At 38.4% G+C, this 144179-nt stretch overlaps 4 protein-coding genes across 9 annotated transcripts; 3 read left to right on the forward strand and 1 right to left on the reverse strand.

Moving 5' to 3' along the window:
- Nucleotides 1-13021: 13021 nt before the first annotated feature.
- Nucleotides 13022-29197, forward strand: LOC127444501 (glycine receptor subunit beta-like). Of its 3 annotated transcripts, none has more exons than XR_007897833.1 (4): nt 13022-13323; nt 13467-13549; nt 13695-13835; nt 22484-22512. XR_007897833.1 is itself a non-coding variant. In XM_051703878.1 (4 exons), exons 2-4 carry the CDS (start codon nt 13755-13757, stop codon nt 26908-26910), a joined length of 402 nt encoding a protein of 133 aa, XP_051559838.1. In that variant the 5' UTR covers nt 13022-13549; nt 13695-13754; the 3' UTR covers nt 26911-29197. The 3 variants fall into 3 exon arrangements, 2 of the variants coding, with proteins under 2 accessions (XP_051559838.1, XP_051559837.1); XM_051703878.1 differs by lacking the exon at nt 22484-22512 and adding exons at nt 22901-23038; nt 26728-29197 and having other exon boundaries at nt 13022-13549; XM_051703877.1 differs by lacking the exons at nt 13022-13323; nt 13467-13549; nt 13695-13835; nt 22484-22512 and adding exons at nt 21097-21145; nt 21730-21817; nt 22901-23038; nt 26728-29197.
- A 6062-nt stretch (nt 29198-35259) lies between these two features.
- Nucleotides 35260-79377, forward strand: LOC127444492 (glutamate receptor 2-like). 4 transcript variants are annotated; one of them, XM_051703866.1, is made up of 16 exons: nt 35260-35473; nt 35695-35835; nt 48677-48916; nt 55271-55467; nt 56336-56389; nt 57137-57295; nt 57458-57625; nt 57714-57818; nt 60449-60556; nt 60647-60853; nt 63392-63759; nt 64303-64501; nt 66269-66516; nt 68312-68426; nt 72595-72810; nt 76814-79377. In XM_051703866.1, exons 1-16 carry the CDS (start codon nt 35401-35403, stop codon nt 76976-76978), a joined length of 2763 nt encoding a protein of 920 aa, XP_051559826.1. In that variant the 5' UTR covers nt 35260-35400; the 3' UTR covers nt 76979-79377. The 4 variants fall into 4 exon arrangements, with proteins under 4 accessions (XP_051559826.1, XP_051559824.1, XP_051559827.1 ...); XM_051703864.1 differs by having other exon boundaries at nt 72595-72729; XM_051703867.1 differs by lacking the exon at nt 68312-68426 and adding an exon at nt 68868-68982 and having other exon boundaries at nt 72595-72729.
- Nucleotides 79378-88860: 9483 nt separating this feature from the next.
- On the reverse strand, nt 88861-94379 carry LOC127444500 (mediator of RNA polymerase II transcription subunit 28). The gene is made up of 4 exons (XM_051703876.1): nt 94179-94379; nt 92984-93050; nt 89637-89749; nt 88861-89422 (listed from the first exon to the last, which is right to left on the reverse strand). Exons 1-4 carry the CDS (start codon nt 94338-94340, stop codon nt 89225-89227), a joined length of 540 nt encoding a protein of 179 aa, XP_051559836.1. The 5' UTR covers nt 94341-94379; the 3' UTR covers nt 88861-89224.
- Nucleotides 94380-101635: 7256 nt separating this feature from the next.
- Nucleotides 101636-129370, forward strand: LOC127444498 (neuropeptide Y receptor type 1-like). The gene is made up of 3 exons (XM_051703874.1): nt 101636-101716; nt 108765-109599; nt 128107-129370. The coding sequence occupies exons 2-3, from the start codon at nt 108874-108876 to the stop codon at nt 128521-128523; spliced, it is 1143 nt and encodes a 380-aa protein (XP_051559834.1). The 5' UTR covers nt 101636-101716; nt 108765-108873; the 3' UTR covers nt 128524-129370.
- The last annotated feature ends 14809 nt before the right edge of the window (nt 129371-144179 follow it).

Consider the following 144179-nt stretch of genomic DNA (forward strand, 5'->3'; position numbering starts at 1 on the left):
ATACTCTCATGTATTCCAATTCTCTCATTCGCGAGCGGTTCTCAAAGTGATTTATCGGTGGCTTTATTCACCTTGTTTTATAAGTGTGCATTGGGGAGTCTGTAACCATGTTTAACGGTGGGATGATTGTCCTCTCGTGCTGCCACTGCGGATCCCGAGTGCTGGATCCAGTCCCGGGTGTTTTTTACTCACTGTGCCGCTGGAGCGTGAGCTGCTATTACTGATAATTAATCAGCACGTCATTCTAAAGGTCTGATCAAGGCGTGAGGATCAGTCGTACTCCTGGGATTTTGTTGGAGATTGGGGTAATTTGTTGCAGTTTAAGCAATGGCTCCCACAGAGAGATACGACTAAGATACTCATCTTTCTACTTTGATTGTGCTACAAAGAAATAACAGAGTAATTATTTTGTTACCTGTCAGTTATTTTAAACATCAGAATTCTTGCATAAACTCTGTCACACAGGGGTCAGACCCAGACTTTGATCTATGTTGTATGCAGTGGCGTAGCCAAGGGTGGGACGGGGTGGGCGTGGACCCACCCAAATTAGACCCAGGCCCACCCAGAATATATTTTTTTACTTCAAATATTTTTGTATAAAAAAAATAAATAAAAGCATAAATTCTGAAAGAGTGAAAGAGTTGTTTGAATGTGCCACCTTTCTGTTGCTAAGGAAATTTAGGGGGAAAAAAATGTTGGCCCATCCGTTTTTATTGAGGCCCACCCAAAGTATTTTCCTGGATATCACCTTGGTTGTATGTGTGGACAGGTTTGCCTACAATTGTGAGCAGTGTTGGGTAAGTTACTTAAAAATAATAATCCACTACAATTACTAATTATTTCTCTAAAATTGTAATAATTACTTCATTGAAAAGTAATCACATTACTAATGACTTTACTTTGAAGTTACCTTCTAAAACACTTTTCCGCTCAACAAACTCAAAATAATTTTTCTTTTTTGTTCATTGTTACACACAAGTCATAAACTCAGCACCTCACATTTCTCCTTCATAATAACTCATTATGTGGTCATAATTCATGTATTATACATAAATAATCTATTAGAAATAAGCATAACCCTATAACTTACTAAAAAGTAATTAAGTTAATTAAAAGTCAGTAACTGTAAACTGGTTATAAGAATTTAAAATGTAATGCATTACATGACTTTTTTTTTTTTTTTTTACTAAAAAGTAATTAGATTAACTAATTACTTTGTAATTTGATTACACCCAATGCTGCTTGTGAGGACCAAATGTCCTCATCAGTAAAAAACAAAAAAAGCTCTTAAATGGGTCGGAAGATTTTGATCTTCAAATCTAGTGATGTGCACATGTTTGAGTGATGGTTAGGTTTAGGGGTAGAGTTTGGAAATAGAAAATGTAATTAGCCTGATATGAAATCAATGGAAGTCTATGAGAGATCACTAATATAGTCAAACAAACCTGTGCGTGTGTGCGTGGGTGTGTTATCTGCATTGTGGGTGTTTGATAGTATCACCCCTTCATTTATGTATGTTTGTGTTGTGCATCATGTCTGAATTATTGATTTTTATTTGACAAATGAAAAAAAAACATGTATTTTAGTCTTTGGCATTCATTTCCTATGGTGGGTCAGTTTTGACCCGAACACCACAAGTGTCGTTTTTTTTTTTTTTTTACGACCACTTAGTTATCAAATCAAGTCCACATTTTTATTGTGTGTTCAGAGAGCAAGTGGAGGAAAAGTCACCAAGTGTTGTACCACTCAGATAAAGGATACCATTTTTATTATAGAAACAAAATGAAAACGGGTAAAAATGGACCGACAATTACTTGAGGGTTAAAGGCTTTGTGCATTTTCTGATCAAATGCAAAACTTTGTTCCTCACTTTATAATGCTATTATCTTTTTGACAATACATGGGAGTCTTTTCAGTATTTCATTGTGTTTACACTTATTGGCCTTAGTTCAACTCTGTTATGGGGTGGGGTGGGAGGGATTCAAAGTGATTTACCTTATATACAGTTGTGCTCAAAAGTTTGCATACCCTTGGAGAATTGGTAATATGTGTACCATTTTTAAAGAAAACATGAGTGAGCAGGCAAAACACATTTCTTTTATTTCTTATGGGATTCATATTCAACTGTAGGTTATAACAGAATGGCACAATCATAAAACAAAACATGGCAACAAAGAAAAAAATGAAATGTCCCCTGTTCAAAAGTCTGCATACCCTTAGTTCTTAATACTGTGTATTGTCCCCTTTAGCATCAATGACAGTGTGCAGTCTTTTGTAATAGTTGTCTATGAGGCCCCAAATTCTTGCAGGTGGTATAGCTGCCCATTCATCTTGGCAAAATGCCTCCAGGTCATGCAAAGTCTTTGGTCATCTTGCATGAACCGTACGTTTGAGATCTCCCCAGAGTGGCTCGATGATATTAAGGTCAGGAGACTGTGACGGCCACTCCAGAACCTTCACGTTTTTCTGCTGTAACCACTGGAGGGTCAACTTGTCCTTGTGCTTAGGGTCATTGTCGTGCTGGAAAGTCCAAGTGTGTCCCATGCGCAGCTTTCGAGAATGCAAATTGTCTGCCAGTATTTTCTGATAACATGCTGCATTCATCTTGTCATCAATTTTCACAAGATTCCCCGTGCCTTTAGAGCTCACACACCCAAAACATCAGTGAGCCACCACCATGCTTCACAGTGGGGATGGTATCTTTTCACTATAGGCCTTGTTGACCCCTCTCCAAACATAGCACTTATGGTTGTGACCATAAAGCTCTATTTTGGTCTCGTCACTCCAAATTTCATTGTGCCAGAAGCTGTGAGGCGTGTCAAGGTGTTGTCGGGCATATTGTAACCGGGCTTCTTTCTGGCAACTCGACCATGCAGCTCATTTTTGTTCAAGTATCGTCATATTGTGCTCCTTGAAACAACCCACCGTCTTTTTCCAGAGCAGTCTGTATTTCTCCTGAGGTTACCTGTGGGTTTTTCTTTGTATCCCGAACAATTCTTCTGGCAGTTGTGGCTGAAATCTTTCTTGGTCTACATGACCTTGGCTTGGTATCAAGAGATCCCAGAATTTTCCACTTCTTTGAACAGTTGATTGAACAGTACTGACTGGCATTTTCAAGGCTTTGGATATCTTTTTATATCCTTTTCCATCTTTATAAAGTTCCATTACCTTGTTACGCAGGTCTTTTGACAGTTCTTTTCTGCTCCGCATGACTCAGTATCTAGCCTGCTCAGTGCATCCACGTGAGAGCTAACAAACTCATTGACTATTTATACACAAACACTAATTGCAATTTAAAAAGCCACAGGTGTGGGAAATTAACCTTTAATTGCCATTTAAACCTGTGTGTGTCACCTTGTGTGTCTGTAACAAGGCCAGATATTCAAGGGTATGTAAACTTTTGATCAGGGCCATTTGGGTGATTTCTGTTATCATTATGTTAATATATAGTGCAATATTGGCAGAGAATATGGTATGGCTTTTGTGCCAACAAATGATAAATGTACCAAGATTGACTCAAAATATGTTTTAAAAAGAGAAATTTAATGGGTTATTTTTTCAATTAGGGCCTATTATGTGCACACATGAAACTCCGAGTCCAAAAGGGGCCGAGTCGGACTCAAGACCACGTCCATAACAGGCCGAGTCCAAGTCGAGTTCAAATGAATCTGTTGAAGAATCTGAATTAAAATTGTATCCGTAAACTCAACATCAATATTTTAAGCTTATTTTAACCTTCACAACTAAGAAAAACAATTTGTCACTATATATATATATATAAATATATAGAGATAATTTAATATCCTGCTGAACAAATTTCAAAGTTGTTTCAGAATGAAAGCATATGCTTTAGGTGTATGAAGACAAAACTGTCCTTCAACACAATTCTTATTGCGTTCTGTTGACATTTCAATTATTTGTTGCATTTCCCCTCCACTCAAACATAGACTAAAGAAAGTGAAAGCTGCGTTAGTCATTACAACCTGAGTTATTATTATTGTTTTTATTTTAATTCATTTTCAATTTATCCATTCAATTTAGTTTAGTTTTATCTAAAATTATGGGTGAAATAAATGTAATACATTTAATGTGTTTAATACATTTAATAAATGGTAATATTAAAACATTTAATAATGTCCATAAAATAAAATACAACAACAGAAAATAAAAACAGAAAATATCAGATACCATTAAAAAAATATTTATATATTTATATACAACAGTACTACACTTTACACTTTTCAGTCCTCCTGCTGTGTCCAGGTGTAGCCAAGTCAAGATCAAACTCACCTTGGGCTGACGTTTCGTTCTTTTCACATTATATTTAGTATGGATAATAGGTGGAGACTTCTTCCCTCACTTGTGTTCTTCATTGTATTTTCGGACTTTTTTGCCATTGAATCGCAAGTGCCAGCTTTACAGGTAACACACAGAGGTTGCGCTACATATGTGTGACAGACTGAGTTGTACAATTTCCATCATGGTCTATTTCATCTGTAATATTAGTTTAAATATCCTTGATATGTAGCATATTTGACTTTGTCCCGATATAGTCAACATTTTCAGTTAGAAATGACTTTGCATAGTAAGCGTGAGTCTGATAAAACATTTGTTCTATTTAATAATTTGCAGAGTTGGGGCACGTTAAAGTGTACTTACGTTATTGATATTTCTGGATGAGAGCGGCAGAGCACGTGTGGCGAATGGCGATCTCTTTCCCGCACACACATACAGCATGGGCTCGCAGGCGAGACAGAGAGTTAAAGTACTTTGAAAGAGTGCACGCTGCTGCTCTCAGCCAGAATAATCACACGTAAGGAAATATATGCATGAAAACTGATGTGCAGTATCAAATACGCAGAATGGATGATAGTACTAACTGTAGAGAGCACATCAATATGAAGACAAAGCCACATCCCAAACATTTAGAGGCAATTTTAAAATCCTGGCTGGATGCCGGGAAAAGTCTGGGGAAAAGAGGACGTATGGTCACCCTATGTTACGTTTTTTTTGTTTGTTTGTTTGTTTTTCATTGCATCACAAATGCAATGGACTCGGCCAGACTCGGAAAAAAATCCCAAGTCCGAAAGGCTCGAGTCCGAGTCAAGTCCAAGTTAAAATGCATCCGAGTCCGAGTCAAGTCCAAGTAAAAAATGCATCCGAGTCCGAGTCACAGTCCAAGTAAAAATGCATCCGAGTCCGAGTTAAGTCCGAGTAAAAATGCGTCTGAGTCCGAGTAAAAATGCATCCGAGTCCGTGTCAGAGTAAAAATGCATCCGAGTCCGAGTTAAGTTCAGAGTAAAAATGCATCCGAGTCCGAGTTAAGTTCGAGTAAAAATGCATCGGAGTCTGAGTAAAAATGCATCCGAGTCCAAGACAAATCAGAGTAAAAATGCATCTGAGTCCGAGTAAAAATGGATCTGAGTCCGGGTAAAAATGCATCCGAGTCCAAGTAACAATGCGTCCGAGTCAAGTAAAAATGCATCCGAGTCCGAGTTAAGTTCGAGTAAAAATGCATCCGAGTCAGAGTAAAAATGCATCCGAGTCCGAATAAAAATGCATCAGAGTCTGAGTAAAAATGCATCCAAGTCCGAGACAAGTCCGAGTAAAAATGCATCCGAGTCCAAGAGAAGTCAGAGTAAAAATGCATCCGAGTCCGAGTTAAGTTTGAGTAAAAATGCATCTGAGTCCGAGTAAAAATGCATCCGAGTCCAACTAAAAATGCATTAACATTATTTTAGTGTGATAAAATGGCACCGTTAAATTTTCTGTGTAGTTATATCCAATTTTACAACTTTGTTGCCATAACAACATAATGTTGTAAACCATAAAACCTTATGACTGTAAAAACAACGAACTTTACTGCTCAAATAATACACAAGTCACAAGTTTTAAAAGAAGACTTAATGTAAGTGCTTTTTTTTTTTTAATTGTAAGCTTCACATTTCTGCCTTTAAACCCTCCAAAAAATTGGCCCCATTCGCTTCCATTGTAAGGGACTCAATGCAACCTCAGTTTGTGCTTTTTTTATATGTAGAAAAGGAGGGACAAGCGAATTTATTTTTTGTGGTAATTAACATTATGCCACGAATGCTACTGACTGAGCTTTATTTGTACTAAACCCAGATTTTTCTGTATTTAATTCCTGTAATCAGATTAGAGTTACTGACTTTAAGTTACTTTCAAGTACATTACCTGGGTTACAGATATTCCAAAAATAATATCATTTATGTAGAATACATGCAGAACATTAATTAATGTGTTAAAATCACATCTGTTCATGTGTCTGTGACAGTACTGATGCTGTGTGTATGAGTGTGCGACAATGAACAAGGAGGAAATACAGACATTATTTTGAACTGGCTGAGCAAAAAAATGTAAACTTTAACCCACAAGTAATAATAATTGGATTACTTTTTCAATTAAGTAATCAGCAATGGAAACTGGTTACATTTTTTACATGAATTAATAATTTGTGGATTACTTTTTTTAGAGTAAATTACCCAACACTGGTAATGATAAATACTGTAACTATTGGTACTTTGCAAGGATGTAAGGTGTTTAGGATCGGCTGTAATTGTTTAAGAAAAAGCCATTTACAAAAAATATATTTGTTGACCAACAATTTGAATATTACCATGTATTTTTGCTGACGAATGTGTATGTGTGTGTATTGCAGGTGTGCAGTCATGGTTGTTAAGGGGCTGATCTTGTTGATTCTGTTGGTACAGTTCTCTGCAGAGGGCACTGCTAAAGAAAGGGAAAACCTAAGAAAGGGAAAAAGGGCAAACAAGTCATCTGTCCTTCATAAGTCTTCCAGACAGTAACACATACACGCATCCACACACACACCGATCCCATAATCTTTTAAGTTTGCCAAAGATGCAAGAATGTCAGTTACGGAGAATTACAGTGCTGTTAAGCAGAGTGAAAGTCTGCCGATAAATTCTGTAGTCTGCCAGTTTGCTTGTTTCTGTAAGCGCTGGTCCAGGACCAGCTGTGTCCATTTCTCACACTCCATTGCATACTAACAGAGCCAGCTAAACTGGCCTCAGGCCAGTAGACAGGGGCAGTGGTCATTAATAACAGCACGTGGCATAACACTGTATGACTAAGCATGAGTAAGTGTCTCTGCTTTTGGTCTTTTGCTTTGTAGTTCCTTCCTTCCGCTGAACTTAAGATGAACAATTGTAATTCCTTAGTGCAGGGTTTCCCAATCAGGCATCCATAAACCCCTAGGGGTTCATGAAGGAACTGCAAGGGAACATGAGATGGTGATATAAATCACAATACAGAAATTAATTGCATAAAAATGCATAATATAATGTGAACAAAAGAAATGTGTATCAAATTAAAACACTTACACCCTGACTACACCGGACGCGAGCAATGTCGCTTCGCAGCGCCTTGAGGCTGTCTACACTGGAATTTATGTATTTATTAATTTATAGAATTGGTCTTATTGGCAGGAGAAGTGCCAGCGCGTGCAGCGCAAAATAGAACGGAGCATCTGTTTACTGTTGCCGCAACAAGGCGCGACGCAACGGACGCATCCGGTGTAGACCGCATCATTGATTATAATGGGAGCGATTTGCTTTTGTCATATCGTGCACGCGCTACTCGTGTCTGGTGTAGACAGAATGTTAGATGAACTTATAAAAATGATTAAATTAAATAAGTGATTTGATAAATAAAATAATGTATTAATTTGCAAATAACAATGTGAAGATTGTCACGAGAGGGATGTTTCTCAGGCATGTGATTTTGCACTGTAAGACACCAGCATCAAATAAAGGGTTTAATTTAATATTAAAGGTGCTCTAAGTGATTTTTATGAAATGACATGCAGAAAATGCCTCTATTAGCCTACTTGTCAGAGATCACTGAATGAGAGCCATGAAATATCACACCTGTCTCTGTGAACAGCAGGTAAATAAAGATGTTTGCGGGCCGTGGTCAGATCCATTTTTTAGCCAATCAGAAGACTTTCTGCCTGTCAGTCATTGTGCACATACACAGGGCAGCCCCTATATGCTCGTGTCTGTACGGTGTCCTGCTAGTCTAGTGTAAGTTCCAGAAGGGCTACAATAGCTTACAGCACCTTTAATAATTAGCAGAATAAACCATTCTTCTGCTGAGTAATATAGTTCATTATAGTAGGCTGTTTGCCAGGCAACATTATAACATAGCGCATTAATATAGAATGTGTGCTCACAGATGTGCATTTGTAATCATTTTTAAAGGCTTTTTTAAAAATAGCTCATCCAATTAAAATGTAAGGTCATACATTTCACTTTGTTACATGCATTTGTTATAATACGTAACATGAACAAGGGAGGATTCAGTAAAACTGACGATAGTGAATGTACATTTTTTGGGGTGTGTGCCAGGTCAAGTTATATTCTAGCATGATTTTGCTAAGTGCTGCACTGTCAGAAAAGTGTGTCTCTGTTTTGACATTACCAGTCAGTTATCAGCAGAAGATCTGGACAGAGTCCCAGCCAACACAACCAGTAACATACTGAACCGCCTGCTGATGACATATGACTCACGAATACGGCCAAACTTCAAAGGTACTCACACTTCATTACCCTGCTACATTCTTTCTTTTACAAAGGTTTTGATTTATTTTTTTCTGCTGAATGCTGAATGAAAAAAATGGCTCCCCAAAAGAGTTACAGGAAGAGGTATTTACCTATGTTTAAGTGCCACATAGGATGAATTCAAACTGATTTTCAGCTCCATGTATTGACTAAACCACAATCAGACAGAAAAGTATATGGTGCTGACCCCTTAAATAACCATATATTGCACAGTATTATTAAAGTCACACGTACAAATTTAATTGAGTTTTTCTGGTGTTGCCAGCTAGTAATGGTGCCTGCAATTTCTATATATATATTATTTACCTGTTCCTTCTGTCAGGACATAGTAAAAATGTTTCCTTATAAGATGCATATTTATAGTCCTGTTTTCTCAAGCTTAAATTTATATTGGCAGATGCTATTTACACCCCAGTGCAAATAGTGGCAGATATTATTTTCACCCCAAACCCGGTGCAAATAATGGTAGATACTAATTTCACCCTGGTGCACATAGTGTCAGATACTATTTATCCAATATTTAATTACTAGCATACTGTATATGTTCATCACTGCAGTGTGTTTACTGTGTTTATTTGGAGTCCCACAGACACACTACATTAACCCCTACCCCTAAACCTAACCTTAACTTTAACATGCTAAAAAATAACCTTGGTTTGACTACAGTAACTATGGTTTCACCATGGTATTTTTTGTAAAGTTACAGTAACCACAAAATTAACCATGGTTACTATATTACCACCATATTACTGTACATGGTTAACTGCATTAAAACTATGGTTTCTGCCAAAAAACATGGTTACTACAATATTAGTAATACACTGATGCAATCTACACCCAAGCGACGCTGAGCCGCGGGAACGAGTGAGATCGTCAGGCCCCACCCCCGGATCAAACCCTTCTCTGCACTCCTCGACATTCACCGTGACCAAATCACTGTGATGAAATCAACATTTATATTAGTTTTTATCTATTATTTTAAGTAGTATTTAAGGAAATATTGGAAACAGGAAATCGGATGCAAAAAAGAGTGGGATAAAATGCGGATTTGAACAGTGGTTGCTAGGACAACAGTACACATTCACACACCGTCTTTATAGACCACGCCATGCAGCAACATCTATTGGTTAGTTTGTCGCATGTTTCTGTGGTTCCACCAGATTATTGGTACTGCACTGTGTGGCAGATGCTATTTACATTGTACCGGGGTACAAATAGACACTCCGATTTATATTTTAATACACAGTATAATATAAATAGTGTATGTAAAGTGTATTTTATATATTGGGCTATGGTTTGAGGACAGGTGGTTTTAGGGGTAACAAGTGATAATGCTATGTCTTATTTTTGATAAATTAAAGAAAAAATCAAGTGATATGGTGCATTTGTGTATAAAACATTCTATTCAAAATCTTTAATCATTTCAAATTGAAAATGTTGGTGTTTTAAAAAACGAATAGCAACTAAATTTGTGGGACATGTCTTTTGAGTTCGGGGCCCCTCTGCTGCCGTGGGCCCCAGGGCTTAATCCCCGGTAAGCCTGTGCGTGATAACACGTCCCTGGGGACTACTTAATTAATGTCTTGTGATTATGACTCAAGAATCAGTGTAATGCCAGATGACATTATTTTGCAGCTTTACCCAAACTGTGGCAAATGGTCCTGTCATTAGTCTTTCATTAGTCTTACATTTTAAGGACATACTGAGCTGAGATATTTTTCTATTTTTCTTCAAATGTGTTTTGCTGAAGAAAGAAATTCATACACACCTGGGATATCATGAGGGTGAGTAAATAATGAGAATTTACATTTTTGGGTGAAAGGGCAGTTTTCAATCAAATCTCTGCCTATCTCTCACAGAACAAGCTGCTGGATGACAATCAGTCAGGCTTTAAAAGTGGACACTTCACTGAGACTGCCCTGCTGTCTGTCACCGAGTCACTGAGATGGGCGAAAGCTGAATCAAGATCATCAGTCCTGATTCTGCTGGACCTTTCTGCAGCCTTTGGCACAGTCAACCATCAGATCTTACTCTCTACCCTCTCCTCGCTGGGCATCACAGGAACTGTGCTGGACTGGTTTAATTCCTATCTCTCAGGTAGGTCCTTCAAGGTAGCCTGGAGAGGTGAGGTATCCAAGCCACATCAGCTACTTACTGGGGTACCTCAGGGATCAGTGCTTGGGCCACTTCTCTTCTCTATATACACAACATCACTGGGACCCATCATTCAGTCACATGGTTTCTCTTACCACTGTTACGCTGATGACATGCAACTCTACTTGTCTTTCCAGCCTAACGACACCACAGTGACTGCTCAAATTTCTGCCTGCCTGACAGACATCTCGGCCTGGATGAAGGAACACCACCTGCAACTCAACCCAGCCAAGACTGAACTCCTTGTCTTTCCAGCCAACCCTGATGTTGAACACAACATCACCGTGCAGCTGGGTGCAACTACAGTAACACCTTCCAAAATCGGTCAGAAATCTAGGGGTAACCATCGACAACAGACTAAATTTCACAGACCACATCTCAAAGATCATGTAGATTTACACTATCAGGAAGATAAGACCCTTCCTCTCTGAACATGCCACACAACTGCTTGTCCAGTCACTTGTCATAACTAGACTGAACTACTGTAATGCTCTCATTGCAGGCCACCCTGCATGTGCAATTAGACCCCTGCAAATGATCCCGAATGCAGCAGCACGTCTGGTCTTTAATGAACCAAAGAGAGCACATGTTACACCACTCCTTGTCTCTCTCCACTGGCTACCGGTTGATGCACGTATCAAATTCAAGGCTCTGATGCTGGAATACAGAACAGTTACTGGGTCTGCTCCAGCATACCTAAAATCATTTATGCAGAGCTATGTTCCCACCAGAAGCCTGCGGTCGGCTAAGGAACGTCGCCTTGTTGTACCAACACAAAGAGGCACCAAAACACTTTCCCAAAAAAAAAAAATTTCTGTTGCACTTTATTCTGTTTTGAATACTATTATGATGCTAGTGATACTTTGTAATACAGCACTTTTCATACCACTGTCTCCTAAGATGATTCGCTTATGTTTTCCTCTCTTGTAAGTCGCTTTGGATAAAAGCATCTGCCAAATGAATAAATGTAAATGTAACTATCCCTTTAATAATTTTTGTACATTCTGAAAGAGTTTTATATAAAAGAACATTAAACTTGTACTTAAAGTATTTTTCACCTAATATTAGTAGCAGTTGGCCCAGATCAGATTTAGGCCTATTATTAAGAGGTACATTGGAAGAAACCGTGTTTATACTGCTTATATGATAACTAATCTCAAAAGTTATTATTTGTTCATTATATTCATCTTCCATTGGACCTTTGACAATGAGTTTTTGTTACCTTTGCTTTGCTGAAGTATCTGTTAAAGTGTCTCTTCTCAAGTACACTTTTTTCATTCAACACTTTAAAACATTTTGTCTGTTGTTGTTGTTTTGTTTTTGTTTTTTTCAATATTTATCACTGTATTTATTCTGCTCCTGTCTTTTAACTGCAGCATATGTATATAGCAGAACAGCGTTAGAAGTGATGGGTATTTGCTCAAGCTTAAAGTGTCTTTGTGGCGGATGGTAGAATATTCCAGATCTTTGCTTTGCCGTGTGTGTGTGTGTGTGTGTGTGTGTGTGAGCCTTAGAATGAGAACCCCCCCACCCCCCACCCCTTACTCTCTTTCTCTCTCTCTCTCTCTCTCTCTCTCTCTCTCTCTCTCTCTCTCTCTCTCTCTCATCTGCCACTGCTGCTCCACATGCAACCAGGACTAATGAACCTTGCAATGTGTGTGTGTGTGTGTGTGTGTGTGTGTGTGTGTGTGTGTGTTTATCTATCCTCTGTTCGCATACTCTTACAAAAAATACCATGTGTTCTGAACTCCATCTCAAATACTTGATGTGGCACTTTCCACAGTTAGGGTACAAAATAGGCCCTGAAACTCCTAAAAGAAAAGTTTATGTTGCATATATTATATATAGAGAGATTTTTGGAGTGACTATTTGCACTAGGTGTAAATAGCACCTGCCACACAGCGTGGCTATTTGCACTCCTATAGTCTGGTTGAAACAGAAATTTAAGACAAACTGCACCCCTGGGTCGCTGCAGCGGAGAAAGAGTTCTTCTTGGTAAAATTAACAATGGTTTTACTATAGTATTATTGTAGTAACCATGTTTTTGGGGGGCATAAGCCATAGTTCTATTGCAATTAATCATGGTGTTGCTACAGTAATATGATGGTTATATAGCAACCATGTTTAATTTTGTGGTTACTATGATTTTACTACAAAATACCATGGTGATAATACGGTTAAGGTAGTAAAACCATGTTTATGTTTATGTCATTTTCACAAGGGAGGGTTAGGGTTAGGGGTTTGTGTAGGGTGTCTGTGGGACTCTAAATAGACACAATAAACATGCTGCAGTGACACCCATATACTGTACGTTAGTTTAATTAGGGGTGCAAATAGTATCTGCCACTATGTGCATGGGGGTGCAAATAGGATCTAACAATATTTGCACTAAAGTGCAAAGAAGATGCTTTTTGTTGCAAATAGCATCAGTCATGTTTTTGTTTTTACTACAGTTAATTAAATATCCATTTAAATGTCAAAAGGTTGACCTTTTATGATTTTAATTGTTGGATACAGTCAAGAAGGTGAAGACCTCTGAGGTGGGACAGGCCAAACTCATCATTAGGTGACTACATTTAGACTAGATTAGCACTAGATTTGTGCCTTGTATGCTTTAAAAAGTCATGGGACACCAACTTTACCATATCTGTGGAAAGTGGCATGTGTATTGAAGTAAGTAACTGTCCTGTGTCTTGTTGTTTTTTTTAGGTTGTCTGTCACTCTGTCTTGCGTTCTGGATCTACAACTCTTTCCTATGGACACCCAACTCTGCAAGATGCAATTAGAGAGCTGTTCGTGAATACATACAAAAGCACAAACACATACACTGGTCCATAATGAAATTAAACATTCAAATGAATTTTATTTGTAGAGAAGCTAGTAAAGATGAGGATGAGGTAAAACAGCTATCTTCATGTTGTGTGTTTTTGTGTTTAGTTGGCTACACCACAAAGGACCTGGTGTTTATGTGGCAGTCTGGGGACCCCGTTCAGATGGATGAAATTACATCGCCACAGTTCGATGCAAAGCAAGAGGACACTGTGTACAGAAACTGCACAAAGTTCTACCCAGGAACAGGTATGGATCGACGTACACCTCTAAGTATACACTCATATTTCCCTATATATTTAAGGAGGGGGTCATTGGGAACACAAAGGAGAATGTAGTGTTCAGGAAGCACACACACATGCAAGTAAGAAAATGCTGACCTCATACCTCTTTTATGCTCCTAATTCAGACTCGATTTAATCAATACTTGAGATGGGTATCTTGGCAGAATGACCTCAGTATCTGAGGCAGAGTCCGAGCATTAAACTCTTGAAACAACCACACTTTTCTTTTTTAATGAATGTTGTGGTTATGAAGTGTCTTGTTAAATGTTGCATGCCTTAGTACCTTTTATTCACTCATCAAGCTCTGAACACGAACACCTGATCCAGTGCTCTTTTTATGTTGCCATGCACTGCACTTTATGTTCCCATAGACTGGCTTTATTTGGAATAGTTTGTTACTCATACTATTTCTGCAGTGTGTACACCATGCAAAGTAAGCACATTTTCTGTATGCATGAAATACCCAGGTGACCTACTACATTTGCCAAGAGTTACCGCACACAATCACGGAAAACATTATCCTTAAATGCTTTTTTTTTTTTTTCTAATTTGACCAAGGAACTGGAAGCAAAATAAACTGCTATTCTTATCTCTTTCTTGACTCGTTGTTTGATCAGACTGCCAGATATTAAAGGAATAGTTCTCCGAAAAATAAAAATTCCCTCATCATTTACTCACCCTCATGTCATCCCAGATGTGTATGACTTTCTTTCTTCAGCAGAACACTATGAAGATTTTTAGAAGAATATATCAGCTCTGTAGGTCCATACAATGCAAGTGAATGGTGACCAAAATGTTGAAGCTCCAAAAAGCACATAAAGGCCACATAAAGCTAATCCATAAGACTCCAGTGGTTTAATCCATGCCTTCTGAAGCAGTCTAATTGGTATTGGGTGAGAACAGATGAAAATATAACTTCTTTTTCACTATAAATCTTGACAGCAGTCTCCTCTGCGATCATGATTTTAAGCTTGATTACACTTCCTAGTGCCATCTAGCGCTCTGCGTGTGCGTCAACCACTAGGAAGTGTAACTGAGTTTGAAATTTTGATCGCCGAAGAGACTGCCGTTAAGATTTATAGTGAAAAAGAGGTTTAGTCTGTTCTCACCCAAAATCAATTGGATCGCTTCAGAAGACATGGATTAATCCACTGCACGTTATAAATGCTTAATATCACTTATTCTAAAGTTATTATAAAGTGGAGTTGAGTTGACAACATTAAAAACCTATGCACATAAAGTTCTGTAGTTTAATGGTCAGCAGGCCTTTTTATTTGATATTTGATGTAAATGAGCATGAAAGACCTGAAAAGGGCTTTTACAGAAGGCTTTAGATAATTAGGTCTAAGTTAGTTGCACCATTCTTTTGAAATCAAAGTGACAAGTGACTCATAATTCACTCAAGACATTACATTAATAACTGTAAACACAAAGCAGAATGTAGCAAAGTTACATAATCCCTCCTTTAAATTTCACTATAATAGTCTATTTTGCTTTATTGTGACATAAATCATGAATTAGGGCATTTTATTAATGATTTTTTTTATTTATGAATGAGTGTACTTATTAAGCATTTATAACATGTAAGTTCAAATGCTCACTATTTGGCAAATATTGCATAATAGTTGTCCTTGTTATTCATGTTGTTATAACTGCATATCAATGATTTATAATGCATTTGTAAATGAATTATTACTTATTAACCCATTTATAAACGTTTAGTAAAATGTCACTGATATTTTTACACAAAATTTGATTAAATTACACACAAAATAATAGCATGCAATGTGGTGAAATCATCTGACAACAAATGCAGTTTACCATTGCTTAAAATGTTTATCGTTGCATATTGCATACTATTTCACATACAGTACTATTTCTAAACATGGTAGCCAGTAAATACTGTGCAGCATAAACAAGCAGTGCACACCACTGTTCTATTACAAACATAGCTGCTTTCTTGGCTTATTCATATTATATGATTCTGCTGAACTCTTAAGCCCAAGGCAAGGTGGCAGAGATGTTAATGATAATGCTAATGTTGCTATAAATTGTGCACAGCATGTTTGCTACAGTATGAGATGTGTGTGTGTGTGTGTGTGTGTGTGTGTGTGTGTGTGTGTGTGTGTGTGTGTGTGTAATTTTTGGAGAGTCTGGTGTAAACAGTACTTGCTTTGGACTTTATACATGCTGGTGAAGTGCTGATAAACACTACCATTAATCTTCCATGCATAAGACAGAAATAGAAAAACAGGAAGTGTCAGCAGAAGGATCCTGTGCCTGCTGTGTCTTTGTGTATGTGTGTGTGATGGAGAGCCTGTGAATCGGTCTTGAGGTGAGGGTTAATTTTATTTAAAATAATGTTTTTTTCCAATTAACCATATTATCCCAAGATATTGCATTAGAACTTCTTTTTTAGTAATTACAAGTTTTGTACTCCTTTTTTAAACAAACTTAAAATATATATATATATATATATATATATATATATATATATATATATATATATATATATATATATATATATATATATATGTATATGTGTGTTAATAGAAGGATTAATTGAACTGAGCTTATACCGGGCCAGTGAGGGGCACTACCTGCGGGAAAAAAAGTAATAATAATTACTAAATTAATAACCACTTGCGTGATCTGAACAAAATAGGTGTCATTTTAAAGCCTAGAATTTGGTCTTAATAGTGCATTTAACTGATCCTACCAATTCTTAAATAATGCTTTATAATTTGCTGACAAATAGTAAACAGTTTTGTTCTCATTATTTGCAAATTTGTTATCACAACAATTATATTCAGAATTGGTAAAACCACAAAAAAGATGAGATAGCCATGTGTTGCATATCGTTGCAAAGGTCTCAATTAGTAGAATGCAATGAGCAAATTTCTTTCACTCAGAGGTCAAACTGCAGTGAGTATTAGTGTATGAAATATAATAAACAGGAGTGGCTTTTTGTCCCATGTTTCCTTATTACTTCCTGAAACATGCACATAACATAGATAATGACATATTGTAAATTACAGCAGACTGTCCTGATTCAAATGAGACCAAACACAACATAATATGATCAGTAGATCTTGAAATATACCTCAAACAATGTACATGGAAAGCTGATGCACAAAAGGGTGCTCAACACACTTTGTGACTGTGTGTGTGTGTGTGTCATGTGTGTGCACATGTCTGAGGACTTTGCTATGTGCTCATCTAAAGAATTGAGATGCTCCTAACCACTTAATTTTTCTGTATTTTGTGGTCTAAACCATTCATTTCCAATGGCCGGTCATTTCTGACCGGCAACACAACAGGTGTAACAAAGTGAAATAAAACCAAAAAAATTTAAAGAAAATGATCCAACTTTTTTGTGTGTTTTCAGATACCATATGTCAACAAAGTCAAGGAATATTATTCAAATTGAATTTGTCCGGGTCAAAATGACCAGAGCACAACATAGGGGTTAAACTCAAATCAGCATTTCATGTCCATTTGTTTATTTATTTAGGAAGTAGCCATGTAATAAGCAAAACAATGATACAGTTAGCAGGTCATTATCGTAAAATAAATCCCCTCAGGGTGATTCAAGACCTAATTTTGTTATTTTACCCTCTTCATAAACCCACATACAGTTGTACCTTTAACATAAAGTTTAGCTTTAAAAGTTTTGGCGTATTTCTCCTGTAGGAAGTGGCTCGAGTGTTTTGACCATATGTTTACCAAAATTCTTTCCTTTTCTTCCCAATTTGGAATGCCCAATTCCCACTACTTAGTAGATCCTCGTGGTGGCGCGGTTACTCACCTCAATTTGGGTGGTGGAGGACAAGTCTCAGTTGCCCCCGCTTCTGAGACCGTCAATCCGTGCATCTTATCACGTGACTCATTGTGCATGACACCGCAGAGACTCACAGCATGTGGAGGCTCATGCTACTCTCCGCGATCCACGCACAACTTAGCACGCGCCCCATTGAGAGCGAGAACCACCAATCACGACCACGAGGAGGTTACCCCATGTGACTCTACCCTCCCTAGCAACCGGGCCAATTTGGTTGCTTAGGAGACCTGGCTGGAGTCACTCAGCACACCCTGGATTCGAACTCGCGACTCCAGGGGTGGTAGTCAGCGTCAATACTCACTGAGCTACCCAGGCCCCCTAGTAGAGGTTTTAAGTATTATAAGAACAAAGCAAATCTATCATTTCCTTACAGTTTGTGAACTGCTGAGCATGACTTTTATCAATAGACAACAATAATAGTCTTATAATAATTATAATGAGTTTCAATGTCCGTATGTTTTCATGTATAAAAAAGCCTGTCTACTTATCTATTCACTTCAGTAAAACGCACAGCAGATCTATCTTTTTTCCTACATTTTGTCGACTGCACACCAACATAGAGGTAAAAAAACAGGAGCTGATATTAAAAATAGCTTTACATATTTAACACAGATCTAGTAATCTGCTTAAATTGGAAAAAACAACCAGTCAAACAATTACCTCACTAACAATGTAAAAAGCATAACTTAATGAAGACTCGTGCTCTGATATAAACTCCACTTACAATGTGTGCTTAAAAGAAGGATTGTCCTTTGTTTTTTTTCTGCAGTGCATTTCACATAATGCTGCCAATCAAGAACGATATGCCGATTAATAACTCTCATTTGTGTGTTCCTCATCTCTAAATGATTAATTTAGATCAACATCAATGCTGATAAAAAACGTGGATAAATAAGCATTGTTGAAAGCAACTTTATAGAAATGAATGGAGCCGCGTTGATTAGACTGTCTGACTGAAGGTCTATAACGTAAGGGTTGTTTCGGCTCATGAAACTCACCTGTGATTGGCTGGATGGTCGCTCAATCAGCCCAAAGTAACAAAATGCAAAGAATAATGTATACAAATCCACCATTTGGACTCGGTATGGGTTTAGCTTGAAAAAGTGCGGGGGACAAAAATCACCTTTTTAAAAGAGAAGTGTCTCACACATCCCACGCGGCTGCTACGCCCTTGTTTATGTCAAATGCATGCTGTACTTTTCGGGTGTTCACTCAGAAATTTGCACATAGATCTCAATCAATTTTTTTTTTTAAAGAATATTTCAGCTCTGTAGGTCCAAACAATGCAAGTGAATGGTGACCAGAACTTTGCTGGTCAACACTTTGCAGCTCCAAAAGCACATAAGGGCAGCATCAAAGAAATAGATACAACTCCAGTGGTTAAATCCATGTCTTCTGAAGTTATATGATAGGTGTGGGTGAGAAACTGATCAATATTTAAGTCCTTTTTCTCCAAATTCACTTCCACATTATTCTTCTTTTGTTTATTGGTGTCACATTCTTCATGCATATTGCCACCTACTGGTCGGGGCTGGTCAGAGATCAAGGTTATAGTGAGGCACTTACAATGGAAGTGAATGGGGGCCAATTTTTGAATGTTAAAAATCACTTTTTCAAAAGTATTGACCTGTTTCATGTGACGTCACTGTATGACCGCGCCGCCATGTTTGTAACCAAAATTCCATATACCTTCAATATGCTGCACTGTGGGATGCGACAAAAGCCTTGTTCAGGATTTAAAAGCAGCACTTACATTCATTATACAGACGGGATCATCACAGACATTTTGTAATATTGTGACCAAATCAGACCTGAACACAACACAAGAACATTCGTAATATCTGAATGAGAGATGTTTATTGTGATGTACCGGTGGGCATGTGTACTCGCAGGTCACACATCAGATTCGCCGGCGTACGGAAATGAATCGTGGATAAAATATACTTTAATGTCCGCGAAAGTTAAATTTGGCAATATTTGTGCTGTGTTCAGATCTGTATGAACTTTTCCTGGGACTTGGCATGGATCAAACGCAATTTTTAATGTTTATCTTGATACCATTTCACGGGTGTTTTTCCATTCATCGCCACTGTGTCCTCCCACTGAAGGTCACCAATATGGCTGCTGTGAGGAAAAAGTGCTTAAAGTTATAGCCAATTTTACAACTTCGTTGCCATGACGATGTAATGTCAACAAACCCTAAAACGCCTGTAAAATTGACCATTTAAACAACTTTACAGCTCAAATAATACATGAGTTTTAATAGAAGAATTAATTAATGTGCTTTTATAAAATTATAAACTTCACATTTCTGCATTTAAACCCTCAAAAAATTGGCCCCATTCACTTCCATTGTAAGTGCTCAATGTATCCTTGATTTTTGCTTTTAAAAAAATAAATAAAAATGAGTGATGAGTCTAAATTAATTTTTGTGGTAATCAACATCATGCCACAAATGCTGTCGATTGAGCTTCAGAAGACACCCTCTTACACTGTTTCTGGGATGGTTATCCACAGTTTTCCTGAGCAACCACTGGGCGGGGCCATGATGATTCTAATTGCCTGTTTTCTATATTTCTGGTCTCGAGACGCCAAGTAAAAACTGCCAAAATGAGCGATCCAGAGGGGAACAACAACAATTAATTTCATGCTCAACTTGTGCAGTTGTTGGCTGTCATAACTCAGAATAATTCATGATATCAACATAACTAACCTCTGACCATCACTTCATGTCATCTACACACTCAGGTGAGGCACTGTCTATAATAAAAAATGGTCAAACAGAACCTCAAAGGTCTTCCTTCATGCAAAATGAGGGCTTGTGGGTTTAACAGGAGAGCTTTAAAATAACGATGTGAAATTTAAGAATTTAGGACTATTGCATAATATAATAGGCTATAATATAATATAATATAATTTAACATAATTTGGCTAGGTTCCAAAAACAAAAGTGTGAATGTCAAGCTGACCAAGACATTCACCAAAAAGACAGACATTTTAAGTATTTTTCAAAATATTTTGATATTTACATACCATCCTACCCCTGTGTGTAAAAAGCACATAAAGGCATCATAAAAGTAATCCATAAAAGTATGCCTGAAGAATGTGAATCATCAAAAACACAAGAAGAAGAATGTAAAAGTGATCTGTTTCTCACCCACACCTATCATATCACTTCTGAAGATATTGATTTAACCACTGGAGTCTTGTGGATTACTTCTATGCTGACTTATGTGATTTTTGGAGCTTCAGAATTTTGGCACCCATTCACTTGCATTGTATGTACCAAAAGAGCTGAGATATTCTTCTATAAATCTTCATTCAACTCAATTCAAACTTTATTTACAAAGCACTTTCTATTCTACAAGTAGACCAAAGTGAAGTTCGAGTTCAGCAGAAGAAAGATAGTCATACACAACTGAGATGGCTAATGGGTGAGTAAATTATGAGAGAATTTTCATTTTTGGGGGAACTGTTACATTAAGAAGATGTATGTATACATCTAGTTCTGCTCAAGATGTCTTTATTTAAAATCAATAGCACTTAGTTTGATTTTTAAATCTAATGAAATGGCATTGGTACATTTGTGACACTTTGACACAGTGTGGCTAAATACTCCATACTTTTTGGGCCATTTGAGATGCATTTCTTTATTTTTTTACTATGTATTAATTTAGGAGCAACATGTTTAGAAGAAGAATATATTTGCAATTATTGTGGGTTTCTTCTTGGCTTTTTGTGGCCATCATGTACCCTCAACTGTAAGAGCACTTGATTGTAAGTCACTTTGGTAAAGTGATAAAAGCTAAAAGCGTAAATTTAAGGATCCACCTCATCAAGTCCTAGTAATGTCACGTCTCCTTAAAGTTAAGTTTAAGGAAACTTTCTTAAACCTGACACAGTGAATCTTGTTTCATAGTATTATGTAGTTTACATTAGATTAAACAAATCACATATAATTTTACTGTTTGCATTTTACTTGATATCCAGACTTATTACACTGTGAATTTGTCAACAGGAGGTCAAAACTGCTAAAATCAGTCTGTGTTTGCTTACTGAAATTTGAACCACTGCTCATAGTGGCCAAAGCTGGAAGTGTTTTTGAGGTAAAATGTCCACATGGTGGCACCAAAAGCGAGTTGTGTTTTTAGCTGTAAATGACGTAATACAGTCAACAGGAATGCCTATTTTATGAAAGGGATAGTTCCCCAAAAATAAAAATTCTCTCATCATTTACTCACCCTCATGCCATCCCAGATGTGTATGACTTTCTTTCTTCTGTAGGACACAAACAGATTTTTAGAAGAATATCTCAACTCTGTAGGTCCATACAATAAAAGTGAATGGTGATCATAGAAGTAATCCATAAGACTCCAGTGTTTTCATCCATATCTTCAGAAGCAATCTGGGTCAGAAACAGATCAGTATTTAAGTATGTTTTTTTTTTTTTTGTTTTTTTTTACTATAAATCTCCACTTTCACTTTCCTAAGCACTCTTGTCTACAAAAAGTTTTTTGTTTTTGGTGATTCACATTCTTCATGCATGTCGTCACCTACTGGGCAAGGAGGAGAATTTATAGTAAAAAAGGACTTAAATATTGATCTGTTTCTCACCCACACTTTTCATATCGCTTCTGAAGACATGGATTAAACCACTGGAGTCATATGGATTACTTTTATGCTTCCAAGTTCTGGCACCCATTCACTTGCATTATATGGACCTACAGAGCTGAAATATTCTTCTAAAATCTTCTAAAATGTTTGTTTTGCAGAACAAAGTCATACACATCTGGGATGGCACGAGGGTGAATAAATGGTGAGAGAATTTTCATTTCTGGGTGAATTATTCCTTTAACCCATATTGCTTTTATACAACAGTTCTATAAACAAAGTCATTATTGAGTAACTTTCATTTCAGACACAATATGGCCAATTATTTTGTCCATTTTTTGCTCTGCTAATGAAAGACAGTCATCTGGAATGCTGCAAACACAAAAGTAGAGTGATACAAACATTGAAGTGTCCCAGTGCTGTTACACAAAATATCAGCACTCTTGTAACACCGCTTGTCGAATCAAATTAGACTGAAACTAGCTGTTGTCTAATGTTCTGTATTTCATCATGATATTCTGCATAATGAAGGGATGTATACCATGGTGAATTTGCCCTATCTGTGTACTGTTTTATAGGTGATGTTGAACAGTCCCAGGCGAATTGAGGCAGAGAAGGTGAAGATGGCTCAGAAAGAAAAAGAGAACAAGACACTAGCCAAAACGAACAGTGCCAATGGCACTGGAGGAACACCTATACATGTCAGCACACTACAGGTCAGTGTGTGTGTATAAACGTACAGTACATGTGCTTAGGATTAATCTGTGTTTGTGTGTGTGCATTTATGTTTGAGCTCTCTCTATGATGGAACAGTGTGAGTGCACACACGTATAGTATACTGCATATGTAACAATGTGTTCTCCTTAGACTGAATGAGAGCGTGTGTTTCCTTCATGTTGGGGGTGTGTGCGTGTGTGTCTTGTCTTTATGTAAGATGAATGTGTGTGTGTTAATGGGTGCATGGAGAGATGAAATGGCTGTAATTGAGCCTACTGCTCTAAGTGCACTCATTGGGACATGGGTGCAGAGAGGAGCAGAGGATTCTGGGGGATTGAGCGTAATGTGACCCGACAGCATTGCGGCCTGAAGCAATAGAAGAGCAGAGCAGTGGTTCACAAGTATGTGTGTATGTGCACTAGCATATGTGTGTAAAGGGTATAGGTCATATTATAGACAATATTTAAGAGAAATTGTCTTGTCTTGCGAGGATGACTGAAATTGCTTGCCTGGAGATTATAGCTGTAACCTCTTGAAATGTCATCTCCAGATGGAGATATAGTGTGTTACAGTCACACATTCATCATATAGCACTTAAGGGTCCAAATCAACAACACGCTTCTTTTAACCTCCTGAGATCCCAGCGTGACTGCTGTATGCATTTTCCATTTCCCTTTTTGATTTGTAACTAATAGTACCTAATAAACAAGCAAAATATTTTTTTTTTGTAAAAATAAAAAAATTCTAGAGCAAATAGATTTACTAAAAATGGATGTCCACATATGTGGACAACAGGACTAAGTTGTGAAATTTTAAGTAATTTCAAGCTATTAAAATATTTTTTTTCATCAAATAGTTTATGCTGTGTCCAGGAGTGTTGGTTATTCATGTTTTTGAGACGTTATAGACATTACAGCTGATTTTATATAAAACTGAATAAATAATTCTGATTAAAAGTAATGATCAGCATCATCCAGTCACTGTCAACCATGTTGAAATAAAATTTTGCATTTTAAAATTATGAATCTATGTACTTATTATCATTGTCCCATGTCTACCAAACATGTTGAGTGGTCCAAACATCATCTGCAGGGATGCTTCCTTTCTCCCTAATTAGTGAATGACTTAACCTCCAGTGTGCTATCTGTCTTCACTGGTCTCAGAACAGTTTAAAATGCACCTAATTTTCATCCTAACTCCGTATATACAACCTCTGAAAGCAACGTTTTCCAGCTTTTGGATACGTCCATTGATACTTAATGTGATAATGCACAGTGAATATAGGATTTTTATGAAAAGTTAGTCCTATTGTCCACGTACGTGGACATTGAGTTTAACAGCGTGCTGTTTCACGATAAATCGATGCAATTTTTAAAATTGTAAATCGGATGAAACTAGAGACTCTACTTTTTTGACTCAAACATGTTTTAATGTGAAAACTTAAAATGGTTTCTTACCAGATGTAGTTTTGTTGCCATTTCTCCAAAAGACAAACTTGGCTGAGATTGGCACCATGTTGTTTTGTCACATGACTCGGTGCGCTGAAAGTTTAACTCTATAATGACAGCCTAGAGTCTCCTGAACTGAGATCAGTTGGTTTAAAAAAATGTTATTAAGTAAAGCCTATAGCAAAGCCAAAACTTAATGTCCACGCATGTGGACGCGGGGTCTCTCGAGGTTTAAGATATATTTCTCTATACTTTTCAGATTAAATAACACAGCATGCACATGCATATTGCTATTTTGACTAATTAAAAAAGTCTTTTCACAGTTTTATCATTACGAATTTCGCACCACTGCCTTCAGTGAAGCTTGAAGTTTGGTTAAAGTGAAATGTCCACAAGGTGGCATCAAAAGCAAGTTGTATTTTTAGTTGTAAATTATATAACACGTCTACTGGAATGCCCATTTTATTAACCCTGCTCCCTAACCCAAACCCCAACCCTGAACCTCACCTTCAGTAAGTAAACGTGGCATTTTATACCAAAAATCCAACCTTCGAATCACACTCATCATTGTTTATGTGAACGTGATAACTTTATGGTTGCCATGGGACCAAAACCACATCTCGGTGATTGCTAGCGAAACACGATATGAGAAGCGCCACAGGGAAAAGTGAACGCATTTAAATTGATGCAAAACTATCTAATAGGGGATGATGGTTGTCAGTAATTTTTCAGAATGGGTCGATTTTAGGGTAAATGAACATTCGGAAGCACCATGCCGATTTCCCGTGTGATCATGTTGGATTTTGATTCAGTTCTATAACAGTTTTACATATATACATATACACTATATTGCCAAAAGTATTCGCTTATCTGCCTTTAGACGCATATGAACTTAAGTGACATCCCATTCTTAATCCATAGGGTTTAATATGACGTCGGCCCACCCTTTGCAGCTATAACAGCTTCAACTCTTCTGGGAAGGCTTTCCACAAGGTTTAGGAGTGTGTTTATGGGAATTTTTGACCATTCTTCCAGAAGCGCATTTGTGAGGTCAGACACTGATGTTGGACGAGAAGGCCTGGCTCGCAGTCTTCGCTCTAATTCATCCCAAAGGTGCTCTATCGGGTTGAGGTCAGGACTCTGTGCAGGCCAGTCAAGTTCTTCCACACCAAACTCGCTCATCCATGTCTTTATGGACCTTGCTTTGTGCACTGGTGCGCAGTCATGTTGGAACAGGAAGGGGCCATCCCCAAACTGTTCCCACAAAGTTGGGAGCATGGAATTGTCCAAAATCTCTTGGTATGCTGAAGCATTCAGAGTTCCTTTCACTGGAACTAAGGGGCCAAGCCCAGCTCCTGAAAAACAACCCCACACCATAATCCCCCTCCACCAAACTTCACAGTTGGCACAATGCAGTCAGACAAGTACCGTTCTCCTGGCAACCGCCAAACCCAGACTCGTCCATCAGATTGCCAGATGGAGAAGCGTGATTCGTCACTCCAGAGAACGCGTCTCCACTGCTCTAGAGTCCAGTGGCGGCGTGCTTTACACCACTGCATCCGACGCTTTGCATTGCACTTGGTGATGTATGGCTTGGATGCAGCTGCTCGGCCATGGAAACCCATTCCACGAAGCTCTCTACGCACTGTTCTTGAGCTAATCTGAAGGCCACATGAACTTTGGAGATCTGTAGCGATTGACTCTGCAGAAAGTTGGCAACCTCTGCACACTATGCGCCTCAGCATCCGCTGACCCCGCTCTGTCATTTTATGTGGCCTACCACTTCGTGGCTGAGTTGCTGTCATTCCCAATCGCTTCCACTTTGTTATAATACCACTGACAGTTGACTGTGGAATATTTAGTAGCAAGGAAATTTCACGAATGTACTTGTTGCACAGGTGGCATCCTATGACAGTACCATGCTGGAATTCACTGAGCTCCTGAGAGCGGCCCATTCTTTCACAAATGTTTGTAGAAGCAGTCTGCATGCCTAGGTGCTTCATTTGATACACCTGTGGCCATGGAAGTGATTGGAACACCTGAATTCAATTATTTGGATGGGTGAGCGAATACTTTTGGCAATATAGTGTATATATATATATTAAATTACATTTTAAGAACAATATGACCTGAACAGTATGACAATAGATAGATATGTATTCAGATATGTATTCTCTTTCATTTTCATATGCTTACACGTATGTGTGTGTTATCCTACCTGTGTGTTTTCATTTATACAGGTTGTAGAAAACCGCTGCAAGAATGTGTGCACTTCTAAATCCGATCTGCACTCAACTTATTTCAGCATTGTTGGTTCTCTTCCACGTGATTTAGAACTCTCCAACTTTGACTGTTATGGCAAACCCAAAGAGGTCACAAATGCTGCTGGCAAATCACAAAACAAGAACAACAATAATTTATAATATTTTTTTTTTTTTTATAATTGTATTTATTTATCACATGTTATACATTTGCACATATACAGTGAAATTCTTTTTTTTTCCACATATCCCAGCTAAGCTGGGGTCAGAGTGCAGGGTCAGCCATGATACAGCACCCCTGGAGCAGATAGGGTCAAGGGCCTTGCTCAAGGGCCCAACAGTGGCATCGTGGCAGTGCTAAGGCTTGAACCCCCAACACTTCTGATCAGTAACCCAGAGCCTTGACCGCTGAGCCACCACTGCCCCTCTTTGGTGGGACAAGAAGCCTGTCCCACCAAAACCTGTCATTCCATCCACAGCAAAACATGTAGATCATTATGCTCGAGCTCTGTTTCCTTTCACTTTCCTCTTCTTCAATGTCATTTACTGGTCCGTCTACCTGTGAACATGAAAAAGGTTGTGAGTGTGTACAGTGTTTGCGCCAAGTGTGTGTGTGCACTTTTATGTTGATGAGGGAGGAGACATAATGCAATCAAGCATGAACAGTGTAAAATGCTCATCCTTTACATTCTCTGATGTCTGTTATTTTGACCAGATCAGTTCAATTTTCCCTGTCCTTCACTATGCTTGTTTGTGTTTCTCTTCCCTTTAAGTAGCTTTTTGAACTGTGTAGCTTTAGTACAAGCAAACTTGGACAGCATGACTTTACAGGCAGTGTGTGTTCAGCCATGTTAGGCCTAGATAGATATCCACTATTGTTTATAATCTCAGGCAAAAATGTGTGATGTGCTTAGGGAACTAAGGACTATATCTGAATGGACCTTCAGAATATTTTTTTGTATACACCGATCAGTCCCAACATTAAAACCACCTGCCTAATATCATGTAGGTCCCCCCTCGTGCCACCAAAACAGCTCTGACCCGTCAAGGCATGGACTCCACAAGACCTCTGAAGGTGTCCTGTGGTATCTGGCACCAAGACGTTAGCAGCAGATCCTTTAAGTCTTGTGAGTTGTGAGGTGGGGCCTCCATGGATCGGACTTGTTAGTCTAGCAATAGATGGGAATTTGGAGACCAAGTCAACTCGTTGAACTCTTTGTCATGTTCCTCAAACCATTCCTGAAATTTTTTTTGCAGTGTGGCAGGGCACATTATCCTGCTGAAAGAGGCCACTGCCATTAGGGAATACCGTTGCCATGAAGGGGTGTATGTGGTCTGCAACAATCTTTAGGTAGGTGGTACGTGTCAAAGTAACATCCACATGAATGCCAGGACCCAAGGTTTCCCAATAGAACATTTTCCCAGAGCATCACACTGCCTCCGCCGGCCTGCCTTCTTCCCATAGTGCATCCTGCTGTCATCTCTTCCCCAGGTAAACGACGCACACGCACCCGGCCGTCCACATGATCTAAAAGAAAGCGTGATTCATCAGACCAGGCTACCTTCTTCCATTGCTCCATGATCCAGTTCTGACGCTCATGTGCTTTTAGCCACTTTCGGCAGTGGACAGGTGATCAGCATGGGCACTCTGACCAGTCTGCACTCTGTGTTCTGACACCTTTCTATCATGGCCAGCATTACGTTTTTCAGCAATTTGTGCTACATTAGCTCTTCTGTGGGATCGGACCAGACGGGCTAGCCTTCGCTTCGCACATGTATCAGTGAGCCTTGGGCGCCCATGACCCTGTCGCCGGTTCACCGGTTGTCCTTCCTTGGACCACTTTTGGTAGGTACTAGCCACTGCATACCGGGAACACCCCACAAGTCCTGCTGTTTTGGAGATGCTCTGACCCAGTCGTCAAGCCCTCACAATTTGGCCCTTGTCAAAGTCACTCAGATCATTACGCTTACTCATTTTTCCTGCTTCCAAAACATGAACTCACTGTTCACTTGCTGCCTAATATATTCCACCCCTTGACAGGTGCCATTGTAATGAGATAATAAATGTTATTCACCTGTTAGTGGTTTTAATGTTGTGGCTTATCAGTGTAAGTATTTCACATGAACACGCCCACACAGAATCAGTGCCTGTAGAACTGTCCAGATTTCTGCTGTATTGAAAAAACTCTTCATTCACCAAGTACTACACATCCCAAGCCCCTTGTGTGTTTGTTTATTAAATAGATTTCATAATGCTTCCCCTTGCCAATAAGAGTGTATTACTCTTGTGTGCTCTGTTTAACACATTTGACCATGTTTAAATCCATTTCACAGTATTCTGCCTATTTCCTCCAGAATCAGCTCAAAAACTCTTAAAAAAGGGCCTGCATATGTGTTTGTAATGAGATGGGATTTAACTGCTGTAATTGACCCATACAATAAAGATCCTTCATCAGCTACATTCACTTGTCTCTATCAATTTGGATTTTCAGATAACAATACTTGCAATGTAGCCACTGTATTTATGGTCCTCAAACATTCTGCTTAGGAGCTTGTTCTAAACCCAAAGTATTAAACTTTTGCAATTAATTCAGCTGGACTACTTGCAGCCTGTTTTGTAGATAATTTCACAAAGATGTGAAGATGTTCTTGATCTATTTTTGTATCTGCTATAAGAAATTTAAGACTGAATTTTTAAAATATCCATTGACTTACATTGCTAGAATGTTTAACCTGCAAAATGTAACCAACAGCAATTACATTATTTTAATATTTACATGCTGAATTGTGATTGGCCTTCTTACATTTGATTACAAAATGAATTCTGATTGGTCTTTCCTTGCAGATATCTAATCATTATAGCTGCCTTTACACTGTTGATTTTTCTGTGCAGCCAACAGAAAACAAGACATGATCAATGTCATGATGACACCTAATATCGAAGCTTACCAAAAGCTTGAACACAATTTTTTGCTGCTTTACAAGCATTGGTATTTCCTATATTACATGCAAATCAGGTTCAATACTTTAAGCTTCGATGATTTGTGTTTAATGCTTTTAAAGTAAATTACGGGTCCCCAGAGTTTTAATCATGTTGTTGGGAACCTTAGTGGCAGATTGATATATTTAGGTCACAGAATCGCATTAGGTCAACATGCAGAAACGCAGGAATGACTTTGCATGAATGAATATACATCCAATCTGCAGAATAAAACCAACATGGACAACAGAGTAAGCCAGTCAACAAAATGAAGCTTTGAATTTGAGAATTTTTCAGCATTACTTTTCAAAACATTACTTTCAGCATAACTTGCCCCAGAGACTCTACTGTTTGAAGCTATTTGTTAAACTATTTAACCTAAACTATACAGGACTACATAAAAGTACAAATCTATTTTTTTCTGTGTATTCACACATCCAATTCAGCTGGATTTAGCATGTCATATGTGCAACACTTTTGATTGTGTCAAATTCGTTTGCATTCTTGTGCGAAGTGAAGGATTTGAACTCTATGTTTATACAATCTGCATTTCATAGAAAGAATACGTCCTGATCTACCACTACTTGGATCAATGAGAGGGCTGAGTTTTTCTGTTCCAAGATGTTTAAAGGCCATGAGGAATTCAATTTTCCTTGATCTTTTGACATGCAAGAGTTCACTGTAGTTTAAAAACATACTGTAAGTTTCAGAACTCAAAACTTCCTCCTCACTGCAAAAAGAGCAAAGTTGCCAAAATGGCTTGTTCTCTACTTCCTCCACATTGTGATGTCTCACTATGGTTGACATTTGCATCTGACCGCCTTTACAACAACACATCAACGCGTAATTGACCTTATCACTTCCGTAACCCCGCCCAGAAGCGGTGAGCAGTAGAGGTCTGCAACCTGACCCAGGCCCATCGGGACCCGAGAACCCGAAGGGTTTTGGCCGAGTTCAGGTCAGTTTTTCAAGTAGGACTTCGGGTTCAGTTCGGGTTTGTAATTAATTAAAAAATAACAGGCCTACTGATCTTGTTTTGCGCACGCGCTCTCACTAACAGACATGCATGAACCAAACGTGATTTTGTGCACATCTGTTCTGTTTTCCCCTTGTTTTCCTATGTAAACACATGCTGGACGAATGTCTTTGACTGTTATGTCGTGCTTCACTGTTTCTTCAGCGTCTCGAGCAGGACCGGCACTTTTTAAACACAGTGTCAAGTTAAAAAGAACTTCAAATTTTCAAAAACGCATGTCGAGACACCTGCACTTTTTCATTCTTTGCAATGCGTCTAGATTGTTTTTAGTGCAGGTGTCACAAAGATACAACATTATGAACAAGTTTAGGCTGTAAAGAGGGGACTGTTGCATTGTTTCATATTATTCCAGATTGTGCTGCACCAAGCAAAGTTTCAGCGCATAAACGGTAAGTCAATGCTTTTTTGCCGTTCTGCTCTAGTGTACTGAGGGGATGGCATGTCTTGTTAAAACTGTATGTTTACTGTGTCAATACTGTTACGAATGTTGCCTATGATGCTTATAAAAAATAAAGCCTATTGCAACAGTACTTGCTAGGAGAAGAATTTTTAAAGATAGTGAGCGATTTCAGGTTTGGGATTATAATCTGACGGTATCGTTCGGGCTGTGTAGGGTCGGGCCACACAGTCTCGGTACGGGTCGTTTTATTTTAAGGCCCGTGCAGACATCTAGTGAGCAGTGAGATGGCAAAGGAGAGAGCAGGTCAGTCAAAAGCAGAGAGCCAATCAGAACAGTGGGCGTTTACTGTCAAGTCTTAAAGGTGAAGCAGCACCAAAACAGAGCATTTCTGATAGAGGGTCAGAATGAGGGTGGAAATTAATCATGTTTTACAAATATATGACTGTTTTTTTTTTTTTTTTTATCTAATGAGAGAAATTACTGCCTCAACATAACTGCTGCTCTCTCCTCTTAACAGTGAGAGCAAGCCACTAGTCAAATCTGGCCATGCACCATATGCATTTTGGGGCTTGGCTTGACTGGGGGTGATACAGGGAAATTTACTTTCATAATATACATCAATCATGTACCTTAGCCTAAATGCGAGTTGTGAAATGAAAAGATTGGATTGAGTATTGCTGCAATGAATCAGAGGGTCAAGCATCCATAGCACTGCACTGCTCTCTACTGGTCATGATGGGAACTACATTGCTTACTGCAGATCTTGAATAGCCAGTGATTGGGCATAATACAGGTTGTAAACTGCACAATTAATGAAGGCAGCAATACTGATAAAATGTTAGCCTAAAAATGTGCTTCATATGTTAACATCCAAATGAACTGCTTTGATTCATGTCCACTATCTGCATCAACCTACTGGAATATAGGTTACCCCAACAAAACTATTTTTAAGGGTTAGCTCAGGTAGAAATCACTCCTTAAGGTAACAAGTGCTGATTACCACTTTTTACTTCTGCATGTAGAAGCTTATTCAGTCCTAGTCCAAACTGTAAACCAAATCCAAACCATTAGTCATAAATCACCTTAACAAAACCTAAAACTGTTCCACCAAACATTTCACTAAAATGATATCATGAGACGGAAGTCTGTTTTGCTTTATGTCTATGGTTATTGATTCTGTGCCATACTCTTGCCTTGAAATGCATGCACATCCTTGTGATATGATAAATGTGTAATCATTATGTTCTAAATTACCTTTAAGGTGTATGTTTATTTTATTTTATTTTATATTAATATTATAATGTATATATCCCCACTACAGCACTCTCCTGAACACCAGTTTGTCATTTTATACTGCACAATTTTCCTGATTCATGATTTAATTTTGTGCAATGACAAAAGGACATTGAGGTGACTCGATCGAACACGCAGGCCTAATCATTTTTCAGATGTTACAGATTTAGAGTATCCCTGAAATAATCACATCTAATTGGGTCAAAGTTATTGTTTAGTTTATTTTTAGATTAACCCTTGAATGCAAGTTTTTCAAGAAAAATATCACTGTAATGGCAACTTTATTGATCATTTACATATTTAAATTGGTTGATATTTATTTTATTACATCCTAAAGAGTTTCACAAACATTGAAAATTAAGTAGGACTTTTGGGTGACATAGTAAAAAGGGCTGTATAACAGAAATATGGGCAAATTTGGTGGTAACATATTGAATATCTCAACAATTGCACCCACACAAACACTTACATACAAGTACAATGGACTATGATACATATATATATATATATATATATATATATATATATATATATATATATATAAAGAACATTTAATTTTATGCATAATGTATATTGGTGTATGACTCCATATTTGCACTCTATGCTATATTTGTTGTTGGGAGTTGTGATGTGTACTGAAAAAAGTTGCAGGTTCAAACACATTAAGAAGTGTACCTGGAGCTATTTCCATTTGCCCTTGCTGTGAAGTAGGCATCTAACCTCAGATTGATCCATGGGGACTGTCCCTGTAATAACTATAATGTCATGCACTTTGTATAAAAGTATTGGCTGAATGACAACTTGCAACATTTGCATACACATAAATATGAATGTGAACATGGTATTTAACATTTATTTAATTGCATGACAATATAATTAAACATGATGAAAACAATCAATGTATTTCAAGAGTAATACCAGTGTATAAATGCATTGAACACCATAGTAAACATATATGGGGTCATGTAGGACTCATATGCATTCTAGGGGTAGTGATGCAAATTCTTTTATAATTTAAAAAATATTCAGATAAATGTTAAAGGGATCATGGCATGAGGAATTACATTTCCCTTGATCTTTCAACATATAAGAAGTTATTGTACAATAAAAACATACTGTAATTTCAGAACTCAAAACATCCTCCTTTCTGTAAAAATTTTTTTATTTTTTTTTCTCCCCAATTCGGAATGCCCAATTCCCAATGCTCTCCAGGTCCTCGTGGTGGCGGAGGACGAATCTCCGTTGTCTCCGCGGCTGAGACCGTCAATCCGTGCATCTTATCACGTGGCTTACTGAGTGCTTTACTGCAGCGACATAGCGCGTGTGGAGGCTTCACGCTATTCTCTGCGGCATCCATGCACAAATTATCACGTGCCCCACCAAGAGCGAGAACCGCATTATAGCGACCACGAGGAGGTTACCCCATGTGACTCTACCTTCCCTAGCAACCGGGCCAATTTGGTTGCTTAGGAAACCTGGCTGGAGTCACTCAGAATGCCCTGGATTCCAACTCGCGACTCCAGGGGTGGTAGTCAGCGTCTTTACTCGCTGAGCTACCCAGGCCCCCAAAAAGAGCATTTGTTAAAACAACAACACATCAATGCCTACTTTACCTTATCACTTCCGTAGCCCCGCCCAGAAGCAGTGAGCAGTGAGATGGCAAGGAGAGTGCAGGTCAGTCAAGAGCAGAGAGCCAATCAGAACAGTGGCAGTTTACAGTCAAATCTTAAAGGGGACGCAGCACCAGAACAAAGTGTTTCTGACAGAGGGTCGGAAAGAGCGTGTGAAATGGTCATGTTTTACAAATATATGACTGTTATAAATAAAATAAAAACTTTACTAATATTATAAGTGTACCTCAAGGAACATGTTAAAATAATAATAAAAAAAAGGCACGTCATGACATGACCCCTTTAAATAAGTCAGTTTGCATGGGCAAAGGCACCTTAATTGAAAAAAAGACCACTTCCTGTAAAAGTTATAGTCAAAAAAGTAGACAGCTATGCAATTGTTGACTTACACATATATTCTAGGGTTAAATCAATTGTTTGTGAACAGAAAGAAAAGTATTTGGGCTAAAAAGCCTCCTTGTTGCAGAAAAAGGAGGTCCTCTTGTATAAGACCCACTCTTGGTTTTAAAAGGCCACCAAAAAGACTGGTTTGCAGAGGAGAAAGGTGCAGAATGCTTTTTTTCTGCATCGCAAATTTGCAGAAGGGGCCTGTGCAAAGGAAGAAGCACAAGCACAAGCACAAACAAACACACAAATGCCAAATGAAGTGGCACTCTTTGCTGAAGTGATTATTTTAACTAAGTATAGGCCTAATGTTACTCAAAGAAATGTCGTGCGCATTGTGAAATATTGGCTCTTGTGGATTGCAGAGGCACATCTGTTCCACATCGGGTGGATTGGATATACGCACTTGTTAGAAGTGCCTATTTGTGATTCATAAAAACATCATGCAGTATATCAGATAGCAGAATAAGATTCCCTAATCAATTTGCAATCTTTTTCGCTATCTCATTACCCAAATCACCAGGCAGCTGGGCTGATCAATTTACCATGTCCCTGTGCGGGCGCGCGCCACCGCGCTCCGTGAGTTAAAAAGAAGGGCAGCTTCGGCTCCGCTCGGCTCTTTCCGTCTTCATCAATATTCTTACCGTGTCCGTTAAGTTGAAACGATTCTCAGGGACGGAGCCGCAAAGGAGGAGGGCAAGACTCCCGCATCATATCTCTCTCTCTCTCTCTCTCTCTCTCTCTCTCTCTCTCTCTCTCTCTCTCTCTCTCTCTCTCACCACTCAGCCAGAGCTGATCTAACGAGAGCCTCTGCGTTTTTAACTGTGATTATTTTTAACATGTGTCGACTCCATATGATGTCCGCTGTTTTGTGAACAGTGCCCGTTTGGTGGTTGTGGTCGCGTCACGCGTGGATAAGCAGAAGACCATGATTTTGTCGGGTTTCCTTTTCCCCGCGCTATGGGGACTGGCGCTCGGCGGATCTCCAAGCGTCCAAATCGGTGAGCGCAGTCCACCTGTCTGCGCCTTAGATCACAGCCATCAATACCGATCATCAAACAAAAATTGCGCACCAAGCGTCCTGTTTACTCTTGTGCCACCATGTGAGATTTTGGAAAGGAGATTAAAGAAAACGATGTCGTCGTTCCATCTTTGAGATGCGAGACGTGATTCGTAATTATTCTTAATTAGTAGTAATTGTTCTAATGGATTCTGTTCTCAGGTGGCCTGTTCCCGAGAGGAGCTGATCAAGAGTACAGCGCGTTTCGGATCGGAATGGTTCAGTTCGGCACGGCTGAATTTCGCCTCACTCCTCACATCGATAACCTAGAGGTGGCCAACAGCTTCGCCATAACAAATTGCTGTGAGTCAACATGGATTTTTATTTTATTTTATTTTTTTATTACATGTATTAGGCTAGCCATGCACAGGTGGGACCAGAAGGCACATTCCCTCCCTGTAGTATGTATTCAAACATCCTCCTCCAGTGATGCCCTGTTAAATTGTAGCCTACAGGAACCGAAGGAATGTTTGGTGTGTTATTCCCGTAAGAGTTAACAGGATAGCTGTGTCATCCATTCATATACACAATCATAACCACGTTGATTCTAGTGAAACGGAGCTGCAGTACATTTAGCTCTGATTGTCTAGGTGTAAATTGTGCGTTGGGAAGGTGGTCGTTATATAAACCATTTTTTGTTTTTGTTTTTTGGACCGTGATAATTGGCATTCAGGAGAGCAGCATGATGTTGGTTTCCACAGTAACGGAGGAGGAGAGGAGATGGCCCCGTTTAACCAGCAACTGCACCATTCTATGAAAAATGAATCAGTGGCATGAAGTATTTAAGTGTCGCTTGTCTAATGATTTGACTGCCAAATTTCGACATTTTATTTGCTATTATTCAAGGATTTTTGACAAATGATGGCAGGAGGGCCGTAAAAATGGACCTTGCATGCGTCCCTCCCCCATGCATCTTACATCTGAGGCATGAAAGAAGACTGACCGATGAAATGTTGGGTTTCAAACATGCGATTCATTATTAGTGCGTGTGCATTTGTGAAAATATAACGGGTTGTAACAAAGGATTGTTGTGCTTCAGTCGCATTCAGACCACAATGATGCTATGGAATCTAACAATAGCTAGGTTTTTATGAGTAGGCTAATAAAGACTGCATGGAAACGCTGAGGATAATCCAGTACGTACTTTCTTAGTTGAAATCTATACGAATAGAAAATGGCCATTTTTACACTGCTGCTTCACTTGAGTGTCAGGCACGTGCATCTGAATGGGCCATGGAGACACTTAGCTTGGCCTCTTCAGTGTAGTTTCCACCTAGTCCAATACAAACTGAATGAGCTGTTTCCAACCCGATCTCGTGAAAAGTCGTACATAATTTACGAGTTGGCTATTTCGTATGGTCTCGTACGATGTTGTTCGCATAAACTCGTACGACTTCATCACGTGCAAATTCCCGGATCTCTAGTGCGGAAGTAAGCGCAAGTTCCGCGCACGAGGCATTAAGGACATAGTTATTAATATTATGCCCTTACCCAAACCCCTTATCTAAACTAAACCAATCAGTAGAGTGTGTAAACATGATAGGAAGCTGTTGTGTGTGACAGAAGCAAGTAATTGTCGCATATTAGATGGAAACGATGTCCAGCGACGTCATTGGCTGTAGTGAAACTCGTAGGAATTCAAACGAGTGCAGTCGCAATTTAGTCATCTCATACGAATCCTGACGATTTCGCCGTGAGAGTGTGTTGGAGAGTGCATGGCCCTTTTTGATGTAAAACACTGGCGAGCATCACTGCGACAAGTCGGTGTAACATCTGCTTGATTCATGGGAATGGCCTGCCCACCCCCATGTCCCCTCCTCACACACCCATACTGCTGCACCATGCACAGATAATCTTAATGATTCACTAGGCTACACATACGTAACCTGCTTAGACTTGAGATGGGAGATGGTGTTGATGTTTACTGTTTTCATGGCATGTAAAATCTAAGTTCATAGTGCCTGAAAGATGAGTAGGCCTATAGGCCAAATATGTTGTCCTACAATGTGAGAGTTTCATTAAAGAGAGGATCATTGAAGACATAGGCTAGAGGTTGGCATATGTGTGTGTGACTTTTTGTGTGTGCACTCTACACACACACACACACACACACACACACACACACACACACACACACAAACGATTTGTTGGCTCAACAACCATTACATATAAATAAATAGCTTCTACTCAGAAATTGTAAAATTGTTAGCTTTACTTAATTTTTAATAATATAAACAGCACAAAATATAAATTTTAAGGTGAACTTAGAGAGTTGCATAAAGTAAATAAATAATCGTGAGTTCCTAGAACTTCCTTAGCTAGCAAATCCAAAAAATTATGATTTTAAGTACTACTACTTATGTGCTACTACTACTGCAAACAATCAAGTATAGAACTGAGGTTGGGGGTAATACCCATAAGCCCTTGCGCTTGAATAATTTAAGCATGTTTGTTTGGTTTATAGGAACTTCTCTGGGCATTTAATTATTTGTTGTTAAGAATTCATAGAGATTTTAACTGTTTTTAGTATTATTTATGTTGTTTTACTATGTAAATAGCTGTTTCGTGTAAAGTCACCATTACAGTGATTAAAGTTCCATTAGTGGTCAACTTGGATGCTGTTCAATCCATGTAACTTTTCCTTGCACATGTGAATATGCATAGCTGAAGTGCAAATTTATGTGCACTTCTTTGGGGAATCAAGGTTAATGCCTGATCTCAGCTATTATTTTCTTTAGAGACCATGCCGCCCACCTGCCCATGTTGCCCATGCCTAAATCCACCATTGGAGTTCCCTATATCTACAATGGCGGTTTGGAGTGACCGCCCATTTTTTTATTAAAAAAACAAAACAATTAATGCCCAATTCCCAATGCACTCTAGGTCCTCGTGGTGGTGTAGTGACTCCACTCAATCCGGGTGGTGGAGGATGAATCTCAGTTGCTTCCATTTCTGAGACCGTCAATCTGCGCATTTTATCACGTGGCTTGTTGAGCGCATTACCGCGGAGACATAGCGCATGTGGAGGCTTCACACTATTCTCCGTGGCATCCTCGCACAACTCGCCACGCGCCCCACCGAGAGCGAGAACCACATTATAGCGACCACGAGGAGGTTACCCCATGTGACTCTACCCTCCCTAGCAACTGGGCCAATTTGGTTGCTTAGGAGACCTGGCTGGAGTCACTCAGCACACCCTGGATTCGAACTCACGACTCCATGGGCGGTAGTCGTGACCGGCCATTTTTGGAGCAATGCCTGTAGGCTGAGCTCCAAAAAGAGGCGGGACCTCCAAACCACCGTCAAAGATGTACAGAGCCCCTAACCTAACCCTTTCCATAACCCTAACCATGTGTGGAAGTGCCGCCCTCTTTTGGAGCTGGTGCAACTCCCTTCTGGAATAACACCGCTCCTTCTGGAGTTACCTTACCCTCTTTTGAAGATTCCGCCCCCATTTGAGATCTACGGGCTGCAGCTATACCTAATTGATTCGATTTGTGAACGAGCAAGGATCAGCGAGCATCAGATAACCGAATGAAGGAAAGTAGGCATGTCGTTCGTTTCGTTTGGTTATTTCGTTTCTCTACAGAATAGCTGTCATATTAAATCAATGCCTAATGCACGACTGTGCGTTTTGAAATACATGCAACTTTTCAGCACATTTTTTCTCTCTCGTAGATTTGGCTTACCCGTTAATTATATTCAACAATGTCCTGACTGTTTTAATATGTTAAGTAAATTTTACTTGGTGAATTCCATTTAGAACGGGCTATTAGGGTTGCTCCACTGATCCTGTACTATTCATTCGTTTTCAGTAAATAAATCTGTATTCACTAAAGGTGAATGCATGTCACGTTCTATATTTAATGTACAATGATCATAATGCAAGACGAGCACGTCACAGATAAATGCCCCTTTTTCAGTGGAATTTTGAGTCAGATTTGGAATCGATTGAGTATTTTAAATGGGTCGCATAAACAGTTTTATTGACTGTTTTCTGAAGGTTGGTTTCTTTTTAGACTAGTCGACTCCAAAATTTGAGTTTAAACGTCATTGAAATTAGTCATTCTGCACATCCCTAGTAGACACGCAGATGTTCATAAAGTATAATTACACTTGTTTTGGTCGTGAAGAACTTGGTGCTTTATCAATGAAAGACGTTCCTTTTTTTTCACCTACTGGCATAAAAGTGTGATTTACAAAAATGGCCACTGAACGAATAAGTGAACAAATCTGAACTAATTCTTTTTATTCGATTTTAATTTATACCTTTTTACCAGGTTAGACTCTAGCGATTAAAATATATTTTTGGAGTAATTTTCTCTGTTGAACGAACTCAAAAGACTTGAGTTAATGGCATAAAGAGAAACATCATCTTGAGTTAATTCCACTAAATAATAATAATTTCGCTAATAAGCTAAATGTGACATTTATTGTAGTAAAGTGTTTTTGTGGTGTTTAATATAACTTTAATCTATAGAATTTGCAAAATTATTGATTCATGTTCTACATCAGTTTTTGTTTTAAGGTTTTATAAGTGCTTCAGTTATTTTTTAAAAACTTTATAAGTGTTTATTATAGAAAATGACAATATTCTGAATGAATATTAGCTGGCTAACTTGAATGATGTAAACCCAGTAAAAAAATAAAAATAAAATGCAACAGAGTGGAATACATTAAATGTGCACATCCCCCATAAGATTAAAATCCTAGAAATCCTTTTTTTAAACTAATTCCAGGGAAATATAATGCAAAGTTTAATTAAATAAATGTACACTAAATAAAAATAAAAATTGCAAAAATAAATAAGTTGCTAAATAAGGCGGAAACGCGTCATCACAGTCTGTGAAAAGGGTCCATTATCAAATAGAAAGACGTTAATACTGATACAGTGCCTCTAGTTTGCCATCAGAGATGATATCGCCCTAGAGTACTTGATTCTGATTTGTCAATCACAACATTCTGCGGTCAAATAATTTAAACTAAAATAAATTTAGACTCATCAATATTTTATGTCCCATTAATTTATGTATTTGATTAGTAGACATGTAATCAATAGGATAATGTACAGACAGCTGGTTATTATGGCAATGTGGAAGTCCCCTCTGCTTTGTGTTGGGGTCCTGATTGCCCTGTCTGATTTTTTTAAATGTATTTATTTTGCGATATTGACTGGCTGACTGCACATTATACCTGAAAAAATAAAAATAAAAATAGAAACAACAAAAAGTTTTACTTGATGTCACTTTTTGCTTGCTAAAATATCTCTCTTTGACTGTCGTGAGCATTACTTTCATTACTGAAAAAATTATTTCCTTTTCAAGGAACGCAGAGGTTCATTCAAAGGGGTCGGTTTATCAGTAGATCAACACAGTTGACATTTGAATGAAGAATGTGTGCCTGCAAGGATAACCTGATCATTACAGAAGAAGCATGTTTTTGAAGGTTAAAGTTGATTGTCTGTTGTCAGAAGATGAATGAGGCCATCAATCAGTCAAAAGTCAGAGGATAAGAAAAGAACACTAAGCACAGGGAGGGAGAGAAGACATGTCACACTTTACATGCACCTGGGTTCTTCTCTTGTCCATTTTTAAAGGGGTCATGACATGAGGAATAAAATGTTCCTTGATCTTTTGACATTCAAGAGCTCATTGTAGTTTAAAAAACATACTGTAAGTTTCAGAACTCAAAACTTCCTCCTTACTGCAAAAAGAGCATTGGTTGAAACCAAGCTGTGAAAACGACTCGTTCTCTATTTCAGTCATATTGTGATGTCACACTGTAGAAGACATTTGCATATGACTGCCTCCACAACAACACAACATCACCTACTTTACCTTATCACTTCTGTAGCCCAGTAGCGGTGAGCAGTGAGATGGCAAGGAGCGAGCAGGTCAGTCAAAAGCAGAGAGCCAATCAGAACAGTGGGCGTTTACAGTCAAGTCTTAAAGGAGAAGCAGCACCAAAACAGAGTGTTTCTGACAGAGGGTCAGAATGAGGGTGGAAAATTATCATGTTTTACAAATATATGACTTTTTTTTGGTGCAATAAACATGACTAATATTATAAGTGTACCTCAAGGAACATATTAAATAGTAAAAGAAGGCATGTCATGACTCCTTTAATTCCAATTTTCAACAATAAGGATGGCCCAGGGCCAGTGTGAGGGAGTTTCAGGCCAGTTAATCTCACTTGCCTTATAGAGTACAGTGCTGCATTGTTGCTACATTTTAAGTTCATTGATCATGTATTTTCTTCTTGCAAACTTAAGCATTTGGAGATCTGTGATTAATACAACCTGGTCTCATAGAATCATGTTACAAGTGAAATGAACACTAGAGGTGCTACAACAACAAAAATCAAGATTAAAGTAGCACACTTTTTGCCCCGTTCCTCACATAATTCTATTTTGTGACATCTGAACACTTTTACTTTAGAGATTGACTTGCATTACATTATCAACTACATTTACAAGCTTATTTAAAGGAATAGTTCTCTCATCATTTACTCACCCCAGTGGCGGATTTAGGCATGGGCGACATGGGCAGTTGCCCAGGGCGGCATATTGCGGGGGGGCGGCACGAGGCACCCACACAGACCACCCCGTCAACAACTTTTGGGGCTTGTTGAAGCGGGTTTTGCCCAAGGCGCCATACAAGCTAGAACCGCTACTGACTCACCCTCCTGTCGTCTCCTGACTTTCTTTCTTCTGAAGAACACAAATTAAGATTTTTAGAAGAATATTTCAGCTCTGTAGGTCCTCACAATAGAAGTGAATGGATGCCAAAATTGCGAAGCTCCAAAATCCACATAAAGGGAGCATAAAAGTAATCCATATGACTCCAGTGGATAAATACATTTGTTCAGACACAATATGTTAGTTGTGGGTGAGAAACAGATCAATATTTAAGTAATTTTTTATCATAAATTCTCCTCTCTGCCCAGAAGAGGCCGATATGCATTAAGACTTTGAATCACCAAAAACACAAGAAGAAGAATGTAAAAGTAAAAGTGGAGATTGACTGAGCAGGGAGGAGAATTTTTAATAAAAAGGATTTAATATTGATCTGTTTCTCACCCACACGTATCATATCAATTCTGAAGACATGGATTTAACCACTGGAGTTGTCTGGAGTACATTTATGTTGCCCTTATGTGGATTTTGGAGCTTAACAATTTTGGTACCCATTCACTTCCATTATATGAACCTACAGAGCTGAAATCTTCTTCTAAAAATCTTCATTTGTGTTCTGCAGAAGAAAGAAAGTCATACACATCTGGGATGGCATGAGGGTGAGTAAATGATGGGAGAATTTTCATTTTTGGGTGAATTATTCCTTTAAATGTGATCAAATTGTGCGGTAACTCAACTGATAGAGCATTGAACTTATCATGCAAAGGTCTGGAGTACGAGTTCTGAAGAGCATGCATGTAGACCGACACATGTGTCCAAAATGTCATAGAAGCACTTCAAAAAGATGTGGTTGCTTCTGCAATTCCGATTTTCATCTCACATTTGTCGCTGCAATTCCGATTTTCATCTCACAATTGCCACTATCAGTTTGGTGGGTTTGGTGGGTTTAGCCTCATCTGTTTTGGGAGAAAATTCAACTCGCATTTAGTGCCACACAGTGGACATTTACCTTGGAACTGCCACAATATGTGTAAAGAACAACGTAATTTCATTTTACAAAAATGTTGCCCTGCCACATAATTTTCATGCGATCAGGCCGGATAAATTGAACATTGTTGTTGCACATTCAGAATTATGATGAGGATGTAACAAATAATGTTGGTAATATTGTATAACTGGCTGACATTTTGTCGAAATTGCAAGAATGGCTTGTGATAAGAAGTGTCAGTTAGAATGAGCTGAAAATTATGAACAGTGATGTGATTGAATGTACCATGCAGTATGTCATTGTTCTCCAGCAAAAGTGTTTTTATGAATTTGTAACAGTCGTAGAGTTGCATTATAGTTTATATATATATATATAAAAAAATATTGTTACACATTAAAAATGTGTTGTTAAAAACATTTGAGAAAATTCCAGTGAAAATGTTGGCAGGGCAGGTAAAAGAACTGCTACCCAGACTGGGCCAGTTGGAAAAACCATTAATTTTGTTAAGCCCTGAGTATGCATGTATGTGTGTAAATGTCCATGAAGAATTCAATGAGCTACTCTGTGATTATGAAATTTGCAAGACAATTTTAAGCTCTAGAAAAGTGTCATTTTTCTGTCCAAGACATAACAAAATCTCAGCGACATTTGCATATTCAAATGATAAATGACAGGGGTAGAGTGATATGTTAATGCCCAGTACCAAATGCAATGCAAATGCAAAAAAAGGTGCCATATCTCTCTCTTGTTCAATGTAATGCAATGCAATGTTCAAATGCATAAAACCCCTAAGACTACTTGTAAATGTAATTTCTGATTACCACCGATTTATGGATGGGCTGTCTTGACTTTAATGTGTATGTTAATAAGAGTTGACAAACGTCACTGGAGTATATTTCTGAGGTTCAAGTTTTCCACTCTTCGTTAATCTGGAAATTCAAAAGTACAATAACAAAAATGTTCTTTATGTCCATTTTTCTGCATGGCCAGACAAGTCTTGAATGGATTTGTGAACTGAGGCTGCAGATCAGATATACCAGAGTGCCTTCAGTTATGGGAAATATTCGTCTTTCAAACTTTTGTTGGCATGATTAATAAAATAATTCAATTTTTCTTGGTTTGCTGATTAATCAAATTAAACACAAATAATTGCATCGATCAATAGATAATTCAAAGTCATACATTATAGTGGCAGACGAGTAAAGCAATGAATAAAATTTTTTAAAAAATGGCTTTAGAAGTTGTGTTTGATTTATTTCCATATCATTTAACATAAATCTATCACTAGCCTACCATCAGTCGAAATATATTTGCAATGGAGTTTGTTAATCTGTTTGAAGTACATTTAGAACACACAGTCTGCGCCAGTCTTTTTATTGTTGGTCTATGTACATATGAGTCCGACTGATGTCTTTGGTGCATTGCACCTTGCTGTTTGTTTCTTTTCTTTTTTCAATTTCTTGTGTAATGAGTGCCACATTTTAAGATGCCAGTGTCTTAAACGTGTCATTTTAAGACGTGTCAAGTTTTGTTTATACGGTAATTGCTATTGTATAATAAATAATAATAATTAATACTTGCTCTTAATTAACTTGTTAAATTGACAGCCCTAATTTTATTATAATGTGTTATCATAACTTTGATTATTCTGAAAGAATTTGCATTGGAACATTGTTTTCTGGCCACGATTCACAGTATGAACACATGGCATACATCTTCCCTTACTGAAAGTCCCTTCTGTACTGACAACTCATTTAGATAGCTAGAGCAATTGACACACAAATGAATCCCCAGTGCATGTATGTGTGCGGCCCCATTCACACACAGGCATATCCCTTAAGCCCTGATGTGTGGCATTGCCAGCTCAGAGACAGCAGCAGCAGGATCTCTCGCTCATATTAAGTCTCATATTTAGCATTCTGGCTGCATGCACACTGTCTGTAGATCACTCTGTATGAACAGGAGCGACATGTTAAGGCACGGTTTATGAAGACGTTTCATAGTCCAATGATTGCACTTACTGTACATATGTGGGGAAACATACACAGGGTAGAACACATATGTACACGTGCAGTTATACTTTATACTCTATTCTACGTATATGTTCTATATTCTATATTAAAACAGGGCAGCTCAATAGGCCATTTAAATTGACCTCTCCACTCCACTATTCCATCCCTTAAACAAGCTCAGGTAAACCACAGAAATGGATATAACACTGTGTTCATGTGTAGGCTATTCACTAAATAGAAAGAAAAAAGTAAGAAAGAACAACCTTTGAAACATATGTTCTTTCCAGTTTTATAAAGCATCCCTATTTTTGTAAATGTTGTTTTAGTTCAATGAAATGCTTTAATTTTGGCTAAAACAGTGATTTTCAAAGACAATTCATAATTTGTCATCATTTACTCATTTTTTACTTATTATGACATTACCATAAGCCTTTCTTCTGTGAAACCCAAAGAGAGATGTAAGGCAGAATGTTCACACTGCTCTTTGCCATACATTAACAGTGTAAGAGGATTGGGGCTAGGGATGCCACAGTGTGAGATTTTGACGGTTAGATTACCGTCAAATTTATTTGCAAATGTTCTTTTTATGCAGCAGCGCTGAGGCAAAAAAGTCATAACATATCACACTTGAACATGTTAGTGGATGCGTTTCTTAGGGATATTTGGACTCTAAATGCAACCATACAATAGTAAAACTGATAAATACACAAATTAATCAGAGGTATATAATGTGTTCTGCAGAAGAAACTTTGATTTAAGCAAAGTTCCTGTTATAATCCATAGTCCACAGGTTTACTTGTGAGGTGTTGTAAACAGATTAAAGGACAGTATATTTATGGAGTCTTTTGCCGATTCTTTATGTTGGGATGTCTGACAGACAACGGATCGCTTTAATAAACTGTTGCATAAGTAAAAACTGTTGAATGCTGTGAACTACATGTTGTGCACCCAGAATAATCTTACAGTTATACACTCTCCAAGCACTCTGATTGCTGTAATACAGTGATTTTGTTATTGCGTATTATTGTGTTTTCTGCATTATATTTTAACGAAAGACTGAAAACTAAAATCAAGTCTTTTAATTAATGAAAGGCAGTAAAGCAAATGCAACACATACAGTAATGTGAATGAGGTCAAATGTGTTTAAATGTCCTGAAAATAGTCACAATGCAAAAAAAACTAGGGCTGTAGATTTATCGCATTAATTTAGTGTGACTAATTATATAAAAAAATAACACATTCAAAAAATTAAGTAAATAATCATGCCCTGTGACACGTACGTAAATTCTGTAATAAAATACAGATTTTCATACCATACGAGCAATTGACCCTTCGATAAGCCCCACCTTAAAAGCGCTTCTGACCAATCCTGTCTTAGCAACTGTTGCCCTGCCGCCATTACTCTGACATGCGTTTGCTATTTTCAAATAACAGCCTATGGGAGTAATGTGTGTTTGAGTACTTTTAAGATGGATTTTATCAAAATAATTCCCATAATGTAAAACACGTTGTTGCCGGGTCATTTGTAATAGTGACACGATTTACCCAGAGAGGATACACGCAGTGTTTTTCTTTCTTTTTTTATTTGTATAATCTTTAAATAAATCTGGAGAAGAGCATGTTATGAATTAATCTGTGTCAGCCCTCATTCTCAAATAAACATAAAACCTCTGCAATGACACCAACATTTGCTCCAAGGTAAATTAAAGCTAATAACTGAACGTCAATTCATTTATGTATTGATTCAAGTCATAGTAAAAGCGATAGTAAATAAACCATTCACAGCATCAAAATGAGCGTGTAATGAGACGTTATAAACAGCTCTGTTCACTTATGCTAATGTTATTAGATGTGTAAGTGCTATTAAATGAAGTAATAATCGTTTGCCTTGATTTTGATTCACAGTCTGCACAGTTTGTAATGAAATGACTGTGTAATATAAGTTTCTTTTACAAAACATACTTCACATAAATATGCAATACAGTGTCACTCTTAATACCAGCCCATGTTACAATATTATCCATTCCGTTTATGAGAATATTTTGCCAAAAAAACACGTAGTTCACGGCAGTGTCCCGTTCATTCCAATCGGGAGTTCTGCAGAGCTTGTCAGAGCAATCAACCGTAACTAAGGGGGGCGGAGCTTAGCAAAGGGTCAATTCAAGCTTGAAGTACATCTGTTTATACGAGCCACATTGATAGTTGGCAGCGCGCCTCAACAAACCTCACGAGCACGCTGACTACCACCCCTGGAGTCGCGAGTTCGAATCCAGGGCGTGCTGAGTGACTCCAGCCAGGTCTCCTAAGCAACCAAATTGGCCCGATTGCTAGGGAGGGTAAAATCACATGGGGTAACCGCCTCGTGGTCGCGATTAGTGGTTCTCGCTCTCAATGGGGCGTGTGGTAAGTTGTGCGTGGATCGTGGAGAGTAGCATGAGCCTCCACATGCTGTGAGTCTCCGCGGTGTCATGCACAATGAGTCACTTGATAAGATGCGCAGATTGACGGTCTCAGAAGCGGAGGCAACTGAGACTTGTCCTCCACAACCCGGATTGAGGTGAGTAACCACGCCACCACAAGGACCTGCTAAGTAGTGGGAATTGGGCATTCCAAATTGGGGAGAAAAGGGGATATCTCACAAGCAGTGCAGCTACAGAATGAGAACTGCTCGCTGAGGAAGCACAACAGAATACAGGAATCTTGAGACAAGATTTTCATAGTTTCCACTACTTTTAACTCGACAAAGTGTCCAAAAAATGTGGCCTTTTTGACACTGAATACCAGTGAGAATACGTAAATGTGAGAACTGGACACATTGACTAACAGCTTGTTCAATAATATGAGAATAAAACAAACAATATATTGAGTTTAAGTATAAAGTATATTGAGTTTAAGCCACTTTTTGTATTGTCTAATCAATGCTTTATTCATCGCTACAATAATGCAATTTATTTCAAACTTAATTTTAATCCGTACTATATAGGCTATTTATTATAGACGCTACTTATTATAATATTTATAAATATTTGAATCATTATGCTTCATTTACAGTGTATGAATTATCTTTATTTGGGGGGGCATTTCTTAGCAAATAATGATGTATGTGATTATTGCAATTAATTCGATTCGGCATGTCATGTAATTTATTAGATAAAAAAAAAAATATTCGATTGACAGCCCTGAAAAACAAAACAAAGAAAAACAAAAAAACATTAATGATTTTAATACTAGATTTTATTGTCTGTAATGAAAACTTTTTTTCTTCTTTTATTTATTGAGGTAAATTGTGACCTAGACACCTCTTTGTGAGATTCACCCATATACATTGGAATAGATATATAACTGAAATTTGAGACTACAAATGCATTTGAGCTATGATTATTTTGCGTGCAATTTGTGATTGGTTGGACCTGCTGTTAATCTAGGTAGACAAGTGCCACCCTGGCCTTTATATGGTCTTGCCCCTGATATAAGTTGTGTTGATATCTTTTTCTTTTCTTTTTTTTTCAGTTTGCTCCCAGTTTTCCAGGGGAGTGTATGCCATCTTTGGCTTCTACGATAAGAAATCGGTGAACACCATCACGTCATTCTGTGAAACGCTGCACGTGTCCTTCATCACGCCCAGTTTCCCAGCCGACGGATTCAACCAGTTTGTCCTGCAGATGAGGCCTGATATCAAAGGGCCTCTCATCAGCCTGGTGGAATATTACAAGTGGGAGAAGTTTGCCTATCTGTATGACAGTGACAGAGGTAAACACTCTCTCTCTCTTTTGAAAAATGTATGTACTCTTGGTCTTTTTTTTCAGGCAAGGCTTTTTCAGTGCTGCCTACACACACACACACACATGCATACACTAGAGAATTCATTCAATAGCCCTATTACTTTGTGGTAAAATGCCTCTTGGAGAAAACACCTGTGGGTTGGGAGTGCTTACTGATACTGTAAGCACATTCACAGTCTCCCTCTCCTCTCTCTCTCTCCATCTGTATGCCTTATGTATACCTGTTTTAACTATTTATTCACACCTTGGTCTGCAATTGAGATATACATAAATACTGTATGTTTAAAATGATATACAGTACACACATGAGATAAAGTCACTAGTCATATTAGTCTTCTACATGGTGCTGGGCACACTTTCATGTCAGTAAACAAAAATAATATTTATTGCACCTTTAACACTTTATTAAGACTTTTTAGTATTAAGTGAAGTCTATTTAGTGTTACATAGTGTTCTATAATGTTGCAACCCAGAGACTGTACTAAAATGTGTACCCTGTGAGGTTAATAACACTAACCAGACACGATAAGTTTTCAGTGATAAGCAATTTGTCCACACTTAATGCGAAACTGCTACGTCACACAACACAATCAATCAGAGCCAATCAGAATATGTTTAATTATTAATGTACTGTTATATGGAGCAGGATTTTGGACAATTGAGATTTCATGGAGGGTAGAAACACAAAAATAGAAACCAAGCAACCAACAAAATGTCTTCTTGCCTGTTGCAGGCGTGGCTACTTAGGGAATGAAGTGAGATTTACATGGACACGGTGTAACTGTCTATTGTGTTGTTGTATTCCATGAGCACTTAATCACTATTTTTTGTAGTCTCAGAATTTCTGTTAGTGTGATGTGATGAGGAGGAGGGCGGGGCCGGGCCGTGAGTCTGCACGGCCGGCCCCAATTGGGCCAATCATCTGAGGAGAGGGATAAGGCCGAGCCGGATGCGGCAGCTGCATGTGGCTCTCTCTCTTCCGAAATGCCGCATCCGGCTCGGCCTTATCCCTCTCCTCAGCTGATTAGCCCGATTGGGGCCCGGCCCCGCCCTCCTCCTCATCACACTCCTCCCTCCTTTGCCTCAGGCCGGGGAAACCCCGGCATGACGTACATCCCCCCCACTCCTTTCCGAGGGGGGGGCATTGCCTTTCTGGACGTGCCTGCCGGCAGGCTTTCCCCACATTTTGAGACCTGGGAGGGAGACAAGGGGAGGGAAAAGAGGAGAGGGAAAGGGCAAGGAGAGTGAGAGAGAGAGAGGAGAAAGACAAAAAAATTGCTTGCTGGTTCCCCCAACCCCTGGCGGATGGAACGCCCCTCCGTGTTCTGGCGGCCGGTAGCAAGCCCCTCCACCCCTGGCAGCGGCTCCACCAATCCAGGCAGCCGGCAGCGAGCCCCTCCTCCCCTTATGGATGGCGGCCATTCCTCCACGTCCAGGTGGCTGGCAGTGACTCCTCCGTCCCCCGGCGGACGGCCGCGGCTGCTCCTTTGGGTTGACGGCAGTGGCAAGGACTCCACGACAGCGCATCCCTCCTCCTTCCTGGGTTTTGGAACCAATGTAACAAGGTTAAAATGGGCAAGGAGGAGGCAGGAACCGGCTGAACAGTGAAAGTAATATTTAATGAAACAAAAAGACACAAAACACACACACGGCAGCTGAGTGTGTCTCACTCTCCTGAACTGCCACATCCGGCGCGGCCTTATCCCTCTCCTTGGCTGATTAGCCCGATTGGGGCCGGCCATGCGGACTCATGGCCAGGCCCCACCCTCCTCCTCGTCACATGTGACTATGTTGGCTGAATTGCTTTTAGAATGTTTTCACTATTGACTGGAGCAGTGACATGCACAGAGGGGGAGGTGAGGGGGTGTTGTGCTGTAGTAAAGACACCTCCGCTTAAATCTCCGTGCTCTTAAAGGCACATCCGATTAAAAGGGCACCTTTACATTTGTGAAGGGCACCTTTAGATTTATGAACGAAAGGGGCAGGGGCTAGTGTCAGTGGACTGGATTGTGCGTCATCTCTGTTTCGAGGCGGAGAAATAAATCTCTCCCCCAAGACCTAGATATGAAATCAACCGAGAGGGGGGGGAAGGATGAGAGCTTAAGAGAAGGAAAGTACGAAAGAACAAATGATCAAAAGAGAGAATGCTGAAATAAAGAAACCAAAAAGGAGAAAAAGTGTCCCCAGGGGCTTTCTAGAGACATAAATATACTCCTGAGATCGAGGTCTTTGTGTGTAATTTGAAGTGGTGGTTGATTAAAGCAAGACCGTAGCCAGGAAATTATTTTTGGGTGGGCCTCAATATAAATGGATGGGCCAAGTTTTCGCCCCAATTTTTTTTTAACCACACTTTCCTTAACAACAGAGAAGCGCCGCATTCAAACAGTTCTTTCACACTTTCAGAAATCAGAATTTATGCATTTATGCAACTATCTTATAATTATATAATTGAAGTCAAAGAATAATCTCTAATATTCTAGTTGGGCCTGGGTCTAATTTGGGTGGGTTAAGAAAGAAGCAGCTGTAATTGAAATTTTATCTAATTTAAAAAGACATAGTGAAGCTAATAGGCATGGCTTGAAAACTATTACATTTTAGAAATGTAATTAAAAGTGCTAAAAGGGATTTCTTTTTTTAAATACCACATATAAAATGTCCCTACTACCTGGAAGATATCACTGAAATAGTTGGATTGAGAATCAGATCTGTCTCTGAGACAGACCTAGGCTATGTTCAGAATAGAATACAGTTTGCATACCCTGGCAGAAAATGTGAAATTTTGGCATTGATTTTGAAAATATGACTGATCATGCTCTTTTATTTAAGGATAGTGATCATATGAAGCCATTTATTATCACATAGTTGTTTGGCTTCTTTTTAAATCATAATGATAACAGAAATCAGGGGGCCTGGTTAGCTCATTGGTAAAATATGCTGGCTACCACCCCTGGAGTTCACTAGTTCGAATCCCAGGGCGTGCTGAGTGACTCCAGCCAGGTCTCCTAAGCAACCAAATTGGCCCGGTTGCTAGGGAGGGTAGAGTCACATGGGGTAAACTCCTCGTGGTCACTATAATGTGGTTCGTTCTTGGCGGGGCACATGGTGAGTTGAGCGTGGTTGTCGCAGTGAATGGCGTGAAGCCTCCACGCGCTATGTCTCCTTGGCAACGCGCTCAACAAGCCACGTGATAAGATGCGCGGGTTGACAGTCTCAGACGCGGAGGCAACTGGGATTTGTCCTCCGCCACCCGGACTGAGGCGAATCACTACGTGACCACGAGGATTTAAAAAGCACATTGGGAATTGGGCATTCCAAATTGTAAGAAAAAGGTGAAAAAAAAATAAGATAACAGAAATCACCCAAATGGCCCTGATCAAAAGTTTACATACCCTTGAATGTTTGGCCTTGTTACAGACACACAAGGTGACACACACAGGTTTAAATTACAATTAAAGTTTAATTTCCCACACCTGTGGCTTTTTAAATTGCAATTAGTGTCTGTGTATAAATATTCAATGAGTTTGTTAGCTCTCACGTGGATGCATTGAGCAGGCTAGATACTGAGCCATGGGGAGCAGAAAAGAACTGTCAAAAGACCTGTGTAACAACGTAATGGAACTTTATAAAGATGGAAAAGGATATAAAAATATATCTAAAGCCTTGAAAATGCCAGTCAGTAATGTTCAATCACTTATTAAGAAGTGGAAAATTCTGGATCTCTTGATACCAAGCCAAGGTCAGGTAGATCAAGAAAGATTTCAGCCACAACTGCCAGAAGAATTGTTCGGGATACAAAGAAAAACCCACAGGTAACCTCAGGAGAAATACAGGCTGCTCTGGAAAAAGACAGTGTGGTTGTTTCAAGGAGCACAATACGATGATACTTGAACAAAAATGAGCTGCATGGTCGAGTTGCCAGAAAGAAGCCTTTACTGCACCAATGCCACAAAAAAGCCCGGTTACAATATGCCCGACAACACCTTGACACGCCTCACAGCTTCTGGCACACTGAAATTTGGAGTGACGAGACCGAAATAGCGCTTATGGTTGTGACCATAAAGCTCTATGTTTGGAGAGGGGTCAACAAGGCCTATAGTGAAAAGAATAACATCCCCACTGTGAAGCATGGTGGTGGCTCACTGATGTTTTGGGGGTGTGTGAGCTCTAAAGGCACGGGGAATCTTGTGAAAATTTATATTATTATTTTTCATAAAAGAAATCTCACTAAATTAATGCATTAAATTGACAGCCCTAAAATTAATTAATACTTTATTAGGTTTAAATATCACCTGCCACACAGCACGGCTATTTGCACTCCTAGAGTCTGATGGAAACACAGAGATTGAAGACAAACTACACCCCTTGTCTTGCTGCAGTGGCATAGGGTGTAACGATGGTTTAGATGTGCATTTTTCATTCAGACGATCTGGATTCGATTCTGCCTTTTATACCACATTTTCCCATCCTGTTTCCTGTATATAATACCTTAGAAATAAAATAAAAGTTTGCGACCCACTGAATAGCGCGGAACTACTTCCGTGAACTACTTAATACTTCCTTTAATACTACTTATAGTAATAAGTAAAAATGAATATAAATGTTGATTTCCTCACAGTGATTTGGTCATGGCGAAGGTCAGGGTGTTGAGAGAAAGGTTTGATCTGGGTATAGTAATATTGTATTAACCATGTTTTTTGGCAGAAGCCATAGTTGTAATGCAATTAAGTATAATATATTAACCATGTTTAATTTTGTGGTTATTATGAATTTACTACAAAATACCATGGTGATACTATGGTTACTGTAGTAAAACTATGGTGAGTTTTTGTAAGGGAAGGTTAGGGTTAGGTTTAGGGGTTGGTTTAGAGTGTCTGTGGGACTAAGTAAACACAATAAACATGCTTCAGTGATGCCTCCTATACTGTATGTTAGTATTTAATTAGGGGTGCAAATAGTATCTGCCACTATTTGCACCAGGTTTGCACCAGAGTTATTACATCTACAGTATATTGCTAAATGCACTTAGTGCAAATTGCCTCTGCCTAATATGTCATTTGTTTGAGACCATGCATTAAAAAATCTTAGTTTATGTAAAAGTGATGCATGTGCATTATCTATCTAAGCACTTCAGAAAACGGTGCATATTCTCTTGTTCATTTCAATCACATTTGACATTTTGTTACATCTCAAGTATTTTATAAACAAATACATCTCCATTATGATTCGATCAGTCAATGTGAGCCCGCTCTGAACAGTCTTCATAACAAATATATTCCCCCACTTAAGAAAATATATTGTAGCGTGCAATGATAATGCAGGAGACCAATCTCAATAACGTTTTCTTTTATTAATGGCTGTTGTCGGACACAGCCATACTGTACACGGTAACTGGAGAACTTCACTTAAAACAGCGTGAACCCCAACTGCCCACATCTCCCTGTTATCATGTCATAATAACAAATCTTTAACTTGGATGTTGGAGCTTCTCATGTGCACTTAAAGCTGCTCTACGTAACTTTGTGCTCTCTAGCGACATCTGTGGTTGAAACTTAAAATTGCAAGCAATTTGCGGAAGAACACTAAACGTGATTCGTGTTTCCACACTGCTCTTCTGGCGGATGAATCATATCCCAGCATTAAAGCAGGTAAACAACTTCGCCAAATGGATAACTGATAAACATCCATCCAGATTGTTGCGATGCTGTCTGGAACAGTGTGAGTGTGACTGAACTGTCATTTCTTTCTTCTTTTTAACATCTACTCGCAAACTAAAACAGTGCTTTACCGCTATCTGCTGTTTACATGGGAACGAGATAGCCGGCACTTCTTTCCTATGATCACGAACGTGACGTAATGACACAAGGATGTACATCATAAGCCAGCGATTCCATGCCAAATCGAGCCCGACAGCTCAAAATACAAATAATTTGTATAGGCTTACCTTAGTGAATCGGGGTATGGTAAGGACATTGTTTTGAACACTGATCGTTTATGTACTCAATCAATAATGGCATTTAATGCTACAAGTTCTCATATGACCTCATCAATTGCATGTGCGTGGCACCCAGTTATCATCTTGAAAACCAAATGGTTATTTTGCCTTTTTAATTAAACTAAATGTAAACATGTTTCCCAGTCTTATCAAATAATGACTCAAAAACTTTTTGTAAAAAAATGTCTTTGGGGGGCAGGCTTTGGAGAGAGAGTGTGTGGTTGCAGTTAGCAAAATGGCGGAAGCCAAATTGATGGAAATTTTTATGGTGACATTGATGTAAGGCAGTCACAGACATCTCTCTCTCTTTCTCTTTCTCCCTCTCTGTAGGCTTGTCTACCCTGCAGGCAGTGCTGGACACAGCATCAGAGAGGAAGTGGCAGGTAACAGCCATTAACGTTGGAAACCTGAAGGATGAGTGGAAAGACGAAGCATATCGCTCCCTCTTTCAGGACCTCGAAAACAAGAAAGAGAGGAGAGTCATCCTAGACTGTGAGCAGGATAAAGTCAAGGACATTATGGAACAGGTGTGTTGCATACTAAAAACATGTGCACACTTGTTAAGGCACATACATGAAAGGTCAAGAATGTATTTAGAGTAGAGTTCTTCACGGGGCCAAAAATTCATGCCTGAACCCACAGAGACCCGGAAATGTAGTACCTGGACCCGAACCGGACCCATCTATTATTTGAAAGCTTGGACACGTACCCATGCAGAACTGAGAAATGACAGACCCGGACCCAAACTGGACCCGTCTATTATTTGAAAGCTGGGACCCGGACCCGGCCGGGAGACACAGACCCGATCGATGATATCACGGTGATGGATGACAAACATGACTTGTTTAGAATCAGCTTTGCAGTTTTTTTGTATCTTGCATAAGATAACTTCGACTGTTTGCCCTTCTGAACTATAATAATGATTGCTCGCTCATTGCCACGGCTGCTAACGTTAGCATTGCTAATTTGCTATCGTGTGCCTTAACTCCGCTCTGCCTCTGACGTCACTCAGCTCGTTGTGGCTCTGATCCGTTTTTCACCTTATTTCCCGGCCCACACTTTCTCAGCCTAATTTTACAATGTTGCAATGTCACAACACGCAGCACCATCATCATCAGTGCTGTCTGATTACAGCTGGGTCTTCTCGGATCGACTCGGGCATTACACATAATGTTAAACAGACCTGGGACCCGCAGCAATAGAATGGGACTCAACCCGGACCCGGCTGACAGTATAAAACGTGGATCCGAACCCGTATGGGTCCCAGGTCGGGTCTCGGGTCCTCGGGTTAGGGTGGACCCGTGAAGACCTCTAATTTAGAGTGTGTTGTACTGCATATTAAATTTAAATTAAACTGCTCGTTTGAAATAAAAAATGTTCTTGCCTTCTCCACAGGTCATAACAATTGGTCGACATGTGAAAGGATATCATTACATCATTGCTAATTTTGTAAGTTTTCATTGTATGCATTTTTAATGCTGTCTAATAAAGGGATAGTTCACCCAAGAATTAAAATGGTAAAACCAGTTTAATTGCTTGGGTTCTATTTCTGTGGCGTTTCACAGGGTAGCCCCACCCGCCATGAAATCTCAATGATCTAAAATCCCACTTCACATAACTGTACATTGAACATCAAATATGTTCTAATCCACCCCTGGAGTTCGCTAGTTCGAATCCCAGGGCATGCTGAGTGACTCCAGCCAGGTCTCCTAAGCAACCAAATTGGCCCGGTTGCTAGGGAGGGTAGAGTCAAATGGAGTAACCTCCTCGTGGTCACTATAATGTGGTTCGTTCTCGGTGGGGCACGTGGTGAGTTGAGCGTGGATGCCGCGGTGGATGGCTTGAAGCCTCCACATGCGCTATGTCTCCGTGGCAACACGCTCAACAAGCCACTTGATAAGATGCGCGGGTTGACGATCTCAGACGCGGAGGCAACTGGGATTCGTCCTCTGCCACCCGGACTGAGGCGAATCGCTACGTGACCATGAGGACTTAAAAGCACTTTGGGAATTGGCCATTCCAAATTGGGAGAAAAAGGGGAACCCCCCCCCCATATATATGTTCTAATCGACTGTTATGATGCAGTATTTTTGTATTCAGAGTGGACAGACAAATTGGAATTTTCGCATCAGCCCATTTAGACTGTGTTAGTGTGACATGATTTATGTTATTTTTAAAAATGTGTGTGTTTTTTAGGGCTTCGTGGATGGAGATTTGTCCAAGATTCAGTATGGGGGAGCAAATGTGTCTGGATTTCAGATTGTGGATTTTGACGATCCGCTTGTTGCTAAATTTGACCAGCGTTGGGAGGCACTGGAGGAGAAGGAGTACCCTGGAGCAGACAGCAGAATCAGGGTGAGTACAGCTGACTGACATGTAAGGCAGTGATATTTTTATGATCATAAAGCTAGTTTCTTAAAATATCTTAATAATTTTGCTGGCTAAAATGTGTCCACTTATGACAGATGAATGGTGGATTATATTTTTGGGGGTGTTTATATTTCCTCTTCCTTGCAGTACACTTCTGCTCTCACATATGATGCTGTGCAAGTAATGACAGAGGCATTCCGCTTCCTGCATAAACAAAGAATTGACATTAGTCGCCGTGGCAACAACGGAGACTGCCTGGCCAATCCTGCGGTGCCCTGGGCCCAGGGGGTGGAGATAGAACGTGCTCTCAAACAGGTCTGCTATGCAAACACATGATGAATACTTAATATCTGTGTTTGATAACTTAAAAGCATTTTATTGGTGTGTACATTTGTCTGCTCAGGTGCGTGTGGATGGATTGACTGGAAATATTCAGTTCGATCAATATGGCAGAAGGGTGAATTACACAGTCAATGTGATGGAGCTGAAGAACAGTGGCCCTGTGAAGGTAACGCAGTCTGAAACTAAAACTGCATTTAACATGAACTTGAGTACTCTATCACCTACATTCACAGTCAGAAGTTTGGACTGTTATATATACTGATATATACTGTATATACAGTATGTTTGGTTATTATATTATATTATATTATTAGTAAATCATCAAAACTATCTATAACACAAATGAAAGCATGGGATTTATTAAATGATAAATAAAAAAGTTAAACAAATCAGAACTATCTTTTATCTTCTTCAAAGTAGTCATCCTTTGCCATGATAACAGCTTTGCACACTCTTGGCACACTCTCAACCAACTTCATGAAGTGCCACCTCAGATGCTTTTTAAACAGTACACCATGTATGCTGGGCACTTGTTGGCTGCTTTTCCTCATATCAGGCTCCACTCATACATGAAAAAATAAATATAAAAATTAGCTTGGTAAAGAAATTTGGAAACACTTTACAATAAGGTTCCATTCGTTAACATTAGTTAATAAATTAGGTACCATGAACAAACAATTAACAATATATTTTTTACAGCATTTATTAATCTTTGTTTATGTTTGTTAATAAAAATACAGTTGTTCATTGTCAGTTCATTGTTAGTTCATGGTGCATTAAAGGGGTCATGACATGCCTTTTTGTTTAGTATTTTAATATGTTCCCTGAGGTACACTGGCGGCCAAAAGATTGGAATAATGTACAGATTTTGCTGTTTCAGAAGGAAATTGGTACTTTAATTCACCAAAGTGGCATTCAACTGATCACAAGGTATAGTCAGGACATTACTGATGTAAAAAACAGCACCATCACTATTTGAAAAAATTTCATTTTTGATCAAATCTAGACTGCAGCCATCACTCCAACACCTTATCCTTGAGCAATCATGCTAAATTGCTCATTTGGTACTAGCAAATCACTTGCCATTATATCAAACACAGCTGAAAGCTATTTGGTTCGTTAAATGAAGCTTAACATTGTCTTTGTGTTTGTTTTTGAGTTGCCACAGTATGCAATAGGCTGGCATGACTTAAGGTCAATATTAGGTCAAAAATGGCAAAAAAAAGAAACAGCTTTCTCTAGAAACTCGTCAGTCAATCATTGTTTTGAGGAATGAAGGCTATACAATGCTTGAAATTGCCAAAAAACTGAAGATTTCATACAAAGGTGTACACTACAGTCTTCAAAGACAAAGGACAACTGGCTCTAACAAGGACAGAAAGAGATGTGGAAGACCAGATGTACAACTAAACAAGAGGATAAGTATATCAGAGTCTCTAGTTTGAGAAATAGACGCCTCACATGTCCTCAGCTGACAGCTTCATTGAATTCTACCCGCTCAACACCAGTTTCATGTACAACAGTAAAGAGAAGACTCAGGGGTGCAGGCCTTATGGGAAGAATTGCAAAGAAAATGCCACTTTTGAAACAGAAAAATAAAAAGAAAAGGTTCGAGTGGGCAAAGAAACACAGACATTGGACAACAGATAACTGGAAAAGAGTGTTCTGGATCTTAACCCCATTGAGCTTTTGTGGGATCAGCTAGACTGTAAGGTGTGTGAGAAGTGCCCGACAAGACAGTCACATCTATGACAAGTGCTACAGGAAGTGTGGGGTGAAATGTCACCTGAGTATCTGGACAAACTGACAGCTAGAATGCCAAGGATCTGCAAAGCTGTCATCGCTGCACGTGGAGGATTTTTTGATGAGAAGTCTTTGAAGCAGTAATAGTAATTTTTCACGTTATTAATGTCCTGACTATACATTGTGATCAATTGAATGCCACTTTGGTGAATAAAAGTACCAATTTCTTTCCATAAGACAAAATCTGTACATTATTCCAAACTTTTGCCCGCCGGTGTACACTTATAACCTTAGTAAAGTTTATTGCACAAAAAACATTCATATATTTGTAAAACATGATAATTTTCCACCCTCATTCTGACCCTCTGTCAGAAACGCTCTGTTTTGGTGTTGCTTCTCCCTTAAGACTTGACAGTAAATGTACACTGTTCTGATTGGCTCTCTGCTCTTGACTGACCTGCTCTCTCCTTGCTATCTCACTGCTCACCGCTACTGGGCGGGGCTACGGAGGCGATTAAAGGTAAAGTAGGCATTGATATGTTATTGTGGAGGCGGTCAGATGCAAATGTCTACTACAGTGTGACATCACAATGTGGAGGAAGTAGAGAATCAGTCATTTTGGCAGTTTGGTTTCAACCAAAGCATCTTTTTACAGTAAAGGGGAAGTTTTGAGTTCTGAAACTTACAGTATGTTTTTAAACTACAGTGAACTCTTCAATGTCAAAATATCAAGGAAAATTGAATTCCTCAAGTCATGACCCCTTTAACTAATGTTACAACTTTTGATTTAAAACATTTTTTTAGTCATGTTGAAATTAACCTGAACTAAGATTAATAAATGCATAATAAGTATTGTTCATTTATGTTAACTAATGTTGTTAACTAATGTTAACAAATGGAACCTTATTGTAAAGGTGTTTATAGAAATTCATACTTCATACAGTTTCAAACTTTTTACTGGTTGTGTATGTTAAAGTGAACATTCCATCATTTGTGTTTTGTGTTCTATTCAAAAGTGCACTTTCTATGTCATGAATGTGTTAATTCTCTCAGATTGGTTACTGGAATGAGGTGGACAAAATGGCAGTCACAAAATCCGACCTTTTTCCCAATGACACTATGGGAATGGAGAACAAAACAGTTGTTGTGACAACAATCCTGGTAAGTGATTTTACACTTTGTTTAAAAAACGTTCTATATTTGAATGTATGTGGCTATATTTCCATGCATTGTGCGTGCATTTTTTTGTAGGAAGCACCGTATGTAATGCTGAAAAAGAATGCAGAGTTATTCACCGATAATGATCGTTATGAGGGATACTGTGTGGACCTGGCCGCAGAGATAGCAAAACATTGTGTGTTTAAGTACCAGCTGAGGATTGTGGCAGATGGAAAATATGGCGCACGAGATGCTGAGACCAAGATCTGGAATGGCATGGTTGGGGAACTGGTGTATGGGGTGAGAAGCAGAGCACACACATACACACATATACACACTCCCACATGAGTGAGCTGTGGAGAAACACTGAACACCAGCTCCAAGAAACTACAGGAAAAACACAGGAAACCTTTGCTGAAAAGACCGGCATAGCTTATAACCAACATATATTTTAAATGTGATTATGGTGTGCTGGATTGCTTCCACTAGGTTATTTAACCACAGGTAACTGGCCTGCTCAGTTGTATAAATCAGCAAGAGTGCATTAGTTTACCATTTTAACCAGCAAAAATATGGTTCTTTACTAGCGGAGATGGAGTCAAGACCAGACCCTTAAAGACCAAGACCAGTACCAGACCCCCTAAAACCTGGAGCAATACCTGACCCCTTAAAATCCAGAGGAATTCCAGACCTCCTAAAAGCCACAGCAATACCAGACCACTTAAAACCCAGACCAATACCAGACCCCCTAAAATCCAGAGCAACACTAGACCCTCTAAAACCCAGACCAATACCAGACTCCCTAAAACCCAGAGCAATACTAGACCCCCTAAAACCCAGACCAATATCATACTCACTGAAGCCCAGAGCAATACTAGACCCTTTAAAACCCAGAGCAATACCAGACCCCTTAAAACCCAGAGCAATTCTAGACCCCCTAAAACCCAGACCAATACCAGACTCCCTAAAACCCAGAGCAATACTAGACCCCCTAAAACCCAGACCAATATCATACTCACTGAAGCCCAGAGCAATACTAGACCCTCTAAAACCCAGAGCAATACCAGACCCCTTAAAACCCAGAGCAATTCTAGACCCCCTAAAACCCAGACCAATACCAGACTCCCTAAAACCCAGACCAATACCAGACTCCCTAAAACCCAGACCAATACCAGACTCCCTGAAACCCAGAGCAACACCAGACCCCCTAAAACCCAGACCAATACCAGACTCCCTGAAACCTAGAGCAATACCAGACCCCTAAAACCCAGACCAATACCAGACTCCCTAAAACCCAGAGTAATACCAGACTCCCTAAAACCCAGAGTAATACCAGACCCTCTAAAACCCAGACCAGTGCCAGACTGACTGAAAACCATGAGCAATACCAGACCCCATAAAATCCAGAGCAACACTAGACCCCCTAAAACCAGACCAATATGACTCCCTGAAACCCAGACCAATTCCAGGCCCCCTAAAATGCAGAGCAATACTAGACTCTCTGAAATCCAGAGCAATACGAGACCCTCTAAAACCTGGAGCAAAACCAGACCCCCTTAAACCCAGACCAATACCAGACTCCCTGAAACCCAGAGCAATACCAGACCCCTAAAACCCAGACCAATACCAGACCCACTAAAACCCAGACCAATCCACAGTTTTCCTGACCAACCTGGACTGTTTTCTGGTTCCGGTCTCCGTAAGAAGCAATGTAAAAACTACAGAAACAAGCAATCCAGATGGAGAACAACCATTTTAAGTGTTATTCTGACTTGTGCAGTTTTTGGCTGTCAAAACAACTTGAAGTAGTTAATGATATCAATGTAATTAACCTTAGGCCATCGCTTCTTGTCATCTACCCACTCCTTAAACTATGACGGATGAGGCACTGTCAAAAGACTGAGGTTTTTTTTTTTAATCTGGCAATTTTTACAAATGTAATATGTTAAACATCACATTATCCCGTAAAAACATAACACTGGAGACCGGAAAACAAAAACACTTCGATGTTCAGGAAAATATGGACACCAGACTTCCTGAAGCCCAGAGCAATACCAGACCCCCTAAAACCCAGACCAATACCAGACTCCCTGAAACCTAGACCTATACCACACCCCCTAAATCCCAGAGCAATACCAGGTCCTCTAAAGCCTAGATCTAATCCCAGACTGGACACCTCAAGGCCCAGACCAAGACTTACTGGTGTAAGAACAAGGCTGTCCATTTTAATGCAGTGAAAATGGCAAATAAAATTATATATAAATAAATTCTGCCTATTATTTCAGACACTGAGTAACTTTGTACAGTGGCATAGTATTCAGAGCCACAGAATTGTTGCAAAATCTTGATAATTGTGAAGATACCACCCCAACCTGACCACATTGGAAGTCAGACTGTGGTCTTGAGAACTTGATCCAGACCAATACTAAGTTCTGAGACCCAGACCAAGACAGCAATTAATGAGACCTGGACCAATACCAAAGCTATGTTTATTGTATGACGTCTCAAGACCACAAGATCAAGACTGCAATTCTATTCACTAGCTTATCCAAAAAGACCACTTCGGTCTGCCAGCTTCACCAGAAAACTCATGCTGGCCAAATACTGTAGCATTGCCATGCTTGTTCAAAAGCTAGACCAACCCCAAACCAGTAAAACTCAGTCTAGTCCAGGGAACTTTATGCTGGTCTACGCTAGTCTTTTCAACAGGGTCTGAAACTACAAGACATATTAAAAAAATACAGCAAAAATTGGAACAGAAACCTCACACTGACTAACATATTTTTTTGTGTGTTTGTTTCTCGCTCACTTAATTCATTTTCTTTTCATTTTTGACAGAAAGCAGACATTGCTGTAGCTCCTCTAACCATAACTCTGGTCAGAGAGGAGGTGATTGACTTCTCTAAACCTTTCATGAGTCTGGGAATATCCATTATGATCAAGAAACCGCAGAAATCCAAGCCGGGTGTCTTCTCCTTCCTGGACCCATTGGCCTACGAGATCTGGATGTGCATTGTATTTGCCTATATTGGAGTTAGCGTTGTGCTCTTTCTTGTTAGCCGCTTCAGTCCTTACGAGTGGCACACTGAAGAGTTTGAGGACGGGCAACTGGGGCCTAGCGAATCTACGAATGAGTTTGGCATCTTTAATAGTCTCTGGTTTTCTCTGGGCGCTTTTATGCAGCAGGGATGCGATATTTCGCCAAGGTTGGTGCGTGCAGTGGGCGCTAATGCTAGCTGGCTAGCGCGTGGGGTGTGTTTTCGGCTTTGTGCATCAACAGTTTTCCTAAAATATCCGTGGTTTGTTTATGTTCACACTCCTGCAGCTGTTGCTTCAAATAGATGTCCATGGAAATAATCTAGTTGGTCTTTAGTGTTCCATGGGGAAGAAGGGAGAGCTAACACAGGATTAGAAATGTTTGATGGAAGTTGAGATTTAAACTTCGCTTGGACATTTCTTCTGTGAACATGTACTCACTCGGTTGGGAACAGTAAGGTGCACAAAGTCGCGGTTTCCTGCCCTCTTGGAGTGGTACCGTGTTTCGGCTGCATATTCCCCATTCTCTCCAAAGTGAAGGGGTCTACAACATGACTAATAATGTTCTGTCTTTATTTACTGTTTTTATTTCTTTGTTTCTTTCTTTTTCATTTTCATTTTTCTTTATTTCTTTCGAGCTCAAGTTCATAAATACTGTTTCTGTTGGTGTGAGCTTGTGTGTGTGTGTGGCTGACTGTGTTTGCTGTGTGTAGGTCCTTGTCTGGCCGTATAGTTGGTGGTGTGTGGTGGTTTTTCACCCTCATCATTATCTCCTCCTACACGGCAAACCTGGCTGCTTTCCTCACTGTGGAGAGGATGGTGTCACCTATTGAAAGTGCTGAAGACCTGGCCAAACAGACAGAGATTGCCTATGGAACACTGGATGCAGGCTCCACCAAAGAGTTCTTTAGGGTGAGATGCTGGAGCTGGGCATTGTTGGGGTGATGCTAGGGGGATGGACATTCTCATTCAAGAGAACATTTGATTGGACAAAAATCTGTGGAATGCGAGACAAGTAGGGTAGACCAGGTCGGGGTTGGTTGTCACATTTTTCATTCTTTTTTGAATATCTCTGGAGGAAAAAACATTAAGATACCAAAACTAGGTGCAAATATAAGTTAAGTTCTAAAAACCTTCAGTGTCACCAAATATTTACTGACTTTAGATAATTAATTATTAAAGTTATGTTGTGCAGTTATGCACTGGTTGTGGGGTTAGTTGGCACAGTGTTAAAACTCAATGAACACCAGAGACTATTTAGCAGAGACGAGCCACTTCTTTTTAAATGAATGGGAGAAATTGGAATGCCCAACCAAGAAGCTCTAGTGCGTAACGGTCAATGGATGTAGAAAGGAAGTCCCGCCTTACAGGTAAAAAAAACAATCACCTTTTAGATAACAGACATCACCTGTCAATCAACTCGCTAACACGCATTAGCTATACAAGCCGGGAAATTTGTGTGTTTTAGCGTAAAATTAGATAAAGAAGCACAATTTATGATTCCAATATTATCAAATTTTATTGCTTTTTTGAAATATGTTCTTTGATTGTAATATTGATCAACCATTTTTGAGATTTCGGTGACCTCCCATTCAAGTAGATAGGAGCTGCATTAGCATGACTGGAAATAGCCTCCCGAGAGCATTCCAAAGATGGCCGACAGTGAACTGACTTGCTAGAAAGACTTTGGTGAACACTCAGTGTTAAAACTAAGAGTGAAGCAACACAGAAAACCAACAATAGTTTATTTTTAAACCAGGATTACAGAACTCATCAAAAGTTTTTTCTATATCATTAATGTGAGTAATGATTATGTAATTCATATGACTAAATTAATATGATTATGAATAATATATGATACATTTATGGTTTGGCATCAATATGATTTTTTTTGTGTGTTTTTTTGTTGTTGTTTGTGTTTACTGGTTCAACAAAATGTGAACGGTTTGTCTATATTTTTAATTCTAGAGTGTAATATATCATTACAGGCTTGCTAATGTGCCCAATTCTGTGTATTTTGCCAGATATTCCAATCAGTGTCTTTTAATAATCCCAGATACAGCATATAATTACTACTACCCCAATAATCAATGCATGTGATTAAATTTTAGATTCGAATATCTGCTCATAGTGAATTTTGTCAACATTTACGAGTACACTAGCATATAGAAGGCCTCAAAGCTAACACATATGGAATCAACAAATCTCTAATTTTGATTTGATGGGGTCTTTAATATCAAATGTTCTGATTGGCTATTATTGTGCTGTGTTGTGCAGCATTTTCACTCTCAGTGTGGACAGACAAATTACTTGTCATTTAGTTAGGACAAAGTGGGGTGACAGTTGCACCCCTTTTGCGTGTTTGTATTTCAGTGCAAAAACCTGCATCTTATTCAATACAGTGCTTGGGCATGTTTGCTCAGTTGCCTGATCTGCATAATTCTTTTAGTGAATCGGTCACCAAACCAGCACGACAGCGTGTGCAAATAAATGGCACTTTTACCAGGTGCAATTCATTCTTCATTCTTGGATCTAATAGGAGAATGTTCGTACAATTCCCCCTCCTTCTGTCTTTGTCCTGTCATAATAATCATCATTTCCTCACTATCCAGATTCTAAACCTCTGCTTTTGTTTTTCTCCATATCTTTGTCTCTGTCTTCCTTTTTCTCTTTACGCAGAGATCTAAGATTGCTCTTTTTGACAAGATGTGGCAGTACATGAAGAGTGCGGAGCCTTCTGTGTTTGTTAAAAACACAGTGGAAGGTGTTTTGCGTGTCCGAAAGTCCAAAGGCAAATATGCTTACCTTCTGGAGTCCACTATGAATGAGTACATCGAGCAGCGCAAGCCCTGTGATACCATGAAGGTCGGAGGGAACCTTGACTCTAAAGGCTACGGCATCGCTACACCCAAGGGATCTGCTTTAAGGTGGGTGGAGTAGTATAACAATATGGCCCATGTTGTTATAGTATCCCACCTACCCTGATGTAGGCCGGGGGTCCCTCTTTAAAATGAGGTAAACTAGGTAAACCAGCATTGAGTGTAGGGACAGATGGTAACTTAGGCAAAAACAGCAGTATAGCGAGTTACCAAGGCAACTGCAGAGATAGTGAGGTCCTTATAAAGCCTAGCTGACAGCTGACAAGGAGGTTACCTAGCAACTAGGGCTGGGCGATATAGCAAGATATAGCAAAAAACGAAATCATTATTTTTCATCCTTTTGATGCAATTCAATACATACCTCGATATGGAGTTTGAAATCCTCAATACTGAATATCTCGGTATAATTTTTTTCAGAGTAATTAAACCGCCATTGTTGCCAGGTGGATTCAGAATGTTTAATCTAAGAGCGAAAACAGTAAAAATCTAGTTCTCAGCATAAACACAACAAAGGATTGTATTTAACAGTTTTCATTTATATGCATCAATATAACTGTGCATAGTAATTAAAGCAGTATTCATCTACATTTAATTTTACTAAAACATTTTAATATATGCAAGACAGCTGAATATATGCCACAAGACTTACATTCACTTTTTTGTGTGATGACTCAAGCAAGTACTGTAGTTTTGCATCAGTTAATTGAAATGGACAGTTTGAACTGAGTCACATATATCTCGGAAATATCTCACTCTTGACACTTAAAGTAGCGAGACAAGGAAGGATCTCAAAACTAGTCTAATGAATCTTTTGGAAACGTAATGGCCAAATTAAAAGTTTATTAAAATCGTTGCTATTTTCATGAGGTTGCTTAATTGTGTATTGCCAGCAAAATCATTGTGAATATTCAATATTTTTCCCAGCCCTGTTAGCAGCCTGTTCTCTTTGAGAATTTTGGCATAGAAGATGCGATATAATGTTGTCTAAAACAAATTGTCAATATCTTGAAGTCACCAGTAAGATTAATATAACCTCATAAAAAGCTTTAAGCTTAACGAAGTTTAAAATATTTGTAACAGGTCACTGAACGTTGTTATAAAATGCACTTAAATTAAGTATAAAAATAATAGATTGTGATTCTTCTCCAGGAACTAAAAGTTACATTCCAGCTCAGTGAATAATTGAAGAGAAGGTTTTAGATGCATTATTTCGAACAGTCCACAAATTCAGAGGATTACTCATGTTTGCCATTAATAGGTTTTATTGAATGCATGTTTGTAATGTTTGAAGCAATGGCCTCTTGCAACCAGACTGTTGTTATGACAGAAGCCATCACTAATTGATAATCACTAATTAATCAATGCATGTGATTGAGCACTTGGAGTTTGAATGGTCACTGCATTTCCGAATGATTAAGCTGATGTTTCAAAGTCTGAAAACACAGTACTGTTACTTGATAATGAATGCAGATGATGATGCACTGTTTGAACTATGCATGCCATCTCTTTTGATTCTTCTAACCAGATTTGTCTGCCTCAATGGATAGATTTCTGCTAATTGATTTGAGGATCTGTATGTGCGCTAATGTGATAATTGATATTATTTCTGATCCTCCTCTGTTCTAGCCTCCTGCCTCAAGAGTTTTAGATTTCAAATTTAACTCTTACTGCTCGGCCACCTTATAGTTTAATGGGTTGTTTAAAGTCATTTTGATTGGTTGATTGATGGTTTGCCTAACCCAATGTTCCATTCATTCATTCTATGCGACCTGTGGGGGGCGTGGCCCGCTGCAGCCCCGCCCCCTCATACTGTCTGACAAATATGTTTTATCATTTGTTTAAGAAACGCGGTAAACCTTGCAGTGCTAAAACTGAACGAGCAGGGGCTTCTGGATAAATTGAAAAACAAATGGTGGTACGACAAAGGAGAGTGCGGCAGCGGAGGCGGGGAGTCAAAGGTCAGACCCGTGCTCGGGACTTGGGTAAAAAATGAAATGAAAACTTGTAAATGAGTAGAAAGCATTATCAGTGGTCCCAAGCAACGAGCCATGTCACTTGATCAAACTGATTATAACCATCACTTCCATTCAGTAATACACTGTAAGGGCTTTCTGCTCTAGCATGAAAGTGATATTTCTCTAGAATGTATAAAGACATATTCCCAGTGGTGTAAGGCTTGTAGGCGGCCACTGTCTCTGCTTCCTGCTCACGGCGATGAGTCTGTGCACATCTGGCACGGCAAAGCCGCGTTTGCCGACTGCCAAATGGAGCGCAGACTGCCGATCGCCACCACGCTCAGGGCTGAATCATTACCAGCGCTGTTAGCGAGTGCAAATGTTACTGACAATAACATAAAATAACATTGGTAATGTTATTTATGTTATTTCCCATACGCGAAGAACACCAGTTAACCTTGCAGTATTGAAACTCAGTGAGCAAGGCATCTTAGACAAGCTGAAAAACAAATGGTGGTACGATAAGGGAGAATGTGGAGCCAAGGACTCTGGAAGTAAGGTCAGTCACTGCAGGGAGTGTGTGTGTGCGTGTCTGATCTATCACTGGCAGGGATAGAATGTGCTTGTCTGTGTGTATGTGTGTGTGTGTGTGTGTGTGTGTGTGTGTGTGTGTGTGTGTGTGTGTGTGTGTGCATGAAAACACTGTCTCTGTTTGGGTGATTTAAACCCAAGCATCAGCACACTGTCTGTGTATATGTCTTTGACCCTGTTTACACCTGGTATTAACATCTCAGGCAATCAGATCACAAGTGATCAGTGGTAAATACCGGTGTAGCCTACAGGGGGTCCAAAACATGTTTTGAACTGACCAAACCACATTTGAAAGTAGTCAGAAATGCATGTGACTACATCACATTTGTAGTGTAAACACTAATTCGTCCAGATAACAAATAAAAAACTGCCTGTTTGCTCGTCAATCAACCATAAAGCTAAAATCGAGGTTTTAAATTTTGCAGATTATGTGCGGCTTTAAAAGATATGACGTCGTTTTAGTGCCATGTTTAAAAAAAAATCTAGATTTTGAAAATACGATTATAACATGATAAGAATAAAGTCATAATGTTTTGAAAAAAATTAAAATAATAATAAAAGGCCTTTTTACAAGAATAAAGCCATAATGTTTAAAAAAAAAATATTGTAACATTACGAGCATTACATTAGTTATATTTTGAGAATAAATTAAAAATTGGGATAATTAAGTAGCGGCATGAGATGAAAGTAGTAATGTTTAAAGATTATAGTCATAAAATTAGGATATTAAAGGCATAATATTGTTTGAAGAAAGTACATTTCACAAGTTCACCATTTCATGTAGTCTTGGAGCGTATTAACCTCGTGCAACCCCACGTCCACATGTGTGGACGTTGTATTTTGTCTTCGCTATACGCAACGCATAATTTCAATGAATTAAAACCGACTGAATACTGTTCACAAGACTCTACACTGTCATTTAAGGGTTAAACTTCTGGCGCACCGTGTCACGTGACACAAAAGCATGACGTCGATTTCCAGGAAGCGCTACTACGAGCGCAGGACCAACAAAAGTGCCTCTGGTAAGAAACCCCTTTACGTTTTTTTACTGAAACCTGTTTGGTTGTAAAGAGTAGCGTCTCTAGTTTCGTTGATATACCACTTTGAAAAATCTGTTCATTTTTCGTACGTCAGCACGCTGATAAACATGATATCCACATATGTGGAAAATGGGACCTCATTCCCTCAAAAGTTGAAAAAAACATAATTTTCAACATTAACACATCTGTGGGTAATTTTGCTTAATTTTAATATACATTTTGTTATTGTTTTATTTTGTTATCACTGTACAATACGGTTCTAGTCATTAAAATTAGTAAATGCATTCCTATATATTTACTATGCATTTTCACATTGAGAAGAAATGCATTCATGCAAAAGCTGAAAAAGAAGGTGCATTTCGATCTGTTCTGAGACCAGTGCAGACAGACAGCACACTGGAGGTTAAGTCATTCACTAAATAGGGAGCAAGGGTGTATCCCAAAGCTTTCTATGCAGCTAAGTGCATTCACTCCTAGCATCTGACCAAAAGTTCAATTTCAGTCTGCAGATGATGTTTGGATCACTCAACATGTTTGGCAGACATGTGACAATGATAATCAGTACATAGATTATTTTAACATAGTTGGCAGTGATATGATGATGCTGGACATTACTTAAGAATAAGAATGATTTCTTCAGCTTTATAGAAAATCAGCTGTAATATCTGTAACATCTCAAAAAACATGAATAATCAACACTCCTAGACACATAATAAACTATTTTATAAAAATAGAAAAAAATCGTTCTATAGACTTTCTATAGCTTGGTATTACTTAAAATTTCACAACTTAGTCCTGCTGTCCACATATGTGGACATCGGTTTTTGCTCTAGAAAAAAATAAAATAAAAAAAATATATATATATATTTTGCTTGTTTATTAGGTGCTACTAGTTACAAATCTAAAAGGGAAATGAAAAATGCACACAGCAGTCACATGGGGGTCTCAGGAGGTTAAGGTAAACGGATTTTGCGTGCTGTCCATAATGGAGCACAGGATTGGGGTTGAACTCTGAGGTCCTCCCCACCCAGGACTACCTGTCTTAAGCAAGAAAAAGAAAAACAATTTCGAAATAATAATTGGTGTAGGCATTAGGAAATATAAAGATGGAAATGGGGAGGTGGAGGGATGCCGAAGCCGCTTATATATACTAAGGATATGATTGGCAGGCCAAGATGAATAAGCTCCTCCTGAATTTAAATTTGGAATCACAATATTACGGCAAAGGAGTGATTATCTCAATACGAATAGCCTCTTTTGTGCAATCTGAAATGCCAACCTGTGGTTGACTTTAAGAGTATCCATGCTTTCATCTGCATCTACATCTGCTCCACTTTGCTGTTCTCCATCACTTTGATGTCACTTTCTTTATGACCTTATTTTTATAATATTACAACCTTAATCTCGAAATGCTACGACTTTATTCTCGTGACATTCTGACCTTATTCTCAAAACACTGCTCCTTTAATCTCATAATGCTGTGACTTTATTCTCACAGTATTACGACTTTAGTCTTGTAAAAGGCCTGTTTTTAAATTATTCTTGAAACATTACGGTTTTATTTACATAATTGTTATTCTAGAATTCTTTTATTTATTTGATAAATTTTGATTACATCAAAAATTATGGGTGGTGGGGGGGGGGGGGTTATTTTATTTTAAAGTGGCATTTAAATTGTCATTAAAAAAAAAGAAAAAAAAACATCCGATCTGTCTGTGTGTGTGTGTGTGTGTGTGTGTGTGTGTGTGTGAGAGAGAGAGAGAGAGAGAGAGAGAGAGAGAGCGCGCAAGTCCCTTACACAGATTTACCACCGCATGAAACAGAGCCTGACCTGTGTACAAATCAATGATGCCTATACAAGCAGGGATGTGATATAAACATACATTAATGCATGCAAGAGACACATAGTAAATACATAATCATTATTTATCTACACAAGTGCATTTCACACACTCAGAAACACACATACTCATACCTGTATAGGCTCAGAATATCCTTGTGCTCCTTTTCTGTATTTATATGTGCTTTATTGTCCTGTTCTTTTTTTTTACTTACTTTTTTATCTCTTTTACGCTCTCTCTTTCTCCCTCCTATCTCTATTTCTCTCTCCCTCTCTTTCCCATGCGGTCTCTCCTTGTCCATCACCAATGCTGTAAATGTTGTTTGTATATTTGCCTATTACTTCAGCTGTCTTTAATTGCAATTCTGTACGTGGCGTCTTTTTCCTTCGTTATGTGCACACACTACACCGTACTTTGTCCTAACTGTACTTCCGTAGACATCTGCGTGTTCTATGTGATTTACTAATACACTTACACTCAGTATACACACACATATACTGCTTTAATGTTTAAATATTGTTTGGTCTGAACTGTTTTTTATATATTTGCAGTCAGTAACTAGTAATCTAGCACAATCTAGAGAAGTTACATTTTATATCGTAATCAATTAAATTAAAATACATTCATAATCAGCAGTATTGATGTATTGTCATTTTTTCTATCCCTTATTTTTGACCTTTGGCCTTCAACCCCTTGCAGGAGAAGACTAGTGCTCTCAGCCTGAGTAACGTTGCGGGAGTCTTCTACATCCTGGTGGGCGGTCTTGGGTTGGCTATGCTGGTCGCTCTGGTGGAGTTTTGCTACAAGTCTCGCGCAGAGGCCAAGCGCATGAAGGTTGCCAAGACTCAGGCTCTAAATCCCTCCTCTTCCTCGCAGAATTCTCAGAATTTTGCTACTTATAAGGAAGGGTACAACGTTTATGGGCTGGAGAGTGTTAAGATCTAGTGGGGTAGGAACGGCAGAGAATAGTCTATTCACAATTTTTTTGTTTCTTGTCATTTGTTATCCTATGTCAAATGCCCCAACGCCACTGCACGATTCTTCAGGCATCACACTGACATGCATTTGTCAAATATTTAAAGGGGTCATATCATAATCATAATCATTTCATTTTTTTTTGTTGATAAGGTTTAGTTTGAGGTCTGAATTGAGTTTGACCATGACCATTTCCTTCCCCCTCTTTGACCCTTAGGATATAGCCATTTTCTGCTTCTTTACCTTAAAGACATCTATGTATGATTGATTATTCCTGGTTCAGTGCAAGTTAAGCTCAATCGACAGGCCTAATGTTGATTACCACAAAAATTTATTCAGGCTCATCCCTCCTTTTCTTTAAAATTAAGCAAACATCGAGGTTACATTGAGGCACTTGCAGTGGAAGTGAATGTGGCCAAATTTTGGATGTTTAAAGGCAAAAATGTGAAGCTTACCATTTTATAAAATAACTTTAATTATTCTGTTAAAACTCATGTATTATTTGAGCTGTAAAGTTGTTTAAATGGTCATTTTTACAGCCATTTTAGGGTTTAGTGTTTGTTGACTACATCGTCATGGCAACGAAGTTGTAAAATTGGCTATAACTTTACACATATAATGTTAGTACATGATTTTAACACACTAAAATCATGTTTGCACACATGTTGTTTATGTCTTGTGGCTATACTTTTGAAACAGTGAGTATTTTAACATTCAGAAACTGGCCCCATTCACTTCCATTGTAAGTGCCTCACTGTAACCTCGATATTCGCTTTTTTTTAAGAAACGGAGGGGCAAGTCAAAATACATTTTTGTGGTAATCAACGTTATGCCACAAATGCTGTCGATTGGGCTTAACTTGTAATAAATCCGGAATATTCCTTTAACGTAAACAGGAAGCAACGCTTGCTCACAGGTTTGCTGTTGGGTCCAATATAGTCTACCTTGTCTTATAGAATCATGTTACTCTACCTATATTTTTGCTAAATGGTATGTCGCTCATAGTACATATCATGGAATAAAAACTAGAAGTGCTACTGTAACCAGTACTGCTCGACCTGCTCCGAGCGGTATTCGAACCGGTGTCAGCCCGCATGGGGGGCGGGTGCGCTAACGAGGAGGCTTAAGGCTACAGCCCCTAGCGTCAGTCGCTAGTGCACCTCTTGAGGCCAGGAGAGTGAGGTTTACACATACCGCACTGCTATCACGTACCAGCTGGCTCCCGTTCCATTACAACAACAATTACATTTATTCACTTTCACACAAATCAGTTCATAAACACTTGTCACACTGTGCTATCTTATGACAACAAAAATGTTTTACTAGAGTGCATGACGTCTATGCCAATACATTTTAATGCTAGCATTGCATATCCAACTACATTTACAAGCCTGTTCAAGTATGATCAAATTGCACAATGGCTCAACTGAGAAAATGTCACCATGGTCATGTAATTTTCAGATCAGGCTGAATATAGTTGGCGCTGCCCATTCCTTATAAGCCAAAGTTAATAACGCTGTGATCTTCTGAAAGCATATGTAGAGCAGCAGGTGCTAGACACATTAAGGAACAGCACAATATTTGATCAACTTTTGCATCCTCCTTATGACTGGACGGATTAAGTTTCTGAACACTGAATAGCTATCATTCGCCAACGTCAGAAATGTGTGTCTAACTGTTTTTCATATCTTTGAAGCTTAGTTTCTATAGATGATCTGTTTGGACTGAGGAGGAAGTTTTTTGTTCTGAAACTTACAGTGTTTTCACACAGAATAACAAACTATTTTAAATGATATTATGATATTACCCCTTTAAAAAGCTAAATGTGACATGATGGTTTTGGTGAACTGTGCATATAGGCATATCTGATCAAAAAGATTAAAGAAATCATGTAAAGATGGACAAAGGATAAGGAGGGTAAAATGTACAAATAAGAAGGGGGATGAATGAACAGAAAAGATGGATGGTTCATAGAGGCTCATTTTGATCAGTGATATCATTCTCTTCATCATTGACGTCGTATTTTTCGTTTGTATATCATCATTGACACTTGCAGTTGTTTGTGGATTGCCTTCACGCTTGTTTTTGATATAAAGCTCTGCCATTTGGGTGAAAAACCCATTAGCTGTCAGTCATTCTCCACCCCATCTGCTCTTCATGAAACATTTACAGTTTATATAGATGTAATAGATTTATAAAATATACAGTGGGCCCAAAAAGTATTTGGATGCATAATTCAAGTGGCATCTGCAAACAAATGATCCTAGAGCTTTTCTCTTTAATATATGAATTATACACTATATTGCCAAAAGTATTCGCTCACCCATCCAAATAATTGAATTCAAGTGTTCCAATCACTTCCATGGCCACAGGTGTATAAAATGAAGCACCTAGGCATGCAGACTGCTTCTACAAACATTTGTGAAAGAATGGGCCGCTCTCAGGAGCTCAGTGAATTCCAGCGTGGTACTGTGATAGGATGCCACCTGTGCAACAAGTCCAGTCGTGAAATTTCCTCGCTACTAAATATTCCACAGTCAACTGTCAGTGGTATTATAACAAAGTGGAAGCGATTGGGAATGACAGCAACTCAGCCACGAAGTGGTAGGCCACGTAAAATAACAGAGCGGGGTCAGCGGATGCTGAGGCACATAGTGCGCAGAGGTCGGCAACTTTCTGCAGAGTCAATCGCTACAGACCTCCAAAGTTCATGTGGCCTTCAGATTAGCTCAAGAACAGTGCATAGAGAACTTCATGGAATGGGTTTCCATGGCCGAGCAGCTGCATCCAAGCTATACATCACCAAGTGCAATGCAAAGCGTTGGATGCAGTGGTGTAAAGCACGCTGCCACTGGACTCTAGAGCAGTGGAGACGCGTTCTCTGGAGTGACGAATCACGCTTCTCCATCTGGCAATCTGATGGATGAGTCTGGGTTTGGCGGTTGCCAGGAGAACGGTACTTGTCTGACTGCATTGTGCCAACTGTGAAGTTTGGTGGAGGGGGGATTATGTTGTGGGGTTGTTTTTCAGGAGCTGGGCTTGGCCCCTTAGTTCCAGTGAAAGGAACTCTGAATGCTTCAGCATACCAAGAGATTTTGGACAATTCCATGCTCCCAACTTTGTGGGAACAGTTTGAGGATGGCCCCTTCCTGTTCCAACATGACTGCGCACCAGTGCACAAAGCAAGGTCCATAAAGACATGGATGAGCGAGTTTGGTGTGGAAGAACTTGACTGGCCTGCACAGAGTCCTGACCTCAACCCGATAGAGCACCTTTGGGATGAATTAGAGCGAAGACTGCGAGCCAGGCCTTCTCGTCCAACATCAGTGTCTGACCTCACAAATGCGCTTCTGGAAGAATGGTCAAAAATTCCCATAAACACACTCCTAAACCTTGTGGAAAGCCTTCCCAGAAGAGTTGAAGCTGTTATAGCTGCAAAGGGTGGGCCGACGTCATATTAAACCCTATGGATTAAGAATGGGATGTCACTTAAGTTCATATGCGTCTAAAGGCAGATGAGCGAATACTTTTGGCAATATAGTGTAATATTTATTATAATTTTAAATATTATATTCTAAATTCTTTATTTAGGAGGCTTTCGCAGTACATATTGCTGTGCGATTAATTGCGATGATGTCAATTGATTAATCGGCATGTGATTAATTTAATAAAAAATCTGAATCGTTTGACATCCCTAAAAACAAAAATTGAAATATATGCCACTTGTTTTGCTATTTTGTTATATAATGTGGAGACAGTCATAACATTTGGCTTAAGTGTTCTTTTTGGGGTCACTGGATATCTGTATTTCAGATTCAGATCACACACTGCATAACATTAATAAATATATCTGTGTTTTCTCTTTCTCTGTGTGTATGTGTGTGTTTGGGCTTGTTCGCTGTGTATTTATATATCGTTTGTGTGGGTGTGTGTTTGGAAACAGATGACGTTCACAGATGCTATGCGCAGTAAGGCCAGGTTGTCTATAACAGGCAGTACAGGGGAGAATGGGCGAGTGCTGTCTCCAGACTTCTCTAAAGCCGTCCATGCTGTGCCGTACCTGAGACCTGGCATGGCAATGCCTCTGAGTGTGAGCGAGCTGTCCTGAGTGCCTTACATACACACACACACACACACACACACACACTAACACACTTACATACACTGTTGCAAGCATGCTTTACCCCCAGTTTCATACATATCCACACGTGTGTACATATTCTGACACATTTACACACACAACACAATATATACACATATAAATGCTTAATTACTCAATATACAACGAATCACAAATACCATCTACGCACAGGATGTCAGATCTATATTGTACATGAACATATTCATGCAAAGACACAGTTTAACAGAGGTTATTTTCTTTCTGTTCAATGCATTTGTATTTTGAACATTGTTGATGTGTACAGTCAACATTTACATGCATAATAACAAGTTGACAGGCAGACACATAAAGATAAACCGGTACTTTGCTATGTGTGCATATGCATACAAAATCCACAAACCTTGTGTTGGCACACTGCTATCACGTTTCATGTTGTATACATTTTACATAACTGCTTTTCAAGCATATGCTCACAATATAACCTCATTTCACTCATATATTCACACACAAACAGACTTACCCGACTGCTTCAGTTTTCATCAACATTTTTCACATTGTAAGTGATGACATGCAATGCTGCACTGAGGAACAACTGTACACATTGAAAATCATTTCTATGGCAAGAATTCCACATCTGTTTCCATAGCAACATGTTTTTGGAATCTCTGAGTCTCAACAACTCAAGCACACTTGAAACATCTGCATCAAATGTGATTTTGTTTACTGGATGAACATGATGATATATAAATATATATATATATATATACTGTATATATAAAAAGTTTGACTAGAATCATTTATTATTATATGACCTATGTATAATAAATGATGTATATAATTATACTTTTGTTAATTTGATGTTATTGTTACCATGAAAATGCTTGACTTAAAGAAAAAAAAAAGTATTTGAGTAGATTTTTCTTCTCACTGGTTTGATTTGTTAAAAATGTGATGTTGATATTTTATCACTGTGTTCTGATCCTGTTTTTCTTGCCTATGGATGATGCAAGCAGAAGTTTTATACTGTAACTCTGCCAATTTAAAAAAGAAAAAAAAAACGTTAAAGAATAGTTACCTTCTGCATTTCACATTTCAGATGGTATTTTAGAAGTGTTTATTGAGATATTGATTCAAATGGAAATGTATATGAATATATTAACTTCATAATATATTATTATACCCCAGAATGCCAAATATGAATGTGTGCCAAACAGTGTTGGGTGTAATGCATTACTAAGTAATTAATTACGGTAATTAAATTACTTTTTCATTGAAAAAAGTAAGGGATTACTCTTAATTTTTCAGTAATTACAGTTACTTCTGATGTAATTGTGTTAAATACTGTATAGACTATAGAGCAATTCTATATAAAACAACAGTGAATTTAAAATCGAAATTTAACGTCTAATGTTAAAATATATGTTTTGTAATTTAACGCAGCCCCCTTAAATTCTTTGGCCAGTTCATGAGGTAGAGGTTGATCAGGGTTTTAGAAAGTAATTAGTAATAAGTAATGCAGTTACTTTTCAGACTGAGTAATTAGTACAGTAATCTAATTACACTGTAGAAGATGTAATTAGTTGTTAGTAATTAATTACTTTTTTAGTGTAACACCCAACACTGGTGCCAAAATATGTCAAGGCATTACAGATGCATTTGTTAATATTTTGTGTCTGTATGGGAAAATGTAAAGACTGAACATCAACACCCTACACTCAAAAGGGTGTGTGATTTATCTTTTGACCTTTCTTTTCTTTTTAATATCAAACACATTGTATTTTAAATGAGGTGCACTATGATATGCAGTTTAACTGTGAAACGCATGACGACCTTAAGTTATCCTTGTTTTTATAAAAGCGATGATTAAGATGAGTATACCACTAATATTTTTTGACTAGAACTTTAATTTACGTAGTGAAGTTATGACATGAAGGCTAAGAGATGGAGACAATTACAGATAGATATATTGAAAATGAAACTGATAAAGTATATGCCAATCACCCTTTTCTATGCCATGCTGTGTAATTGAAACATTGTTCATTAGTTTTATATGTATATGTACTGTATGTGTAAATAGAAACCATTCATTTGTATAACTAAATCTTGGATGATACACCAATGTACACAGACACACACAAGAGGATTGCTCATATTGTGCATTTGGGAGTATGTTTGGGAACATACTCTAGTTTTCTGTGCAAAACCTGAGCATATAGTGCCAAGCTGTCTCTCACACACCGCCACACAAATGGACTCGTCATCACTTGCATAATTTGAGTTGGAGAGTCTGCCATGGGATGAAATGGAGGACATTTTTCTAAATGGAATGTGGAATGATTGCTTTATTTTTTGGAATCTTTTGGAATAAACAGAGACTGAGAATCCTCTGATCTTCTTCTGGTTTCCTCTGTCATTGGAAGAAGAAAAAGGTTTGGGGGGCGGGGGTGGGGTTTGATGAGAAGTAGTCAGTTGTGCACATCCACACACACACACACACATTTACACATAAATAGGCATAATTCTTTCTGTATTAGAAAATGATGATCGCCATCCTCAGGAGGTCAAACTAAAAATAATTTGAGTTGTTTTCATTTTAATTCATTTTAAATGAGGTTTGCATTTTTGCAACCCTGTTACCAACATTTTGGACATGCTTACATATAGTTTATAACCAAAAATAAATAAATGAATAAACATCAAAATCAAGTTAACCAAATTCATAAAATAAAAATTTTAAAAAATGCCAGAATTAAAGCTAACTAGTTTGGGACCAAATGTTGGTTTGTAGTTAATGATAAACTTGAATTTCCAATAAATCCAAGAAAAAATATTAATTGTTTTGCTTAACATAAATTTGGGAACAGGGTTGAAGGACTGATACACTAATACATTAATACAGTCAACAGTACAATTTGTGTCAAAACTGAGAAAATGTAATGAGACTATTTACTTGTCTTTCTGTAATACTCTACAAATGTTACTTACATGTAAGTGTCACAATTAGGTTCAGTAAGGTTTTGTAATAGGGGAAATATGCGGTAACAGGGGTGCATTCAAAATGTGGGACAAAGCTCATATTAAGGTTTTTTAGTTATTAAATATAGTTAAAATATATATATATATATATATATACAGCATATATATATATATATATATATATATATATATATATATATATATATATATATATATATATATATACAGTATACACACTCACCGACCACTTTAGTTGAAACACCTATACACCTACTTATTTATGTGGTTATCTAATTAGCCAAATTATGTGGCTGCAGTACATAAAATCATTCAGATACGGGTCAGGAGCTTCAGTTAATGTTCACATCAACCATCAGAATGGGGAAAAATGTGATCTCAGTGATTTAGACTGTGGCATGATTGTTGGTGCCAGATGGGCCGGTTTGAGTATTTCTGTAACTGCTGATCTCCTGGGATTTTCACGTGCAACAGTCTCTAAAGTGTATAGAGAATGGTGCAAAAAACAGCTTGTTAATGACAGAGGTCAGAGGAGAATGGCCAGACTGGTCCAAGCTGACAGGAAGGTGACAGTAACCCAAATAACCACACGTTACAACAGTGCTATGCAGAAAAGCATGTCTAAACACACAGCACGTCAAACATTGAGGCAGATGGGCTACAGCAGCAGAAGACCACTCTGGGTACCACTACTGTCAGCTAAGAACAGGAAACTGAGGCTGCAATGGGCACAGGCTCACCAAAACTGGACGGTAGATGACTGGAAAAACATTGCTTGGCCTGATGAATTTTGACTTCTGCTGCGACATGGAGATGGTAGGCCCACTGCAGCCCCAGATTTCTGTTCTTGGCTGTCAGAAGTGGAACCCAGCGTGATCTTCTGCTGTTGTAGCCCATCCGCCTCAAGGTTCGACATGTTGTGCATTCTGAGATGCTATTCTGCTCACTATAACTGTACAGAGGGGTTATCTGAGATACCGTAGCCTTTCTGTCAGCTTGGACCAGCAGTTACAGAAATTCTCAAACCAGCCCGTCTGACACCAACAATCATGTCAAGGTCAAAATCACTGAGATCAAATTTTTTCCCCATTCTGATTGTTGATGTGAATGTTAACTGAAGCTCTTGACCCGTATCTGCATGATTTTATGCATTGCACTGCTGCAACACGATTGGCTGATTAGATAATTACATGAATAAGTGAGTGTGCAGGTGTACCTAATAAAGTGGTCTGTGAGTGTATATGTGTGTGTGTGTATATATATATATATATATATATATATATATATATATATATATATATATACACATATACATACACACACCATTATTTAGTATGAGTATTATTGAATATAAATCATGCATGTCAAAATTATGATGTTGCGTGATTTTAATTGTTGGATTCAGTCCAAAAGGTCAGGACCTCTGACGCGGGTCTGGCCAAAATCGTCATTTTAAGTGGGGCTATATAGATATTTGATGTTTAAAATTGGTTACTTTTCGTGCTAGATTAGTTTCATAGATAATGGTTTATCTAAGTTCGCACAAAAGAGCATGGGATTTGTGCCTGCAATTAGGACATAAAAGTGTACCATATTCATGGAAATACCAAATACAGAGAAACACGTAGCGGTTATCATTGGGTGACTGTTTTCTCTGCCTTTTTAGTTGGGCACTGACATTGCTCAGAGCTGATGAAAGAGGTTTGTTGATATCTTCAAACGTAAAGTGCTTCAAGCAACTCGCATGGTACACAGGAACAGATGTGACCCTCTTCAGTCTGTACTGGGGACACAGTGCTTCCATGTGCTCACAAACAGGCTATAGTATTTTTGTGTGTCTGATTGTATGTGTGGGTGAATTTTGGGGGTAGAAATTGCCTACATAGGTGCATTTTTGCTTCCTTATAACTCAGTGAAGGGCCTGACGCCTCTTGCCTGTTATTGCAGGTAATGCCACTGTAATGCCATATCCTGGGATACACACACAGACACACACAGTCTCTTTTCAGACAAAGCTCCCAGGCAAACAGGCTGGCGTAGCAGCTGCAGCTCAGCAGTTGAGTTTCTTCTTGCTGTGCCTAGTTCCTTATCAGCATCATCAGCCAATGAGTAATCTGTATTCTCATATAGCCAAACATAGTCTGTTATTGCAGCCAATTAACGCTCAGCATCTGATCAATTAGCGAAATACATTGTGGTATCAGTTTTTAATGATGGTGGCGTTCATGGTTGCAAATTTTTGGCTGGCTTTCAGTTGATTGCACTTAATACATCTAAGTAAAATAAAAATACAATTGTTCATCGTTAGATCATATTGATTCATAGTGCATGAACTAATGTTAACATATGATTATAGCAATGTGTTAGTATAAATTGAAATTAACATTAACCAAGATAAATGCTGTAAAAGTATTGTTCATTGTTAATTCATGTGAACTAATTTTGGTCACTAATGTTCACAAATATAACCTTATTTTAAAGTGTTACCCCTAATATTTAGAAACATATTTCCTGAATTTATTTAACTAAAATCAGCGACTGTTTTCTATTTGAATATAGATTTTTATAGACTGACCATCAACCGTGTTCAAGTGTGTCCATGTTCAGCAATAGTTATCATTAAAACACATTGTTTAGGACGGTCAAAGACTGTGTCCAAAAGGAATAATTGACCTCGTTTTTAGTTTTTAAATTAGCAGAATGTACAAACTGCTCATTTCCATAAAGAGACTGGAGACCATGGCTCACCGTCGAGCAAGATTTTCTGTGAATAGCAATTTAAAGTCCAGTCTGTTCTTCATACAAATCTTTGAAGGCCCTCAGAAGACATGAAATACAGTGCATGAGTTGTATGACTACTTTTATGATGCTCTAATGGTGCTTTTTGTCTTTTTCAGAGCTTGACTGCCCCATCCCCATCCACTTGCTCTGTTTGGAAGGGAGCAGCTGGAACATTCTTCAGAACCTCTCTTTTGTGTTCCATGGAAGAAAGTCATAAAAGTTGAAATTACATGAAAGTGGATAAGTGAGATAATGATGACCCGGTTTTTATTTTTGATTAATTTATTTTTAAATGCTGCCTTTTCAGGCAATATCCTGGAGGTACAAAAGGTGACACCAAATCTGTCCTAAATCTGTTGGCATTGTCCTGCTGGAAAACCACTTCTGAATGTGCTTGATCTCTGATCCCTCAGACGGTACTGTCTGAAAAACCATCATGCATCTGTAATGGATATCATGACATAGTCTCAGGAATACTTTGGTAAACTTTAGTCAGTCAACACTATTCACCACTGCATCCACAGGTGCAAGTTAAAGGTGCTATATGTAATATTTTTACTGTACTAAATCATAAAATGACCATAATATGTCATTAGAGAATTAGGAAATATGCTAAGTTGAAATACTGGCTTCTCCAATAACAGTGCTACAGCCAGTATATTCTACTTTGAAGTTTCCATTCCGGGCCGGAATTTCTGTTTTGGCCTGTGTGATCCCGCCCACTGCCCACTCACCAATAGTATTTCGACACTGCCGGGTTGCCAGATTTGAACATGTTTTCAGGCAAACAACACTGCGTGCTGCGTGCTGCAGCCATGGAAGCCAGCAAACGAACTGGATCAGAGATACCAGATTCCACCTGACCTAAAAAGCCTCGCCATCCGTCTAAAAACCACCATGAGCAGAGGCGTAGTAAAACAAGGATAAATATTGGAGATGCCTTTGGATGATGGAGACAGCTTAAAGCCCAGAAATCCTTTAAAACGGATGCTGAGTTGGCTAATTTTGGCAACCCGCATGAGCTTCGAGTCTGGGGCGGGGCAGACAACTCTCAAATATTTTGAATTTGGACTGCAGTACCCTTTTCAAACACTTGTTGTCAATCTTACATATAGCACCTTTAAGGCTTTGCTATGCAAAGGAGAAGCCATACATCAACACTGTCCAGAAGCGTCGCTGACTTCTCTGAGCTCGATCTCATCTGAGATGGAAAGAAGAACAATGGAATCGTGTTCTGTGGTCCGACAAGTCCACATTTAAAATTGTTCTTGGAAAAAACAGCCGTCATGTTCTGTGGGCCAAAGAGGAAAGGCCATACAAGCTATTATCAGCGTCAGGTTGAAAAGACAGTGTCTGTCATTGTATGGGGGTGTGTCAGTGTCCATGGAATGGGTAATTTGCACATCTTTGAGGCCACCATTACTGCAGAAAGATATGTACAAATTTTGGAGCAACATACAGTATACTGCCATCCAGATGCTGTCTTTTTCTGGGACATCTCTGCATGTTCCAGCAGGACAACTTAAAAACACATACTGCCCAGATTACAAGTGCATGGCTGCGTACACAGAAAGTGTGGGTAATAGATTGACCAGCCAGCAGTCCTAACCTGTCCTGAATGTGTGGTGCATTATGAAGCACAAAATACATCAATGAAGGCCCCATACAATTGCACAGCTGAAGATCTGCATATTGGATGAATGGGGGGAAATTGCGCTTGCTAAACTTAACAAAATTGTCTCTATAGTTCTCAAACATTTTATAAAGTGTTATTTTAAAAATGGTGATGTTACACAGAGATAAACACTCAACATTTTTTGGAGCGTGTTGCAATAATCTGATTTGAAATGAGTATATATTTAAAAAATAAAATTCACAAGGTTAAACATCAGATAATGTGTTGTTATATAGAAATAGAAATAAATGTATTTTTATTAGCAGTTTCTATTCTGACTTTTTTGGAATTGGGGTTGCAATTTAATAGTTGATATTGCCAACAGTTTCTGAATCTTGGAGAACACAAATGAAGATTTTTAGAAGAATATTTAAGCTCTGTAGGTCCATACAATGCAAGTGAATGGGTGCCAATTGCACATAAATGCAGCATAAAAGTACTCCATAAGACTCCAGTGGTTAAATCCATGTGTTCAGAAGTGATATGATAGGTGTGGTGAGAAACAGATCGCTGGACTGTTGTACAGGTCATCATTTGTCCCAGTTCTGTACATTAAAAATAATGCAGCCAATCCAGACAGCCAATATTGTGGTCATCTGAATTTACCAAACTGGCTAGCCCCTCTATATTGGCTGTCTGGATTGGCTAATGGACAGCACGCATGAATATAACTCCACTCACACACACACACACACATGTTGGTGCAGCTATCCTTATGAGGACTCTCCATAGACATAATGATTTTTATACTGTACGAACTATAGATTCTATCCCCTAACCCTACCCCTACCCCTAAACCTAACCCTCACAAAAAACGTTCTGCATTTTTACATTTTCAATAAAACATTGTTTAGTATGTTTTTTAAGTGATTTGAATTATGGGGACACTAGAAATGTCCTCATGAACCACATTTATAGCATAATACCCTTGTAATTACCAGTTTGTAACTTAAAAAAAAAGTCCTCGTAAACCACTTAAACCTGCCCACATACATACACACACACACACACACACACACTCACACTCACACAAACACAGTATACACAAAATACAATTTCTATAACTATTAAGTTCAATTATCATATGCTAGAATTCACCAATGCACATGAAGTTGTTGTTTTCATACTAATCTTTATCTAAAGGCACAGCCTTGGATAAAATGAAGTAATCGCAGATTTCTGAACTGCAACCAATAGAATATGCAATGAATTTGACTTTTTATTATGTTTTGCATAAAGGAAGCATATATTTATGTACCGCTTACGCTCACTGGTAAAACAAAGATCACTCAAATCCTGCTCCGACATGAAATTTCTCTGTAGTATACTTGTTTCTGTTTGTAATACATTTCTTGAATAAATGCCTCAATTACAGTTGCAGATAACAGTTATGATATTTGTGGGTGACATTCTGTTACAGCCTGTGCCTTTTATTAATTTCATGAATTAATTTAAAGGTATTAAATTAACTGTATTAATTTAAAAGATGTCTAGCCCCTTGGTAAACTTGTATGAAAGACAATAACTGAAAAAGAATATTTGATATTTGTTATTTTATTTCAATCAACATAACAACTGTCATAGGTTGAGCAACAGACCATTCAAAACAGGCCTATGAAAAAAACACACACATGATTGCTTTATCTCCTTTTGATTGGTTGCATTTTTTTCTGTAAAGAACAAATTTGCATACATTACATTAGCGTACCATTTACTGGACATGACCTAAATTCTATGCCTAATTACTCGGGTCAGTTTTCAAAAAAATAAAAAAATAACTGTTGTTATAACTTTTGTAGTCTAACTTTAACATTGCCTACATAAGCTACCTTTCAATAGGCTAACTAGTTGTTTGTTGGCTATTGCTTACCTCTAGCTGCACTGACATGAATGCATAACAACAAGATACCTTACTACCTACTTATCTATTCATTTATTATCAAATGGTATGTAACCTACTAGCTCACCTTTTGCTGCACTATGTTTGTGTAGCACATCCTCGTGCTTTCTGGCAATGTGCCCCTTAAGATTCCAAAACGAATCTTTGCTAACTCTCACAGTTTTTCCACACTCCCTTCCAATTTCTTCTCCTTCCTCGTTCTTAACTTTGATTTTTACTGTGCATTTATGTATAAGGTTTGCAACTTCATTAAAACAATATCTGAACTCCATGACCTTAGATCTATTGCTTATTTCGCAGATTCTTGAACCAGTATATCACAAAGGGCATTCTGGGTTGAGCGAGCGGCGCTGAGCAGTCTGAGCAAACACAGCGTGATTTTCAGAAAGGTGCTCTCTGCTCTGGAGGAAATATTACCTCTCCACTCCCTCAAGTCTCAATTGCCTCCACTTCTGAGACAGTCAATAAGCGCATCTTATCACGTGGCTCGCTGTTCATGACGCCGCAGAGACTCACAGCATGTAGAGACTCATGCTACTCTCTGCGATCCACGCACAACTTACCTCACACCCCATTGAGAGCGAGAACCACTAATCGCGACCACGAGGAGGTTACCCCATGTGACTCTACCCTCCCAAGCAACTGGGCAAATTTAGTTGCTTAGGAGACTGGCTGGAGTCACTCAGCACACCCTGGATTTGAACTCGCGACTCCAGGGGTGGTAGTCAGCCTCAGTACTCTCTGAGCTACCCAGGCACCAAGGAAGCATATTAGTAGAATTATTAAAATTTTTGGCATTGTGATTAACGCTTTACTTGAGGTTTTGTTTTGATTTTTTGTAATTCCTATTATTCTTGATGATTCTCATTACTGTAATACAGTACCTTTATCCTGTATTACGCAAAAATAATGTAATGCAGTGCAGTTAATTTTATCTTAATTCATAACAGTACAACAAATAATACCACGATAAATACTTTACAATTGAAATAATATATCATTTTATTTGCTTTATAGTAATGATTTTTTTTTTTTTTGCATTGTCGTTATTCATCATAAAATGTATTTAATTATGAAAATAATGTCCGAATACAAAGATCATAATGATCCTTAAAGCAGGTTTGATTTTCTTACATAGTCTATAAACTTGAATTTGGGTTGAAATATGACCCAAACATGTTCTTGAAGAGTTTGTGAGATTTGGTTTTTTTTTTATTTCTTTTTCAGTGCAATAACTGTTTCCAAAATATGTCAGTGATCTAAGTTCTGTCAATTTTTTTAATGTTAATATTCTGTTAGTGTTTTTTTTTCTTGCAAAAGGGAAATGAATATTCAAACACGAATGCTGTCATTTTAATAAAATTAAGAGGTATGCATCTGGGCAATATTTTAGATAAACATGCAGCCTATATATCTATACATAAATGCAGTAATGTAATTATGCAGATTTGTGTGAAATTGCAGGTTGTGCAGTTAGTGGTGACCACTGCAAAAAAGAAGTGATACTCAGAATTAGGGTATATATATATATATATATATATATATATAGTTTGGTAAAATAAATAAATAAATAAATAAATCTGATTACCTGAGGCAAAATGCTGCCATGGCTGAATCACAACAATTAAGCTGATATTAAGTACACTTGCTTATGTGATATTGCTTACAGATAATAATACTAATAATATAACCATTTAATATGATATTATTATACCATGAGTATTATTGCGACTGCTTTGAATATTACACTTTTATACAATAGTAATATTTTTCTGTCGTAATTTCTTCCATTTCACGCAATCAGTTGAATAGAGCCCTTATTTCAGTGGGACTTTTATTTTGAAAGATCTTTGAAGTTCTTCCTATAAGGTTCATTATATCGAGCTTCCCGCAACTCGCGAGCAGAAGTCTCCAAGCTGCAATGGAGAAAGACTTCATGTGAGAGTTCACAGCCGTTATACACTAAAGACACTGATCTGTGGCTTTTATTGAACACACTGCATAAAAAAAAATAATAATAATAAAATAAAAAGCATTAGTAGCTTTACTAGTGTGTGTGTGACGATGACAGGGCAGAGAGGCGCCTTTTATACTGTGGTGCGCAGTGCATGTGACAGTATATTATTTCATTAAATGACATCCTTCTGCTGTTTAAAGATAACACTTGGCCATATAGAGGCTTTTTTATTATTGTTTTCAAATGGTCATCTCCAAACTCAATTACATTTAGCTAATGGTAGCATACTTCAATATGGTACCGAAATTAACATGATATCATACCGTTTAAATTTTTTTGGTATCGCGATATTTCGTTAGTACCGGTATACCGCGCGACCCTACTCAGAATGGCCACCTAATGCCTCTGAATAGAGATTTTAAAAAAGACCAAAAGAGAAGTAATAAACAGGAAACAATTTGAGAGAAATTCTGGGCTTCTCCAGTGAGGCACAGCACTGGAATGCCAAGCCAAGAGATGCAGGAAGACTGAACATGGGGAACAAAATCAGAAAATGTAGTCCATTCAGTTGTCAAAAACATGTTTATTGTAAACTGTACAAAAGGTGTTTGAATCAAATATTATCAATATCTATTATCTATACCAAAATAATAATAGTTCATCCAACAATTTCTCTCTAACTAAAGCCATTTTTGGTCATTGTAACTCCTGTCCCTTACAAACACATCTATAATTTGAAATAATAGAAATATAATTAGCTTGTAAGGAATTTATTAAGTATGATTGTGACTAGAGGTCAAAGAACCTTGAGGCACTCATGGTCACCTATTGACTTCTTAAGCCCCTGACCAGAGCTTAGGAAGTGGCGCATAGTGTGTATGGCCCGGAACACAGTCTGAATAGGGTTCTGGATCTCTGCAAAAGGTATCAGTTTGGTTTCATGGGTACAGGAAGGTTGGCTGAGGCCTGCTCCAGGAAGGCCAGTGGACCTTGAGGCAGTTCTGTGGGCTTCTTGTGCTGGACGTTGATGTCCTCCAGCACCTGCTGCCAATGGTGGATCTTGGCAAGATGTTTCTGAATGAGCATCTCTTTCCTCTGAAGTTCATTCTTCAGTTCTGACGCATCCTGAGAGAGGCCAAACAGCAATTATAACTACAGTAAGTTTAAGACATTACAAGAGACTGCAAGTAAAAACAAAAAACCTTACATTTCCAAAATTAAGGTGTTATTTTCTATATTTACAACAGTGTGATTTCAATATTGTATGGCTGGATCTTTATCACAGCTGTAGAAAACTATAACAACTGAGCATATATCTAAAATGTGGTATGGGGTTTACCTCTTTTTCCACCTGTTCTGGTTTCTGTACAGACAATTGCAGTCTTCTCTGAAGGAAGAAGCATTCAGTCTGTCTGGCCACATCTAGAAACTTCTGTATACACTGATCAACTCCTGAAAGACACAAAAAAAAAATATATATTCATTCATTCCTATCTATCTATCTGTCTATCGAGTACTGTGCAAAAGACTTAACCATTTTAAGACAAATGTTTTTGTGAAAAATATAATGCGCCTATTAAATATCAATGTTAGACTTCAACATTCCCTTTGCAAATAGAATTGAATAGAAGAACAAGGAATCCTACAACAGACTATATGGCCCACAGAAAGCTGAGGCTGCAGTGGGACTACCATCTTTGTACCTCAGCAGAAATTGAGATTAATCAGACCAGGCAATGTTTTTCCAGTCTTTAACTGTCCAGTTTTGGTGAGCCTGTGCCCACTGCAGCCTCAGCTTTTTTCTCAGGTCAAAATCACTTAGATCATATTTTTCCCCATTAACTGAAGGTCCTGACCTGTATCTGCATGATTTTATGCATTGCACTGCTGCCACACGATTGGCTGATTAGATAATCGCATGAATGAGTAGGTGTACCTAATAAAAGTGGTGACTGAGTGTATACTGTATATACTGTGTATGTGTGTAATATATATATATATATATATATACACATATACACACACACACACACACACACACACACACACACACACACACACACACACCCCGATCAGCCACAACATTAAAACCACCAGCCTAATATCATGTAGGTCCCCCCTCGTGCCGCCAAAACAGCTCTGACCCGTCGAGGCATGGACTCCACAAGACCTCTGAAGGTGTCTTGTGGTATCTGGCACCAAGACGTTAGCAGTAGATCCTTTAAGTCCATAAGTTGTGAGGTGGGGCCTCCATGGATCAGACTTGTTGGTCCAGTACATCCCATAGATGCTCAATCGAAATGAGATCTGGGGAATTTGGAGGCCAAGTCAACACCTTGAACTCTTTGTCATGCTCCTCAAACCAATCCTGAACAATTTTTGCAGTGTGGCAGGGCACATTATCCTACTGAAAGAGGCCACTGCCATCAGGGAATACCGTTGCCATGAAGGGATGTAAGTGGTCTGCAGCAATCTTTAGGTAGGTGGTATCATGGCCAGAATTATGTTTTTCAGCAATTTGTGCTACAGTAGCTCTTCTGTGGGATCGGACCAGACGGGCTAGCCTTCGTTCCCCACGCGCATCAATGAGCCTTGGGCGCCCATGACCCTGTCGCCGGTTCACCGGTTGTCCTTCCTTGGATCACTTTTGGTAGGTACTAACCACTGCATACCGGGAACACACCACAAGACCTGCCGTTTTGGAGATGCTCTGACCCAGTCGTCTAGCTATCACAATTTGGCCCTTGTCAAAGTCGCTCAGATCCTTACGATTACCCATTTTTCCTGCTTCCAACACATGAAATTCAAGAACTGACTGTTAACTTGCTGCCTAATATATCCCAACCATTGACAGGTGCCATTTTAATGAGATAATAAATGTTATTCACTTCACCTGCCAGTGGTTTTAATGTTGTGGCTGATCAGTGTATACAGTTGAAGTCAGAAGTTTACATACACTTAGGTTGAAGTCATTAAAATTCATTTTTTAACCACTCCACAGATTTAATATTAGCAAACTATAGTTTTGGCAAGTCGATTAGGACATCTACTTTGTGCATGACATGAGTAATTTTTTCACTTTTAATTGACTATATCACAATTCCAGTGGGTCAGAAGTTTACATACACCAAGTTAACTGTGCATTTAAGCGGCTTCGAAAATTCCAGAAAATGATGTCAAGCCTTTAGACAATTAGCTTCTGATAGGAGGTGTACTGAACTGGAGGTATACCTGTGGATGTATTTTAAGGCCTACCTTCAAACTCTGTGCCTCTTTGCTTGACAGCATGGGAAAATCAAAAGAAATCAGCCAAGACCTCAAAAAAAAAATAGTGGACCTCCACAAGTCTGGTTCATCCTTGGGAGCAATTTCCAAATGCCTGAATGTACCACGTTCATCTGTACAAACAATAGTATGCAAGTATAAACACCATGGGACCATGCAGCCATCATACTGCTCAGGAACGAAACGCATTCTGTCTCCTAGAGACGAATGTAGTTTGGTGCGAAAAGTGCAAATCAATCCCAGAACAACAGCAAAGGACCTTGTAAAGATGCTGGAGGAAACAGGTAGACAAGTATCTATATCCACAGTAAAACAAGTCCTATATCGACATAACCTGAAAGGCTGCTCAGCAAGGAAGAAGCCACTGCTCCAAAACTGCCATAAAAAAGCCAGACTACAATATGCAAGTGCACATGGGGACAAAGATCTTACTTTCTAGAGAAATATCTTCTGGTCTAATGAAACAAAAATTGAACTTTTTGGCAATAATGACCATCGTTATGTTTGGAGGAAAAAGTCTGAGGCTTGCAAGCCGAAGAACACCATCCCAACAGTGAAGCATGGCGGTAGCAGAATCATGTTATGGGGGTGCTTTGCTGCAGGAGGGACTTGTGCGCTTCACAAAATAGATGGCTTCATGAGGAAGGAAAATTATGTGGATATATTGAAGCAATATCTTAAGACATCAGCCAGGAAGTTAAAGCTTGGTTGCAAATGGGTCTTCCAAATGGACAATGACATCAAGCATACCTCCAAAGTTGTGGCAAAATGGCTTAAGGACAGCAAAGTCAAGGTATTGGAGTGGCCATCACAAAGCCCTGACCTCAATCCGATAGAAAATTTGTGTGCAGAACTGAAAAAGTGTGTGCGAGCAAGGAGGCCTACAAACCGGACTCAGTTACACCAGTTTTGTCTGGAGGAATGGGCCAAAATTCCAGCAACTTTTTTGAGAAGCTTGTGGAAGGCAACCCAAAACATTTGACCCATTTAAACAATTTAAAGGCAATGCTACCAAATACTAACAAAGTGTATGTAAACTTCTGACCCACTGGGAATGTGATAAAAGGAATAAAAGCTGAAATAAACCATTCTCTCTACTATTACTCTGACATCAGATTTTAAATGTATTTGGCTAAGGTGTAGGTAAACTTCTGACTTCAACTGTATGTATATATATATATGGAGGGGAAACACTAACAAAAAGTAGCATGGTATTACAATATAGTTTTTAGACATGGTTCTATGGTAATCCCATGGTATTCTTTGAAGTATATACCATGTATATACCATAAATATAATAATCATTCAGATAGCATATAAAATACCATGGTTTTACCATCTACCATCACTGTTCCATTACGTTTTTAAAAGGAAAAAGAAAATGAGGAAAAACTGTTTTACCAGTCCGAATTTCCTCCTGGTCTGTTCCATTCACATAGTCTTGACTCACGAGAGATGCAAAACATGCCTGTGAGAATTAAAACATTAAAAGACTGAATTATAGAACATACAGTACTGTGCAAAAGTTTTAGGCACTTGTGAAAAACTTTCAAAGTGAGGATTTCTTAAAAAAATAATGACAAATAGTTTTCATTAATCAATTAACGTCATACCAAGTCCAGTAAACATAAAAAAGCTAAATCAATATTTGGTGTGAACACTTTTGCCTTTAAAACAGCACTAATTCTCCTATTACACCTGGACACAGTTTTCCTTGGTTGTTGGCAGATACTATGTTCCAAGCTTCTTGGAGAATTCGCCATAGCTCTTTTATTTATTTCGGTTGTCTCGATTACTTCTGTCTTTTTGTGTAATCCCAGACTGACCCGATGTTCAGTGGGGCGCTCTGTGAAGGGCATGCCATCTGTTGCAGGGCTCCCTGTTCTTCTATTCTAATCTTTTCTATTTGCAAAAGTAATGTTTGGGAGTCTAACATTTATATTTCCTATTGACACACTAAAGTAGCAAAAAGACAAATGTTTTTGTGAAACATCTTATGTGCTTAAGACTTTTGTGTACTGGCTACAAAAAGCTAATGAAATCTGAATAAAACACTCCACTGACTATCTAATGGTCATACTTGACACTGTTTGGTACCTTGTCCAAAATAAAGCAAACAAGATGTTTACTGCATGCATAAAAACGAACTGGTAACGCTTTGCAATAAGGTTCCATTCGTTAACATTAGTAATGCATTAGGTATCATGAACTAACAATGAACAATATATTTTTACCAGCAATTATTCATCTTTGTTAATGTTAGTTAATAAAAATGCAAATGTTCATTGTTAGTTCATAGTGTATTTACTAGTGTTAACATATACACATTTTAATTTATTTTTTATTATTGTATTAGTATGTGCAGAAATTAACATAACCCGAGATTAATAAATGCTGTAAAAGTATTGTTGTTTGTTCATGATAACCAATCGAACCTTGTTGTAAAGTGTTACAAACGTACTTGTATAATTTCATATTAAATATGGAAGAAAGTTCAGTGCACAAATCATCACTTAATCTGTCCAGAAATCAGTCTTTGCATTAAATGGATAAACTCTTCCATTAGCATGAGCAGTTCTTTTAAACCTCTTCTCACCTCGAAAGAAGCTTCCAGCTCATCTACCAAAGTGTTGTTTGCGCCTCTGTTACCGACTGGGCCTGTGAGAAGCCCTGGCTGACCTGAACCACCAGGACCAGTTGGTGGATGAGATCCAGGAGGCTGCTGACCAGGGAACATTCCGCCCATGGACGACGCCATTCTTCCACCTGCAATAGAGCGCAACAGTGCCCCGCCCACTTTTTCAGCCGTATGGGTTCCGGAAGTACTTTCTCCATTCATTTCTTCCATAGACTTTCAATAAATCCTTCATAAAAGAGTTGTGAGCCATGAACCAAACCATCCAGCCCCGAGGTGAATCACAAGTCTTTGAAAATCTGACATAAAGACAATGGTACACGGCTGTGTACTTATCGTGTTTCATGAGGTAATGGACTACAATCCCATGAAGCATTGCGAATGACGTCATTGAATAAAATACAATGGGAACATATAAAACTATTGGTTTTAGGTTGTTTATTATAAGTATGGAAGCAATATATTTTACGTTTATTACAAAATATTCCGATATGTTCAAATATATAAATAGTTTAAGGGTGAAGTGGCACCGACTCGATTACGTCATTCACAGTGCGTCATGGGAGCGCGCGGCCGCGCCATGGCACGTTTCGCGGGTTTCGTTGGACGCGGTTCTCTGATTGGTGGATTTTTCTCTGATGTACCATGGGTAATGTAGTTGTTTACTATGAATTCCGCTATCAATCACGATTTTTAAACAATGAAGTTGAGATAACGCAGACAGTTGGCTTCAACGGAAGCATATACCATCGACGAACAACCTCGGAGCTAATGGTAGGTCCATCTTTAAAGGTGTATAAGATATCGTTGAAAATCAATTCGTCTATCGAATAAATGAATGGGATTTTTACTTATTTTTTGCGCATGCGTCAAAGACGTCACAGTTCTGTGAAGGTGCAGCTTGTCGCCACCTCTTGCACGGAGCGCAAAATGCACTTCACATTCGTATGTAATAAGTGCGTTTCATCATCCAATGAGCGGCAATTATTATTAGCAAATAAATATGTTTAAAGTGTTATCATATTTGTTAATATTGTGTTATATACTTTTGTTTATGCAAATTTAGAAATGAAACTTAGGTACAGCGTGGCTAAAGGCACACTTTAAGGGAAATTAGCTTTTTTTTTCTGGTCTCAAAGTGTATCAAGATTAAAAAAATACATTTATTTTCATTGAATGTTGATGGAGCAACATAATTTGTGTGAAAAGAAATAACAATAGAATGTTGTTTTGAATACATTTTTAAAGGGTGCAAGGGAGACTTTTACCCCACACCTGGGGTAAAAGTGAGGACTTGGTGTAAAAGGCCCCCAGGGGGGTTATATTGATATACTGCAGATTCTGGGGACAATAGTTAATGGCAAAATTTATCAACTAGTGCAAATACTTTTAAGACAGCAATATTATTATTATTATTATTATTTATTATTATTATTATTATTGTAACAAATGAAGATAATGCTTGTTAAAAGCACTTCAGAAAAGGGTGCATAATTTCTTGTTAATTTCAATCACATTTGACATTTCATAAAATCTCAGGTATTCTATAAACACATTTATCTCCATTGTGATTGGATGAGTCAATGTGAGCCCACTTTGAAAATTTTTCATAACAAATCTACTCTGCATGGTGCATTATTGGAGTGGCTGCATTAGCCATTGTATGTTGCTCATTACACAACACAGATGGATAACAACTTAAAATTTGCCATTTCGACCTTCAAACATGCAGAGATGTCTGAGAAAATGATCCCTGCCAGCTGAGAAGTGACAGCTCACACAAACGGTTCAGAGTGACAGAAGTTCACTGACATTTGATATGAACTCCAGAGGTACTGCCAATGTCATTGGAAAAAAAATCTATAAAGCATTTAAAAATGGGGGGCCTGGGTAGCTCAGTGAGTATTGACGCTGACTACCACCCCTGGAGTCGCGAGTTCAAATCCAGGGTGTGCTGAGTGACTCCAGCCAGGTCTCCTAAGCAACCAAATTGGCCCAGTTGCTAGAAAGGGTACAGTCACATGGGGTAAACTCCTTGTGGTCATGATTAGTGGTTCTCGCTCTCAATGGGGCATGTGATAAGTTGTGCATGGATCGCGGAGAGTAGCATGAGCCTCCACATGCTGTGAGTCTCCGCGGTGTCATGCAGAACGAGCCATGTGATAAGATGTGCGCATTGACTGTCTCAGAAGCGGAGGCAACTGAGACTTGTCCTCCGCCACCTGGATTGAGGTGAGTAACCGTGCCACCACAAGGACCTACTAAGTAGTGGGAATTGGGCATTCCAAATTGGGGAGAAAAGGGGACAAAATTCAAATAAAAAAATGGCCAAAAAGGAACTCATCAGTCTATTGTTCTTTTGAGAGATAAAAAAGCTATTCAATAAAAGTGTGCACTACTGTCTTAAAAGAAGTATGTACAGTAAAGTAGAGCTAACCAGGACAGGTATCAGAGTCTGAGAAATAGACCCCTCACAGGTCTTTCTTTGACAAATACATGCCAAACACCAAACTTAATTACAATTGAATGAATAAAGTTGAAGTGCTGAGCTGTTGTGGTAACAGTTTGATAAGGTCCATAAGAAGTGCCTTAAGAGAGAGTTATAACCTTATATCTGTAAATAGGTTAATATGGTTAGTGAGCGATTTTATCACAGTAAAATCATGTTAACCAGTATAATGTTTGTCTTGTGTCTAAACTTTTCATCAAAAGTGTATTTTAGAGTTTATGAACTGGCGCCATTCACTTCCTTGTAAGTGATTACTTTTTTTAATTATTATATAACGGAGGGGCAAATCAAAATTATTGTTTGTGGAAATCAACATTATGACACAAATTCTGTTCACTGAGCTTTACTTGTATTGAACCCTTAATGAACTGACTGCTAAAGTCTGAAAAGCTGTCATTGCTGCTAGTGGAGGATTCTTCGATGAACATATGACGAATACAGCATTTATTTGAAATAGAGGTCATCAGTTGTAACTGTACAAATGTCTTCACTGTAACTATTTATTGATTTAACACTTTATTGAATAAAAAGCATGAAATGCTTAAAAAATATTTAATAGTGATTCCAAAATTTTGAAGAATAGTCCAAACTTTTAATTTCTGTTACATATGTTATGGCATTAAATGTCATTTAAAAAAAAATGAAATAAAATAACTATTTAAATAACTATTTAAAAATGACTATATAAAATTAAATGTAAAAAAAAAATATCCTAAAAGGCTGATTGAAGGAGATCCTGTAATAATTTATAATGGTTTTATAGTGGCAACTATGCCTGCAAGATAATGGACCTTTTAAATGTAGATAATCTATCACATTTATATTTGTGTTTATGTTGAAGTATGGACGCTGGGGATCACTGCATATTTGACACACACACACACACACACACACACACACACACACACACACACACACACACACACACACATACACTATATTGCCAAAAGTATTTGCTCATCTGCCTTTAGACGCATATGAACTTAAGTGACATCCCATTCTTAATCCATAGGGTTTAATATGACGTCAGCCCACCCTTTGCAGCTATAACAGCTTCAACTCTTCTGGGAAGGCTTTCCACAAGGTTTAGGAGTGTGTTTATGGGAATTTTTGACCATTCTTCCAGAAGTGCATTTGTGAGGTCAGACACTGATGTTGGACGAGAAGGCCTGGCTCGCAGTCTTCGCTCTAATTCATCCCAAAGGTGCTCTATCGGGTTGAGGTCAGGACTCTGTGCAGGCCAGTCAAGTTCTTCCACACCAAACTCGCTCATCCATGTCTTTATGGACCTTGCTTTGTGCACTGGTGCGCAGTCATGTTGGAACAGGAAGGGGCCATCCCCAAACTGTTCCCACAAAGTTGGGAGCATGGAATTATCCAAAATCTCTTGGTATGCTGAAGCATTCAGAGTTCCTTTCACTGGAACTAAGGGGCCAAGCCCAGCTCCTGAAAAACAACCCCACACCATAATTCCCCCTCCACCAAACTTCACAGTTGGCACAATGCAGTCAGACAAGTACCGTTCTCCTGGCAACCGCCAAACCCAGACTCGTCCATCAGATTGCCAGATGGAGAAGCGTGATTCGTCACTCCAGAGAACGCGTCTCCACTGCTCTAGAGTCCAGTGGCGGCGTGCTTTACACCACTGCATCCGACGCTTTGCATTGCACATGGTGATGTATGGCTTGGATGCAGCTGCTCGGCCATGGAAACCCATTCCATGAAGCTCTCTACGCACTGTTCTTGAGCTAATCTGAAGGCCACATGAACTTTGGAGGTCTGTAGCGATTGACTCTGTAGAAAGTTGGAGACCTCTGCACACTATGCGCCTCAGCATCCGTTGACCCCGCTCTGTCATTTTATGTGGCCTACCACTTCGTGGCTGAGTTGCTGTCATTCCCAATCGCTTCCACTTTGTTATAATACCACTGACAGTTGACTGTGGAATATTTAGTAGCGAGGAAATTTCACGACTGTACTTGTTGCACAGGTGGCATCCTATGACAGTACCATGCTGGAATTCACTGAGCTCCTGAGAGCGGCCCATTCTTTCACAAATGTTTGTAGAAGCAGTCTGCATGCCTAGGTGCTTCATTTTATACACCTGTGGCCATGGAAGTGATTGGAACACTTGAATTCAATTATTTGGATGGGGGAGCGAATACTTTTGGCAATATAGTGTATATATATACACATATACACTGGTGGCCAAAAGTTTGGAATAATGTGCAGATTTTGTGTTTCGGAAGGAAATTGGTACTTTAATTCACCAAAGTGGCATTCAACTGATCACAAAGTATAGTCAGGACATTACTGATGTAAAAAAACAGCACCATCACTATTTAAAAAAGTAATTTATGATCAAATCTAGACAGGCCCCATTTCCAGCAGCCATCACTCCAACACCTTATCCTTGAGTAATCATGCTAAATTGCTAATTTGGTACTAGAAAATCACTTGCCATTATATTAAACACTGCTGAAAGCTATTTGGTTCATTAAATGAAGCTTAACATTGTCTTTGTGTTTGTTTTTGAGTTGCCACAGTATGCAATAGACTGGCATGTCTTAAGGTCAATATTAGGTCAAAAATGGCAAAAAAGAAACAGCTTTCTCTAGAAACTCATCAGTCAATCATTGTTTTGAGGAATGAAGGCTATACAATGCTTGAAATTGCCAAAAAACTGAAGATTTCATACAAAGGTGTACACTACAGTCATCAAAGACAAAGGACAACTGGCTCTAACAAGGACAGAAAGAGATGTGGAAGACCAGATGTACAACTAAACAAGAGGATAAGTACATCAGAGACTCTAGTTTGAGAAGTAGACGCCTCACATGTGCTCAGCTGACAGCTTCATTGAATTCTACCCGCTCAACACCAGTTTCATGTACAACAGTAAAGAGAAGACTCAGGGGTGCAGGCCTTATGGGAAGAATTGCAAAGAAAAAGGAACTTTTGAAACAGAAAAACAAAAAGAAAAGGTTCGAGTGGGCAAAGAAACACAGACATTGGACAACAGATAATTGGAAAAGAGTGTTCTGGATCTTAACCCCATTGAGCTTTTGTGGGATCAGCTAGACTGTAAGGTGCATGAGAAGTGCCCGACAAGACAGCCACATCTATGGCAAGTGCTACAGGAAGTGTGGGGTGAAATGTCACCTGAGTATCTGGACAAACTGACAGCTAGAATGCCAAGGATCTGCAAAGCTGTCATTGCTGCATGTGGATGATTTTTTGATGAGAACTCTTTGAAGAAGTTTAAGAAGTTCTGACATTTGTTTTCAAATTGTAATAGTAATTTTTCACATTATTAATGTCCTGACTATACATTGTGATCAGTTGAATGACATTTTGGTGAATAAAAGTACCAATTTCTTCCCATAAGAGCAAAATCTGTACATTATTCCAAACTTTTGGCCTCTAGTGGATATATATTGTGAAAACTGGCTTCCAATTTGAATCTCCTCCTTTAACACGCTCTTGAACACTTCTTCTCATTACTGCACTAGTCCACCAGATGACGCTGCTCTATTGATCAAGAAAGATTTCCTAACTGGACACTTACAGTCTCATGTTCATCTCTCCATGTGTATTCCGGCCAATTCAAAATAAATTAAATTAATAATAAATAAAATAAAATAAAATAAAGTCAGCCATGGTATAGGAAGAAGACTACCAACCTCAAAAACAACTGCACCTCTGAGTGGCATTTGATAAAACATGTATTCAGGTTTAGGAGGGTTACTTTTAAAATGTATTCCACTACAGATAACAGAATACATGCTGTAAAATGTAATTTGTAACGTATTCCGTTAGATTACTCAAGGTCAGTAACGTATTCTTAACACTTTGGATTACTTCTTCAGCACTGGTAGATTTTTTCACTTGTTTTGACTATAAATACTCTGCCAGTACAGTAAGACAAAATACACGTTAAAAATACATTCTCTGAAAAACCTAAATATCTTATGCAGTGTTGTTTCTAAAACAAGATAAATCTAACTGATCTTGTTTTAAGGATTTTTAGATATTTTTACAGGAAAACAATACAAAAATTATTATCAAGAATAAGATTTCTGCCCTAATATCAAAGGTCTTACTAGAAAAAAGAAATTATGATCTAACATGAATTTCTTTATAAAAAATATGATTGTGCCTGGTAACATGTGCATGTAAAATGGCTAGAAATAGCATTTTATCTTAGCGTAAAGCTGACAATTTACACAAGGTTTATTTCTATTTCTTCTGCTCCAAACTTACTTCAAACTTACTTCTCTGTCTGCTCGTATGAATGTGACACATCATAAGAAAGTGTTTCACCGCTGTTCAAATGCACTTTGGATCACATCATTTATATGGATAAATGTTTTCCATCTGAAAGGACTGAATATTAAATGAAACAAATGACAATAAAATGCAAAGTAATCTCTTCAGTAATCAAAATACTTTTTGAATGTAACTGTATTCTAATTACCAATGATATAAATTGTAACTGTAGTGGAATACAGTTACTTATAATTTGTATTTTAAATACGTAATCCCGTTACATGTATTCCGTTACTCCCCAACCCTGCATGTTTAACAAGAGCCCTGTTTATAATATTGCAAAGCTTTGATAAAGTTGTGTAAACATCTGTGAATTGCATTTGCTTTTCAAGAACTGCCGACCCGTTTGAAATAGCTCTTGAATAAGTGTCATGTTATGGATTCATCACGGTGTCACAGGCCGTGAATTTATGGTGTTTGGTGCTTTTTACAGCCATGAACCCGTGCGTGAGTAACACTTGGGCAGAGGCGCAGTCGAGCCAGCTGTCAGTTCAGTGTGCACGGAGAAGTGTCAGTGGCATCATTCAGACTGATGGAGACGTGTGCGCGCAAGCATGGGAAAGTACCAGGGGTCTGCACACACACACACACACATGCACTCATTCAGAATGATGGAGACGCGTGTGTGGCTTCAGCTGTGACCGCGCGCAAAACGCTGCAGGTAAGACTCGTACATGTTTTGTCTCCATTGAACACGCTTCTAGTGGAGAGACGCTCCAGGTCTTTCCACTCAATCATCATTCCTGATTATTCCTGCAAGGAATGCTCAGTGTATTGTTTAGAAATAGGCGCAATGGGATTCCATCTGTCACTATGCGTTTGGTGATCCGGTTCACTCTAGCACGTTTTTCAGGGAAAATGTGCATTATGTGCTAAATTGATCTGTCTAATTCCATATTGCATTATAAAATTAACTTTGCGCGCGTCGCTAAACCCGGGATCAAACGCGCAATACTAAGCGCAGATGGTGGGAAAGAAGACATGGATAATTGGACTATGAGGAGGGAAGTACCTGTCGGACTTTGACCTGCTTACAAGATACTCACACGAAACACTTAACTCAGGAGTTCATAACGTGCAATAAGAGTCCTTAATGCTCATCGAAACTGTCTCCCATGGGAACGACAGGACAGTGATGGGATGCCTGACACATATCACCTTAATGTTTTTCCTAGGTTGGTCTTTTCTTGTTTTTCTCTTTAGGATTTGACGGTATATTTCAGGTCACTGTTACTGAGAGGAGACATTGTGATAATATGATTGAAATACAATCTGTCTTATCAAGATTGTATTTTAACACAAGATAAATAGGTTATTATTTCAACTGTCTCACTCTGTGAATCTGTCTTTTTATGGTGCTCTATAAAATTTTTCTGGTGCAAACTGAAAATATCAAAGTTCATTTTGTGTCCTTCTAGCAGAGAGATGTCTGGTGTCATGTGCGTTATGAAAGAGACGAGAGAAATAGAGAAATAGACGGTTTGCAGAAAGAGGAATAATCATATTCAGTAATCATATTTTAAGACTGATTTATAAAGCATTTTAAACTAGTCTTGTAGGAACATATTTTTTGTACTTTTTAGGTAAACGGTAGATTTCTGTGTTTCTAAGACTGGCCACTTATAGGCTGCATGTGGTTTCTAAGATTGCAACACATCTGCTAAATTCCTACCATTAGAGATTTGTATTTGCACCAGGCTTAAAACTCCCTCACATGAGGAAAAATCCTTTTTATCTACTAGGTTGCAATTGCTAAACTGAACAGACTTCTGGTATCAGATATCTTTTGTTTAATGCCTCTCTATATCTTCTCATTTGCCTCCTTTATCACATCAGTATGTCACTGTGTTCTTCTATTCCTCTCCACCTTCATCTCATCTTGTCTGTCTGTACTTTGTCTCTTTTCCATTCTCTCCCTCTTTTGGTTCCCATGGCTCCCAAACGGCCCATGATTTGATCTTGCTAGTTGAAGAAAATGTTGTCATTTTGACAGGTCATGTCTGTCTCTGAGCCACAAGGTGTGAAACGATCTTGTTGACAGATGTTTGAAACTCATGTAAAAAATGTTCGCAAGTTTAACTGTAAAAGAACGAGAAAATGCTACAGTAAAAAAAGGTTAATTGGTTAACGGTTTATTTTAACATATATGGTAAAAAGACAACACGTGTAATTTTATGTTAAAATATTGTTATTAGATGTATAAAGTATGATTTTACCGTATAATTAAGGGAAAAATTTATGTAATGTTTAACAAGAGAATGCATGTACTTTTTACGGTAAGCTACTGTTAAAATTAAGGTGAAAAACAATAATTGTGCATTCCATCCATGTGCATCACATTTAATTTAATAATTTTATGGTAAAGTTATGTTTCTTTATATATATATATATATATATATATATATATATACATTATCCCCTTTTCTCCCAATTTGGAATGCCCAATTCCCACTAATTAGTAGGTCCTCATGGTGGTGCGGTTACTCACCTCAATCCGGGTGGTGGAGGACAAGTTTCAGTTGCCTCCGCTTCTGAGACAGTCAGTCCGCGCATCTTATCACGTGGCTCGTTGTGCATGACACAGCAGAGACTCACAGCATGTGGAGGCTCATGCTACTCTCCGCGATCCACGCACAACTTACCATGCGCCCCATTGAGAGCGAGAACCATTAATCGTGATCATGAGGAGGTTACCCCATGTGACTCTACCCTCTCTAGCAACCGGGCCAATTTGGTTGCTTAGGAGACCTGGCTGGAGTCAAAGTTATGTTTCTTCTTATTTTTAATATCAGTTATGCACATTGGGGTGTTCTGTGTTATATTTTATGTAGTTTAGTCCATGTTTATTGCATTATCTTTCTGTCATATGTGTTACCCTGATGGTGTTTTATGTTTGTGTGAGTAACACTGTCCTGGAAGGGCCTCTCTTGATGAACTTTAAGTCATCATGTGGCCTTTTTTAGTAACTATGGCAATTAATAATACATTTTTAAGTGACAAGCAGATTTTTATAGTTCAAGAATGTTAGTGTATCAAGTTTATATCATTTAGTAAAAAACGGAAGTGAACCTTAAAATATACAGGCACTGAAATTACATCCTGTAAAGCCTGAAACATGGTTGCCATCATTTTTACGGTAAATTTCTGGCAACTACAGCTGCCGTTATATTACCGTTAATTTAACAGAATTGTTTTTACATTGTAAAAGTCTCACATTTTCTTTTACTTTTCCAGTTTAATATGGTGATTTCTAAAGCACATTTCTGTAATATTTAACACATTCTATCAGACAAATAAATTGTGCCATCTCAAGTTAAATGAATGCATCAGTATGCTGTGACATACAGTAGTTATGCCTTCAGAAAGGGTTGACAGTAACAGGGTTGAGCATTTTACAGCTTGACATAACAAGCCTTATGCCTTTACAAGCCAATGTTATGAACCTGCAGGGTGCTTCTTATAGAAAGAAAATGCTGATATTACTACAAATATTCACTTTTCAGTTCTCCATTGGTTACTAGACAAAATCATGGACATTTTAAGGTTTCATTTCGTCCCCTACTGACAAACATAACAAAACATAAGACAAAGTCTTTAACTTGTTCTTGGCATAAAAGGATGATGATGTCACTATGACAAGATTTTCTAATGGAATTGTCCATTTCTTTAAAAAGGGGAAATATGATGATTACAGGGTTGAGGCACAAGTGGGTACACAAAGTCTTCTAATACAATGTACGGACCCACTTTATATTAGGTGGCCTTAACTACTATGTACTAAACCATTTGATACAATGAACTTATTATGTACATACATATTGTTGCATGTAATTACGTTTTAAAGTACTTGAATTTAATTACATTTGTAGTTACACTGTTAACTTTACCCATAACCCAACCCTTACCCCAAAACCTAACTCTAACCCCTAACCCTAACCTCAGCAGCAGCAAATGTGGGAATTCTGCAGAACAACATGTAGTTACACAGTAAATACATAGTCTTGTATGTATTTAATGTTAGTACATAGTAGATAAGGCCACCTAATATATATATATATATAAAGTACAATAATAAATAAATAACAAAATTAAATAAACCAAGGTTCCTGTAATTTACAAATGAATAAATATGTCATGTACATATGTAAATTCACTCATATTTAATTCAATAACTGTACATACCCCTACCTTGCACATACATTTACCACTTGCACATGTACATATGCCATTCTATGTTATATGTCCTATTTTTTTGTATGTCTGTTACCTTGTTTTATATTTTGTGTCTCACTGTAATTTTCTGTGTGCACTGCTTGTTTCTCCTATCACCAAAAAAATGTCATGTATGCAAGAGAACATTTGGCATTAAAGCTCATTCTGATTCTGTAATTTTGTTGAAGTGTTTAGAAAAACAACTAGGCTATATTATCACAGTAAAAACTGGCATTGACTATTTATTGTTAAAAAAATCTTTTCGACAAATATGTAAATGAGGGGCACAAATGGTACCCATTTATTAGAATGACCCAGAAGGTTTTAAAGATGGCATTCATATCAGCTACATTTAGCTCTGTTTCATCAATGAGTCTCTCCACAGGGCTCACGAAGGACCAAAGTTGATGACTTAATTATATTGTCATGGAAATGGCATTACAAGCCTCTGCTGGCTCTTGGAAAGACTATAAATGCTTTCTATTTGCTGTTGATTAGCTCATAAAATTGTCAGATTTTTTAAAATTGTCTAATTTGAAATTTTGGACTGCCAATAAGTCACAAGTTTACGAGTTACATCAGTGCCATAAATCATCTTTAGCTAATAAGAACTGGCCTGCTTAGAACTGTTTGGTGATTAACTCTATGACCATCAACAATATAAGAAAGAGCAGAAGCTTGTGAGTATAGTGAGGAAGAGAGAAAAAATTTGCAGTTGAGACATGGGTGTAAAATATGATTATTTGTGCCTACTTTTGACTGATCATCAGAATCAAGACCTGAATCATATTATATTGAGTTAACAGCATTAACAGGATGGACGGTTTTAAAGCTGTTAACAGATTCTTTCATAAAACAAACAGGCCAGTCAGATTGCCATTCCCTTTCAATTAATAATTTCTACTGTTGAAGCAAAACTAATAAAGACTTAAACATATCCCAGATATGCATGATTTATTATGAGATAAGAGACTATTGTTCACATATTTTATTCACATGAGGTACACTGGAACTTTACACAAAATATTGTATTTAGTGTCATATTTGTCATATAATTTGCCATATGTTTGCCATATAACATATTTGTATATCCAAAACAATAAATAATTATAAAAATAAAAATAAAAATACAAATAAAAAAATTGTTAAATGTGAAAATTTGTTTGGCAGTGGCAGATCGGGTATGTCCAGGAAATCTTGAGGACGTCATTGTTTTTGCAATTTGGTTTGGTAATCTAGTGGCACAGAAACTACACTTCACCTTTACCCTTCACGTGCTCGTCCACAAAATGATTGCTGCTTGTTCATTTTACTTATATAAATAAACTTATGTAACTTACTATAATAAAGCAAAAAAAAAAAAAAAATTCTAGAATATTTTGTCACATTTTGATTTCATTGCGTTCTATACATTTAAATTTGCAAATTTAATTTTGTTTACTTAATCCATTTGAATTGGGACTACATGAATACCTTTTATGGTGATAGTGTAAATTAAATAAATTACGTTGGACCAACATAAGAAAAATGATTAAATAAACCTTAGTAAATTGAGTTTGATGAACCTAATGAAGTTGAGTTAAAACTACAGTACATTAATTTGACCTAATCCATCTACTTTAAATTATGTTGGCTCTATGAAACTGACTTAATCTGAATGAAAGACATTAAATTACTTGTAAAAACCTTCTGCAATTCAGTTAAAGGAATAGTTCACCCAAATATGAAAATTATCTCATCATTTACTCACTCTCATGCCATCCCAGATGTGTATGACTTTCTTTCTTCAGCAGAACACAAATAAAGATTTTTAGAAGAATATCTCAGCTCTGTAGGTCCATACAATGCAAGTGAATGGCGATCAGACCTTTGTAGCTCCGAAAATCAAATAAAGGAAACATGAAAGTAACCCATATGCCTCCAGTGTTTAAATCCATGTCTTCAGAAGCAATACAATAGGTGTGGTTGAGAAACAGATCAATATTTAAGTCATTTCTTACCCTAAATCTCCATTTTAACTGTCACTTTCAGATGTGAAAGAGAAACCAAACAGGCACCACATGTGGCTTTCAGATGTAAAAGTAAAAGTGGAGATTTAGAGTAAAAAAAGGACTTCAATATTGATCTGTTTCTCACCTACACCTATTATATCGCTTCTGAAGGTATGGATTTAACCACTGGAGTCTTATGGATTACTTTCATGCTGCCTTAATGTGATTCTCTGAGCTACAAAGGTCTGATCACCATTCACTTGCATTGTATGGACCTACAGAGCTGAGATATTCTTCTAAAAATCTTTATTTGTGTTCTGCAGAAGAAAGAAAGTCATACACATCTGGGATGGCATGAGAGTGAGTAAATGATGAGATAATTTTCATATTTGCGTGAACTATACCTTTAAGTAATGGTAATGAGTTCATTTTTGAGTGTTGATTCCACTGTATTATTGAGAGATTTCTCAAAAATAGGTGGTGTTGATTTTCTAATCTGACAGAATAAATGTTCATACTCTGCGTACCTAATTAGCCCCTTTTCAAGCAAAGACAATTGAATGACTCCCACTCCATCTTGACATTTAAGGGCTTGCTTCAAATGCTTACGCATTCCCCTTGTAGCCCACTACCCTTAAGGTCATTTTGTAGAACAGAACTATCAAAGGAATACTCTGTACAAAACATATGAATGGCCTGCCATTTAGCATCAGTCTATTGGGAGTAGCTAAGGTCTGTGGAATCCGATTGCAGTTCATGTGCAGGAGACTATTGTAAGTGTACTGGTGTTTTACAATTATGAATAAGAAAATGTCTCTCTTAGTCAGAGAGGGAGAGAGACAAAGAGAGACGATAGAACCACAGACCTAAAAATGGGAGGCTTTGTCACCTCTGTTACCTTGACAACCTGATTCAGACTCTGACATATACGTAGACCAATATGCATTCAGTTCATCTTAAGATTTCGAATGAATGTCTAGACTGTATATGTGTAAATATCTTGAGGTAAAACCTATTTACAGTTATTTATATGCGTAATAGCTCAGCTACTGTTCGATGGCAGCGTTTTGAATATACAAATAAAATTAGTAGACCGCCAAAATCTTTATTAACTTCTCAATTCCATGCACATAATGCACACACCAACACAGGCATAATTAAATAGCTTTTAGAAAAGGGAAACATCATTTCTTATATTATTACATTTGTTGGATGGCATTAGGTGATTCATAATTACTGCACAATTAAAAGTGTATTAGAAAGACATGCCATTTAAAAGTGCAATATCACTGTATAGGTACTGTAGAAGAAATGAAGGCCAAAAAGTCTAGAATCAGTACAAACTGTTGCTGTAAGATCGAAATAACTCCTTATTAAATAAAACTGACAGGGACATGTCTAGGGTTTATTGATATTTATAATTGGATTGGTCAGTAATCAAACATGACATTAGAGACAGTTCTCTCCTTTGAGTATTGATCTAACTGTTGTCGTATGTCCCCACAGCGTGTTGCCCGAAGTAGGACAACATGATCCTGGAAAGGTCATTACCTGGAAGGAAAGAGTATATGATCAGCTGATATTACATCATTCTCAACCAAGACCAGCTGGAACAATGCCAGACTCTACCCTGTTACCCCCACTTTCACCAATCACGGCTCTGAACTGCTCCTTGGACCCATCAAATTGCTCCCTTGCTAACCTCTCCTCATTCTCTTATGGCGACGAGTGCTATGGAAGCCATTCTTTGTTCGTCATCATGGCGATTGCCTACAGTGCTGTGGTACTATTAGGTGTTGTGGGCAACGTGGCTCTAATTCTTGTCATTGCACGGCAACGTGAGCTTCACAATGTAACAAATGTCCTAATCGCAAACCTCTCTGTTTCTGACCTGCTGATGTCCCTGGTGTGTCTGCCGTTCACCTTCATTTACACCTTCATGGATCACTGGGTGTTCGGAGCGGTCATGTGTAAACTCAACAGTCTGGTTCAGTGCTGCTCCGTCTCAGTGTCCATCTTCTCCTTGGTCCTGATCGCTGTTGAGAGACACCAGCTCATCCTCCACCCTCGAGGATGGAGACCCAGCCTGAACCACGCCTGCCTGGGCATCAGCCTCACCTGGGCCCTGGCCACTCTTACTGCCACACCCTTTCTGTTGTTCTCCAGGGTGACAGACACCCCGCTGAAGCAGCTGCCTTCAGTGTTTCAGGAGCAGTACAGGGGAAAGGAGGTGTGTGTGGAGGAGTGGCCATCCAGAGAACTCAAGCTCACCTACACTACCGCCATGCTGGTACTTCAGTACATCACTCCTCTCACTTTCATCTTCATCTGTTACCTGAAGGTAAGATCAGAGACAGAGAGAGGAGTGAGTGTGCATGTGTTTGATTGTGTGGGTTGTTTCTTTCTTTCTTTCTTTCTTTCTTTCTTTTTTGGTGGCTAAAGGATTAGTTCACCCAGAAATAAAAAAATCTGTCATAATTTACTCACCCTCATGCCGTTCCAAACCCGTATAACTTTCTTGCTTATGCAGAAAATGAGAGAATTTTTAATGAATGTCTCTGCCCTTCTTTTCAATACAGCAGAATTGGTTAGTGCCTCACTTTAAATGGTCATGAAACACTAACACTTTTGTCTAGATGACAACAGATTTGAATATATTTCGTATGATGGAAAAAAAAAATGATAGCAAGCATTAATTTTAAGGGGAAAGTTGTTAATTTATTCTTCTTGGTTTGAAATCAATGATGAAAAAATGTCACGTGACTGTGACATATACAGTACATTTTAGATGTACTCTAGATTTGAGCACATCATTGGTTTCTCTTAATATTATTAAGGCAGATGCTTTTGCACCGTGGTGCAAATAATGGTATATGCTTTTTACACCCCAGTGCAAATACTAGCAGATATTATTTTCATTGGTAGATACTAATTACACTCTGGTGCACATAGTGTCAGATGCTATTTGCACCCAAATTTAAATTTGTATAATGCATGGGCATCTCTGCAGTGTGTTTATTGTGTTTATTTAGAGTCCCACAGACACAGTACAGCAACCCCTGCTCCTAAACCTACCCTTAACCTTACCTCAGAAAAAATAACTTTGGTTTTCATGGTTTCACCATGGTATTTTGTTGTAAATTTACAGTAACCACAAAATTAACCATGGTTACTACAGTATACAGTATTACCACCAGATTACTGTAGTATCTCCATTAATTGCAATTTGCATTAAATCTATGGTTTCTGCCAAAAAAACATGGTAACTACAACATTACTATATATTGCAATCTACACACAAGCAACGCCGAGCTGCAGGAACGAGTGCGATCGACAGACCCCGCCTCCGGATCAAACACTTCTCTGCACTCCCTGACATTCAACATTTATATTCATCTATTATTTTATCTATTATATATATACTTAAGTAGTATTTAAAGGAAATATTAAGAGTGGAAACAGAAAATCAGATGGGAAAAAAAGTGGGACAAAAATTGGATTTGAACCGGGGGCGCTATCACAACAGTACACAATCACAATCCATCTTTACAGCCCACGCCACTGCAGCAACACCTATTGTCTAGTCTGTCGTATATTTTTCTAGTTCCATCAGATTATTGGTGTGCAAATAGCTGCACTGTGTGGCAGATGCTATTTACACCGGGGTTAAATAATTAATTAAATGGGGGATCTTTTTCATACAGTCAGAGGCGTTGATTGCGAATATGAAATTGCAGGTTTTCCGCTTTAAAGCTGACAGAGTGCTCTACAACAGTAGCCGACATATTTGAAATGTTGTGAGCAACAAGCAGTTTTAACAGGAGATTTTATCGATTTATACAGAGGTAGACTGGGGCTCGTTTGAAACAGACGTGATCTGAAATGCAAAAGCACATTCACGTATATTTTGAATAGTGCAATGCAAATAACTTATCCTTTATACGTGTATTTACCAGAAATTACTGATATAAAATGACCTGCGTGCGTTTTTGGATTTTATTGTGAGCTTACAAAAAAGTTTATAATATATTTGTGCATTTTGATGTGTGCATTTGTGGGAAACTTTGATTCTGTTAATCAAAGCAAAATTAAGCTCCCTGGATAACAAGGCAGTTGGAGTGTTCTCTCCCCTTTTGCCCTCACTCTGCTACTTACCACACCAACTTTTTCCCCCTGCATTTTTCAAAACTCTGCTGAGAACTGAAAAGTTCATCCAAAAATTAAAATTCTGTAATTATTTACTGACTCTAATGCCACTCCAAACCTGTATGACTTTCTTCCGAGGAACACAGAAGTTGAAACTTCAAAGGGTTTATTTGCCATTTTTTTAGCGAATAGTCACTCTAGTCTGTCAAGATTGAAAAAGGGCAAAAAATAACATTAAACCACAGTAAAATAACCAATATGTCTCATGCTCTATATTCCAAGTCCTCTGCAGCGATACGATCATTTTATGCGATGGACAGAACGGACTCACTCCGTTACTCACTCTCAAATCAAATCATATTAATAAAGTGTTGAAATTAAATATGGTGGCTATGTTGGTAACATCAAACCTCATTGGTTTTCATCACATATTGTGACTAAACATCTTTTGTGAGAAAGTCATACGTATTTAAAATTATATGAAGGTAAGTAAATTATGACAGAATTAAACTTTTTGGGTGAACTATCCCTTTAAACACACTTCACAGTTGTTTACGTACAAGAGTATAGAGCTATATAATTAATGTGTGTAGCATAGCCCAGATAATTAGGTTTTAGAAGAATGTGATGAGAAATGTTTGAGTTGAATTGATTGTAGACTTTGTTATCTTGGTAAATCTCAGCACAGTTTGTGACATTGTTTAGATCTGTTTTGAAAATCTCTATTGCATTTCTACCAGAAATAATTAACGTGAGGATAGTGATAGAATAGTTTCATTTGGCGTAAGCCCCATCCTTCTCACTTGAACCATCAGATCCCACCGGAAGATGATGCTGGTAGAGGAGAGGAACTTACCCTCTCAGCAGGATGGGACCTAAACTGGTGACGATGGGGTGGTGGGGGGTGAAAAGAAACGTGGTGTAATGAGTGATGAATAACAGCTGTGCAGATCATACAAAGCAAAGGTTGCTATAATTGGATGAGAAGCCCGAATTTAATAAATGACGTAATGCTACTACAAGTCTTCTTTCCCGAAACTACCACTACACTTCCACTTCTTGAGGGAAACACCAGTGCTTGCAAGGCAGCAGAAGAATAGTGTGAAAATGTTTAGGTTAGCATACGTAGTTTTTAAGCTTTGCTTCTGGGTAAATGAACTGCTGCATCAAAACCTGTAGATTCAAGACAAAAAGACCAATCATAATTCAGTTTACAAATATTGCAACCTGGTCTCATAGTGAAAACGTGACTTTATATACATTTTTGCAAAACTTGTTATATGTGTATCCAGGTACAGTTCCTGCAGTTTCCAGGTGAAATGAACACTAGAGGCACTACAAGAACTGTGTGTTTAATTCACTTTCACTCAAATCATGACTTTAATGGCTGATTATGTCTTTATAAATACTTATTTTTCTCTCTAATACTCAGAACCTGCTATTTTATGATATCAACACACTTTTCCTCAAACACATCTTTTCAAAAACAATTCATTTTAATGCTTTTATTACAGACTTACCTACAGTACATATATACACTTATTCCTATTCTGATAGCTTGCGCAGTAGCTCACCGGACCGCGGTTCAAGTCCAGTCATGAACTCAAGCTGACACATGACATGACAGAGTCATAAAAGTGGTACGAAATGATGTGGTTGCTTCAGAAACTTTGTTTTTTCATTTCACTTCTGCATTTTAAACACTAATGGTTAGGATCAGGGATTGATAATGTCTTTTTTAACTTCTCAGATATACATTTTAAAACACTATTGGTTAGGTTGCCTTTTTTTCTCTCTCTCTCCAAATTTTTTTTTCCTCCAAAATGTTTTATTATTATTATTAATAATAATTTTTATTTATTTTTATGAGAGAAAAAAATATTTTTGAATTATTTATTTATTTATTTATTTTGGAAAGAAAGAATTATTTATGTTGTGAGAGACATCAAAAAATTTTGAGAGAAAAAATAAATTTGAGAAAAAAAATTGTAGAGAGAAAAAAAAAAATTTCGATAGAAAAAAAAATTGTAGGACATAGACTCAGAAAGGCACAAAGACACCTAAAAAAAAATTGGTGACATTTTTTTTTTCACAGTGCGGTTCAGGGCTTCCGTACAAACATGATATACAGCACGTAAATTTTGAATTGCAAAAATGTTGCCATGCTCATGTAAATTTCATGGGACCAGGCTGAAATATTATAATGATACAAATGTTTCTGTTGGTTACATTATGAAAATATTTGTCTAAAATTCTATCAGTGTTCCAAAGTCAGAGGCAGATTTTCAAACTTATTTAAAATTCTTCAAGTATAAAATTTACAAAAAAATTACTTTAGAAATCCAACTGAAGTTAATAAGATTTCCCATGAAACTGAATAATGTCATATTATTAGTCACAAATAAGACTTGAATCATTTTAGAGGGTGCTACAGGAACACTCATTTCTCTGTGTCAGTTTAAATACATTCTGTGGGTGGTTCAAGAGTCTACTCTCTTCCATATTCAGATGTCAGTCTTATGAGCTTATCCCCTCCAAAACATCCCAACTAGTGTATGAGAGCCTTGTGTACTTCTCCTATGAATGACAATGATATTCAACCAAATGTACATTGTGTTGCTATTTTCTTGTCTCTGGGGAGTGCACCTTATGGTCTGACCAGTGAGGTTACTGGGTGAATGGGACTTCAAGAGCTTTGCATTTTGACATTTATTCAGGCTTATCTAATAGGGGATTGCTCTTATTCATAAAAGTTAAGCTGGCATGCTTCATGCAAAAAATGACATGATGGTAAACATAATAAAATCTTTGATCGTTGCAATGTAAGGAGAACAGGTTGGATTAAAATGAATTTATTTACACATCAGCCTCCCTGCATAATTCTCTCATAGACTGCAACTGTAAATAATATGTTATACTCTAGTATGAAGAGTGTCACTGCGTGATAATATCTAAGATGTTTTAGGTTAGCTGAGGATGCCTGTGTGTGTATGTCCGTCTGGACTGTTTAGCTGCTCTGTGAGGCTCAATAATGAGGCCAGTCTCAAAGGGATGGACGGACACAAACACACACACACACGCACGCACACACACACACACACACGTTGGAGCGGCTATCCTTATGAGGACTCTCCATTGACATAATGATTTATACTGTACAAACTATAGATTCTGTCCCCTAACCCTAACCCTACCCCTACCCCTAAACCTAACCCTCACAGAAAACTCTCTGCATTTTTACATTTTCAATAAAACATTGTTTAGTATGTTTTTAAAGTGATTTGAATTATGGGGACACTAGAAATGTCCTCATAAATCACATTTATAGCATAATACCCTTGTAATTACCTAATAATTTTTTTTTAAAAAAAGTCCTCGTAAACCTCTTAAACCTGCCCACACGCACGCACTCACTCACACACACAAACACACACACACACACACACACACACAAACATATACATTTAGGCATGTCTCTCAACCAGTCTATAGTATAGTCTAAGATTACTACTGAGGTTTTTTTTTGTTGTTTTTTTTTTTTTTGTCCTAGAAAACACAACTCATACATAGTTTGGACATAGCTCACTGAAACTGAGTGTGTTCTGACTGAACATGACCAGCAGCCAACATGACCTGCCACATCAGTTCACTGCCAACACACACACACTACTGCTGCAGGTTTTGTAAGAGAAATAGAAACAGAGAGAAGGCAGAGAGAGAGAGAAAGACACAAGATGAGAAGAGACGGTGAGGGTCTGTGCTTAAACGGATCATTTAAAAATTCAAAGACCTTAAAGATCAGAAGCATGAGTTATAATCTTTTCAGAGTTCCCCCTGCAAAGGGTACAAAAATAATAATCATTGATAAAGAAATAGGGAGAAATGTGACAATACAAAGGATTCACTTTATGACAAATGGTTTAAGTGAAGAGGAAGATTCACGTGACATGCTCTAGTTTAACAGTAATGGGTTTAATATGGAGATATGATGCTGAGTTGTAAAAATTAAAATGAGCATTCTGCCGTCACTCTGACGATAGCTCACTGTTCAGAGTGGCAAGTGCTGTGAAGCACTTGTTAGTATTCAAGTGAAGTGACCGAGTTTTGTCAAGGATGCTTGTCACTTTTACACCCAATTAACCACAGGCAGTTCAAAAATGGAACACCGCTTACACCCACCCACATGCACACGCACACATATCCATATACATGTAATTCTTTCTGTCCTTCCCTCTTCCTCACTCGTCTTGGTTTCCATTGCTTTTAACCACTTTCGATTTAAAAATTGTGTATTGACCAAACAGTACTAATGAGTAGTGGTTGACTATGTAATGGTTAAATGCAAATATTGATATTTAATGATAGTAAATATGATGTACACAAGCAAATTATTTTACACAAAATTTACTTAAAAATCACTAAGTAGATTACTAGGTACAGTAGATTACTTCAGAAATGCAAGCTGGTACTGATTACAAATTACATGACAAAAATTGCAATCAGCAACATAATCTCTTGGATTATATATGTTTTTTAGGTAATCTAATCTGATTATTTTTTGATTACTTTTTGATTACTTCTGACTCAAATATTGTTTAATTGATGTTGCATGCATTTGAGTAGGATAATGCTATTTGCACCCCGTTTACACTTGGTATTAAGATGGGTCTTGGGTGATCCTATCACATGTAGTCAGGTGAGACACATTGCTGTTTACACCTGGTTGTTTAAATACGTCTTCTGTGACCACTTGTGTTCGGATTTCAAGGGGAGGGTCTCATGACGACATACATCAGTCACTGTGTCACTGTGTTACTGCATGATATAAAAGCACAACAAAGTCAGAAAAGACAAAGAAAGTGCAAAAAAACGGAGCGTTGTTTCTCCCAGATGCACCTAAAATTTAATCTAAGCATAAACGCAATACTTCAAGCAGAATTATCCATTATTTTAGTGGATTACCTGTATTAAATGAGCTTCAGATGTGTGCGCTTCTTATCTGTGTGATATCAAACACACTGAAGAAGATCGATAAAGTTCTCGTGCTTGTGTAAATGCTTTTTCATATTTTCAGATTGGACATTTATTTCCTTTTAAAGATGCTCGTAACCGGCAAAGTTTAAACTATTGTTTTAGAGCAGTGGGTGATTGACAGGTAAGGGGTGGTGCTTTGCATCTGGGATGTGTTCAGGACAGATTAGCATTTACACCTCAAATGCGATGTGGTCACATGCCTTTTTGACCACATTCATATGTGGCTTTTGTGATCTGATGACAAACATTTTAGACTCTGTTTAGACCTGTATTTAGTGCTGACCACATGTGATCGGATTACCTGAAACGCATCTTAATATCAGGTGTAAATGGGTTCTTTCTTTTCTTGATTTTCTGCGCTTTTTCTCCCCAATTTGGGATGCCCAATTCCCAATGTGCTCTAAGTCCTTGTGGTGGCATGGTGGCTCGCCTCAATCTGGGTGGCGGAGGACGAATCTCAGTTGCCTTCGCATCTGAGACATCAATCCGTGCATCTTATCACGTGGCTTGTTGAGCACGTTACCACGTAGACATAAACCGTGTGGAGGCTTCACGCTATTCTCCGCGGCATCCACGCACAACTCACTACACGCCCCACTGAGAGCAAGAACCACATTATAGCGACCACGAGGAGTTTACCCCATGTGACTCTACCCTCCCTAGCAACCAGGCCAATTTGGTTGCTTAGGAGACCTGGCTGGAGTCACTCAGCATGCCCTGGATTCGAACTCGTTACTCCAGGGGTGGTAGTCAGCGTCTTTACTCGCTGGGCTACCCAGGCCCCCAAATGGGTTCTTTAACATAATATTGCTTAAATGCATTTAAGTAAACATACTCAGTGAATCAGAATATGAGATTATATGACTTTTTGTGTTTAACTCACTATTTTGGCAAAGATTACAGAAAATGATGATGTGAATTATTATTATTTAGAAGAGGATTTTTTAAACAATTGTCTTCCAAGTTTGATTTTATTTTTCATCCAGACTTCCAGAATCAACAATAAGTGAAGATCACTGGATATGATGTAGACACAGGACTGTATTACACAGTTATACATCAGTAGTGTTTAGTTACTTGCATACTTATTTGTCATGAGAAGGCATGGTCTAATATTAGCAGAAAGCTGATTTAGAATGAAAAATGTTAAAGATTTAAAAAAAGGAATTATGCGAATCAATAAATTATGAACAATTTACTGCTGTTGCCTGATAAATACGTAATTATGTAATCCGTAAAAAAAGTAACTGAAATTTGATTACGAGTTTAAAATGTAATTTAACCTAATTACAAGTAGTTTATTTTTCTAATCTGATTACAGTACATAATCTAGATTATATATTTGATCATATATTTTGGAACTAAGGCCACATATATATTAGTCCATTATTGCTTGCAAACTTCTTTTTCGTTTTCCTAATGTCATTGTTTTCCAAAGTATGCCTTAATGAAGAGCGTTTTCTAAAGACTCCATTTTCGGTGGAGGAAAACACTGTTATTGTATGGATGAGAAGTGTAAATGTAGCAAAATTATGGAATGTTTTTAGGCCGAAACATACTCTATGCAAGTACGTGACCACAGACACAACTTGCAGCACAAGCTCTATTTCACACATTGTGGTGTTCTGAAATGTGTCCGAGCGCAATTCATATCCCAACGCAAGTAGGAGTTGCATTCTCAGCGTTGCCACAAGAGGCGCTAAAGTGAGATTTGTGTGAACTGTCCACTTCTACAGTGAGTGTTCTCTTTCAAGCCAATTACTGTCATGGCAGAGCAACGGTTTTAAGAGAATTGAGCAAGTGAGTTAAAGTCAGTATATTTATAGCAATTTACCTGAATAATAACAAATGCAGTTTAATGGCACAGACATTTGATAGTAACTCTATCACCCCCTTGAGTACTGAGATTTGTTATAATCAATAATAATAATCTTCTTTATTTATCACACATTATACATTTGCACATATACAGTGAAATTCTTCTTTTTTTCACATATCCCAGCTAGGCTGGGGTCAGAGTGCAGGGTCAGCCATGATATGGCGCCCCTGGAGCAGATAGGGTCAAGGGCCTTGCTCAAGGGCCCAACAGTGGCATCTTGGTGGTGCTGGGGCTTGGACCCCTGACCTTCTGATCAGTAACCCAGAGCCTTAACCGCTGAGCCACCACTGCCCCCGCCTGCCATGGTAACACAAGAACGAACATTAAGCATGTTAATTTGGTCCATGCGTTGGCAATGCAGTGGCCAAGCGTTCACATCTGCACTCACATACTTTCATAGAGTATGTTTCGGCCTTTAAAATAATGTGTGGAAATGGCCTGACACTGTGTCCTCCTGACCAGGACGTGACAATTGTCGCTTTCACACAGCCTTTTCCAGAAAATTAGCTGCAATTTTCAGTTTAGAGGTCATGTGTGAACACGACCCGTTCCAAAATACTGGTAAATTTAGCACACTTAGCTGTTTCCCTGAATGAGAAATTGTAACATTACCCGAAAAGTTCAGTTTTGATGTTATGTGTGAACAGATTCGTAAGATTAACGGTTTGAGCATGTAGGCGGTTAGGATGTACTGATGTAAGACGGAGATGATTCAGTTACTCTGGAGTCAAAATGTCATCAAATTGGACAGATAGTTTCGTAGTGTATGAGACCCCATTTACACCTAGTATTAAGATGCGTTTTTGGTGATCCGATCACATGTGTTCAGCACTAAATACAGGTGGAAATGGGATCTAACACGTTTTGTGATCGGATCACAATAACCACATATAAATGTAGTTTAAATGTAAACGCATGTAAACGCTAATCCATCCTGAATGCATCCCAGCAGCAGTGAAGCACCACCCCTCGCCTATGCACTAAAACCAGAGTTTAAAATTTGCAAGTTACGAGCGACTTAAAATGGAAATGATCATCTGATCGAAACATTTTTAAAAGCTGATACACATACAAACAGGAGAACTTTACGGATCTTCTTCAGTGTATCTGGAATCAACATGCATTGACACTTATGAGAAGCATGAACATCTGCAGCTCAGGTTAATACAGGTAATTCACTAAAATAACAGACGATTCTGCTTGAAATGTTCATTTTGTGCTTAGATTACATTTCAGCTGCATCTGGGAGAAATAGCATTTTTTTTCGCACTTTCTTTGTCTTTTCTGACTTTGCTTCTCTTTAATGTCATGCAGTAACACTCTGACATAGTGATTGATGTTTGTCATCATGAAACAGAGTCCTTCCCCTCAAAATTCAATTACAAGTGGTCATAGGAGACGCATTTAATCGACCAGGTGTAAACAGCAATGTGTCTCACCTGACCACATGTGATTGGGTCACCCAAAACGCATTTTAATACCAGGTGTTAAAGGGTCTGAAGCTTCATGACTCAAATATGAAGTCATACAGTGAGCAGCCGATTGAAATCGACTGTGCGTGCAACAACAAGCGCTCAAAGTGGAGAAAACATTTAGCGCCACACAGTTCCAACTTACACCGCAGTCTCTGTCTTTCCACCCAAGACCGCACCCAAATGTGCTCAGCCCATTTCTTTTGAGAATTGGAACAGAGAAGCAGCAACATCAATGGCAGCGCTCCCATACATCCATGTTTGTTTACATCTGTAATGCGTCTCATAAAACGGGGGCGAGTGTTTCCACATGAGTTTGTGATCGAATGGACTTGACAGCCGGACTGTATGTAATCCTCAGTCGTTTAGTGTGTGATGCCCAGTATTTTTAGATTCTGTTCAGATTTTAGAATTGGTCTAGTGTAATCCAGTCTAAAGCTTCATTCGCTTCAATCCAAGCAAATGAAGAAATTTGTCGACTGATAAAATAAAGAACTAACAACATTTGAGAGAATAATGGCATTTCAGTGCTGATGTGTGAATAATAGCAAAAAGGAAAAAAGATGTAAACCATTTACCAGAAAAGGTACTGCAATACAACAGTTTATTTGAAAGGGGCTAATATTTCAGCGATGTGACAGTATTAAGACAAGCAATTTTTCGGTCCACAGTGAAAGAGAAAATGGTGCGTGACGCAACAATATCCAGATTGATCTCACTGTAAATTTGGTGACAGTAGGTTGAAAGTTCCGCTGCTGAAATCGATCATTGCTTTCTAAAGTTTGAACTTTTGCCCCTAGTGGCAGAGCTGGAAGTGTTTGTTGCACATGTTGACACATTTTCCGGGTGAAATGTCCACAAAGGGGCATCAAAAGCAAGTGGTAGTTGTAAAACAGTCAACAGGCATGCATGTTTCATTAACCCTACCCCTAACCCAAACCCCAACCCTAAACTTAACCGTCAGTAGAGTAAAAATTTAATTGTAGTGCCAGATGGAAAGGTGATCACGTCTGAATTTATGTAAAAATATCTGATATGGGATGATGATTTTCAGTTATTTGCAGTGTTGAGGAGTAGCTAATAAAAAGTAGTGATGCTCTAAAATGACATTTTTCAGTAGTGTGACAGCTATTTTCACAATAGTGTGACTTTTCCAGTAACAAGCTTCATTTTCCAGTGAGCAGCGGTGTAGTCCCACAAAACGCTACATTTGTCACATTGTATCGCGAATGCAAAAATGAAGCCGAGGGGGTAATCAAACGTGCTCAGCTATTCCATCCTCTATCTCTCCCGCTGGGAAATCCAAATCATTTAAGTGAATCTGTTCTTTCGGACAGTTCATGCAAATGAACCAGTTAAAATAAACAATTCACTTCCTGTTTATTTCAGTGAGTCGATTTTTTTCGGACAGTTCATTTAAATGGACTAGTTCACTTATATGTTTCACTAAATCGCTTGAGCCCCTTATACATTTTCCTTGTTTAAATTGCTTAAATTGCTTCGTGTGGATGATTCATCTATGTTTGTACTCTTGCTACCAAGTGCAATGCTGCAGAAAAAGAAATCAAAAGAGCAACAAATTGAAGTGTCACTTCATGTCACTCTTGTGGCTGGTTAGGAACTTGGATTATCATGGAAGACAGACACTGTATTAATTGTCACTTTATCACGTTGTGTCTGGTTAAGACAAAGTGCAACACAGGACGGAAAAAGCACTTCTATTATTAGGACAAAGGGCACAATTATCGGCCGATGACGAAAATCTCGAAATGGCCAATTAATTGGCTGATTTATTGGCTAGGTGAATGTATAGATCTATCACTAACATAGAGTGTAACTGAAGCATTTATATTCAGTGAGATCCTGGGGTGCTACTGTCATTCAACCATCCCACGGTCCAATACTTCAGAATGTGACGCCAACAGAGATTCTGGATGTCCAGTCAGGGCAGAAACTGTCAGATTACATCAGATCAGTCTTTCTCTCTGTATGCACCAAAGACATTATGAGTCCTAATGACTGAGGGACATTTTTATGCTCCACTGTCAGGAAAATCGAAGCAGGATCACATTTATAAAACAAAATAAACAAATCCAGTCTCCAAGGACAAGCTTTGGAGAGCATAACTTGTACATAAACACATAATGCATACCATAAGAATATTCTATTTAATGGAATTTGTGTAAGACTGGCTTTCAAATGCGAGCTGAAGTAAATAATACGTTACATATAAATGCATATATTTCTCTGTCTCTAACTCCCCCCCCCCACCCCCCTCTCTGCCTGTGGGTTATTTTGTCATGCAGTTATTTCAGGTCACAGGACTCTGTGCCAAAGCTACCATTCATCAAATAAGGAGAGGAAAAAGGGAAAAAAAGGAAGGAAGGAGAGCTAGAAATGGAGATGAGGGGGAAAGGGGCTTGGTGTCAGTTGTCCTAGCAAGACTCTGACCTGTTGATGTCTATGCAATGAATTAATGAACAAGTCATTCATCTATTTGAGCTATAGAGCTGTTCAAGTTGTAGTCCAAAAACTCAGAAGAGAATTCGCCATGGGATTCCTCTGGATTTTTCTATGGGTTTTACTATCAGTAAAATAAGGTCTCTGGTAAATATTACTTGACAATACATGGATGTTCTGTTCTACAACATAGATTACACACATTTTAATAGCTCAGACGTGAATTGTGAAGCCGTATTGAAAAGCATACTTTTTTTTTTAAAACACACGGGGGCATCCAAATTCACATTTGTGGTATAAAAATGTGTGTAATTTATGTTGCAGAAAAAAACGTCCACGTATCTTCAAGTAATGTTTTCCACAGACCTTATTTTACTCATAAGTTGCAAAATCCCATAGGAAATTCCTGAGGGAACTTAGCTTTCCTGGTTCGCCTACAAATTGACGTCACGGCTAAATAGCTCTATACAAGGACCGGATGCATTTGTGGTGGGTGGAGCTTGCGCAGATGTTCTGTTCTAAGTGGACAGAATGCTTTTCAATCATCAGGAAAGAGAGACAAGGCTTTTAACAACGGCACAGCTCTGCCCCATAGCTGCACAAAATCACATTTTCATGCATGAACACACTCACAGAACTAAACATTAACGGATGGAAAATCTTGTTTTTTTCCCCTCACTTTTATTTTCATAAAGAGTTTCAAGTCTATTTTTTTTATCTGTAATTTAAATAAGTTGAAGAAGTCCAATGAACTGCAGGTTCTAACTGCAGGCACCACTTTGATTTTACTTTTAAATTTAAGGTAGCAATTACACTTAAGTTTTCAGTTTTAGTGGGTTGATGTTTTTTACAGTGTGGAATAAGACACATTTTCATACATTTGCTTGGGTTTGTTTTGAATGTGTTCAGTGTGCATATTAAGGTACATTGTTCTGTGACACTGCAGTGATTTTGTAACATCATCACGTATAGCGTGCTTAAATTGTGCAACGTTGTGTTTATGACCCATAAAAGGGTGCTTTTGTGTTCAGTCTGCCAGCTTGTGTTGACTCAATAATATAAAAGACACAGAGCCTGAAAACCCACACGCACACACATATCATCATTCGAAATGCCAGAGCAACTTTTTCCCCACTGTGTTCTTAATGATGGTTTGCCCTCAGGTCAGCTATTTCTCCTGAGCTCTGGGGAGCGTGTCATTGGGTTGTACATTTAGTGGTTGTTGGTGGAGGAGGTTCGTTATAGACTGCAATTTTAATTCAGACTGGGTTATTGGACTACTGGTAATTGTGGAACTGAGTAAAAGGGGCCCTCAATGGATAAATGATAATCCATGTCATTATCATTCTGACATTAGATAGTAATGACATGCTATTGTTTGGAAGAAAACGATGCAAGATATCATCTGTAAAAATGGGAAAGTTACCCAGATCTACCTCCCGAGAAAGGGATCCCCCTGTCAAAAACTAAAATGGTCAAGTCTGGTTTTGTACTGTCAAGTTCAGTCAACAGAGCAGTGTAGATGTGACCTGTATTGGTAACTCAGTGACAAGTTCTTAAAAGGTAGCTACAAATATGAAGTTGAAACTGGCTTTCAGAAAAGAAAGAGCACATAGAGAGCAAAAGCTGCAGTAGAGAGAGCGTTCAAAATTAACTTTCTGCCACACCTGCACTCGACATGAGCCAGTCTCTGTCTCTCGGTATAAATGCACCAGTCATAAAAACAAGAAAATATATAGCCTACTAAGTTTGTTCCTAATAATTCATTTTAGGAGCTTAATGCAAGAAATATTCCACATATGTTTTGCCACATGGAGTTCTGGTGCAAAAAACCAAAGTGTAAAAAGCAACAAAAAGCATCTTCTTTGCACTAAAGTGCAAATAGTGTTAGACACCATTTGCACCCGCAATTAAATACTAACATACAGTATATGGCATCACTGCAGCATGTTTGTATTTATTTAGAGTCCCACAGACATCCTACCCCTCAACTTAACCCTAACATTACCTTACAAAAATTACCATGGTTTTACTATAGTAACCATAGTATCACCATGGTATTTTGTAGTAAAATCATAGTAACCACAAAATTAAACATGGTTACTATATTAACACCATATTACTGTAGTAACACCATGATTAACTGCATTAAAACTATTTCTTCCCCATAAAAACATGATAAATGCAATATGACTAAAGTAAAAGCATAATTAATTTTACCTGGATCAAACCTTTCTCTCAACTCCCCGACTTTCACTGTGATCAAATCACTGCGAGGAAATCAACATTTATATTCATTTGTATTTATTATTATAAGAAGTAGGCTACTAAAGGAAATACTAAAAGTGGAGACAGGAAACAGGATTGGAAAAAGTGGAACAAAAGGCGGATTTGAACCAGGGTCGTTGAATGAAATACACTCACAATGTCGTAACACCTCACACAACTGCAGCGATACTATGGGGTGCAGACTATTGGATTGCATTACATCTATAGTGTAAATAGCCACTCTATTAACAAACAAAAAAAAGCCAATTAATTCGGATGTTACCACATGCCGCACATTTTTCAGGTTAACATCATCACACAGCAACTTGACATGCTTTGCTATCATGTTCCAGTACTCTGATACCGACCCCATACTGCCAAGTTTATGACAAGCATCATCTCTCAGACATTTTTTCATCAATTCAAATGTGATTGTGGCACTAATTATAGCACGTTGTTCGAGCTGCCTTTAGAGACACAAGTTGTGGTCATATGAAATCCAGGAAGTAAGTATCACATTCGCATTATCAGTGATGAGCGCGAACATTATGTTTTTACTCCACTTATGGTTTGAAGAGGATCCATTAAATTTATTGAAATAACTGAAAAATTACAGTAAAGGCATTTTTAATGTTACAATGAACTATTTATTAAAATAAACGCTGAACTCTTCAAACTTTCTGTTCACCCCAAGAATCCTCTACTTGCAGCAATGCAAGTGTTTGGCACATACTGTTCATTAAAGCTGCTAGTTTAGGACCTGTGATGAGTCTGTTTCTCAAATTAGGGACTATGATGTACTTGTCTTCTTGTTGTTGTGCATCTGGGTTGTCAGTTTCTCTCTCTGTCCCGGTTAGATCAGGTTTGTTTTATTCTTTCAAAACAGAGGTGCATTGAATAGCCTTCATCTCTCAAAAGAACAATAGATTGATGAATTTGAGGAGAAATATGTTTCTTTTTGGTTATTTTTAAAACCGAAATTTGACTTGCAAGTATAAAGTAACTTATAAAAATGCTAGTGTACTCATTACCGAGGCTGTAAAAAGACACTATATTGTGATTTCCACACTTCATTAAGTAGCACGACCATATTTAAATGATTTCTTGAGGATTATGTGACATTCTTAGTAAACTAGAGTAATGACAGCTGAAAATGGGGCTTTGCTCTCATGGAATTTTAATGCAAATAAAAACATAAAACACTTATTTCAAATAGCAGTAATAAATTGCAACATTTCTAATGGATTTTCTAGTATTTTTTATCAATTTAATGCATCCAGGGTGAAGAAAAGCATCTGTTTTTTTTTTTTTTTTTCAAAAACAAAAATATCTTAGTGTTCTAAAACATTTGAATGGTTGTGTGTAATATAGAGATATAATATAGATTATACCTCTGTAATCTTGGTCAAAATGGAACATTCTTAACATCTTTTTCCCCCTTAATAAATAGCCAAATATACTGGATATTTCCCTTCATTTTAATGAATGGACATTTGCTGTCAACCAAGCTAAACCACACCCCCAGCACTGCGCATGTGTGTACGTCAAGACCGCAGAACATTTACATTTTAGTAGAGAAAAGATACTCTTCATTCCCGTAACAAATGCAGCCAGTTTGAACGGGAATGCCGTTCCCCCACGAGATTCACTCCATTACCTGCGTTCCCCCACGTTCCCCCCCATTTCCAGCCCTGAATATATATATATATATATATATATATATATATATATATGCACTGTACATACAGTATATATGTAATCGGTCCTGCTCAACCTGCTCCAAATGGGATTTGAACTGGCATCTCCAGCATGGAAAGTGGGCACGCTAACAAGGAGGCTAAAGGCTGCAGCCTCTAGTGTCAGTCACTAGTGCGCCTCTTGAGGCCAAGGGAGTGAGGTTTACATGCACTGCACAGCTATCACGTACTAGCTGGCTCCCATTACACTCACCCCCCAAAACCTCACTCCCATCCGGGTCATGGCACCACTGTAACCGGTCCTGCTCAATCCACTCCAAGATGGATTCAAATCGCGTCTCCGGCATGGGAAGCGGGCACGCTAACGAGGAGGCTAAAGGCTACAGCCCCTAGCGTCAGTCACTAGTGCGCCTCTTGAGGCCAGGGGAGTGAGGTTTACATATATTGCACTGCTATCACGTACTAGCTGGCTTCCGTTACATATATATTGTTTGTAAAGTCTGAGTGCGATGAAGCTCTGGATATTATTGATTTTCATTTGTGTGTGAGCAACTAAAAAGGTATAAATCATTTGAGATCTTTTTAAAATTTGATTCAACATTTTGGGATTCCCAGATCTCAATTTTATAAGTATTTACATCTGTGCCACCTGCTCTGCATTGTTTTTGGGAGTAGCACGTACCCCCTTTGAGCGGCAGATACTCTGGGAGTGGTGATTGCTGCTTTTGGAAAAGGTCATGAGGCATCAGTGTATTACTCCCTGCTAATTCAGTGTCTGGGGGACGGAGATTTAAATTCTCTCAAAAGATTATGAGAGGAAGATTGAAATTTGTTATTGGAGGAGGGAGTGTGGGCTAGGATTCTAAAAAATCTCAAGTCTGCATCTAGAGATGCAAGGGTTCGCCTTCTGCAATTCAAGATTTTACGTACATAGATTTTATTGGACCCCCTCTAGATTGTATAGGCTTGGTCTTAAGGACACACCTATCTGCTAGCGATGCCGTTCTGAAGATGGAAACACCACCCATGTTTTTTGGTGGTGTCGTAAGATCCAAGAATTTTGGCTGAAGGTGCAAAGTTTTGTGTGTGATGTGTTGGGCACTCAGGTCTCGTTCTGCCCCAGACTCTGTATTTTGGGAGATGGGGAGGCCATGGATTTGGAGGATAAGTACATGAAGGACTGGGTTTTTACCAGTGTGATGATTGGTAGGCAGGTTATTTTGAGGAGTCGGTAGTCGGATGGAGCACCCTCGTTCCCGGAGTGGTGCGTGGAGATGGGGAGGGTGGCTGCCTTCGAGGAGGGGTCGAGCAGAAGGATGGGAGTTAGGGATTTTTACACTAAGAAATGGGGCAATTACTTAGCATTTATGGGGGAATCTCGAGGAGGGACGGTGGAAGGAGTAATTAAGAGTTTCGGTTTTTTTTATTTGTATCTTTTTTTTATTATTATTATTATACTTGATTATTGTATTTATTTTATTTGTGTGTGTGTGTGTGTGTGTGTGTCTATATTCTATTGACCACAGGGGTGTTCGTGGGGGGGTCAGGGTGGGGTGGGAGTTTGGTAGGGGGAGGGGATATAGTGGGGGTTTCATGTTTAAAGTGATTGATTCAATATATATATATGTTGTTGTTTTTTTGTTAATTTATGAATCAATAAAAATGTTAATAAAAATAATGTATAAATCATACAGTAAAAAATAGAAAACAACAACATTTATTTACACCGCAAACATAAAATGGTTTAGGGGACCCCAAAATTATCCTGTACCCAAGGCCTAACCATTGGTGTAAACAAGTGTATAATAAATGTGCATACATTACAGATTTAAATTGTGTTTATAGATGCAATCGTATGAAGAAACCTTTTTTCTGACTCTCTCCTCTTTCAGATCTACACCCGTCTGCAACGGCGGAATAACATGATGGACAGAATGCGTGAAAATAAATACCGGAGCAGTGAGACTAAGCGTATAAATATCATGCTCTTTTCCATCGTTGTGGCATTCGCTGTTTGCTGGCTCCCGTTAAACGTCTTTAACGCCGTCATCGACTGGAACCATGAAGTCGCCATGAACTGCACCCACAATCTTTTGTTCTCGCTGTGTCACTTGACTGCGATGTGCTCCGTCTGCATAAACCCTGTGTTCTACGGGTTCCTGAACCGCAACTTCCAGCGTGACCTAGGGGCCTTCCGACTCTGCAAGATTATTTCAGCACGGGAGAATGAATACGACATGGTTGCCATGTCCACTATGCACACAGATGTGTCCAAGATGTCGCTAAAAATTAGTAGCCTAGATCTCTAGCCTAGTATAGCTTACAGTGGACTTTTCTGTGTTTTGGGAAATGCACTTGATCTCCTAAGATTTACTTTTAAATGAAAATTGTGCATTTACAGTAAGAGTGATTGTCAGTTTTGTGGCTGCATGCCAAACATAACCTGTTCACCATGCTGTTTTATGATGCGTGTTCACAAAGTTTATGGGTGAATTATGTGCAGTAAGGTATCATAAAATTGTACATACAGTGTCAAACACTGGATACATTCCTTACAAACAGCCAATCCCCTGAACCAATTAGGGTTCCTTAGGGCAAAGCGAGAAGCTGAAGACACATTGGAAATCTTGCAAGGTTCAGAGAACTGGACTGAGCTTTGATCACTCTGATGAAGTCATCCTGCTGTGTTCTCTGTTTGACTTCAGTGAGTAAAACATGAAGAAACAAAGCAAATGAATGCAAAGCCCAAGAGGTCACGAATTCCAAGATGAATTTTAATGTATAATGAATGTCAGATGTGACTTTAAGAGAACAATTTCGTGTTGTTTCTAAACTGGTTTACATTTCTTTGAGTTCTGGGTGTTCTGAAACCGAAACTAAATTGAAGTGATTTTCTTGTTCTTTATCTATTGACAAGCCAAGCCTGCAGAAAGTAAAGGCCTGTTCTTATAATATAAACCCATTTTTTAGAAAATTTAAGTATTGTCATATGCGCTATTGTAAAAGTAATAATAATAATAATAATATACACACACACACAGTGGTTTATTTTAAAAACATTTGTTGTGTGTGCTTTGCTTGCTTTGCTTTTGTTGCTCATGGAAGTTTGTGTTTTCTGTGCTTCAGTTTAAATACTCTCACTAACTCCACATAGACACTGTGTGCCACTAGTTTAATCAATGTATGTCTGCTTTGATGCATAATGAATGTAATTGACCAATATAATGAGTGCATTGCTATTGCTTATTTAAATGAAATACCTGTACATACTTTAATATTTGTGCTATTAAGATTTTAAGGAATAGTATGTTTAATATATATATATATATATATACAGTATATACATACACCGATCAGCCACAACATTAAAACCGCCTGCCTAATATTGTGTAGGTCCCCCACGTGCCGCCAAAACAGCGCCAACTCACATCTGAGAATAGCATTCTGAGATTATATTCTTCTCACCACAATTGTACAGAGCGGTTATCTGAGTTACCGTAGTTACAGAAATACTCAAACCAGCCCATCTGGCACCAACAATCATGCCACAGTCCAAATCACTGAGATCACATTTTTCCCCATTCTGATGGTTGATGTGAACATTAACTGAAGCTCCTCACCCGTATATGCATGATTTTATGCACTGCACTGCTGCCACACGATTGGCTGATTAGATAATCGCATGGATGATTGTTGGTGCCAGATGGGCTGGTTTGAGTATTTCCGTAACTGCTGATCTCCTGGGATTTTCACACACAACAGTTTCTAGAATTTATTCCGAATGGTGCCAAAAACAAAAAACATCCAGTGAGCGGCAGTTCTGTGGATGGAAATGCCTTGTTGATGAGAGAGGTCAACAGAGAATGGCCAGACTGGTTCGAAAGTCTACAGTAACTCAGATAACCGCTCTAATTGTGGTGAGAAGAATATCATGTCAGAATGCTATTCTGAGATGTGGGTTGGTGCAGTTTTGGCAGCACGAGGGGGACCTACACAATATTAGCCAGGCAGTTTTAATGTTGTGGCTGATCGGTGTATGTGTATGTATATATATATATATATATATATATATATATATATATATATATATATATATATATATATACAGCTCTGGAAAAAATTAAGAGACAACTGCAAAATTATCAGTTTCTCTGGATTTACTATTTATTGGTACGTGTTTGAGTAAAATGAATATTTTAGTTTTATTCTATAAAGTACTGACAACATTTCTCCCAAATAAAAATATTGTCATTTAGAGCATTCATTTGCAGAAAATGACAACTGGTCAAAATAACAAAAAAGATGCAGTGTTTTCAGACCTCAAATAATGCAAAGAAAACAAGTTCATATTCATTTTTAGACACCACAATACTAATGTTTTAACTTCAGAAATCAATATTTGGTGGAATAACCCTGATTTTCAATCACAGCTTTCATGCATCTTTGCATGCTCTCTGCCAGTCTTTCACATTGCTGTTGGGTGACTTTATGCCACTCCTGGTGCAGCTCGGCTTTGTCTGATGGCTTGTGGCCATCCATCTTCCTCTTGATCACATTCCAGAGGTTTTCAATGGGGTTCAGGTCTGGAGATTGGGATGGCCATGACAGGGTCTTGATCTGGTCTTGATCTGGTGCTCCTCCATCCACACCTTGATCGACCTGGCTGTGGCATGGAGCATTGTCCTGCTGGAAAAAATAATCCTCAGAGTTGGGGAACATTGTCAGAGCAGAAGGAAGCAAGTTTTCTTCCAGGATAACCTTGTACATGGCTTGAATCTGCCTGATTACAGCCTTGCTGAAGCACCCCCAGATCATCACCGATCCTCCACCAAATTTTACAGTGGGTGCGAGACACTGTGGCTTGAAGGCCTCTCCAGGTCTCCGTCTAAACATTAGATGACCAGGTGGAGGATCGGTGATGATCTGGGGGTTCTTCAGTAAGGCTGGTATGGGGCAGATTCGTCTTTGTGAAGGATGCATGAATCAAGCCACGTACAAGGTTATCCTGGAAGAAAACTTGCAATGTGAAAGACTGGTAAAGAGCATGCCAAGACATGAAAGCTGTGATTGAAAATCAGGGTTATTCCACCAAATATTGATTTCTGAACTCTTTCTAAGTTAAAACATTAGTAGGAAGCAGAGGAGCTGTTACCATCCACCAGGAGTCGGAGGACTTGCTGCCGTCCGCCAGGGGATGATCGGCTGTCGTCCGCCAGAGGGCGGAGGAGTGGCTGAGGACTAGGCAATGGCGTGTCCGTGGACCGTCGAGTGAGTTTTTCTCTCTCTCTCCTCTCTCTCTCTCTCTCTCTCTCTCTCTGTCTTTCCCTCTCCCCTCTCCCTCCCCTCGTCTCTCCCAGGGCTCCAGAGAGGCAGAGAATACCTGCCGGCAGAAGGACGGCTGGAAGGGCAACACCTAACCTCCAGGAAGGGAGGGGGTTTCCCTGGCCTGAATTGGGCGGTGGAGGAGAGTGATGAGGAGGAGGGTGTGGCCAGGCCGTGAGGACGCATGCCCGGCTCTGAATTGTCCTAATCAGCCGGGAGGGAGATAAAGACGAGCTGGAGGCGCCAGTTCAAGAGAAAGAGAGACATACGTGACCGCTGTGTGTGTGTGTGTGTCTGTGTGTTTATGTTTGTTTAAGTTGATTTATGTCATTAAAGTTATGTTTACTGTTCTGCTGGTTCCCACTTCCTCCATGCCCAACCTGAACCCTGTTACAAAAATAAAAATGTATATTTTACTCAAACACATACCTATAAATAGTAAATCCAGAGAAACTGATCATTTTGCAGTGGTCTCTTAATTTTTTCCAGAGCTGTATATACTGTATATTTATATCTTTATATATATATATATATATATATATATATATATATATATATATATATATATATATATATAATTTATTTTTTTGACTCTTAAATGTAATGTTTTAGATTTATTTATTCATGATTGAAAAAAAAAAAACATTTTGCCAATATAATGCCTTTGTAATTGTCACTTTAGTCAGTGAAGTTTGAAAACTGTAGTGCTTTATTTTACAGTATCATACACGCCATTGGAGAAAACGGAAACACATTAAGAGGTTATCTAGCTTCTCAGTTGTCATGTGCTATTGTTAGGATTTTGCCAACATATAGGTAATAGGTCAGTTTTAAATTACCACAACATCAGATAAAAAAAGCAATCTTTGCATCTTTGCTGCAGTAGGTGTGTGTGTGTGTGTGTGTGTGTGTGTGTGTGTGTGGTAAGCCATTGTGCTTTATGTGTCAGAATGTACCATATATAGAATATAATATAAAATGATCATTTAATTTGCTGAAAATATTTTTTATTTTATTTTATTTTATATGATGTCTATTTTTCCATGCTTGGTTGCTTCTTGGTTATTTCATATTTTTTTATTCCCCTTCAAAACATGCTAAGATGTTTTGATTCTAGGCTGTTTAAGTGAGGTAATCAAAATGACACTTGCTGCTGCAAACAAGTGAGCAAAAATGCATCTCTCTTTCAGGGTGGGAGAAAGCTGTTTAACTCCCCATAGAAGCTTAGTGACATAGGGCCAAAAATGGGGCACCAAAAATACCACAACACAAGCAAATACATTTGACAGATTTATTTATTTATTTATGTATTATTTTGAAGTGTGAGTGAGCTCTGATGCTCTTGCCACTGTTAGAGAAAATCAAGAGGGAATAGTGTGCTGGAGAAAAACAGATGCAAAATAATTAAATATGTATTCTCAGAACCTGCTGTTTTCATTCTGAATATTCAAACAGTCCATTATCCTCACTTGTAATGTATGAAAGGAACCGTGTTTTTTACTGTAATGATACATTTTACTGCCAGTGTGGATATTCTGTGAACTCAGAAGTGATGCTCTACTCTTTATATAGCTCTTATCTGTGCATTCTCTGTAGCAATTATTCATGCTTTATGTCATTGTGTCTCATATGTTCAGACATATCAAGTCCAATAAAGATGTGTTCTGCAATACAGCATAGATGGAAATCATTTGTGTTTGCTTTAATTCCAATGAGTGCAATGATCTTTTCTTTCTCTGATAGGGCATTGTATCACATGACCTGTGATGACACAACCTTTCTTTGTAGTATGGCCTATAAAACAGACAAATGCTGTAATAAAATGTCATATATAAAAAAGCACATGTTTTTCACATCAACTGGTCTAGATATATTTTTTCTCTGTGTATCTTACCTCTATCTCTAAGCTGTTTCATTGGAGAACAGATAATATCTTTTAGCAAATTAAAAACAACTTCATTGGTATTTAATATAAACACACTCTGTCCAACACACCTTTGTGAGAGAATTCACTAAGCATAAATTGCTCCCACTAAATGTAAGTGTAATCTATGTGCATGTGCAATCTGTGCTGCTTTAGCACACTCTAGGAATTTACTCTAGGAATTATGCAAATCAGGCAACGGAAACATGCCCACAAAATCTGTGCTGAATTGTGGTGAATTCGGTGACAGTAGGTCAGAAGTTCATTTGAACCACTTCCCCCAGTGGTGGAAGCTGGAAGTGTTGTAAAACATATGGGCACTTATGAGCTTCAGTTTCCGGGTGAAATGTCTACAGAGTGGCATCAAAAGCAAATTGTATTTTTGGTAGCACTTTATTTTACAGTACTGTTCTACATTTCCATACTATATAATTACAACAACTACAGTAATTACTAGGTACCTAACCACAACCACAACCCTAACCTTAACCCATAAGAAGTACATGTAGTTACCTAATACATTATCCTCAGTACTTTCTTTGGTAAGTACATTGTAAGTCTACAGAAAGTACACATACTGTAAAATAAAGTGTAACCACATTTTTAGTTGTAAATGATGTAATACAGTCATCATAATAATATTTAAACGCTAATGCGCTGCTTAAGATGGATAGGGGACAGTTATTGAATAAGACCAGGGGACCATGCTACAAAATCCGTGGCTCTAGGTAACCATTCCAACTGGATCCCCCTTGAGTGTTTCGCCATCCGTCTGGCATTGTGCCATCCATGCGACTGTTTTGGGATTGCATTTGGATGCATGAAATACAGATATGTATTTCTATTTGAACCCACCCTATAGTAATGTCACAGCAACTCAAATTCATTAATTTACAGGACATTTACTGAACCAGCTACAAATTTTAGATGCAATCAGTCACTAAAAATGCTCTAGTTGGACAGAGTCAGTTCTCAATTGTTTTTTACAGTGTAGCTACTGATTGAACAGAAATATCGGACAGCGTGACAGGAAGTGTGAAGGTTAAGGACAATAGGAATAGGATAGAATGTGATGAATGTAAGGATAAGTCTTTGACCAGAGGGAGGATGGTCACCTCTTGTTCTCTTTTGAGCCTCATGCAGCTAAACACTCCTGACAGACGCCATGAGCTACTCTAACAACAAGAAGCAGTGACAACATTCCCTGGGAATTAATAGATACATGACAAAAGATGCCACAATGCAGGCTTCGTGTTGTGATGCAAAATTTGACAAGATACTGCAGTTTATAAACTCCAATGAACTCTAAAACACTGGGTCTAATAAAAAAAGAGGCTCACAGGCAAAATGTTGTTGCTTGGCAACAAGAGGCAGACATCTCAAACAGGACAAAGTTGTGAATCTTAAACAACTTTCTCCTCTTTCTGTCCACAAGAATATTAGAAAAAATCTTTCATCATAAAATAAATTCTAAAATAATCTGACACATTAAATGGTTTTGAGATTGTTTTGTTAGAGACTTTTTTTTTTATAGTAGAGACATATTTCAATAAATGTGGGTGTTTGTGTGTGAGTGTTAGTGTGTGTGTGTGTAAGCTCTGGCAAGTTTTATTCTACATGGAGGGGGTCCCCTTAAGGGGGATGCCATGTTAGAATCACATGACCAGTAGAATACTACTCGGTTAATCTCAGTAACCGTCTTGTTATTGGACACATTCACTGTTGGACTGAATTAATCATGGCATACTGTGAATAATGAATTTCTACAATGGCATCAGAAACTGAAAACTATTGTGTTTGAATGATGCTGCATCCACGCCACTAGGTATCACTGTAAGTCCAAGATGACATGCAAAAAATGACTGAGTGCACCTTTAAATAATTCAATTGCACTGGCTTATTTTTTATATCCTCAGTCACAATGCCCAGTAGCAGATGCAACAATATGAAGTTCATTGTGCTTAGCCAATAGCTTCACAACTGCAAACTTTAAATTTAAATGTCCCACTAACATTGTGTGGGGTAGGGGTTGGTGGTGTGTAATCTGCTGTGATGTCAAAATCAAGATGTATTTTGGGATATCTTATGCTGCCTGAAATGTAGATACTGTACCTAGGGTCCGAGCACACATTGGTTTTGTAGTTCTTTTCATTTTCTTTGTTCATTGGTTCCTGTGGTTATTAGTTCCAGGTGTTCCTCGTTTTCTCATTTGTCCCCTTGTGTATTTATCCCTTGGTTTTCTGGTGTTCTCTGTCAGTTGTTTCCTTTCCAGGCTGTAGTGTATGTATTCTTGTTTATTTTGATTCCTTGTTCCCAGTGATTCTTATTTATGGTTATGTTTCGAGTTTCTTTATTAAAAGGCTGCACTTAGATCCGCACTTCTCGTCTCATCACTCTCAGAACATTACAATGACTCACCCTTTGCGGTTTGTTTAAAGCAAATTAATTAATAATAAATTAGATACCATGCATTAATAAATCGCATGTCGTTTATAAGTGATGCATGTTTATTTATTAACCGCTACAACAGAAAAAGAGCTTTTGTCGTCATTCATTGTGTATTTGTTTTAGTTTGGCTTCTTCCGTATTTTGTTTCCCACTTGAATGCATGACGTCATAGTAACGAATGCCTGAATCGGAGGTATGAGTTTCCCAGGTGCACTTGAAGGCAGAATCAGTATTGCTTCCCAACAGTATGTATTTAGCATGCTACCATTTCCTGTCAGTAGCAAGCGTTTCACTAAAAGAGTTATTTTGACATGTTACATTTTTGGGGGGTTACTTGATTCAGGTTCCCTTTACTTGAGTATCTAAGTTGAAATGACATTGTAATTTCATTTCAAACATGTGGAACCACTGTCCATGACTGAATCAAGTTCAGCCAAAGTGTTATTTTATTTATTTATTTGTTTGTTTGTTTATTTATTGTAGTGGAGCTACAGTGTTTATACTTTTCAGGGGAATCAAGCTATGAATAGCTCACTTCTATTTGTCTCTGCATATTAATATGGCATAGGGGAAAGTATTCAAAGATTCCTAGCTGAACAACCAGATCCAAATAATAATAATAATAAATAACTAAACAGATGCTAATATTAACATGCTAATATTTACTATATATTATATAGTTATGACCATGTATGCGAGTACTTACTTCCTTTTTCTCATGATGACCATACATTTTAAGAATAAGCTGATTTTGTTCTGTTTGATGCACTGTGACCTCTGGGAACTTTGGTCTTGTTTACATTGTGAGGTTAGATGCAGATGCAGTGATCTACATAAACACTCACACATTAAAGGTGTGGGAACAATTTCTGCACTCATCCCTGTGCGTCTAGTACAGAGCGAACTGCAAAACAAAGTTGTGAAATTATTTACATTTCACACCTATGTATGTTCATTTTATTATGATGTTATGATAACAGGATTTCCATCCTTTAACATTTTGATTTATGCAATATATTACGACATATGAGATGGGGACTTGAAAATGAAGCATAGTAGGAATGACCCACAAATGCCAAATGCTGACACAAATATATAACCAGCACAAACCTCACTTCCTCAAATGGATTGGGGCCACACACACACACACACACACACACACACACACACACACACAAGTGAACACTCAAACCAGACAGGTAACAAAGCACACCAACCATAAAATAGGTTGCTGGTATTACAAAAGCACTGTCTGTCTCTTAGGATTCTGAGTAGTCCATTTGAATTTCCTTTCCTCGTTGTTACTGAGAAGAAAGATCTGTTTCTCTCTCCATACCCTCCATTATGAGCACACTTAATTAAGCTGCTGTCTAATCTCTTCTGTTAATAAGAAGTGCAGAAGGATTGAAATGACTAAGCTCTCAAAGCACCAGAGGACCTTCATTCATCCACTTCCACACAACATAATTAAAACATCCTGAATGTAAACTGTGGAGGAGGTAAGAACTCTCTTCAATTGCACAAAAGAGAAAAAAAAGTGGGACAAGAACTGTCAAAAGGAAGCGGAGAAGAGAGAACGCACACCAGCGTTGACATTCTCATTCTGAGTGTTACGTCTATTGTGTTAAAGCACTTGCTCTAATGATGGCTCCCAGCGTTTAGCTACTGTTTCTTTGTCTATGTTTGCCAACGATCCTGCTTCCTCTGTAGCTAAATGCTCAAAATGCATGGTTCATTCATATTTTTCAAAGTGGAGAAGAATGGCTTTTCTCATTAAAGCTCTCAGCAGGTTTTGACTGCATGATGTTGGTTGCTTTTGAACAGAAATTAGTGTAGAAAAGAATCAAATATATTATGCATTCACACACAAGCTCTCCAAATCTCTCTCCAACTAAAAGTGGTTTGTGACAGATTGCATCTAACATTTCGAATTGGCGTTAGGGGATAATTCACCCAAAAATGAAAATAATTATTTACTTCCACATGCTGTTCCAAATCCGTATTCCATATTATTTGTCTTGTGGTACACAAAAGTATATATTTCAAAAGATGTCACATCACTGATTTCCGTACAATAGCAGTTGATAATGACTCACTTTAGAGCTTAAAAAAGATACTGTCATGTCTAAATTTAGATTTAGCATGTCCACTGTTGCTCAGCGAAAATAGTTTTTTGTTTTTTGATGAATTTAAGAGGTATAACATTTTGATCTAACCCTCTCCCCCACCGATGGGCATTGGCAGAGAGATCTCTCCAATGCACCAGAAGGGAAAAATATTGAATGTTTTAAATAATAAAAAAAGAACTTAAAGTGAACTCTCTGGATTGCATGTATGTATGCTGATAAATACTGACACCAATAAATCACTGGCTTCATTTCTTGCAGCAGATACACTTTTTATAGCCACTAATAAGAGACACAGACAGAGCGAAACATACATAGAGAGAAACATGAAATGTGACCACTTTATATGCTGAATCTGTAACATCTGTCTGATTAGAGGATCATCTGATTAATCATATCACAGGCCCTACACAGGAAGTTTCCTAGATTCATAATTCTCATCTAGATGGCATTTATGTGTGAGTGTGGGTGTATTTGTATGTGGGGAGGACTGTGGGTGTCAGGATTAATGATAAAGTGTTTCTTTCCTGGCACAATTTTATGAGAACCATGATGGAAATTCTTGGACACAAATATGTTTCATGATACTGCACAAAGATGGACTTATATGGTTGAAAATTGAAGCATGTTTAATTATCTGACTTTATTTTTGAACATTTAATATGGCAATTTTCTTGATAAAATTGTATTTCCTCAAGAAAAAAACTAGAGCAGATGAATAGCAGTTTGTAAGACTTAACTAACCCAAAAACTATTTAGCATCGAGAAGGGGCACTTGTATTAAAATGAATTGGAGGAATTGGAACACCCAATATGGTGAATGTAGAAAAGGAAGTCCCACCTTACAGGTAAAAGAGCCAATCACCTTTTAGATACAGACATCGCCTGTCCGTCAACTCGAGGACATGCATGTGCATTAGCTGGACCAGCCTGTAAAATAGCGTCTTTTAGCGTGATCAAAGCTTAAGAAGCACAATTTATGATTCCATGGTTGTCAGATTTTACTGCTGATTTTAAATGTTTTGATTGTAATCTTGACCAACCGTTTTGGAGATTTCGGTGATTCGCCATTCACGTAGATAGAAGCTGTACTTTAATGACGCTTGTATCCATAGAAAATAGCTGCCCTGGAGTGTTCCAAAGATGGCGGCCAAATGGACTGACTTGCTTTGATAGAGACTTTGACAAAGCCCACTGACTGCTGACAGCAAGACAAAGACAGCATTTACGTTAACAGTCTCTCTATATATGAACTAAACCTATAGTGTGCTTTCCTTATATTACTGTAAGGTGATAGAAAGGAATGCAAGATATCAAGATGTATAGACAGAGGCTACATAAATTAACATAAATTACAAAATGTTCCTCTGTGACATTGACAGGAATAGTTTCAGAGTTCGTAATGGCGGACCCAGGGGTGCAGAGAACACAAACACAGTTTATTGATAATAGGATGCAAATGGCAGTAATATGAATATTAAACAACAAATGCAGCAGACTGGAGGCGAAGCCAGTGAAGGCAGTAATGATGAAGGCGATGATCAGCATGGGAACACCCGGGTGAGAAGATGATGAAACCAGCAGGGTAGTAAATCCAGGTAAGTAGTCCAATGATAAAGTCCACCGAGCAGTAATCCAACAGACGGAGAGAGCAGGAGCAATGGGAGATCACTAGGCAGAAAACAAAACAAAAACAAAGGGAAAACACTCTACAAGACTGGACCGATTAGATAGGCGAGACTGCAGCGACAAACACAACGAACAATCTGGCACTGAGCACATGAAACAACGTGGTATATATAGGCAGGGTTAACGAGCAGCATGGGAACGTCAATCATGCCATCCACGTGGCAGAATAAAACACAGATGCAAACAATAACCATGCAGACACACAGGAAAAAACATGGCAGACCCACCAGAACCATGACAGAATAGTTAATGCAAAAATTCTGTTATCATTTACTCACCCTTTTACTCATGCATATGTTCATTGGCAGTGTTGGGTAGTAATAGTCTATGTAATTTGAATAATGTAATTAAATTATAAAAATAAAATACTTGTAATTAGATTCAATGTTTCAATATGTGTAATCAGATTACAGTTTCTTTTTATGGATTGCATGATTACATATAGATTCCACTATCGGTGAAAGTAGAGTAAATTGGTACTTAAAGGGAGCTTTCACACTAGCAGGTTAGTACGACACAGAGCAAGGTTCGCATTAAAAATGTATAATGTGAAAGCTGTTTTGCAGACTGGGGAGCGGACAGTGGTACTGAACCTGAGACTTCTGGTAGGAGGTGGTCTGAGCTTGGTTTCAGTGGAACTGTGGCATGGTTTGCATGATTGAGAAAACAACCTGTACTCAGGTCCGCACTTGTTCAGGAAGTAAAATAGCTTGCGCATGCGTTTTTGGCGATTTAAGCATGACGACATCGTTCATTTCAACATCATTAGATCACAAGTCGTCAGCGCTAAATAAACGGGGTCTAAAACGTTTTGTGATCGAATCACAAAAACCACATACGGAGGTAGTCAAAAACACATGTGACCACATCGCATATGAGGTGTAAATGCTAATCCAACCTGAATGCTTCCCAGACAGCAGTGAAGCACCACCCCTCACTTGTCAATCAACCACTGCGCTAAAACAAGATTTTAAACTTTGTCAGTTCCGAGCAGCTTTAAAAATGAAATAACCATCCGATCTGAAAATTTGGAAAAGCGAATACATACACAAGCATGACAACTTTACAGATCTTATTCAGTGTGTCTGGTATCAACATGCAGAGACACAGATGACAAGCACACACACAGGTACAACTAACACAGGTACTCCACTAAGATAACGGATAATTTTGCTCGAAATGTTGAGTTTGTGCTTAGGTTTAATTTCAACTGCTTCTGGGAAACACTGTGTGCTGGTTTTGTGGTTAATTATGATGCTGTTACACACTGCACACTACTATAGTGATTGATGTATGTTGTCATGAAATCAGAGACCATCCCCTCGAAATCGGAACACAAGTGGTCACAGAAGATACATTTAAGCATCCAGGTTTAAATGGTGATGCGTCTCACCTGACTCGGACCACCCAAGACGCATCTAATGGGGCTTTTCCACTGCACGGCTCGACTCGACTCAACTCTGCTCACTTTTTGAGGGTTTTCCACTGTTGATAGTACCTGGTACCTGGTACTTTTTTAGTACCACCTCGGTCCAGGTTCCAAGCAAGCCAAGCCGATACTAAATGTGACGTCAAAACCCTGCAGATCACTGATTGGTCAGCTTACCCTCGTGCGTCGTCTTTGAGCTAACACAGTGATGTCCTCGTCTGCGCTTTGGTGTATGATTTCCCAAACTCTCCTGGTTTTTTTTAGCGGTATTTTGTCTTGCTGCTGTCAGCCTCTTTTGAAACAAAGTTTGTCGTCTTGCTGTGAAAAACAGCCACATGCCGAGAATCAAAAACACCATTCCTTCGATATCCTCCATTGCTCCTTTGTTGTGTGTTTGTGTCGTGTTTAAGATGATGTCACGGCAGTAGAGGCGGCGCAACTATGACGATCAGCCTATAATCCCACCCATGTTGAGGTTGCACTAAACTGCAGTGGAAAAGCAAGCTCAGAAAAGTAAAGCGAGTTGAGTCGAGTCGAGTCGAACCGTAACGTGCAGTGGAAAAGTGCCATAATTCCAGGTATAAACGTGATCATAAAGTAACTTACCCAACACGGTTTATTGCGGTAGTTTCCGCCTGATCTCATGAAATTAACGGGAACATTTTAGCAATACAAAATTTACGTGCTGTATAACACGTTTGGCTGCAGGTTTCCAGTGAAATGTCCAGCTGGGGGCGCCAAAAGTGAGTAAAATGGTGTCGTATTCAGATGCGGTTTTAAGGTGGATTTTAGATGGATGTTTTTAAAACATACCTCCGTAATGTAAAATGTTTGCCTGAACCTAATCAAAAATATAAATGAGACATTTAAAAAAGACATCCTTACCAAATCAGTGCCTGCACCTAACCACTGGTGTTTTAAAATATAAATGAGACGTTAAAAAAGACATCCTTACCTTATCAATGACTAAACTTAACCAATAGTGTTTTAAAATGCAGAAGCAAAATGAAAAATCACATGTTCTGAACCAACGGCATTGTTTTGTGCTGCTTATGACTCTGTAATGTCATGTGTCAGCTTGAGTTCATGGCTGGACTTGAACAGCGGTCCTTCATCTCTCAGTCCAACGCGTTATCAGGTGAGCTAGCGCACAAGCTAATCATGTTGGAATAAGTGTATATATGTAGGTGAGTCTGTAATACAAGCATTAAAATGTATAGTTATTCAAAAGATGCTTTAGAGTAAAAGTGTGTCGATATCGTAAAATATAAGGGTCTGAGTAATAGAGAGAAAAACAAGAATTTATGAAGTCATAATCAGCCATTAAAGTAATGATTTGAGTGAAAGTGAATTAAACAGACTAGCACCTCTAGTGTTCATTTCACTTGGAAACTGCAGGGAATTGTACCTGGAGACACATATAACAAGTTTTGTCAAATGCACAGTATATAGAGTCATTTTCACTATGAGACCAGGTTGGGTAGTTTATAATTCCTTTAGTTTCAGTGTATTATGTACAGTGTTTCATACTGTACTCATTTAAGCACTCTGCACTTCACCAAATCAGATAATTAAATTAATTTTTATCAAACTTTTATCTTCTGATTCTATTTGCTTGTCTTTGGAGCAACTTCAAAAGTAAAAAGGACCTCTGTGTGCTCGTTGACTGAAATTAAGGTTATATACAGATATTGTTTTCAGAAGACACAGAGGTGACTATAAATTACAATGAAATGTCTGGTGGAGAAGAGGAGCAGGAAGTAGTGAGAGAATGTTGCATGTTTAATATGGTTCTCTGAGGAAGAGATGTGGAAGAGAGTTTTTCCACACACGCCTTTGAAGTGCTGCCCAAATCACAGACTCGGCTCATTATTTTCAATATATAAGCAGCAGTTCAGCTGCTCTTGAGGATCAAAGTCAATATGATCAGAAACCTTCAAAAGGGAAGGCCAGGTTTCAAAAAGATAAACATAAAAATGCCTTATGTTTCTTAAACAAATTTCATTTACTGTATGTACTACAATGTGCCAATGTGTCGAAAGTAAGAGGAAACTCTTTTTTAATCAATGGGTATTCCAGTAATTCCAGTGAAGATAATCCTAATGCTTTTCCACGCAATGACATTCGAGAAGACTGTGTGCTTCCAACAGTGTGGCAACAGTTTGGGGAGAGCCCTTTTGTGTCCCAGCATGCATGTCCCTGTGCACAAAGAAAGGTATATAAAGAAATCATTTACAGAGTCTGGTATAAAAACACCTGTCTGGCCTGCACAAAACCCAGACCTGAACTCCTTTAAACACCTTTTGGATGAATTGGGATGCCAATTGCAAGTCCCCATCGCCCAACGGTACCTACCTGACGTCACTGATGCTCTCGTGTCTTAATGGGAGCAAATCCCCACAGCCATTTCCCAACATCTAGAGGAAAGCCTTCCCAGAAAATTGTAAGTTAATATAGCTACAAAAGAAGTGCAATTAAATGTTCAACAAGCACATATGTGTGTGGTGTCCACATACTTCTTGTAACACTGATTGACTACATCGTGTGATGTTTGAAGGTTTTGCAGGTGTTTGTTCAAACAGTGAAGGGATGTGGTTATTTTGAGAGACAGATTAAATTGGACAGAAGAGTGACAGCAGCTGTTGAACAGACAGATGCAAGCAACAAGAGACATTTGTCCAAGCACAGACACATTCGAGATGCCTTACTGAAATGAAATATGGATTCTTCATAAAACTGTGTATGTGTGTGTGTCTACAAAGCATCAAACCTTTCTCTTCCCCATAGCAATCAGCCTTCCATCATAACAGTAATTAAATCAGAGAGCAGCTAAAAATAGCGATGAAGAACCAAAACCACTTTTGTACAGTATTCATTGTCAATATTTGCATAATCATACCAGGACGGTGGGAAAGATGAGAATAAAGAGAAAAACACACACAGAGAAAGGACATATATGGGTGGATGAAGGACATCATTAAAGGGATAGTTCACACAAGAATGAAAGTTCTCTCATCATTTACTCAC

Source organism: Myxocyprinus asiaticus, chromosome 8, assembly GCF_019703515.2.
Source record: "Myxocyprinus asiaticus isolate MX2 ecotype Aquarium Trade chromosome 8, UBuf_Myxa_2, whole genome shotgun sequence".
NCBI lineage: Eukaryota > Metazoa > Chordata > Actinopteri > Cypriniformes > Catostomidae > Myxocyprinus > Myxocyprinus asiaticus.

Coding starts and splice junctions, on each gene's coding strand:
- LOC127444498 (XM_051703874.1), top strand. CDS start 108,874: ATGCCAGACTCTACCCTGTTACCCCCACTTTCACCAATCACGGCTCTG. Junction 109,600..128,106: donor TCTTCATCTGTTACCTGAAG/GTAAGATCAGAG, acceptor CTCCTCTTTCAG/ATCTACACCCGTCTGCAACG.
- LOC127444492 (XM_051703866.1), top strand. CDS start 35,401: ATGATTTTGTCGGGTTTCCTTTTCCCCGCGCTATGGGGACTGGCGCTC. Junction 57,296..57,457: donor GAGCAGACAGCAGAATCAGG/GTGAGTACAGCT, acceptor TCTTCCTTGCAG/TACACTTCTGCTCTCACATA. Junction 72,811..76,813: donor CTTATAAGGAAGGGTACAAC/GTTTATGGGCTG, acceptor GTTTGGAAACAG/ATGACGTTCACAGATGCTAT.
- LOC127444500 (XM_051703876.1), bottom strand. CDS start 94,340: ATGGCGTCGTCCATGGGCGGAATGTTCCCTGGTCAGCAGCCTCCTGGA. Junction 93,051..94,178: donor AGCTGGAAGCTTCTTTCGAG/GTGAGAAGAGGT, acceptor TAATTCTCACAG/GCATGTTTTGCATCTCTCGT. Junction 89,423..89,636: donor CAGAACAGGTGGAAAAAGAG/GTAAACCCCATA, acceptor GGCCTCTCTCAG/GATGCGTCAGAACTGAAGAA.
- LOC127444501 (XM_051703877.1), top strand. Junction 21,818..22,900: donor AAGCTGGAAGTGTTTTTGAG/GTAAAATGTCCA, acceptor ACTGTTTTATAG/GTGATGTTGAACAGTCCCAG. Junction 23,039..26,727: donor TACATGTCAGCACACTACAG/GTCAGTGTGTGT, acceptor TCATTTATACAG/GTTGTAGAAAACCGCTGCAA.